Raw genomic sequence first — 125,184 nt, forward strand, 5'->3', positions numbered from 1 at the left:
AAATAAAAAGCAGCTGGTGGTATCTGAAAACTATACTATCATTTTTTAACTCAATAAGTGTGATAGCATATGCCCCTCATATTTTTTAGACCTCATCTCGTCTTACAAATCTTTTTTTAAGCATAAATAATGCTGAATAACCCCCCCCCCCCCCCCCCCCCCCCCCTCCAATAACTGATAGTAGGACTTGGCAAAAAATCTGAATCTGAATCTAAATAACCGAACCAAATCCGATCTGAAAAATTAGTATCAAATCTGAATCGGAATTGGTTTAAATATCCAAATTGGTTCAAATTTTTGGTAATTCGAAAACGCGAAACCGAACCTGACTCGAACCAAAATATTTCGGGTACCTGAATGTATGCAAAATAAAATTATATACTTAAACATATCAGTTATTTTATATTTAATATATAAAAAATATCCAAGGTATATAAGATATTTATAGATTGTCCAAAATACTTAAAAAATTATAAAAATAGTAAAAGAAAATGTCTAAAATAGCTAAACAATACTCAAAACATCAAAAATATTAGAAATAACTATTGATTCTCTACCCAAATACTCAAACCGGACCAATTTATATGTTAAGTTTAGTTAATTTTGCATACATTATTCAAACATATATGTAATATATTATTGGGTAAATCTCCAAAATAACACTTTTCTAAGTTTATATCACAAAAATAGCCCTCAAAAACTAAAATGACCAAAATAGCATTTTATCTTTTGAAAATTTTAAATTTTTTTATTTTTCAAAATTTAAAATCTTATCCCAAAACTTCACTCCCCAACTCTAAACCCTAAATCCTAAACTCTAAACCCTAAATCCTAAACTCTAAATCCTAAATTCTAAACCCCACCATTTAACTCTAAACCCTAAACCCTAAACCCCACCCCTAAACTCTAAACCCTAAACGCTAAACCCTAAATCCTAAACCCCACCCTTTAACTCTTATCTCTAATGTCTAAATTAATTTATTTTTGGGGTTTAAGTGTATATTTATCTCTTTTGATAAAACATTAAGTGATATTTTGGTCATTTTTATTCTTAGAGACTATATTCGTGACAAAAACTTTTTTAGTGCTATCCTAGTCATTTTCTCTATATTATTTCATTTTAATATTTTGAGAAACTTAAAGTATATATGAATTTTAATTTAAATGGATTATCCGAACCCGAACCAAACCCGCAAAGATCCGAACCAAACCCGAAACAGAATTTATAAATACTCGGATGCAGCTGAAATATTTAAAACCAAAAATCTGAATTGAAGCGAAACGAACCCGAGTGGATACCCAACGTCAACCTCTAAACTAAAGTGAGAACTAAAACCCTTGATTCATGTAAGTGATTCATAGACAGCATCTCATTTTCTATCAGAGGTTCTATCTATATCTCCACAAATAAATGAAATACAATTTTGTGATATAAATATTTAATTTTTGAAAATTTAGAATTTTTTTTTTCTATTAAAACCTGATCAATAAACAAATAAAACTATTCAAATTAAATAAATTCCTTTGATTTTACAATGTTAGTAAAGAAGAAAACGAATCGGTTGGTTAAAAAAGAGTTTGAATTACATAAAGCTTGATAAGCTCTTTAATACTTATTTTAAAATATTGTCAAACCCAAATGAATTAATTATACTTTATTGTAATTCAAACTATACTTACTTTAAAATATGGAAATTGCCACAAATACCACATTCATAGTACAATTTTTCATGTTTACACAAATCATTTTTATTTTCACTTTTAATGAAGGGTAAAAGAAATTTATATGTTAGGGTTAATTAATCTAAACTTAGAGTTTAGAGTTGAGGGGTGAGGTAAGGTTTTTGAAATGTGAAATTGAAGATTCTAAAAAATACATAAATAAATAGTTAATTTTCTTTAAAAAAATTAAAAAATAGTTTCAAACATAATTTATGTTTTTGAATTATATTTTTTTCGAATTCAAACTTTTTTCTTTTTTTCTTTTTTTCGATTTTTTTATAAATTATATTTATTAAATATTTTTTTTTATTTTTTTTTTCGATTTTTCAAATAAATTTTTTTTATAAATTATATTTATTTATTTTATTTTGATTTTTTTTATTTAAACGATTATTTATTATATATATAGAGAATAATGATATAAACATCTTTTGCTTGAAAATATCAATTTAGTGGTGGTAAAGATGAATAAAGGTACTAAGTGATAAACATGAAATTCTCGTTTTAAAATAAGTATAGTTGGAATTACATAAAATAAGTATAGTTTGAATTTAGTTATTTTTAGAATTACATAAAGCTCGAATCGGTTGGTTAAAAACGAATTTGATTTCAAATGAATTATATCGTTAAGCTCTTTAATACCGAAATTTTTTTTCTCCCCAGTTTAATATCCAAACTAATTATTACTCATTTAAATACACTTACTTTATAAATGTGTTCATTTTAATACCCAAATGTATGCTCATTTTAATAATAAGGTTCAAACAAAACTTATAAAATCTCTAATATTTTTTTAAAAAATCTTAAAATTTTCAAATTTCATTTTATCTTTTAATAATAAAAGGAACTAAATTTTGGATAATCTGATTTTTATGGTATTAGTTTTATTAATAATTTAAAATTTAGTTTATTTCTGAAGTTTTAAAGTAATTTATTTATTTTCTTCATAATGAAGTTTTCTAAACTTTAAAATATTATACATAATTTACTTACTTCTATATTATTAAAAGAAAAGTACCCATTTGAAAATGTTCTTACTTCATTAATTAAACTCCCTTTTTTTTTTGCTTGTCTTTTTCAGTTGCATTTATGAAATATCTTAAAACGAATAAAACTGCTTAATTTATTACATGTCTTTTCAGTTACATTAATGAAATAAGCTTAAATGAATTTAAACTTCATATTTTATTGTTTGTCTTTTTCAGTTATCTTAATAAAATATCATTAAATAAATTTGGACATAATGTCATTTAATCAACCAAAAAAACTCATGAGTTATTCTTACCTGCATAATTTTAATAATGGAGATTTTTGAAAACGTGCATCATTAAAATGTTACCTAAAATATGCAGCACTAATATATAACATGCATCAATAAAACTAGAATTTGACACACAAAATTGTACGGATATTATTTTCAGTTGATTAAATTTAAAAATAATTATTTATTCAAAAATTATTTAAGAATGACTATGTTTTTAAAAAATATATGGTATTATTTGCTCATAGCTCATTTGTCATTTGATAAATTGTTAGAAAAAAAATTTTAGCACAATATAACCCAGTTGTCATTTGCTAAATTTATGGTTTTTATTTATATTTTTTAATATTTAATTATAATATTTTTATTTTATATTTGAAAGATAAATGAATTTTCTTTCAAACAATATTTTTGTAAATGTATTTTTTAAAAAAATAATCAATTAAAATTGTTATTATCATTGAATATCATTACTTTTGACATAATTTGAGTTTTCGTTTACATTAAAACTTACTATATTTTAGGATAATTTTAATTTAAAATGTAATTTTCATATTATTCAAACAAATTCTAAAAATATTTTTTAAATATTTTGTTATAATTGTTAAAAAATATTGAGTTGCATTTCAAATAAAAAGGTAAAGATATTAAAAATATTCTAAATAAAATATGTAAAATTTAATATAGTTTTAAGGAAATGGTCAAAATAAAAAAAAATTACACATAAAATAATCATGATTTTTGTTAACTGTGCGGATCATTATTTATATGATATCGCACACGAAAGAAATTTTTTTTTAAAAAAAATTATCTAATTAACTCTATACTCTTTTTTTTATATATGATATTACACATTCGTAAAAAAATAGATAGTTTAAGATGCAAAAAAAAATATTTACTTAATAAATATAATATGAACGAATATTACAAATACATCATTTAATAAAATAAATAATTAAAAACTGAAAATTCATATCCGCGCTGGCGCGCGGATCACGGTCTAGTTTACTCTTAAGACGTAAAATAAAATTTGAAATTTTAAAGATATGTTTTTGAAGTTTAATTTTTTAACACAATTTATTAATATTGGGAAATTGTCAAAAATACCATTTTTAAAATAACACTTTTCATGTTTACACTAACCACTTTTACCCTCATCTTTAATGAATGGTAAAAGACATTTATAACCTTTTGATTAACTTTGACAAAAAAAAAACATATGGTTAACTAATCTAAACTTAAAACATCAACTATAAACCCTAAATCATCAACTCTAAACCCTAAACCATGAAACATCAACTGTAAACCCTAAACCTTCAAATCTAAACCCTAAAACGTCAACTCTAAACCCTAAACGTAAACTTTAAACCCCAAATATATCTAAACTTAGAACATCAACTTTAAATAGTAAATCATCAACTCTAAACACTAAACCATGAAACATCAACTCTAAACCCTAAACCTCGAAATATCAACTCAACACCCTAAACTATAAACTTTCAAATGTAAACCCTAAAACATCAAGTCTAAACCCTAAACGCAAACCCTAAACCCTAAAACCTATATTTTTTCTGAAAATCGAACCCTAAACCCTAAAACCCTAAACCCTAAAACCCTAAACCTTCAAATCTAAACCCTAAAACATCAACTCTAAACCCTAAAAGTAAACCATAAACCCTAAACCCCTAAACCTTTAAATTTAAACCCTAAAACATCAACTCTAGGGTTTTAGGGTTTATGGTTTAGGGTTTAGGATTTAGGGTTTACGATTTAGTGTTTAGAGTTTAGGGTTTAGAGTTGAAGGTTTAGGGTTTAGGGTTTAGAGTTTATGTTTTAGGGTTTAGGCTTAATTTTTAAGTGTTTAGGGTTTAGAATTTACTTTTTAGGGTTTAGGGTTTAGTGTTGATAGTTTAGGGTTTAGTGTTGATGGTTTAGGATTTAGATTTGAAGGTTTAGGGTTTAGGATTTAGAGTTGGTGTTTTAGGGTTTAGAGTTGAAGGTTTAGGGTTTAGAGTTGATGTTTCGGGGTTTAGGGTTTGTATTTCAAAAAAAATAGGGTTTGTGATTGATAGTTTAGGGTTTAGTGTTGATGGTTTAGGGTTTGGAGTTGAAGTTTAGGGTTTGGAGTTGAAGTTTAGGGTTTAGGGTTTAGAGTTGATGTTTTAGGGTTTAGATTTGAAGGTTTAGGGTTTTAGGGTTTTAAGGTTTAGGGTTTACGTTTAGGGTTTAGAGTTGATGTTTCAGGGTTTAGATTTGAAGGTTTAGGGTTTTAGGGTTTAGGGATCGAATTTCAGAAAAATATAGGGTTTAAGGTTTACGTTTAGTGTTTAGAGTTGATGTTTTTGGGTTTAGATTTGAATTTTTGGGGTTTAGGGTTTAGAGTTGATGTTTCGGGATTTAGGGTTTATAGTTGATGTTTCATGGTTTAGGGTTTAGAGTTGATGATTTAGGGTTTAAAATTGATGTTTTAAGTTTAGATTTAGAGGATGCATTCAGTCAACTCAAGGCATATCTAACAACCACCAATATTGGTAAAAACCGACGAGTGAGACACTTTGTATCATTTTATCGCGGCCCCTTCCCTTGCAGCTAGAAAAGTCCTCATCAAGGAATGTAGAGGAGAATAAAAACAAATCTTCTACACGAGCAAACACATAATGGATGACGAGACACGTTATTCAGCACTTAAAAATTGATTTATCTGCTGTCACTTCGCCGAGGAAGCTAAGACAATATTTTCAGTCTCTATCTATCGTAATACTAACCAACCATCTTCCCCCTACTGTGATGAAGAATGCTAATCAATCTTGAAGGTTATCAAAATAGGCAACCAAACTCTGCGAACACAACATCATCTACAAAAGCCTATCTGCTGCAAAGTCACAACTACTTCATGACTTCATAGTCGAGCTTACTTCCGAATTCAAACAAGATCTGATCCTTCCTAGCGGAAACTGGACCCTACATGTGGATGTAGCTTCATCCATTAAGAGATCTGGAGTCAGAGTTCATCTCCAATCTCCTACACGAAAGATCATCAGACAACCATTTCGTTTGGAGGTCGCAACACCCTTAGCGGTTCTGAAATTCCCGCATTTCTAGGGACGATGATTCAACTTCTCGAAGAAAACCAAAGTTCGGTTTCCTGATTTGAAATTGGTAACATTGATGATAACCGGAGTTATTAATCACTGGTTTATAGTAAACCAACAAAGACCTTAAGGAGAACCGAAATGGAAGTTCTTTCACATTTAAGAGATAAGATGTCGAGTTCTTTACTTTTTATGACCCACTCTTGATAATTAATTGAGATCGACTTTATCTCTCAAGATGAACTAGTGAACTTATTGTTAGAAATGGATTGCATCTCTCAAACAAGGCTCATAAGAAAATATGAACTCAGCTTAGTTGATTAAGAGGCAGTCAAAGGAATACCTCGACTTAGAAAAAAAAATGAAAGAAGCTGCCTATAAAAGAAGTAGACCTATTTCGGAACAAAGACATTGACAATCAGAGAGAAGTCGGCACAACATTAGAATTCTGATAGTTTACCTTATAGTTTACCTTATTTTAGCCAAGTTCTAAGCTTTCGATGAGTTCATCGTCTTTTCTCTTGTAAACTTATATTTGATCTCTTAATAAATGTCTTTCAAATAACTTACCATTGAATCGATAATCATTTAAAAAGTTGTAACCTTAAGTTTGTACTAATTAAAAAGAGACTTTGCTTAGGTGTCACTTAATAAGGATGTCAATTTAGTTTACGTGGCAGCTTAAAAATCAATTGAAAAAAATGTTGGTCTAAATTCAATTACTAGGAAACATTATATTAACGCAAAATATAATAAGCGTGTATTCTTTCCTTAAATAAAAGTTACAGAATTACCTAATATGATTAACATATATATCGCAATTAATGACTATAATAATAAAGATTTGATAATATTTTTTTCATCCTTCTTCATTTTTGTTTAATTTTATATTATTAAAAAAATTAAACAATCACATTAATCATATAACAAAAAATTAGATTTTTTCTTATATATTATATTTTGAATTTTTTAAGATGACTTTAAATTACAAAAATGAGGAAATCTTATATGTTATATTTTACATTTTGTAAAACGACTTTAAATTAAAAAATGAAGAAACTTTATATGTTATATTTTCTTATATGATATATATTTTCTTATATGTTATATTTCTTAAATTTTGAAAACGACTTTAAATTATAAAAATGTAAGTTTTCCTTAAGCATACGACTAAAACCATTAAAATGACATGTATCAATTTGATAGTTGATCTGAAACTTTTCAAAACCATATGGAATATAAAGGTCAAAATAATTCAATTGTGGAAACAATACTGTACAATTTTTTTAAAGAATGTGTTGGTGGAAAAAATAAAGTTTTTGTGTCATAATTTGTTTAACGTCCAATCCGATCAACCATGATATATTAATTGTTGTTTAGTTCCATAATTTATAATAAAAATTGATCCGGTCCTTCGAAAGAAATATATAATAACAACAAAAAATATTGTATATGTATAAATAAAATGATCAAATATATAAAAAAAATTATCGATAATATATACAAATAAACTCGCAGACAACTCTCGTAGTTCATAGTGTTGACATGAAGAGAATAAAGAGCAAGAGTAAAAGACATGAGTGCTGACATGAAGCAGTAAAAAACAAGAGTAAAGACATGAAGAACCTGATTGATCATGGACAGGAGATCATGGACAGAAAATCATGGACAGAAAATCATGGACATGAAAACTGAAGCAAAGAAAGGTGTGAGACTGATTTAAATATCTTGCCTGAAGTCTTGGACGAATTTAAACAAGTGGAGGCAACTGAATGGAGCTGTTGGAGTGTGGAAACAAGCCAAAGTCACATGATATGCTAAGGAAGGAAGAGAGAAAGAAGTTGTCACTATCCGAAAGTGATTTCCCCAGATCTGGTCTTCATTAGTTTATTCATCTCCATTTGTTTATTCATTCTCATTGTCTTATTCTCCTTGCTAGATCTATTTATGTAACTATTGTATACACTAAATCAATCTAAGGAAAAATATTCCTCAAATATTCTTGTCTCTCTCTCTTGGATTCCCTCACATATCTCTCTTAGTTCTTCACCAAAATCTCTCAAATAATTCTCTTAAACTCTTATTAATTCTCATAAATTTACATGGTATTAGAGCTACAAGCTCTTGAAACCTAAATCTCTTCCGCAAATTACTCTGGTTGTATTTCTCTTTTTCTTTTTAAAGTCTCTTATCATTCACACCAGTCTCTCTCCTCTGTTCTTGAACTGCTCTTCAATTTTTCCAGTTCTGTTCTTGTGATTCTTGATGGATTCAGGAGAAAACTCAAGAATGGTGGTGATTCCAGTTACTCTTAAAGGAGCTAACTATCTACATTGGGCAAGGCTTGCTACGACAGCTCTTGGAGGCAGAGGGCTTTGGGAGATTGTTGAAGAAGGCAGGCCACACAAGAAGACTATCCTAGGAGAGGATGGCAAAGAGGTTGTTGTTGCTGATGCTGGCGCCAAGAAGAAATGTCAAGAGGACCAGTTGGTGTTGTCCATTCTTCAGCACAGTCTTGACCCCTCACTTCAGGAAGGTTACTCCTATTGTGAAACTTCCAAGGAGCTGTGGGATACACTTCAGAAGGTGTATGAAAACAATTCCAACATCAGTAGAGTCTTTGAAGTCAAGAGGGCTATCAATACTCTTAGTCAAGAGGACAATGATTTTGATAAACATTTTGGGAAGTTCAGATCCTTGTGGGCTGAACTTGAGATGCTCAGGCCAGCAGCTATTGATCCTGATGTGCTTAATCAAAGGAAAGAGCAAGACAAGGTCTTTGCTTTGCTGCTTACCCTCCATCCAAGCTATGGTGACCTCATCAAGCACATCCTAAGGAATAAGGACCTACCTTCTCTAGATGAAGTATGCTCTGAGATTTACAAGGAGCAATGCTCAGTTGGTCTCTTTGGAGGAAGAAAGAAAGATCTGGTGCTTGCAAACCAAGCTGATGGAGCAGCAAACAAAAGCTCTTAGAAAGCTGAAGACAAGAAGGTGTGGATTTGTGATCATTGCAAGAAGAAAGGCCATGGAAAGGACAAGTGCTGGATACTCCATCCCCATCTCAAGCCACAGAAGTTCAGGACATGCTACAATGATGCCAAAGCAAACTTCTCTGGTGATATTGGTGAGCCATCTATACAAGGCAGCATGCGCCAGACCAATGAAGCTTGTGAGAACAAAGGGGGAGCTTCCAGCAGTGGCTCAGCCTTAAGGAACATTCAAGATGAGACCATCAGGAGATCTGATATTGAGGCTCTCATCAAGCTCCTTAAGGATAACTCTGGTAACTTACTTGGTATCTCTTTAAATGCTACTGCTTGTGGAACTTCTTTGAATGCTATAACTAAATTTAATTTGGCAAAACCTTTAGCTATAGATTCAGGAGCTGGTCACCTCATGATCAATGATTTAAAATTGATTAAAAACATTGTCCCTCCCTTAGGAAATGTTACAATAGCTAATGGTGAAAGAGTACCAATTAAAGGAGTAGGTGATCTTATGTTGTTTAACAAAGATTCTAAAGCTTTCTATATGCCTAGCTTCACCTCAAACTTGTTATCAGTTAAAAGAGCTACTAATGACTTGAATTGCAGTGTTACTTTCACTCCTAATGATATCTACTTTCAGGATATTGAAACTAGTAGGTTGCTTGGTAAAGGTGTCACCAAGGAAAACTTGTACTTGCTTGAAAATACTAAGCTTGCTGCCTATTTATCTCATGCTTTAAATTCCATTTCTGATTTCCCTAAAGATGTATTGTGGCATGCTAGATTAGGACATCCCCATTCTAGAGCTTTAAACATCATATTGCCTAGTATTTCCTTTAAGAGTGATTGTGAGGCTTGTAGCTTAGGCAAACATTGCAAATCTGTTTTCTCTAGATCAAGTACTATTTATGAAAATTGGTTTGACCTGATTTACTCTGATGTATGGACTGCCCCATGTTTATCTAGAGAGCATCATAAGTATTTTGTGACTTTTATAGATGAAAAATCAAAATATACTTGGATCACACTGATGCAATCTAAAGATAGGGTCTTAGAAGCTTTCATAAATTTTCAAAATTATGTATCTAACCATTTCAATGCCAAGATAAAAATTTTGAGATCAGATAATGGAGGAGAATACACAAGCAATGCTTTTAAACAACACTTGGCCAAATATGAGATGATCCATCAAACTAGCTGTCCATACACCCCACAACAAAATGGAGTAGCTGAGAGGAAAAATAGACATCTCATGGAGGTTGCAAGGAGCATGATGTTCCATACAAGCATGCCCAAAATCTATTGGGGAGATGCTGTCCTTACTGCCTGTTACTTGATCAATAGGATACCTACCAGGATCCTTCAAGATCAATCTCCATATCAGGTACTGAACAAGACTAAACCATCCATAGAGCATATGCGTGTGTTTGGGTGCTTGTGTTTTGTCTTGATTCCAGGAGAACAAAGAGATAAGCTGGCGCATTGAAGCACCAGGGCAGTTTTTATTGGCTATTCTTCTCACCAAAAGGGCTACAAATGCTTTGTTCCAGAGACTAGGAGAGTCTTGATATCAAGGGATGTGAAGTTTGTAGAATCCAGAGGCTATTATGATGGAAAGAGTTGGGTTGAGCTCAAAGATCTTTCTCAATCAGCCTCAGATATAGCAAACAACCTTAGGAGAGTAATGGAGAGCCTGGGAATCAGTATGCCTTCTCTACCAAGGGTGGAACCTGTCCCTGAAAATGTACCATCTACTACAGCTGATAGTGTTGAGAGCACTCATCCTGATCATGAGGGGGGCAGTAGAAATGTTGAGCAGTCTACACAAGCTCAACCTGAAGAGAATTCAGTAGCTCATGATCAAGATGAGATGCCATCTGAATCAGATGCTGAAACTCAAGTAGAGGCGCCAAGTGAAGGAAATGAAGCAGAACCTGAGCAGATACAACCTTTGATAAGGAGTACAAGGATTAGGAAACCTTCACACTGGATCAACACAAGAGTTTACTTCAATGCTGAAGATGTAGCTCATCCAATAAGTGCAGTATGCTCTCTTGCTCAATATCCAGAAGAGCATCAAGTCTTCAACAGTGAATTGGATCAGGAATACATTCCAAGAACATATGAAGAAGCTATGCAATACAAGGAGTGGATAGAATCTGTTGGAGATGAGATGGGAGCCATGATCAAGAATGATACATGGTTTGAGACTAAACTTCCAGAAGGAAAGAAAGCTGTGACAAGCCGGCTTCTCTACACTATCAAGTATGGCGCCAATGGAAAACCAGAAAGAAAGAAGACAAGATTGGTTGCAAAGGGATATACTCAAGTATATGGTGAAGATTATCTAGACACTATTGCACCAGTGGCCAAGCTTCACACTATAAGGATTCTCTTGTCTCTTGCTGTCAACCTTGAGTGGGATTTATAACAGATGGATGTGAAGAATGCCTTTCTTCAAGGAGAATTGGAGGATGAAGTCTACATGAGACCACCTCCTGGTCTTGAGAACATAGTGAAGTTAGGAAATGTTCTCAGATTAAAGAAGGCAATTTATGGCTTGAAGCAATCTCCAATGGCTTGGTACCATAAGTTGAGCACCATCCTCAATGGAAGAGGCTTTGTAAAGTCAGAAGTTGATCACACCCTCTTCACATTAACTAGTAAGCAAGGTATTGTGGTCATTTTAGTCTATGTGGATGACATTATCATCACTGGTAGCAACAAGGAATGTATTCTCTCAACTAAAACCTTTCTTTAAAATGCCTTTGATGTCAAAGATTTGGGAGAGTTGAAGTACTTCCTTGGGATTGAGATATGCCGCTCTAAAGAGGGGTTATTCTTATCTCAAAGGAAGTACACACTTGATATTTTAAATGAGGCAGGAAACCTTGGGAGTAAAAAGGCCAAGACTCCATTAGAAGAATGATACAGGATGCTGAGAGAAGGGGAGTATGAGTCTACACCATTTGGAGATATCAAGAAGTATAGGAGAATGGTGGGCAAGCTCATCTATCTAACCATCACAAGACCAGATGTGTGCTTTGCTGTGAATCAAGTGAGTAAACACATGAGAGCTCCTAAGGTGCATCATTGGAATATGGTGGAGAGGATCTTAAGGTACCTAAGAGAGGCGCCTGGCCAAGGAGTATGGATGGCATGTAACAAGAGTACTGAAGTTGTTAGATATTGTGATTCTGATTGGGCTGGAGACAGAGTTGATAGGAGATCAACTACAGGATACTGCACCTTCATCGGAGGAAACCTGGTCACATGAAAAAGTAAAAAGCAGAAGGTGGTGTCTTGCTCAAGTGTTGAGGCAGAGTACATATCAATGAGGAAGCTCACAAGTGAGCTTATATGGATCAAGGGACTGCTAAGGGACTTGGGTATTGAGATCAACACACCAATGACTATGCATTGTGACAACCAGGCATCAATAGACATTGTATCCAACTCAGTCTTTCATGAGAGGACAAAACATATAGAAGTAGACTGCCACAAGGTGAGACAGGCAGTGGAACAACAAGTGATTATTCCATGCTACACAAGAAGTGAAGATCAACTAGCTGACATATTCACCAAGGCAGCTAGAAGCAAGGTTTGTGAGTTCATTCATCCTAAGCTTGGACTCATAGATCTCTCTTGTCACTGATCCTCTTGCCTTGAAGTGTTCTACTCTTTTTCCTTTGCTTGGTTTTTATACCAAGTGGTTTTTCCAAGTAAAGTTTTTAATGAGGGAATGCTTCATGGTTTCCAAGCTTGACCAAGTCCCTATGGTCAAGCTTGAGGGGAAGTGTTGACATGAAGAGAATAAAGAGCAAGAGTAAAAGATATGAGTGCTGACATGAAGCAATAAAAAGCAAGAGTAAAGACATGAAGAACCTGATTGATCATGGACAGGAGATCATGGACAAGAGATCATGGACAGGAAATCATGGACAGGAAAACTGAAGCAAAGAAAGGTGTGAGACTGATTTAAATATCTTGCCTGAAGTCTTGGATGAATTTAAACAAGTAGAGGCAACTGGATGGAGCTATTGGAGTGTTAAAACAAACCAATGTCACATGATATGCTAAGGAAGGAAGAGAGAAAGGAGTTGTCAATATCCGAAAGTGACTTCTCCAGATCTGGTCTTCATTAGTTTATTTATCTCCATTTGTTTATTCATTCTCATTGTCTTATTCTGCTTGCTAGATCTATTTATGTAACTATTGTATACACTAAATCAATCTAAAAAAAATATTTCTCAAATATTTTTGTCTCTCTGTTGAATTCTCTCACATATCTCTCTTAGTTCTTCACCGAAATCTCTTGAATAATTTTCATAAACTCTCGTAAATTTACGCATAGGACCACTGACCGAGTCATGTTCCCAATATTTTTATTGTCCTAGTGTTATTGCGTGACATATTTGACAAGACCATTGACATTGTCATTTGTTCGATATATTCTCCTATAGTGTCATTATAACGTATCTAGTGATTGGTGTATATCTCGTCACAAGTGTATATATGCTTATTATATGCAACTGTTTATACAAGTCTTCTCTTCGATACATGACGTTTCTATTTTTATATGGTTGTATTATGTCAATATCAACATGTTGATTAATCAGTTCATACATCTACGGTAAATAGATTTATATATGAACCAAAACCCAACCATGAGTCAGACCAAAATATTTCGGACATCCGAATATATGCGAAATAGATTTATATATTTAAATATATTAATTATTTTAAATTTAATATTTAAAAATCCAAGGTATTTAAGATATTTTTAGATTGTCTAAAATATTTAGAAATATATAAAATAGTAAAAAATTTCTAAAATAGCTAAACAATATTCAAAACATCAAAATATTAGAAATATCTATTGATTCTCTATCCAAATAGTCAAGCCAGACTTAAATTTAGTTAATTTTGCATATATTATTCAAACTTATGTAATATATTATTTCATTTTTAGATTATGAGAAACTTATATATGAATTTTAATTTAACTGATTATCCGAATTCGATCCAACCCCGCAAAAATCCAACCGAATCCGAAATGAAATTTATAAATACTCGTATGCAGCTGAAATATTTAAAACCAAAAATCAGAATAGACACGAATCAAACCCAAATGGATACCCAACGTCAACCTCTAAACTAAATTGAGAACTAAAACCCTTGTATATGTAAGTGATTCATAGACATCATCTCATTTTTATTAGAGGTTCTATCAGTGTCTCCACAAATTAATGAAAAGCAATTTTCATGTTTAGCATATTGTTGGTATCATTATTCATGTTTATCACTTCTAAAGAAATATTTTCAAAAATACTAAAGAGGCAAAAGACTCTTGCTCTATATATATATAATAAATAAATAAATAAAAATTTATTTTTTCGTATTATACTTTTTCAAATTCTAACTTTTTATTTATTTTTTATTTTTTATTTTTTGAATTTTATTATTATTTTTTAAATTTTCTTTTGAAATTCAAAAATTATTTTTGAAACTATTTAAAAAATCAGAATTTTTAAAGTATTTATTTATATATTTATTAGAAGGGCAATTCTCGTAAATAGACCTTTTAAAGTTTTCATCTCCAAAATAACACCTTAAGCTAAAAGTCACAAATATAACATTCATCAATAGGCTAAAAGGCTTTAATACCCCTACATACAATATCAAGTATAATTAAATTAAAAAAAAACTTTTGCTTCTCTCTACATTTCCGTCGCCGGTTTCGACGACGAACACATGCGACGAACACATGCGACGACACCGACGACGACACCAGCGACGACATCGACGACGACGACGACATCGGTGTTAAAATCATGACGAATCTATATTGACAACACTCTTAACAGTGAAATTGAAACTTACACATGTAAGTTTGAGGTTTTCAATTGTTATTTGTAATTAGGGATTTTGACTCAAAATTTGTGGGTTTCACTTCAGTGATGTTGCATGAGCATTTCAGCTTAAACAAATGGAACCTTCTTCATATTCTCAGTGAAGCTTACCATGGCTATGGAGATGATTGTTTTTTTGTCAAGCTCTCTTCTTCACTATTGTGGTTTCAAATTTATGGGCTTGGAGCTTCTATTGTCAACACTTCACTTTCCCACACGGATTTTGATTTACGGAACAAGTTCTTGAATCCAAAAACTCCTGCTATAGGCACACACCATCAAGAACGCAAATGCTCATCAGAGCAGGGCGGTTTGTAATCTGAAGGCTTTTAGGGGACCGGCTGTAACAGGAACTCCTATTCAGAGTGGTTCGTTTGATTTGTACTCCCTGATGGCGTTTCTCAGGTTCGAGCCATTTTCCATAAAGATTTATTGGCAAAGCTTGATACAACACCCGCTTGGTCAAGGGAACAAGAATAGGCTCTCACGTTTACAGGTAAAGACAACATTCACTTCTATATATATGTTATATGTTTCAGTTTATTGGTGGAAGCTATTCACTTAGATGTTTTCTCAGGTTTTGATGGCGACAACCTCGTTGCGGAGAACAAAGGAAAAGAGTTTGATTGGGTTGCCACCTAAGAACGTCAGATATATGATCACATGGAAGGAGAAGCCAAATGTCTTGTCCAGAATCTTATAAACAGTGGAAGCTTGATGCGTAACTACTCAACTGTTTTGAGCATAATATTACGGCTTACACAGCTTTATGACGATGTTTCTCTTTGCCCTCCAAAGTTAAGGTCTTTGAACACTTTAACATCTATCGAAGGTACAAAAACAAAACAGTTATTTGTTATTATTTTTGGTTGCAAAGCTTTACGCCTGTGTGTGTTTGTGTACAGATGTGACTGATAAGTCAGAGCTGCTGCAGAAGCTGGTTGCCATATTGCAAGACGGCGAAGATTTAAGATTTTGACTGTCCAATTTGCATATCTCCACCAAGAGACATCATCATCACTCAATCTGCTGATTTTTAATATATATACTTCTAATTTTTTCATAGTAACTGCCTAGTATTATTAGAAATCTTTGTTTTTAACTAGTTTAATTGTTTAATTTACATTGAGCTTGTTTTGTTAGAGTCCTTGGCTTATTAAGAATATTAAATCTCTTTGCCTTCTCACTACTCATTAAAAAGAATACCCAAAATTGATGTGACTAAAAACATGCTTGTGCTTGTGAAACTGGTAGTGTTTTTAAAAATTTCAGGAAGGATTTGTGTAGTTTCAGGAAAGCCTTCCAGAAAATCCAATGGTAACAAATTTTTAAAAAAATTTGTTTCGTGTCTTGTTCTGCTTACGCATGTTGATATCTTTGTTAGGTTCGTGAATTTGCTTATGACATTGTTAGTCTCTTGTTGCTTGTGCTTGTGAAACTGTGTAGTGTTTTTTAAAATTTCAGGAAGGAATTGTGTAGTTTCTGGAAAGCCTTCTAAAAAATCTGATGGTAACAAATTTGAAAAACTTTTTGCTTGGTGGCTTGTTCTGCTTACGCATGTTGATATTGCAGATATCTTTGGTAGGCTCGTGAATTTGCTTATGAAATTGTTAGTCTCTTGTTGCTTGTTCTTGTGAAACTGTGTAGTGTTTTTAAAATTTTCAGGAAGGATTTGTTTAGTTTCAGGAAAGCCTTCCAAAAAATCTGATGGTAAAAAATTTGAAATTTTTTTTGCTTGGTGTCTTGCTCTGCTTATTGATATATTTGGTTGGCTCGTGAATTTGCATATGACATTGTTATTTTCTTGGTGCTGCTTGTGCTTGTGAGACTGTGTAGAGTTTTTAAAATTTCAGGAAAGATTTGTGTAGTTTCCGGAAAGTCTTCCAGAAAATCCGATTGATTGGTGTCTTGTTCTGCTTACGCATGTTGATATCTTTGGTAGGCTCGTGAATTTACTTATGACATTGTTAGTCTCTTGTTGCTTGTTCTTGTGAAACTGTGTAGTGTTTTTTACATTTTCATGAAAGATTTGTGTATTTTCAGGAAGGATTTGTGTAGTTTCAGGAAAGCCTTCCAGAAAATCCGATGGTAACAAATTTGAAATTTTTTTTGCTTGGTGTCTTGTTCGGCTTATGCATGTTGATATCTTTGGTAGGCTCGTGAATTTGCATGAGACTGTAGAGTTTTTAAAATTTCATGAAGGATTTGTATACTTTCGGTAAAGTCTTCAAGGAAATCGGATGGTAACGAATTTTGAAAAAATAATTCCTTGTTTACACATGATAGAAACAAGATGAGAGATTCAGTACCTCTCAAACTAGCACTGCCTGAGCTAAAATACCCTATTGGTTCAAAGCCAAAAGATATATTGTCAATAAACCAACATTCAAGCTCAGCGTATATCAAAGAGTGTTGCTATCTATGAAAGTTTAAACTAAAAAAATTGAAATGAGATAAAAAACTAAGGGTGTGATATCATCTCACGCTCGTTTTTTTTTGTTTGGTTTATGTGTATTTGGCTCCTCACTTTATTACTTAGGATACATATAGTCCATGTTTATCTTTACAATTGGAAAATTTTAAATTGTGATATCTGCATATTTTGAAATTTCAAATTGTGATTTGGAATTTTGGAGATAAAAAATAAGAAAAAATTTGCATCTACCACAATTCGAACCCAAGATATCTGGAAAAAGAAGAAGAGCGTGGAAACATTAGGCCAAGTGTGTTTCAATTGTTTGTTTATGTAAGTAAATGGATATAATGCATTGATTTTTATTCAACTAAAAAAATAAAAAGTGATCTGATTCCAGGGGGAATCAAACACGGGTTGAGGCAACTGTTTGTCAAGTTTCGCTAGAGGAGAAGTTTAGCCGCTACGCTGAGGAGAATCATCTGTTATTAGCTAAAACATTAATGTATTTAACACTAAATTTTATATTATAAATGTTGGAAAGAGTTATGGAATTTCTGGATGTGTTTCCAGAATAGTTGAATATTAGTGTTGCTATCTATGAAAGTTTAAACTAAAAAATTTGAAATGAGATCAAAAACTAAGGATGTGATATCTACATATTTAGAATATTTCAAATTTTGCAATGAAGAACTGAAGCTGAATTACAGACTGAGTAACTCCGAGAGAAGACCAAGGTGGTATACTCCGGTTGATGAAGAGGAAGATGAACGGAGATGTAACTAAAGTCTTCTTTTGTTACTCTAGTTTTTTGGGAGTGGTTCATAGTGGGATGAAAAAGTTACAATTACTCATTTTATCTAAATATAATAATACAATTGATAAAACAAAGGTTATCTTTCGCTCAAAATCAAAAAAGTTACAACAGTTCATTTGACAATGGCTTTAGTTGCCAAATAAGCCTGGACCAGCACGCGAAAGCAGTTCTTGATCAGCGTATTTTCCCATCTTCACCATGTCCTCAAACACATATGGACCTTTTCTTGAGGTGTCGAGAACTATCACAAAGATGGAACAGGTAAGAACATGTATCACATTGGTATACTTAGGAATGCTTACATATCTTGAGTACCGTCAGGAGATGCAACCAGTCCTCTCAAATAGCAGTTTCCTTCTTCGTCCTTGGCGGCGTATCCAGCAATAGGAGTACTACGGCATGAGCCATCCAGCATTTCAAGAAACGTTCTCTCGCATGCAACCGCTAGCCTTGTCTCCTCGTGGTTCAGCGAGGCTAAGTAACTTGCCTACATATGTAAAACACAAGCATATCAGACCAAACCGATATGAGTGACTTGTCTATGTCTCTTTCTTTTACTGCTTGGAAACGATCGTTGATCCTTTTTCTCTTTCTGAGTGATAATGATCAGTAAGCAAATCTTAACAGCAAATATAGATTAATACTTTGTAAAACTTTTTAAATTCATTCTGGTTCGGATGTTGATGTTCTGAGCAGCACCACTATCTAAAGTTCAAACAAACCACAACACAAAACAGACCAAAACGATTTGAGGTGGTACAGCTGCAACATCCACGAACCAACCTGCCACATCCACGAACATGTCACGTTTGAATCCTTTATGTCTATCCTTGCAGAACAAGAACACTAAGATTCCAAAGAGGACGACAGTAACTCCGACAACAACTCCTGCAATAATGCCAGTTTTTGGCTTGCTTGAATCACCTATTCACCACAGACAAGACGCCATCAGCAGAAATAAATTAAAAAACTTTTATACTTTTGAATCTGTTGGAAGTAAAGAAGATATGGTTCAAACAATGGCGCACAGTAATGTAGCTACCTGAACGGGCAACCTCAGATACACAAGGGTGAGGTTGACCAACACCACAATTCAAGTTGTTTCCTGTGAAACTAAAGTTGATAAAACCATATCAGATCACTGCTAAAGAAAAACATATTTAACATAAACTAGAGGAACGTATTTGTATTTTGGGATCTGAAATAGAGTTTGAGGAATCTGGCCATTGAGATTATTGGAATCAAGAAGACTATAAAAACATAGTTTTAAATTGATTAAGAAAGAGGAGCTTCCAAAAAAAGAAGGGGATCACAGACAGAGAGAGCAGTAACTTACAGATTTATCAGGTTTGGAAGACCAGTGAGTGATACAAGGATAGTCCCGTTAAGTTTGTTCCTACTCAAAGTCCTGCTTGGCCAAATACAACAGTGAATAAAGACGCATGCTAAAATCTGAGAGAGCCATAACTCTGAGAGAGCCAGTAGAAATACATGCTGATATGCAAACTTTCTATTGGAAAACTGAAATTAGCATCACACAAAAGTTTGCACTGCAATGCATAATATATTAGAAACCTTTCTGATGTACCTTGGAAGAGGATAAGTTTCCAGCATTATAAGAAAATGGTGTTCCTTCCTTAAGAAGTTGCGTCCCTGCTGATGATGGTGACCAAAACTCTGAATTGTTCACAGACGGAGATCCCCATGGCAGACGAGCTCGCATATATGACCTAGCCACGTCCACAGGCATGGACAATGGCTTAGAAACAAAGAGAGATATGCATTACAGTTTGTTGAGCATCTTTGAGACCTTCAGCAGTGAAAGAGACTTGATCGAGATTGAATGTATGATTATAAAGCATGTCGCGTTGTCCTTCATACCTGATAAGAAAGTAATGTAATTGATCAACAATTGTTAATGAGCAGAGCTAGCTGTAAACCTAATGAATCCCTTACATTTTCTTCTGCTTGAGAAGCCTCATAGCACGAGCTTTGAGAGCTTGTTGAACAGGACCAGATCGTGTCTTTTGAATATGCTCTCTGTATTTGCAAAGCTCAACACCAAGCTTTTTAATCTTATCTTCCACTGATTCCCCTCTTTTATTTATCTGTCAAACATTTTAAAAAACCACAATCATCTGATCGGTGATCAAACACACGATTTATACCTAGAGAATAAATATCTCAGTGATTCGGATTCATAATTCTCTACACAGGACATTGCAGAACGATTTGGAGATAAGAGGGAAACGAGAAAGAGGACGAACCCGATCGGAGGCACGACTTCTAGATACACCACCACAAAGCTAATATCTGCCATCTAAAGTCTGTGTCATGTAACTTAACACCAGCATCCATAGCTCGAGGACAACAACGACGAACCTGATGACAGCCACAACGAGTCTGATGACGACGGATGTGCTGACCTGAAGACGGTAGATCTGATGACGACGGAAAGAAACACGGCGGAGCAATGGTAATCCGTCGTAGGTGAAGGACGAGGAAGATGAACACGACGGGATTATTTCCGACGATTAGATTTTCAAAAAAATTTTTTTAATTAATCAAAGGAGAGAGCATAAGGGTAAATGATCCCCTTTAATGAAACCTATTTTTGTGATTTTGGACTTTGAGTGCTAGTTTGGGAACAAAAACTTGATTTTGTGCTATCTAAAACATTTTCTCTTATTAGAATCCTAAACACCATATTCCAAAACTCTACCTCACCCCTCAATTCTAAACCTTAAATCTAGATTATTTAAACTAGAGTTATAAATGTCTATTTCCCTCTTTAAAAATGAGGGTAAAAATGGTTAAAGTAAATATGAAAATAGTATTTTTGGCAATTTTTCTTAAATGAAATACAATTTTGTGATATAAATATTTAATTTTTGAAAATTTGAATTTTTTTTCTATTAAAATCTGATCAATAAACCAATAAAACTATTCAAGCTAAATAAATTTCCTTTGATTTTACAATGTTAGTAAAGAAGAAAACATATCGGTTGGTTAAAAAAGAGTTTGAATTACATAAAGCTCGATAAAAAAAAAGAGAGAAAGTTTCATATAAATATTTCGTTAAGCTTTTAAATACACAAATTTTTTTTCTCCCTATTTTAATATCTGAACTAATTATTTTACTTATTTAAATACACTTACTTTTAAAAATATGCTCATTTTAATACCTAATGTATGCTCATTTTAATAAGGGCAAATTTATGTTTACTTTTTTCATAGTACCACTTTTCATCTTTACCATCATTAAAAGAATATTTTCAAAAATACATTTTTCATTAAGTGGCAAAATACTCTTATATCCTTGTTATCTATATATATAATAAATCATTATTAAAAAATAAAAAATGAATTTTTTTTTTTTAATGTTTTCGAATTGTACTTTTTAAATTCGAACTTTTTTATAATTTTTTTCGAATTTTTTTTTTGAGTTTTTTTTTGAATTTTTTTCAAAATTTCTTTTTAAAAATCAAAAATTATGTTTAAAACTATTTTTTAAATTGTTTTTATATTTTTAAATATTTTATATGCCGAATTCAGATTAAACAACTCTCTTAGTACATAGGACCACTGACCGAGTCATGTACTCAATATTTTTATTGTCGTAGTGTTATTGCGTGACATATTTGACAAGACAATTGACATTGTTATTTGTTCGATATATTCTATTCCTATAGTGTCATTATGACGTATCTATTGATTGGTGTATATGATATATCTCATCACAAGTATATATATGCTTAGAACATGATTATCCGGGATACTTAGTGGGTTTCTTAGTGCGTGGGTTTCCACAAAATTTTTAAGGATCGGTTACAAAAACTACTAATTAAAAACCGATTTTAGTGAGTTTCTTACACTGTTCGCGGACTCCACTGACTCATGGCGGTCCGCGATTAGTTTGCTTTTAATTTTTTTTTTTTTTTTTTTTTTTTAAAAAAAACTAAGAAATCCATTGAGTTTCTTAGGGATAATCATGGTCTTACTATATTTAACTGTTTATACAAGTCTTCTCTTCCATATATGACGTTTTATATGTTGGTATTATGTCAATATCAACATGTTGATTAATCAGTTCATACATCTACAGTAAAATAGATTTATATAGTTGCTTTATTCTTAAGATTTTTATGTTTTGGCTCTCTGCTTCTTCGTTTCTTCCGTGTTTGTCAACGGTGTTTCCTTTTCACAATGGATGACCGACTTCTTTATAGTTAGGATTATTTATAAAAAGCTGAGTTTTGTTTCAACTTATTTTTCTGCTCCCTGCCTCACATAGATCCTCAAAAAACATGGCCAGTGACACAAATTCATTGAGATACAAGGTCTACTTCAGCTTCCACAAAGGTGAAGACACAATTCGTTACTCCTTCGTCAGCCACCTTTCCGCATCTCTTCGCCGGAAAGGCCTGATTCCTTCGGCTTCATTGTTTGTGGATAACTGCTCCAATGGGACTCGGACAGAGAAACATAATTTCAAGGCCTTTGTGGTGGTCCTCTCTGAGAAGTACGTGTTATCTTCTGAATGCCTCGATGAGCTTGCGGAAATTGTTGATCGCCAGCGGGATAACCAAAACGTTGTAGTCCCGGTGTTTTATAGCATAACTCAATCGGAAGTTATGCATAAATCGCGATTGGACATATTGAGAGATACATTTCCGCTAGAGAGTAACTCAGCCGAGCGGGTAACTAGATGGATAGGCGCTCTGAAGAAAACGGTCGAGTCGTATAAGCCAAGGTAACTAAATTTAGAGTAAAGACAATCTTACTATTAATGTCATATCTTATTAAAGAAACCCAGATTTTACAAATTTATGTAGTTTCATATTAGGATATTGTTGGTAATGATATATGATGTAGTAATTAATATGTAGAGCATTGACAAATTCAATCATATGAAATTTTGTTTGAGTTAAAAGTTCATGAAACTTAACATATAACATATGACTAGATAAGATCCGCCCCTTGAATAAACATTATATATAAAAATTATTTTATGTATTATATGTTCTTACATATTATGAAATAATAAATATATATTGAATAATTAAAAATCAGTAACTATTACATGTATAATTAAATTGGTGCGAACATATAAATCAATTTTATTAATCCGGATAATTTTTTTAAAGATTTGATAGGATATGTAATTAAATTTAAATGATATTAACATACATAGTATATTTTTAATATTAATGTCTATTAAATGATTCTTTCTACTCATATGTTTTTTTTTATCATGTGCATCTTTAATAGCAAAAACTTTAAATTACTGATAACAAAATTTTTATTGTGGGATTAATAATTTTAGTAATTTATAATTTAAAAACAATTATCAATGTTAGTTCAAAACTTTTATCAAAAAAAATTATTCAAAGTAAATTTTAAAATTAAAATATTTATTTATTCAATATGGTTTATAGTTTAATTTAGAATGATATATATACATATATATTTTAAATCTTAATTATTAATTAAATTAGACATTTATTTACATGATTTTGTAATCATTTGTATTTTGTCATAACAAAAATTTTAAACAATGGATCGCAAAATTTGAATGTGAGACTTTTAACAGTTTTAGTAATTTAAAGTCGTTTTATAAAATTCAAAATATAACATATACATAAAAATCCAAATTTTTATAATATGGTTATTGTGATTTTTTTAAATTATTTTAATAGTTTAAAATTAAACAAATTTGATAGAAGATACATTATTTTTTTATCAGATCTTTATTATTCAAAATTATCAATTGTCATATATACTTTAGCCACATTGGGCAATTCCGTAATCTTTATTTAAGGAAATAATAAATGACATTAATAATGAATTTATGGTTAGTTTAATAAAAAACTTATTATATAATTAGATGGACCAACATATTTTTCTTATTATTCTAAGAATCATTCTAGTGATGACATGTGACTATAAAAAAAGTTGTAATGTTTCACAAATAATATATAGGGGACGTACAATGTGATGATGTTAAAAAATACATACGATTAGTTATATAGCATAAAAAGTCTAAATACCCATTCAGCCCTCACCCTTTACACCAAAGGCTGTATATATACGATATCTAACATTTTTATCTAAAATATATATGTCAAATCAACAAAAAAAGATTAGGGAGAAAGTTACTGAATTACATGTTTAGACTCCATTGTGAATAATATTAATAATAATTAACAAACTCTTAAATTTATGTTAATAGTAATTAACAAATTTTAAACTTTATATGTATAGCCTCTAAATCACATAAAATGAGATTATACCATTTCAAGATAATTTCTAATTTACTTCTACATTTCTCCTTTAAACCAAAAGAATTTTATTGTAAAAGTAAAAATACAAAAATATTTATTTTAGAAAATATAAAAAAATTATTTTTAATGATAAATATAAGGCATATATAGCTCAATTGATGACAGCTTATCACGTGGAAGAGTTGTTAAAGGGTAAGGTCTTGGATTCGAGTAACGCTAAATGCGCCAATAACCTACATGGAGAAATCAGTGAGGGTTCACATGTGGGTTAGGGTCGGTGCCCTGCAGGGCAAGCATGGGACCCACGGAGCGGGTAGTTTCCACGGGGCGGGTTGTTACATAAAAGTTGACTTTTATTGTAAAGCCCTGCCCGTCCACAGCTAATGGGCCACCCACGCCCGTGAGCTCTATCCTGTTCCAACGGTCGGTGCGTTAATTTTTCCAAGACCCGAAAGTCATGTTTACTGACCCTACAATCACCACATGACATTTCATCGTGCTTTGACCTCACTCACACGGTATCGCGAATCACTTCCCGATAGATCACCCATCATTCCACTACTCCAACTCAAGCACGCTTAACTCTTGAGTTCTAAACGGATGTGTGATGGAAAAGGTAAGTCAACTTTGGTGACATAAGTAACCAAATCAATTATCTTAAGCTTTTTCATATATCACAACTCGGGATGTTACAATTTATTTACTGCAAGCTTGATGTTCATCACCAAAAGTGTAGAAATCGGTTCTGCATGTAAAATGTCAATAATTTCTTCAATCTTTTGAATATATTTATGAAGAAATTACACTCTGACAAAACTTATTTTCCTGCAAACCAGAAATCATTTTTGTGTCCATGGATTCTTCTATATCAATTTTTATCTCTAGTAGCTCTTTTAGCTTTTCAACATCCTAAATGTTTCTGCCAAAACATATCAACAAAAATATGGGAGAATGGTTATCAAGGTACCTGACATAGACACAATAACCCTACTTGCAACTCTTGTAGCCAATCTTCAAAATGTACAAGTTAAAATGCTTGTATCACTTCCAAAGAGCTTGCTTCAACCCTTACACATAAGCTTTTCCTCATAAGGTTTTACAAACCCTTTTGGTTAATTCTTATTGATATCTTCGTACAAATCCACATGAAAAATGATAGTATTAACATTTGTAGGAGGTAGACTTGACACCTTATCAATGCACGTCCTGGTTCCAGAAAATGGCCATTTAACTCAGAGGCCCTAAGCTGGGGAAATCCCAATATGCTAAACGGTGAAATCTGACAACTAAAGCAACGTGGCGAGCTCACACCCATACTTGAAGGGAAGCATGCTTGATAAGTCAACAAATGCAGATGATACAATCTGACCAGCATTTTATGTCTTAAGCAATTCGACTGGTATCCACGTCACATGGAATATGTGATCTCATCTTACGTGATCGAATATATGACCTTAGCCTCAAGAAGTTGACGAACTTCTTTTGTTGCATTCAAGGTATTCTTCAACTATAAAAAGAAGGCTCACTCGACAAAAGGAAAGACCAGATTTTCTGCCTAGAGCTTGTAGGAAGAGATTTTAGAGAGACAAACTAGTTACCTCCTCGATTAGATAATCGAACTCACTTCACATTTGTAACCTCTTTCTCAATCCCGATTTACTTCTAATATAAATGAGATTTCCAACATGATATGTCCTTAATCTATTAACTAAACACTTATTCAAACCTCACTCTTAACATTTGGCGCCATCTGTGCGGACAAATCGGAAAATCTCTGTACGCAAGATAGCTCGAAGAACCTAAAAGCAATTAAACCAGCATGCATGAGCGAGGAAGAAAAACAACGAATAAAACAAACAAAGAACCGACAATAGAAGACCCAGAAATATGTCGTTAAAAGGAACTGTCATGCAATTAGAACCAACAGAGCCAAGCATGAGGCTGAGGTAGAGACCCTAATCAAATCAGGGATAGGAGCCATCGACGAACCAACAAACCATGACCTCACAAAAGCCCCGAACAACCTCATAATACATAGATAATGTAAGTCCCTTCTCCAGTTATACAACAAGCGGATGTCCCATCGATCCTCAAAATCCTATTAGCAGGAAAATACACCCTCCTCTAAACAGGCTCCTTTTGACAGTTATAGAACTAATGCTTCCACATGATTCTTCCACCTCTCTTTCGACCACATCCAAATCTCTCTCGGAAAAATCAACACCTCTAACGGATACTGCACAAGATCCCTCCACTTGGAGAAGCCTTCCCTCTACACCCTTCAAATTACAAATGGTGGCGTCCCTCTTAGCCATAACCAATTTGACCTTTGCCTACGCCTATGCGATGGCGCAATACCATCTAGCTCAATCTCTGCCATACCGTTAGCCATCTCCTCATGCAGCTCTCTACCTTGTTGTCATAGCCGTAAATGAGCAAAGTCTGCCGACCCTTAAGCTAATAAAAAGCAAACATTGAAGAAACAAATTTAGACGAAGCAAGGATCCATTCATGGACATGCGAACATAGACAAGTAAAAATACATACCCAACACGACATGTTAGCAAGGTGTCATACTCTCCCTCGGAAATAAACGATGCATCTTCCGATAATCAAGAGGTGGTTGTGGAGGCTTTGGTGGGGCAATGGCGAGAACAACTGGCCCAGTCAGCAGCAAGACTCTCATTCCCATCATAGTGTAAAATTAGCCCCTCAGAAAGGTCAGCGGTGTGACCAACCGAGCATAATTATCCACGTCGTCCTCATCAATAGAATGAGGGCTATGTATGCCAACAGTCAGAGCTTCATTGCCATCTGGTAACATACCAGCCAACGAATCCCCATGGCCAACCGGAGGAACAAACAGGTCGTGAACTGAGAAAGCCTCACCCCACACCTTCTCCTAGATTAGAAGGGCTGAGAGAAACATCACTTAATACTTTCAAAATCAACAAGGTAAGGATGACCGACTCCAACGTTGCCAGAACTTGAGGCCACCTGAGTAGAGCGAGCAGCAGACTGAAGGGACAAAGCACAAGGAATGACGCCCACCACCTCACCGGGAACGTCCACCTCTATTTTTCTCTTGACTACCTCGAATAACAAAACCCTGGGAATACCCGACTCGAGGCGAGCCTTGGGGAATCAGAAGATTAACCAGATCAGCCACCATTGCCTACTGGAGAGATAACGAGACAACATCAACAATCATTGATGACAAATGATGAGTCGGAGTAACGGAAGGAGAGTCAGGTAAACTGAAAGATTCTCTTGCCAAAGAAGAATTGGATGAATGTGAATAAGTATCGAACTCGGCTCTAATTTAGGCCAGAATATTGAATGAGATCAAACAAAGGAGATCGAGAAAGCTGAAACGAGAGGGAATCAGAAGAAAAGAAATAGAAAGAACCAAAAAAAATGTGCCGCGGAGATATTTATAGACTAAGATAAAAACGAAAAATGCATATTTTGATATGAAAAGATGCTTCATCCCCTACAAGCTACTTGATGGCCGGCCAGAAATTCTAAAACCCCACCATGAAACTGTGTCTTTCAATAACTACGACAACCATCCCAACAAAGTGGGAGATTTATTGTTGGGGTGGGCTTCACAACCCTATCGATGCATAACCCATTTCTAGAAAAGATCCATTTTACCCAAAGGTGTTAGACCGGGAAATGCCTGACCTGCTAAACGATGAAACCTGATGAAAAAGCAATGTGAAGAGTTCACATCCACTCGAAGGAAAGTGTGATTGATCTGTCAACAAATACAAATGATACTGTCTGACTGGCATTTAATGGACGAGGCGAGTTGTATCTGCGTCGCAGGAAATATGTGACCTCATCTGACATAATCGAATATATTACCTCAGCCCCAAGGATGACGAGCTTTCTTTTGTCGCATTCAAAGCATTTTTAACTATAAAAAAAGTCTCAGTCCATAGAAAGAAATATCAGCCTTTTTCTCGGAACTTCTATAGAGATAACTTAGCGACCTTGATATTCATAGCATAGCAAGCTCATTTCGATAATCGAACTTACCTTGCATTTTTAACCTCTTTCTCGATCCCAATTTACATTCGATATAAACGAGATTTCTGACTTTCTTTTTCCTTAACCTATTTACTAAACACTTAATTAAACCCCACTCTCAAGTAGATGCATGTATTCAAGATGAAAATTCAATATTATTACCATTTCCAACCCACGATACCTATGGAAGTGTGGTTAACAACATAAGAGAAAATCTTGTCATAACTACTCCTCTGATTGTGGAAGCCCCCTTGGTCCAGTGATTTGACTAAGGGTTCATTAATGCTTCTACACCAGGATGTATGGGGTTCAAACCTCAGAAAACGCAAATTATGCAGATTATGGAGAAAAATGTTACAAGAGGTCTTCAACATGCTGCAAAGGCGTATCATCGAATATGAATCTCATAGGGCGGCTCAGAGTGATGCAGTCAGACGTGCATTCTCATATGATGGTAGAATTGTCGGCTGTAAAATCATCTATGTAATATTTAATAGCATAATTAATCGGACGTTAAAAAAAAAAAAACTCCTCTGATCTACGAGTAATCTTTTCCCATTTATATTAGCTTATGCTTTACTTTTTCCTTCTTAGAAATCCACCATTTCATTTTGGAAATCCACTTGCATCAAATTTTCTTTCTTCCATTATAGTATACGATCTTATGTCCGATTTTTCGCACGACTCGATACATTTTTTGATAAATATTTTATTTTAACATTATCTCAAAACAATATTGTTTGTTTCTAATAAAAGTTCAGTAACTGTAATTAATTAATAAACTTGGAATCTAAAATAATAAAAAAATATATCTTTTAAAAATAAATTTGAGAGCCACATTGGAGTAACACACTTTCTACTCTTTATTAAAAAGGTGTTTTCCTTTTAAAATGAGAGTGCGTATTAAAGATGTTTTAACTCAGTCAGATATTTTAAGTTCATGGATTAAATTAAAAACAACTAGGTGTTTGCACCGTGTGTGCAGTGAAAAAAATTGTAAATTTAAATTATATTTTAAAACAAAATTTTATTATTCTTTTATATTTTATTTTTTCAATATTTTAATATAAATTTTGATTCAATTGAACTAAAATTAAGATAAAATAAACAATTTTGTTTAGTTACAATTATATTTAAAATAGATATGTATATATATTTAAAACTATAGTCTTATATAGATTTGTATCCATATATTTTGGATAAAATATATTAAATTAAATTGTATAAAATAATAAAAAAATTGGTATAAAAATTCTATAATTATCAAAAAGTACAACTAAACATTATTTGTAAAATTTATAGATATGTGAAAGAAGTTAATAATATTACGATTAAAATTTTAGTTTTAAAACATAATTGTACAATAATTGAAAATCTCTTTTAGTCGTAAAAGTGTATAATATAAAATACAGAAATAAACATTATTTCGAAGTTTGTAAAATATTATTATATTTTTATTATTATGTTATTTAATGTCATATTTGAATAGATTTATTTTAATGATTATGTATAATTTACTACAATATTCTAAAAAGTTTATTAAAAATATAAATAAACATTAAATGTAATTGTTCATGTCACATTTAACCATAAATCATATCATCAATTATACTATATTATGTCATATTTATTTAGTGAAAATGATTGTACAGATGACATGTGTCAAAATCAATTTACAAATAATGTCTAGGGAACTAAGGGATCGCGTGACACACGCTCACCTGTGCTTCTTAATATACTCAATTACTCATGTTTTGTAATACATGTATCTATTATATATTCACCGAATGTGTTGGTAGTTGTGTTTATTAGTATACGTTTATTAGTATAGGTTTAATAGTTGTGTTGGTCAAAAGCAGGATGGATTATGGTGATTGTGAACTTGTTGAAGAAATTGCTAGGGATGTGTACGAAAAGATGTTTCCTACCAAACGAATTGGAATCTATTCAAGGTTGCTTGAGTTGGAAAACTTTCTTTGCAAGCAACCATGGGGTGTCCGCAGCATTGGAATTTGGGGCATGCCAGGCATAGGCAAAACTACACTTGCTAAAGCAGCATTTGACCAATTTTCTGGTGATTATGAAGTTTCTTGTTTCATCAAAGATTTCGACAAAGAATTTCATATGAAAGGAATTTATTATTTGCTGCAAGAATACTTAGGGGGAACTGTCAGGGAAGAGCTTGATATAAACAATTATGTTATGGAGCCAGAACCAAAAAGAGTTCTTATTGTCCTAGATAATGTCTGCAAACCTCTGGATGCAGATGCTTTTCTGAATGGGTTTGATTGGTTTGGTCCAGGGAGTTTGATAATCATAACTTCTAGAGACAAACAAGTATTCGTGCAATGTGGCGTCAATCAAATATATGAGGTTCAAGGTTTCAATGTAGACGAGGCAAAGAAACTATTCTCATCTGGAATAGATTGGAGCAAAAGGAGTGGTTTGGATACTCTTGAACCTTATTTGAGGTCAGTGATACAATATTCTAGTGGAAATCCTTTAGCTCTCAGCTTTTATGGAAAAGAGCTGCTACCCAAGAATATAGAAGAAATAGAGACAGAGCTCCTCAGTCTGAAGCAAATTCCTCCGCCTTTGATTATGGAAGCAATCAAAATCAGCTACTATACACTTAATGACAGCGAGAGGACTATGTTTCTAGACATTGCTTGTTTCTTCAGAGGAGAAAATGTGGATTACGTGATGCAACTGTTTGAAGGGTGTGGTTTCTTTCCACATGTTGGAATATCTGTCCTAGTTGATAAATGCCTGGTGACTATTTTAGAAGGCAAGATGCAAATGCATGATCTCATTCAGGTCGTTGCAAAGGAGATTTCCAATGAAGAGACTGTACAGCTAGAAAGACATTGCAGATTATGGGACGCTTCAATTATTCAATCTCTGCTAGAAGATAAAGAACCCAAATCAGTTGGGGAGTCTATGGTACGTTATGGAATGTTAATAAAATTCATGATTTTTTTAATGGCTGAGGATATTAATTAGTAATTTATTAGCCTCTCTTGTGTTTTCAGGGTATTGAAGATATTGAAGCCATATTTCTAGATATATCCAACTTGAAATTTTATGTCAATCCTAATGCTTTCAAGAGTATGCGTAATCTTAGATTTTTAAAGATATACAGCTCCAATCATGGAAAGCATCAAGGACTTGGCATATATAAATCTCTTGAGTCTCTTCCAAATGAGCTAAGGCTACTCCATTGGGAGAATTACCCTCTAAACTACTTGCCCCATGATTTTGATCCTAGCCACCTTGTTGAACTTAACATGCCTTACAGTAAACTTGAAAAGCTTTGGGATGGAATAAAGGTAGCAAAAAAATTGTATTCACATCTTACACATTACTAAATACATAAGAGGCATAAGCCAATGATCTCATTGTCAAATGATTTGAGTTTGAAACTTAACAATCTTGTCATTTATTCTGTAATTTTTTTCTCAGAATCTGGAGATGCTAAAGACGATCAAGCTATGTCATTCCCAAGAACTTGTTGAAATTAACGATATTTCAAATGCTCAAAATGTTGAGGTAATTGATCTCCAAGGCTGTATAAAATTTCCGAGTTTTCCAGCCACGGGTCATCTACAACATCTCCGAGTTATTAATCTTTCTGGTTGCGTGGAGATCAAAAGCTTTACAGAGGTTCCACCAAATATCGAGGCATTGTATCTCAGTGGAACTAGTATAAGAGAGATACTAACATTAACTACGGGGCTCACCTCGCAATGTAGGAACTGCATAGATTGTCTTCATGTCCAAACTTTGGATTTTCTTAGAGTTCTTGATCTCTCCGGCTGCTCAAGGCTAGAAGAGATTCAGTGTTTCCCAAGGAACATGAAAGAATTAAATCTTTCTGATACTGCGATCAGAAAAATTCCATCATCAATCGGTCATCTCACTGCACTTGAGGTACTGAATTTAACTAACTGCAAAAGGCTTCAACACTTGCCCATGGGAATGAGTAACTTGACCTCTCTTGTTAAGCTCATGCTAACTGGCTGCTCAAAGCTTGAGCATATTCAAGATTTGCCAACGGGCCTGAAAGAGCTATATCTTGCTGAGACGGCTATTAGAGAACTGCCATCGTCAATTTGTCATCTCTCTGAACTTGTTGTATTCGATGCCGAGAACTGCCAAAAGCTTCAAGATTTGCCTACAGCAATGGGTAACTTAAACTCTCTATCTATGCTAAAGTTATCTGGCTGCTTAGAGCTTGAGGACATCCACGATCTTCCACGGAACCTAAAGATTTTGAATCTAGCTGAGACTCCTATAAGGAAAATGCCATCATCATTTGAAGATCTCACTGAACTAATTTCAGTAGATTTAAATCATTGCAAAAGGCTGCAACATCTTCAAATGGGATCTTACAAGTCCTTAGTCAGGATTGAGCTTTCTGGCTGCTCAGACCTGGATTCTATTATTGGTTTCTCACTTCAAGACATGGGACAACATCATATAGATGGGATTGAGAAAGTGAGGTTATGTGGGCCTCCTCCATGTAATGTCATCTTTATTTGGGAGAACTGGAGAACATTTCATGTCATACCAGGGGAGAAAATGGGCTCCAAATGTTGTATGAAGCTTACGCCATTTTTAGCCTCGCCATATCGATCGAAGCTGCCTTCTTCATTTTTATCCTCCTTGTACGCATTGGTGTCGTTGTTGCTCAGTAATGCCAACCTACTCGACATACCTCAAGAGATATGTCATTTTCCTTCACTAAAGACATTGGATCTCAGCGGAAACGACTTTAGCAAACTTCCTAAAAGCATGAAGCAGCTTTGTAAGTTGGAAAGTCTTATATTATGTCGCTGCAAAAAACTCAAATCACTCCCAGAGCTTCCCCAATGTCTAGAGACTTTGAATGCACATGGTTGTGTGTCTCTCAAGAATGTTCATAGGAGTTTCGAGCAGTTTCCTAGACATTGCACGTTCAGCAATTGTTTTAATATTTCTTCAGACTCTGTCAAGAATATTTTAGACAATAGTATAGCTCACATGGCCAGACACCCTTGCCAGGTACCTCTCTCTCTCTCTCTCTGCACATTTTCATATATATATATATATATAATTTCTTTTGCCTTTCTGAAACAGAATCTCATCAAAGCACAAGTATCCAGTTTCTCTGTTCCGGCATTCACTGGTCTGAATTCCATCTTTCACTTGCAACGAAGTTCATCAGTGAAGATAAGGATTAATCATATTATAAAGCTTTTGGGGTTTAAAATAACGGTTGTAGTTGCATTTTGGGATGACTCTCGCAATGCTGCTAGTTTCGGTATCAGGTGTGTCTGTAGATGGAAAAACAAGAAAGGTCTCTCACGTCGCTTAGAAAGAGTTTTCTACTGCTGGACTCCAGAGGAAGTTGCTCAAAGTGTTCTGGAAAATCACATGTTTGTCTTCTGTGATGTCTCAATGCATCTGGGTATTGCTGATGGGAATGACCATGATATATTGGATGATCTAATTGTATTTGAGTTCGTTCCTGTTAACGGGAAGAACAGGGTTCTTGATGATTGTTGCACTATTACAGAATGTGGAGTAGATGTAATTACTGAAAAAACAGACAAAGCAAGTCATGACTTGAGGCGGCCAGGTTCTGCCTTAGACTCCATGGAGCTTTCCTCTTATGTGTTACCACAATTCAAGAAGCGGAAACGAAGTTTCTCAGGATCAAAAGACATTGAAATGGTACATCTGACTTTTTCATTGGCGGTTTCATCTTTCTTTTTTTTTTTTTTGAAGTTTATATAATCTCTTGAAATTTAGAAAGGTTTATTTGGTTGCGTGTAGTAATATAATCAGATTGATTTTACTTTAGGAACACGACAGGTTGATCTTATCAGAAACAAATAGAAGGGTAGCTTCTGATATGGCTCCTCTTTCTTCATCTTCTTTGTCTCCTCGTCCGAGATACGACGTTTTCTTGAGCTTCTATGAAGATGTCCGAAGAACATTTGTCAGCTATCTAATCAAGGAATTTAAATGGCTAGGAATCACTGCAGTATACAGCGGATTAGTGGGATGCGAGGTGACAAGTCATCCTGAGGTCACAGAAGCCATTAAGAAATCAAGGATATCAGTTGTCATTCTTTCAAAAAATTATGTTTCTTCAAGTAGGTGCTTGAATGAATTGGTGGAGATCATAACATGGAGTAAAGAAACATGGGGATACCGAGTGATACCAGTTTATTACGAAGTGGATCCATCTTATGTAAGGAAGCAGACCAAAACTATTGGAAAGGGCTTGGTGGGAACATTTTTGGGGAAAGTAGAGAAGCCAGAGGTGAAATGGAGGAGAGCTTTGACATACATTGTCGATGAAGCTGGTGAATCTTCCCAGGACTGGTTTGTATTAAATCTCTTATGTCAATGTTTTTATTATTTTTTGTTCTTAGAATTATTATGCGTGAGTCTTAAGCATTATGAGATATTTGTGGTAGACCAGAAAGTTTTGCTATTTTCATCGTTTAACTGTAGACGTTTTTTTTATTGTCAGGAATGATGACACGAAAATGATTGAGAAGATTGCTACTAATGTTTCAAAACAAGTAGATGTCATGGAATCAAATGGATTTGATACAGTGTTTATTAAGGAGACAGAGGACATTGAAGAGTTTGAGACAAACATCTGGGATAAGTTAGATGGTGTGCACATCATCCCGAGCTGGTATATGTATGCATTCTCTTTGATTTATCTGTGTCTTCTTGCTTCCCAAAGTGATTACATTACGCCTTCTGTATATATATGATATGATCAATTCAAGGAAGGCTCTTGTAACATCAGCCTAGACCTTCTTCTTCACTAATTCATACTGCTTTGTCAAGTTCCCATTGTATCAAGTCTATCTTTAAGATCTTGACGGTATGACTATGAGGCAAGCACAATGATTATTGACTTTTAATTCTCAGAAGAAAACCAAACGGACTATCAAATAGAGAAATGGTTGTTCCTGCTTTCATGTTTCCCCTAACGTGACCAAATATATGTCAATGTGCTTCTGGAGTGTTATATCAAAATCCTAATTACTTCTTCAGCTCACTGTAACGACCCGGTTTATCCAAAACCGGTTTGGTTTGGTTTAACTACAATTATAATTATAACTAAAATCCTCCCCTTTTACTTTTGGTCAACCGTGCGATGTATATATCATCGTACGCATCTCCTTCCTCGTAATAACCTAGCCGTCATCTTTCTTATGCGGCAACTCTCGAGGCTTCTCATCACCAGCCACCTATGTTCATCAAATTGTCTTCCACCACCGGAGAAGCCATCGTTGTTGTGATTCATGCCATTGGGAACGTGACCAAGATGAGATGAGAAAGTGAAACCGGACCCGTCACGTTCCATCACGACCAACCACAGATTTGCACCGCCACGATCCGCTTGTTGCCGTAGTTGTCATAAACCACCTTCAGGATCCAAGCTAGAGAGATCGTGATCTCACACCTGCTTGCACCACTGTCGCTACTCAGCCCCGATCACCAACCGTTACCATCAGATACATGGCTAAGAAGTGATTTTGCGAGAGGTTTGTAGTACGATCCAGGGGATTCTAGGCGGTGTGCCATGTCTCTTGGGATATATCTCTTTTCCAGTAATCTGTAGCAGCAAACGGAATCGAGATCGGAGTTGTGCAGGAAAAGTTATTGCTGTTGCTTTTTGGGCAAGAATAAGCTGAAGCTATTGCGCTGCAGAAACAGTTCCGACCAGTCTCAGCGTAAAGGTGAAATGGTCAACCTAATCAAAATATTTCAGTCTGGAATTTTGTCAGTAAGTATTTAACTCTTTTATCTATCATCTCCAAGAAGCGGATCGTTATTCCGAGTTATATTCTGAGAGTTATGCTTGTTTTCGCGAGGAGATCTGCTGCAGTCTTTGTTTACAACCAGCCTCGAGCTGAAGCCATTATGGCTGATCAAATGATGTCCGATCAGAGTAAACTCGGTGGCTACGGACAGAGGACATATAGGACTACATTCTGACCGGAGGGATTGAAAAGTTATCGGTCAGTTCTTGAGTTATTCATCTGCTTTCTATAGGCTTCAGTTTTGCCAGAATCATCATATTTATTTATTTTCAGAGAGTTTTGGAGTTGCGCTATTTTAGAGCCGTCAAGGTCCATTATGTGTTTTGTCAGATTATCTTCAGAACCCGTGGCAAAGGTGAGGGTCTATTCCGTAAATCCCGTACCAGTGTAGAATTATCTCTATCGTAGTTTAGATTTCGAATCATGATCCGTCTGTTTGAATTGAGTCTTGATTGTTAGTTAGTTAGTTCATTCACTGTAAACTAGAACTAGGGGTCTAGAGGATTCAACCGTTGATTTATTGCGTGATGTTAAGAGATCCGATATATATATATGTATGTACACATAGCTATGAGTAGGGCTTATGTGCGCGGGCGGGGGCTCAGAGATGTCTGGGCTAGCGATGCTACTTTGATTGTGCGGGCAGGGGTTCAGAGACGTCTGGACTTGCGATGCTACTTGTGTGGGCGTGTGGTGCAGAGACGTTTGTACCATGGACGCTACTTGAGAGGGCGGGGGTACAGAGACAGACTGTACTAGCGACGCTACGTATTATATATCCATATGAGGAGATGCGGGGTGTATGGACTAGCTATATACTATCATTGCATTGTTTGTGTTGTGTTTGTGTGATGCTTTAGGCATCTTGTTTGTTCATGTTAGAGCTAAACTTCCATAGTGGGAGTTCTATTACTCAAGTCAGTGTTTTGCGTGTTTAGCATCCCATACCTCACGGAGTAACTCCCTTGTTACTCACCTCTCCTATTCCTTCCCCTTTCAGGTGAGACCGACGAGCAGGAGTGATTGCTATCGGACTGGTGCTTTGGGAGTTTTATTTCTGTCTTTTTCAGACTTGCGGATTTTATGCTTTTATCGATATTTTCGGGATTTATTATGTTATTTGGATTTATGGCTATTTATTGGATTTACGACTTTGGAGTTGACTTTTGAGAAGTAATAAATGGAGATTTCAGACTTTTTATTTATTTAAGTTATTTTGGAAAATACGGGTGTTACAACTTTGTATCAGAGCGGGGTTTCGTCCCGGCTCTGACCCGGGATGGCGATTTGTTGGGACGTGGTTTTGACGTGGTTTTAACTCTATTTTAATTCGGTTTAATCGGTTTTAAAAAATTTTCGAATCAGGGGATTTGGTAGTTTTAAAGAAAGAAAAATACAACACCTTTCAGTTCAGTAACTTCTAACCCAAGTGTCTTTTTATTGACGATGAGTTTATCATCGTCATCCGCTCTCTAGCAAACAGGGTTTCAGCCAGATGTTCGAGAGATGGATGATGTCACAATTTGATAGATTGCTCAGGTGTGTATCAGTTTCGTCTGTCGTGTTCAGAGATTGTCCGCATGTGGTATATGTGATGTTGCGACCACCCAAACTTCAAGCCATCGCTCCACGAGTTTTTATTATTGGATATTATGTGGTATGAGATGTGAGCCTTGAGTTGGCATGTGTTATTCGTGTGTATGAGTATATTTACTGCCTTGGAGGCATAGTTATTTTGTAAACTCGTGGGGATCGCTTTTGGATTGGGGTGCGACAGCTTGCATTGTGTGATATTGGAGTTACGCTTGGTATGTTTTCCAGTTTTTGGCAGTGTTGATCATTTCAGAGATGTGTCAGTTCGGACAGCTGACATACGTTGGGAGCTATTTATATTGATTGCGGTGTACCAGTTATGCTTGGAGGGCCGATTGGTTCAGAGACTCGTCAGAGATGGAGTTGTGTTTTGCGATATCATTCTTGGGACGGACTGGTTATCACGACATCAAGTACTGTTGGATTGCCTGAGGGCAAGATTTCATATTTCTGGAGCAGAGCATATTTTAATTGCATACATTCTACATGCAGAGGAGTTATTGGATATGGGGAGTAAATGGATGTTGGTGATCATTTCGATGCTCAACATGAGTTGCAGGATCTTCTAATTACCTCGGAGTATGGAGATGTATTTGAGGCCTTTGGAAGGGCCGTCACCAGCCAGAGCAGATTTTCTTAAGATCGAGTTGGAGTCAGGGACAGCACCGGTTTCACGAGTTCTGTACCGATTAGCGCCAGCAGAGATGGCTGAAAGAACATATGGAAGATTCATCAGACAAGAGATTTATCAGGCCACGTAATTCGCCGTGGGGAGCACCAGTGTTGTTTGTAAAGAAAAGAAAATGATGGGAGTTTCAGGCTTTGTATCGACTACATAGACTTGAACATGGTAACCATCATCAGATTGCTATAGTTGAGGAGTGTGTACGGAATGTGGGTTTCCGTATACGTTATGGATATTATGAGTTTTGGTGATATAATTTTGGGTCGACGAACGCACCGATAGCATTTGAGAAGCTTATGAATGATGCCTTTTGCGAACACTTGGATTAGTGCGCGACTGTACGCATCGACGACCCCATTGATTTATTCTTGGAGTAGAGGGACCATGATGAGCGTTTTCGGATTGTGTATTGATGCATGAGGATCAGGTCATTCCATATACATTGCATCAGTTGAGACCTCACGAGACCCACTACCCTATTCATGATTCGTAGTGGCTGCAGTGGTATTTGCGTTATAGTTTTGGAGATTGTAATTGTACAGGAAGGAAGTTCAGATTCTCTGGGATCATTGGAGTCTGAAATCTATCTTCATTCATTAAAACTTGTACTTGGACAGTGCAGTTGGATTGAGTTGATAGCAGGCTACAGTTTGGATATTGCATACCATCTGGTAAAGACAACCAGGTGAAAAATGCCTTGGGTGGGCACATGAGCAACGTATCAGGAACCAAAGAGGTTCATGAGTTTACTGGGACATTTTCTAGTCTCAGATTGTGTGGCGTTACTGTCAATGGAGAGACATATGGCCTTGGGACTTTGAAGCAGGCAGTCTTGCTATGGAGGATACGCCAAGCGCATGTTAGCGTTATGGCTTTGTAAGACGATCGAGATTGGGAGTATTGGATATCATAAGTGTTGAGCGGGATAGTTTTGAGCGGGATGTACCTGTACCGAAACCGAAACCGAGTTGTGTGTTGGACGATAAGCTGTTAAGAAAAGGGATATTACAGCAAATACATCACTCGTGTTTCTCTACCCATCGGGAACACCAAGGGGTACAAAGATATGAAGTGTTAACTATAATTGGTCTAGTATGAAGAGAGTTGTAGCTTTATTGCGTCACAGTGACAGACATGTCAGATGGCTATGTCAGAGGATCAATTATCTATCATGTTATTTTTGAGCTTGCTTTTGCCGGAGTGGAAATGAGGCATGGTGATTATGGACGTTGTTATTGGATTTTAAATAACCATATGTGGAAAGGATGCCACATCGGTAATCATGGATAGACTTACCAAGTCAGCCCATTTCCTAAGTAATTAAGAAGACATTCAGAGTTAATCAGTTGGAGCAGACCTACATTATTGAGTCTGGGAGGTTTCATGGATGTCAACATTGTATCAGATTGGGATTTGAAGTTCACGTCTACATTTTTGGAGTCATTCAGAAGGAAGTTGGGACAAAGATCCACAGGAATACAACTTATTATCAGCATACAGATGGTTAGTCAAAGAGAACTATTCAGACTTAGAGGACATGCTTAGGGATTGCGTCTTACAGTGGGATGGAAGATCGGAAAGCATTACATCTAGCAGAGTTTTCCTAAATCGACAACTATCGTTCGAGCAATGAGATGACACCGTATGAGGCTATTTATGGTAGGCCTTGTCGTATACCACTTTGTTGGACCAAAGTGAGGGAGTGACATGAGTTAGAACTATTAATGGTTCAAGAGATGGTATAGCAAATGGACATGCTCAAGGATTGGCTTTGGGAAGCCCATGACGGCAGAGGATTTATGCAGCTAAGCGCCGTAAGGATTTGAAGTTACATATGGGCGATCTAGTGTACCTGAAAATAATGACATTTCAGGGAGGACTTAAGACTCATAAGCTGAAGCAACTTAAACCGAGGTACATTAGACTGTATCCTTCGGTGGAGCGAATTGGAGCAGTTGATCGCAGTTATTTTATCAGCAGTGTATCAGACTTTCATGACGTGGTTCATGTTTCAGCGATGAGAAAGGATTGAAGGAGAGCCAAAATTTATTTTGCAGCAGACGTCAAATGACCGCATATGGATTTTATGCACCATGTCAGCTAGTGGAGATTTTGGATCATCAAGTGAAAGCAATTCAGAGAATATCGACTGTGTTTGTCAGAGTTGTTGGGAGAGAGATGGGATTCAGGAGGAGACCTGAGAGGCCGGGCGAGGATTAATATTTGAGGTTTTGTTACGATGATATTGGACAAGTCAGCTTATGACTTGAATTCGGGGACGAATTCTTTATTATTGGGAGAGAATTGTAACGACCCAATTTATCCAAAACCGGTTTGGTTTTGTTTAATTACAATTATAATTATAACTAAAATCCTCCCCTTTTACTTTTGGTCAACCGTGCAATGCATATATCATCGTACGCATCTCCTTCCTCGTAATAACCTAGCCGTCATCTTTCTTATCAACTCTCGAGGCTTCTCATCACCAGCCCCCTATGTTCATCAAATTGTCTTCCACCACCGGAGAAGCCATCGTTGTTGTGATTCATGCCATTGGGAACGTGACCAAGATGAGATGAGAAAGTGAAACCGGACCCGTCACGTTCCATCACGACCAACCACAGATTTGCACCGCCACGATCCGCTTGTTGCCGTAGTTGTCATAAACCACCGTCAGGATTCAAGCTAGAGAGATCGTGATCTCACACCTGCTTGCACCACTGTCGCTACTCACCCCCGATCACCAACCTTAACCATCAGATACATGGCTAAGAAGTGGTTTTGCGAGAGGTTTCTAGTACGATCCAGGGGATTCTAGGCTACGCGCCATGTCTCTTGGGATATATCTCTTTTCCAGGAATCTGTAGCAGCAAAAGTTATTGTTGTTGTTTCTTGGGCAAGAATAAGCTTAAGATGTTGCGCTGCAGAGACAGTTCCGACCAGTCTCAGCGTAAAGGTGAAATGGTCAACCTAATCAAAATATTTCAGTCTGGAATTTTGTCAGTAAGTATTTAACTCTTTTATCTATCATCTCCAAGAAGCGGATTGTTATTGCGAGTTATATTGTGAGAGTTATGCTTGCTTTCGCGAGGGGATCTGCTGCAGTTTTTGTTTACGACCAGCCTGGAGCTGAAGTCATTATGGCTGATCAAATGATGTCCGATCAGAGTAAACTCGGTGGCTACAGACAGAGGACATATAGGAATACATTCTGACCGGAGGGATTGAAAAGTTATCGGTCAGTTCTTGAGTTATTCATCTGCTTTCTATAGGCTTCAGTTTTGCCAGAATCATCATATTTATTTATTTTCAGAGAGTTCTGGAGTTGCGCTATTTTAGAGCCGTCAAGGTCCATTATGTGTTTTGTCAGATTATCTTCAGAATCCGTGGCAAAGGCGATGGTCTATTCCGTAAATCATGTACCAGTGTATAATTCTCTCTATCGTAGTTTAGTTTTCGAATCATGATCCGTCTGTTTGAATTGAGTCTTGATTGTTAGTTAGTTCATTCACTAAAAACTGGAACTAGGGGTCTAGAAGATTCAACCGTTGATTGATTGCGTGATGTTAAGAGATGTGATATATATATGTATGTACACATAGCTATGAGTAGAGACTATGTGCGCAGGCAGGGGCTCGGAGATGTCTGGGCTAGCGACGCTACTTTGATTGTGCGGGCAAGGGTTCAGAGACGTCTGGACTTGCGATGCTACTTGTGCGGGCATGTGGTGCAGAGACGTTTGTACCATGGACGCTACTTGAGATGGTGGGGGTTCAGAGACAGACTGTACTAGCGACGCTACGTATTTTATCCATATGAGGAGATGTGGGGTGTATAGACTAGCTATATGCTATCATCGCATTGTTTGAGTTGTGTTTGTGTGATGCTTTAGGCGTCTTGTTTGTTCATGTTAGAGCTAAACTTCCATAGTGGGAGTTCTATTACTCAAGTCAGTGGTTTGCGTGTTTAGCATCCCATACCTCACGGAGTAACTCCCCTGTTACTCACCCCTCCTATTCCTTCCCCTTTCAGGTGAGACTGGCGAGCAGAAGTGATTGCTATCGGACTGGTGCTTTGGGAGTTTTATTTCTGTCTTTTTCAGACTTGCGAATTTTATGCTTTTATCAATATTTTCGGAATTTATTATGTTATTTGGATTTATGGTTATTTATTGGATTTACGACTTTGGAGTTGACTTTTGAGAAGTAATAAATGGAGATTTCAGACTTTTTATTTATTTAACTTATTTCGAAAAATACTGGTGTTACACTCACTTTCTTCTGAAAAATAATCGGATCACTTTGAAACACTCTTACATTTTTCTTGTTGGTGCAAATGTTAAAAACCCCTCTTACTTCTCTGCAACAAAGCATCCTTTCGCGATGTTACATCATAACGATATCACGAAGGATCTATCAAAATTACTGGAATCTCACCTACACCTAAACTCTATCCGTACTATTAAAGCAGAATCCCTAATAGGATTTTGCCCCTAACTTTTCAAGTTATTTACATACCATTGCCATTGCCTATTTTTCTTTTAAAAAAAAAATAAAGCCAATATGTTTCGACCAAGTAGAATCGAGAGTTTTTATGGCGAATCACATTACAGCACTATTTAAAACGAATCTAATTAAAAATAGATGTGTCTATGCATTTATTAAAAGGGAAATTGGACTGTATAGCTATAAAATAAACCATAATTAAATATCTAGCAAAAAAAAAAAGCACCTCCTTTATTTATGTAATATATACTATATTGTCCCTCATTTCCGGTTAATGAAAGAGAAAAACATATTTTTATTCTTTTTTTGATTATCAGTTACAACAACTCTTCTTCCATTCCTACCACTTTATCCTCCGTCACATTTACAATACATCATCACCAACTCTACGTTGTGTTTTGTATTTATAGCCACTTAATCACTATCTTTTTTCTATAATCAATACCCTTTTTTCATAATCATTCTCCTTATTCATACTCACATTTATCATTGCCCCACCAAAGCCTCCACAACCACCTCCAAATCCATAATCTTTGCAACATATGTCGTATCCGCTTCTGAAATCTACAGACCACGACGGTGTTACGGTGAAGGCGCCCTTGTTTGTTCAGTAAGTTCCAAGTAGTACTATGCTATTTGAATAATATGTACTATGTCATTTCGTTTGTTACTATTCTATTTTAATAATGCTTCATATTATGTACTATGTCCATATTTTGATATTTGAGTTAGGGATTTCCTTTTAGGGTTTAGTGATTAGTGTTTTTGATTTAGTTTATGAAAGGTTTGGGTTGACTTTGGGGTAAACATTACCTTCTTTCCTGTAATCATAGACATTTCAAAATTTGGAACATTAATATGTGCTATGTTATTTCGTTTGTTACTACTATATTTTGATAATGCTTCATATTATGATATACTATGTGCATATTTGATATTTGGGTTATGGTTTATATTTCTTTTAGGGTTTAGTGATTAGTGTTTAAGGCTTAGTTTATAGAAGGTTTAGGTTGACATTGGGTAAACATTACTTCATTCCCTGTAATCATAAACATTTCAAAATTTGAACAATATGTACTATGTTATTTGTTTGTTACTATTCTATTTGTATATTTAAATTTTTGAGTTTATTTTGATATTTGGATTAGGGTTTATATTTCCTCTTAGGGTTTAGTAATTAGTGTTTTTGGTTTAGTTTATAAAAAGTTTGGGTTGACCTTGGGGTAAGCAACTTCCACTATTATTAAACCATTTTAAAATTTCATTAATATGAACTATACCGTTTAGAATATTCTATTCTATTTACTATGTTTATCTTCTTCCGTAACATTATCTGTTTCTCCAATCATCGCAGTCATAGTAATCTTTATATGAAAGATGACTGGTTCTTTTGGATTGACGACCTCTGTTTCATCCGTAATCACTCCTACTGTAGCCACTATCTTTGTAGTCACCGCCACCGCCGGTGCGTTAACCACTACCTCCTCCGCAATAATCATCAACGTCATTTTCTTATAAATCTAAAAAGAGAAATTGGGATGATTGGAGGAAAAGATAATTACTGGCAACTGGTTCAAAAGAAGGACGAAACCGGAAAAATATTGCACAAATGCTATGAGATCTAATAATGTCAAAATCAATGCTATATTCTTAATTTGTTGTTGAAATATGGCTAGTTGGCAAATAAGCTCTTATTAAAATCGAACACCATATCGAATTAATGTTAAATATCGAAAGATTTCATGCTGTAATGCTATAATCAGTTATAGAAATTTCTTCATCATTTATTCTAATAATTTTTTGATTAAACATTTATGGAGAATTTTGTTCCCATAATGATAAGTTTCCGTGATTTTGTAAAGATCATAACTCATTCTACAATTTATTTTTCTTATAAATAAAGCCATTGAATGGATATCCAATAATTACCATAAAATCCATATAACCCAACTCTTGATACCAAACCATTTTTTTTGTGGATCGTAAGAATTCTAAACAATGAGAACTAGCAAAACAAATATAGAAAATGGATATACCAGTAGGGATCCAAAGTAAACTATCACAAATCTATCTTGTGTGTGGATGACCAAAGATTTTTATTATAAAAGCTTCATATTTGCTTCTGAATAGTTGAATCTCAAGTGAGATAATCTTCATATTTATCCAGAAACACCACTTTTCAAACTGAATTGGGAACGGTTGTCACTCTCTTTTTAATACTCCAGTAGGAGTCACTGAAATGAGACAACTCTTTATATTGCTCTATTGAAAATAATAGAGTCAAAGAGATTATCATTCCATAGAATTTCAAGCTGCCTTTCGAAGTAACCATAGTTTGCAGCAAGAACTACATCACAATCAAATGAAGAACCATCAACGATTGAAGCCGGTAAGACCCGTCGCCACCATCCGCAGTAGATCTGTCATTTACCTTTTCCAAACGGTTTAATTGAACCGAAATTTTGTCTTACCAAATCCATTGGAAGAAACATACAAAAGAACAATAAAAAATGTTGCCAAATTTAAAATAAATTGACAATCAAACAAACCAAGTGATAGAAAGTAAAACAAATCAAAGAAAAAGAAGCAAAACTAAAAAAACAAATCAAATCAAACAAGTCGATGTCGGAGCTATAGAAGCCTCCGGCCATCAGCTTGAAACTAAAAAAAAATCTCTTTTTTTTTCTCTTGACGGCTAGGGTTTTTCCAAGGTCGATTCGAGATTAGGTTTAGAAGATCTAATACCAAATCATTATGTCAAAAACAAATCTTGAAATCATAATGGCACATACCATGAACTTTTCTGCTTTCCAAGTTTTTTCAAAAACATTTTCATTTTTCAATATAAATATAACCATTTTTAGAAAATGCAGTTTAAATATATTTTCAAATTTTTAAAAATAGTTTCAGAATTTTGAATAAAACTTTTAAATAGGTTTAAATGGATCTAAAATGATCAATATAATTACCATGGTCTAAATAGACAATCTTAAAAGATTTTAAAATTTAATAAATTTAACGTTTAAGGTTTAAATATGACGTGTTTGAATATAATATATTTACTTATTTTAGTATCTTTAACAACGCATTTGACCCGTTTTATATTAGATTTTCACAACATAAACTATCCCGCGTTTTAGAAGCGCGGGTCAAAATCTAGTACATCTTTAAATCCTCAAAATCGGGTTGCCATTAGGGATGTCAATTGGGCTGATCCGGCTCGTCCAGCCTAGCCCAAAACCTGCAAAGTCTGTAAATATTTGAGCTTGGAACGTTCAATAAATATTTAGGGCTCGGACGTAAACATTTTGGATTTATATTTTGAAGGCCGGTCTAGTCTTAATAGGACTATCGAATTTTTTTGATTTTTTCGGGTTTTTCGTGCTTTTCGGGATAATTTATTATAAAATTGTATCTGTCATTTTCACCGGTATAAAACATCAAAGTTTTCATAAAATGTTATGTTAAAAAAAATTTCTCATAAAAAGTAAGTTTCAACTTTCCGTCTTCAAGTATAAAGTCAGTTCATCTTTTTACCTTTAACAAGAGTGTTTTCATACAGTTTAAAACCATATTAAAAAACAAATCAAACCTAATAAGATAATAAAATGTTAATTATAAAAAAGTATATAACAGAATAAACTTATATACATGAAGTTAACCGTCTTACAAATTGTATTTTAAAAAAAAATTGTTCTTTATAAAATAAAAGGCACATTCATAACTTCCATTTATGTTTTTTTAAAGTTTGGATTAAGAATATTAAAACAATATATAAATATTAAGACTGGCTCTGACCGAAACAATGATACTATTCAAAGTCAAATGTAAAGTTTCGGGTTTTTGGACGGACTCAAACCCAAACAAACTTAAGTACAAAATATCTAAAACCCAAAAATTCAAATTTTGGAGCTTATATAATTGAATATTTTACTTCTAGAGACACTTTATGAGTTTCCAATTACATTTGGAGACACATTGTACTTGCCACACACATTTTGTGTGTCTAAAGACACTGACACCCCTCAGCTAGACCAAACTTTAGTTTCTCATTCCTCTTCTCTCCTCATTCGTTACGTAACTCATCCTCTTTTTTATTGAATGAATAACAAATTCATCCTCTTTCCTAATTCAATTATATTTTCTTAAATTCTCAAACCTAATAACGATAGTTCGATAAAAATCAAAAGAGGATTGATAGATGTGACGATAAAACTGGAGCTTGTAATGAAATTGATCGTGGACGAGGACGAGCTCAGGATTCGCCGTGGCTGAGCTCGGGATTCACCATTGCTGAGCTCAAGGTAGCTGCGATGGAGTTTGAGAGAGTGGATGAGCTCGGGATTCAGTGACCGTAACCGCCTCGAGAACCCTTAAAGCTCACCGGTCATTTGAAATCCACTGTGAGATAACCTCTTTCCAGATTTCTTTGGAACTAGTCAACTAGATCTGAGCGTTGGTGAGAGGTTCTTTGATTCGTTCAAGAATGAAAAGTTTGATAGGTTTTGATTAACAAAATACAGAGGGCTTGCACTGTCCTCGGAGATCACGGCGGTGAAGGAATGTCGTTATGGAAAAGATACTTGTGGTCAAGAGAATTGTGTTATAGAAGAGAGAATTGTGGAAAAGATAGTTATGGACAAGATACTTCTGGTCAAGAGAATTATGATTATAAAGAAGCTATGTAATTGACTGTTTGTGTTTCAAGTTTTTGTACAATCAAGTGGAAGCTCAAGTATATGAAATGTCTTGGACTTTCTGATCTTACAAACCATGTATGAAAGTATGTGTACTGATTCAAGGATATAAGACTTATGGATGGGTGATGTGTGGACAGTGGTTTATGGATGAATGTATCGTGTAAGGATGGGTTTCTCGTGAATATGTATGTGGGTATGTCATGGATGAATGTATTGTGGATGGTGTCTCGTGAATATGTATTTAGGTATTTCATAGATGAATGTATCGTGGAGTGTATAAACAGAGGCTCCTCTGAGGAGAAACAAGTTACTCACAATAACACATATTAAAAAAAAAATCACACAAACTAACACATCAATCTCAAATTTCAATAAAAGATGCACTAAATACAAATAGTCATATTTATACAACTAAAATTGTAAGAACTTGTCCACTAAAATATATCCACCAGGAAACTGTCAACAATGTTAATATATGTACCAAACTAAAAAAAAAGTATTAAACCCAAGCTACGGAAAGCAACCATATTTATTGCGCCCCATACTAATATCCACGCTTTACAATGATGGACGTTTCTCAGCCATAAGATCTTGTAACTAAAAACTAATCCAACATCCCAAACACAGTCCCAGTAACCCATATACCTACCTTTGTTTTTGAAACTTTCTCATTTATTACAACAAGAAACTATTCTCGTTTCTTTACGGCTGCATCTTTAAAAAAAATATTATCTTCCTATCACAAGTATAAGGTCATTTTGGTTTAGATTAATACAGCTGTCCCAACATTGTGTCCCACTGCCACAATGTGTCTTCTACTGCAAACAAAACTCATAAAGTGTTCTTTAATGTAAGTCTCTCTATATAATTAAAGCCCATGCACTGAAATTTATAGGATGGGTCGGGCTTGGGATGTGGGCTTCGTCCTTGACATGTCTAGTTAGCGTCAATTGTCCCCATGTACTATTGATACTAATACTCAGTATATCCAAACTTCTTAGTTCTTTACTAGGTAAAGATCTGCGCTTAGCGCAGAGTTAAGCGGTTCTTAAATATTAATATTCATTAATAATATGGGCTCTGTGCAGAGAGAGAATTTTGTAAAATATTTGGAAAATAATTTTTTTTAATTTTTTTAAATAATAACAAAAGATATGCTAATTATATTTTAATGATTTGATCAAATTAGAACTGTAAGATTTTAACTTTATCAATTCAAATATGATACTTGTTTCTAAAATTTTAAAATTAAATATATATATATATATACATATATATGGCATATAATTTAACTTAAATGAATTTAAAATAGGTATATATTTTTAATATGAATATATATTAAATGAAATTTCCTCCTCATATAGATTTGTGATCATTTGTGTTTTGTTATAACAAAAGTTTAAACCATTGATTACAAAATTTACTATGTGAATTTTTTTAATAGTTTTAGTAATTTATAGTTGTTTTTAAAATTTTAAAATATTTGAACAAGAAAAATCCAAAATATAAAATTTACAAAAAATTAAAAAAAAATATTATATGATTAGTGTGACTGTTTAATTCATTTTAATTATTTAAAATTAAAAAAAAATGACAAATGATATCAAATATTTATTATCCAAAATTATTAATTGTCACATATATTTTAATTACATTATATTATTATGTAGTTCTTATTTAAGGAAATAAGAAAGAATACTTTTTGTAGATTACTAATTGATTGTATAGTTATATAATGAGAACTATATTATTGTTTAAATTGGCCAACTTATTTCTCGAGAGATTCTAAGAGTAATTCTAATGATGACACTTGTCATATCTCACGAGTTGCAATGTTCATCAAATAATATATAAGAGATTTGTCTCCTTAAACTAATAATTTGATCAACTTTCTACAATTTGTTTTTCAAATGAACCAAATCAAGTTTAGTTAACATAATCGTGTTTTAAAAAACAGATTACGTAATAGTAACTCGAAGAAAATATAAATCTGACCCTTAATCCTAATCTTAATAGGCTTGTGGATTAGAATTAAGGTTCATGCTTCGATTTTAATCGGGTTAGATTGTTAGGAAATTTGTTTAAACAAAATGTGATTATGTTAGTTAAATACGATTTGGTTAATTTGAAAAACAAAATTGTAAAAAATTGATGAAATTATTATTATAAAGGAATATTTAAATGCTAACTAGATTTTGACCTGCACGTCCGTGATGATATTTTTAATCCTTTTTATAAATACATAATTTATATATATATTTTTTTTTGGCATCACATAATTTATATTTTAGTGTTATATATTGTGTATCTCTATAATATTACTGACATCCAAGAATCCTCTATAATATTACTATTTATATTTCATATTCGGCACTATTAATATATAGTGATTTTTTAAAAATATTTTATTTTGTTATTAATTTTTATTACTTACGAATATATTTTTGAGTTAGGTACAATAAAATAACAATCTTTGAAATAATAAATAAAGAACCCCCTTCAAAACATGTTTTTTCTTTAATTTATACATTTTGCATATATACATTAATAAAATTTATTTATTTATATTTTAGAAAATATAAATAATTACATGTTGTGTTTACAAGTATATTTTAACATATATCATTTTAGTATTTACGAAATTTATAAGTAAAAACACTATTTTGTTTAAATAATATAGCAACTATTATTTTAGGAAATTTTATACATAGCAGCATCTATCATATTATTATAGTAAATTTTATTAATATAGGATATTTTTGGATGTTATGGTATTAAGTTTTCTTTTTTTTAATTAAGATTTCAAAATAGAGAAATTTTCATATTTACCACATTGTTGGTACCATTATTCATGTTTACCACCACTAAAAAAATATTTTCAAAACTATTTTCTTCATTAAAAGGCAAAATACTCTTATATTCTTGCTCTCTCTATATATAATAAATAATTACTTAAAAAATATATAATAATAATAATAATATTTTTTTATGTTTTAGAATTATAATTTTTCAAAATAAAACTTTTTAATATTTTTTTGATTTTTTTTTGAATTTCAAAAATATTTTGAAACTATTTAAAAAAAAATTATAATTTTTTAAGTATTTATTTATATATTTATTAGAATCCTAAATTCCACATTCCAAAAATCCTATCCCACCCATCAACTCTAAGCCCTAAATCTAGATTAGTTAACATTAAAGTGATAAATATTTTTTCCCCTCTTTAAAAATGAAGGTAAAAGTGATTAAGGTAAACATAAGAATTGGTATTATGAATGTGGTATTTTTGGCAATTTCCCTTCAAAATAGTAGATTATTTTAATTTTTACAATATATATAGTTTTTTCGTGGTGCATTTAAAAAGTCATTTTTTATCACTACAATAAAATACAACATTAACGACGGCGAAATTCGTAGTAAGTTCGTCGTAAAATAGGCTTTACGAGGAATTAGCGAGGAAACAAATTCCGTCGTTATTCATTTGTCGTAACGCATATTTCGTCGCCAATTCGTCGTAAACTAGCGAGAATCACATTTCGTCGTAAAGACGAAGAACAGTATTCGTCGTAAAAACCACGTAACTTTTCCATGTAAGTAGGACGCTACATTTCCTCGTAAATACCTCGAAAGTATTTCCTCGTAAATTACACGTAAACCCTTCCATGTAAAATACTCGTTAAGCTTTCCTCGTAGTATTGCCGTAAAAGTTTTCCTCGTAACTTCCTCGTAAGATTTCCACGAAATGTAGTCGTAATTTAGCTACGAATTTACTTCGATTTTTTATTTTCCAGAATTAAAAATTATAATAAAATTATTTAATTTGTTAGTAAAAATATAGTTTATAAATAAACATAAATAAATTTTGAATTTATAATACAACCACCGAAAAGAAAAAAAAACTAAGGGTCGTTCATCGCCCTGTAGAATTCCTCACTCCTCCTCTCTACATCCGTCTTGTCATGTGTGCCGGATGACTCGCCTGGAATGGGATTTTGTCGTCGAATGTTCCTCAACAAGGACTCCCATTCCGGGTTTGTGGCCGCTACAACGTCCAAGAAGCCCTCGACACCACCCATACCAGCTGTGAACGAAGATCGCGTCGAGTCCAACTCGTTACGCAGCTGAGTGACTTCATCATCCCGTCTCTGAGCATAAGACGATGTCGCTCTCGGAACATCGTTGACGGAACCAATCCCCAACGTACGTCCCTTTTTCTTTGGGACAACCTTAAAAACAAAAAATAAATATTGTTAGTAAAAAAGTTAAAGTTAAATTAAATGAATAATAAAAAAAATTAAAATTTAAAAAAATTTACCTCCTCGAAAATCCTATCCACTTCAAGTGTGGATAAGGTGACGGGTAATCAGTCGATAGACTCCTGGGTCAGCTGGGTCTGGCGTTCTTCAACCCGATCAACCAAGTCGTTGAAGATCTCCTCGGACCTAGCATCTAGAAATTGGCCCGCCTTGTTCTTGTGGGTCCTCTCGTAAAGTTGCAAAAGGGACGGGAGTTCTCCCGTCTCTTTGGCCTAAAAAACATTTAAGAAAGTTAGAATATATATATATATATATATATATATATATAATTAATTAAATTAAATATTTAATTACCATATCCAGACGGACACCGGCGTGGGGTTTTTGACCCGTAGAGTGAAGCATCGGCCCGAGGCCGTGCTCATCTACCGTCTGATGGGAGGCAGAGCAAGATTCGGCGACTCTAATGGAGTCAGGATCCCGCCAATAACGAATGAGGCCATCCCACACATCGGTGGTGAGCCCAGGGGGTTTGCCACGCTCATACCCCTTCACGATCTAGTCACCCTTCCTATTGGAGATCGTGTCCAACAAGCGAGCTTCCGCCTTCGCGTTAAACGCTTTCTTCACCCTCTCATTGACCCCCATGGACCAATGGTATTTTTGCTGTAACAGAAAAAATTAAATTAATAATTAGTTTTAAAAAATTAAAAAATCTAAATCATAAAAAATTAAAGTATATATAATTAATTAATAGTAGCTTACAGCGAAAATTTTGGACCACGTCTTTCTGACGTAGATCGGCGTCGTTTTCCAGTTCGGATGTGGCTCGGAGAAGTAACCTTTGATCGTCTCGGTTTCGTTGCGAGCAACACATCCGTCAACCCCAAACCTGGAAAAAAATTTAATTTTTAAAATTAACATCAACAGTAATTAACAAATTCTATAATTAACAAATTCTATAAATCTAGCTAAATTCCCTATATTAACCACCTAATCAACACAAATTAACATAAAATTTGTAAACCTATCTAAATTCCCAACACTAACCACCTAATCTACCCTAAACTAATCAAATTAGAGAGGAAATAGAGAGAGTATGTACCATTGCTACGAAAGAGAGAGGAAATGGAGACGAAATGGAAGTGAGAACCTCGCGTGTATATATAAGAAATTAGTAATCCTCGTAATTTCTTTGAAAAGTTACGAGGAACTTGCGAGGCCCGTGTTTTTTTTTACGAGGAAATAGCAAGGCCCATGTTTTTATTTACGAGGAAACACAAAGGCCCGCGTTTTCCTATTACGAGGTCTTTACGACGAATTCTGCTTACGTGGAATTACGTTCTTTATATTTAGGATTCGTCGTAAGTTCCTTGTTAATTTACGAGGAAATAACAAAGCCCATGTTTTTATTTACGAGGAAATACAAAGGCCCGCGTTTTTCTATTACGAGGTCTTTACGACGAATTCTGCTTAAGTGGAATTAACGAGTCCCACGTTCTTTATTTTTAGGATTCGTCGTAAGTTCCTCGTTAGTTTACGAGGAATTAACGAGGATTATGTTTAAATCCCTAAAATCCGAAACCCCAAACCCCATCTTCCTTATCTTCTACTTCATATATTCCAAACCCCAAACCCATATTCCCTTTAATCTCAATCTCTTCTTTCCATTCCAAACCCCAAATTCTAAAACTACAATTCCTTAACTTATAATCTCAATCTCTTCTTTCTAATTCAAACCCCCCCCCCCCCCATTACCTTACACAAAATCAAATTATATAAATAGATTTTCATGATTATACCCATCAAATCACATGGATTAAGTCTGAAAATCAATCATATTAAAAATAAATACATCAATCGGAAACATCGACATTCTCGTCATCACCAGAAACATCATCATTTTCATTAAACTCGTCATCAACAGCTTCGTCCATGGCATCGTTGGTAAGATCTTCGTACTCATGATTATGCGGATCAATGAGAAGGATGTCATCAATTTGTTGTTCAGGTTCCTCGGCTTCATTTATCTGTTCTTCTTGCAATGGTGGTTCTTCTCCACTGATGATTCGTCCACGAAGTGTAACTTTGATCACGGCTAACCAATTTATTCCCGATTCTCTCATCCGAGGGTATGGAAGGAAGCTAACTTGGTCTGCTTGTGAAGCTAAGATGAAAGGCTCGAATTTGTTGTACCTGCAAAAATAAAGACAACGTAGAAATTAATCATACAGATCATGTATGCCAAAAAAAGAATTTGTTGTACCTTCGTCCACCATTGACATCAACTACACCGAATTTGTTAAACTGAACACCTCTGTTGACGACGGGGTCGAACCATTCACATTTGAAGAGGACGCATTTCAGCTTCAATAACCCTGGGAATTCCACTTCAATAATCTCCTGCAAGATCCTGTAGAAATATGTTTCGCCTTTCACACATATTCCATAGTTACTGGTCGCCCGCTGTCTACCATACTCATATGTGTGAAAAGTATAGCCTCGTGTGAAATACATCTGTGATGTGGTGACCTTTGCAAGTGGAGCTTGAATTACTTCGTGAAACCACGTAGGGTAATCTGCGTCGTCGTCATAATCAACCTGCAAAAATAAAGAGAAAGTTGAAATATCGATCTTGTATGAAAAAAGAGTTTGATCGATCAACCTGCAAAAATTAAGAGTTTGAGTTAATACCTGATTCTTCAACCACTTACTAAAGTGTTGATCTTTCCTTCTGTCTACGTCACTTGTGGGTATACCTGGGAATATTTCTTCGACTTGAGAAACAAATAGGATGTAAAATCACATTTTATATTAATTAATCTTTGGAAATTATATAATTTATACTTATATGTGTTTAAAAGTTTCCATAAAATATGTTACCTTTCAAAATAACGAATCAATGGATCCTCGCAATTGAGTAGAATATAGGTGTGTCCACTATGAGCGTCTTCTTCACTCGACCACCAAACCTGTTTCGATTTCCCACTGATTCGCCCAATCTGGCTAAAGATATCTGGAACACCAGCAACTGCATATGTTGGCGCGACACCACCATCATCATATCTTCTTGGAGCTCTTTTCCGGGTACGTACTTTTGACGCAAAGTAGTACGATGTGAAGTGAGAAGTTTCTTCCGTCAAACTTCCAGCAATTATAGAACCTTCAACTTTTGAGAGGTTTTTTGTTTTTCCCTTCAAATATTTCATGGCTCGCTCATACTAATACATCCATCCGTAATATACAGATCCACGAAGCAATGCCTCATATGGGAGGTGGACAGCTAGATGCTCCATGACGTCAAAAACTCCCGGAAGAAATATCTTCTCCAAGTTGCACAATAAGATGGGAATGTTCTCGTGAAGTTGTTCCACGACTTCTTCTTTAAGAGTGTGTGTGCTCAGATCCCTGAAAAATACTCCAATGCCTTCTATATTCCAAAAATAATTAAACACATTAGTAGTCATATATTATTGCAAACTAAACCATTATAAAATTAATGCGTCATAATATACTACCTACAAGTGCTTCATGTACGTTGGTTGGAAGTAGCTCCGCAAATGCAAAGGGAAGTAGTCTTTGCATAAAGACATGACAATCATGACTCTTCATCCCGAAGAACTTTTGGCCATTTTCAACACATCTAGAGAGATTTGAAACATAGCCATCGGGGAACTTCACTTCTGATGCCACCCAGTTGAACAACACCGACTTTTTTTCTGAAGACAATCTGAATATCGGAACGGGAACTTGTCCATTGCTTTTTATATGTAACTCATTTCTTGAGCAAATATCCGGCAAGTCCAACCTCGATTTTATGTTGTCTTTTGTCTTCCCTGGGACATTCAATATTGTATTCATGATGTTCTCAAAAAAATTCTTCTATATATGCATCACATCGAGGTTATGGCGCAGAAGAAGATCCTTCCAATATGGCAACTCCCAAAATATACTCTTCTTGTGCCAGTTGTGATGAACACCGTAAGAATCAGGCATATTACCGGGGACATGCCAATTACCACCACAACGAACTGTTTCGTTAGCTCCATAGTAGTCGATTTGCGCTTCAATTTGTTCTCCAGTTAGATATGGAGGAGGAGTGTCTCTCACAACCCTTTTGTGCCTAAACAATTTCTTGTTTCTTAGGTACGGATGGCCAATGGGAAGAAATCGATGGTGACAATCGAACCAACTTGTCTTCCTACCATTCTTCAGTTGAAACGCATTTGTCGTTCCATTACAATGTGGACAAGCTAATCTCCCATGTGTATTCCATCCAGACAACATCCCATAGGCAGGAAAGTCACTTATGGTTCACAAAAGCATCGCTCGTATCGTAAAATTCGTCTTCGTTGAGCAGTCATACGTCCTCACCCCTGTTGACCACAAATCCTTCAACTCTTTTATCAGTGGTTGTAGGAAAACATCCAGAGACCTTTTTTTATGGTTCGGACCAGGTATTAATATGGTCAAGAATAACAACTACCGTTGCATGTATATCTCCGGTGGCAGGTTGTATGGCATAAGAAAGACTGGCCACAATGATTATTGTCCCCCTAACATTCCGAATGGACTAAATCCATCTGTGCATAATCCGAGATACACAATCCGGCTATTGCTAGCGAATTCCGGATGTACTTTGTTAAAATCTTTCCACGCTCTTGCATCTGATGGATGAGTCATCTCACCATCCGTCTGAGTATGCTCGGCATGCCATCTCATCCCTCCGACAGTCTGCTCAGATTGGTACAATCTTTTCAATATGTCTGTAATTGGTAGGTACCACATCCTTTGGTACGGTACCCTATTACATCCTCGTCCTTGCGGCTTGAATCGTGGCTTCTTGCAGAATCGACATTCTTCTAACTTCTCATCATCTCCCCAGTAGATCATGCAATTGTCGATTTAAACGTCTATCATCCCCGAAGGCAACCCAAGACTATAAACCAGTTTCTGAACCTCATAATAAGAATCAGCAGACACATTGTCTACTGGCAAATACTCTATAAACAAGTCTGCCCATTCATTCATGCAACTTTCAGGTAGATTGTGATCAGTTTTAATATTCACCATTCTAGCAGCCAACGACAATTTAGAGAGACCTTCTCTAAAACCACTGTAAAGTGGCTGATTCGCAGCATCTAACATTTCATAAAACTTTTTTGCATCTATGTTAGGTTCTTCATCTTTATCATGAGCTACGAATGCATCAGCTACCATATCATGAACCCTATCATAATCTACCATCAGCTCCTCCTGATGGTAACTATGTTCATTATGCAAATGATGATCAACCGGTTCTTCCTGAAAATTGCTATTACTACTACTAGCTTCATTCTCATGATAATTATAACCTTCTCCATGTTGAAACTAGATATAATAATTTGGCGTGAAACCTCTATTTATTAAATGCTTCCAAACATTTTCACGATTTGCCAATTTCGAATTGTTGCATTTCCGACAAGGACAGAACATCTTACCGCTTTCTTGGGCGAGCGGTGTGGAATCTGCTTGATGCATAAATGTCTCCAGCCCTTCGAGGTATTCTTTCGTCACACTCCCGTTAGCATCTCTGTGCATATACATCCACCTCCGCAACTCAAAAATATTCCCGGAGCCCGACATTTTTTTTTCTTTCACATTTTTATTTTTCTTTCACGTTTTTATTTTTCTTCTTGTTGGTGTGTTTAAAATGATGTTCAAACGTCCATATTTATAGGAAATTTTTGAATCTGGTTGTTGAAAGTTTACTAGGAATTTACGATGAAATTTAGTTAGGTAGCCAAAACGAAAAACGTGTTACAACTACAAAGTTGGTGGACTCGAAATTTTGTCGTTAGGTAAACGTAAAATATTTTCTCGTAAAGTAGACGCTATTTTTACGCCGAGTTTAGGAGGAAACCATTTTTCCTCGTTAAAACCACGTTATGTTACGTCGTTTTTACGAGAAAATCATTTCGTCGTTATTTTACGATGAACTAATGTTGCTTTTAAATTTCCTCGTAAGATACTCGTAAAGTCGACGTAAATTTATGAGGATTAATTTTCCTCGTTAATTTTCGTCGCTATAGTTCTGTTTTCTTGTAGTGTATCATCTATGATTTTATCTTTTGTAAAATTTGAAATATTATCATTTTTAGTTTGAATATTTATTTCAAAATTGTATATTTTGTCAAGAGAACTTTAAAAAACTATACAGCTATTTTCAAGTTTGGAAGATTACATGAATTTTGAATTTGTTTTTATTACTACATTAATACATTATTTTATAGAGAGAATTGGCTCAATATACATAAATGGTGTCAAAATTAGCAATCTATACATGATTTGACATATGTGTAAATTGCTCTACATTTCTTACCTTGGATTTTCAAAAATATCCTTCTTCACACTCTCTTTCCTCTTACACATTCTTACACTCTTTTTTCTCTTACACGTTCTTACTCTCTTTTTCCTCTTACATATTCTTACACTCTCTTTCTTCTTAAATTCACATTCACTTTCCTCTTATATTTCACATTCACTTTATTAATCTCAATTTAGAAAAATTACGAGCATATAAAAAAAGAATATATTTGGGGGATCTTCCAAACTGTCTAATAACAACGACAACATGTAAATGTTTCAACTAATGTAATTTGTAACCTCTAAGATATATATATATGATCTAACATAACATGTATCAGATAACAAATTATATATCAGCTACCATAAAATGTACCAAGTAATAAACAATCTATCAATTTTTTATACCAAATTATATATCAGGTAACAGAACATATACCAGATAACAAATATTTATCAGATAACAAGAAGTCTATGTAGCAGGTATCTTAACATATACCAGGTAACAAATATTTTATCAGATAACAACAAATCTATGTACCACGTAACAAAATAATTTATCAGATAACAAACAATTTATCAAAAAATGTATCAATTTGCAAATCATGTATCTACCAATTTATTAAGTAACAAACCATGTATGAAAAAATGTATACTAGAATCGAGACTAATAAAAAAACATATTTTGGAATTACTAACATGATTTATTTGCCTAATGTTTACGTTTTTTCAAAAAAAATAGAAGAGTTAAATCAATTGGTTTATTTGCTGGATAAAGACATGATTTTCTGACCCCTAGACTGACACTTACCAGACAGTGCACATGAATCGAGTTATAGGGTAGAGGGATAAAATTGTAAACGAAATTATTTTGGTCACCATAATGGTAGATTGCAAATTATGGTTGTCTCTGGATATAGGAACGCCAATTATCTCTATTTTATAAAACAATTTTAATTTTTGATAATATTTTCTAAATTTTTCTCAACAGTTTTTGTTATAATTAAAATAAAAATAACTTTATAATTAAAATTTTATTTGTCATTAAAATTTTAGATAAATTATTAAAATTGCATAGTTTCTAATAAAATATTTTTTAAATAGTATATGAACTAAAGGTTATAATATACTATTATATTTTTTGTATATAAACATTTTTAAGCAATATATTGTTGAGAGTTTAAAAATAAATAAAAAGATAATATATAGTTGTAGATATAAAACTTCAACTTATGTTAATAAATTTATTTTTGTATAAAAATATTATATATTTTACGAATTTTAACCCATTTTAATGATGAGTTATAATTTATTGGAATGAAACAATTTAAATTTTTTTTGTTAATTTACCTATTTCATATAATTTTGTCTTATTTAATTCATAAATCACTTCTATTTTTACATAATACATAATGTAATTACAAAAACTATAAAAAATAGTGTAAAATTTTTTATTTTCTTGTTTAGCATAAAATTTTAATTAACATTGATTTATAATAATATTATATTATTAATTATGAAATTAATGTGGTATTTTATTAAAATATTTAAATTTTTAGTAAGATTTGTTAGATTTTTTCTCGACAGATTTTGTTATAATTAAAAAATAAAGTTCAAATTTATAATGGAAAATTTCATATTTACCACTTTCATGGTACCACTTTTCATGTTTAACACCACGAAAATAACATTTTTAAAAATATATTCTTCATTAAATGACAAAAAAACGCTTACACTTGTGTTCTCTATATATATAATAAATCATTATTTAGATAAAAAAATTAAAAACATTTAAAATAAATCATAAAAAAATAATAATAATTAATAATTGTTTTTATGTTTTCGAATTATACTTTTTTAAATTTGAACTTTTTTATAATTTTGTTTTGAATTTTTTTTAGAAATTCTTATTTTTCAAAATTTCATTTTGAAAATTGAAAATTATGTTTGAAACTATTTTTTTAATTTTTTTTAAGTATTTATTTATATATTTATTAGAATCCTAAATTTCACATTCCAAAAATTCTACCCCACCCTCAACTCTAAACCATAAGTCTAGTTTAGTTCACCCTAGGGGTATAAGTTTCTTTTATCCTTCATTAAAAGTGAGGGTAAAAGTGGTTACTGTAAACATGAAAAGTGGTATTATGAATGTGGTATTTGTGAGAAGTTCCCAATTTATAATTGGTTTATTAGTGGGAAATTACCAAAAATACCACATTCATAATACCATTTTTCATGTTTACGTTAACTACTTTTACTTTCACTTTTAAAGAAGGAAAATATATTTATAACCCTAGGGTTAACTAATATAGACTTGGAAAATTTTCAATTCTACCACAAGTTTGATATCACTTTTCAAATTTATCAATAATGAATGATTATTTTCATAAATATCCTACATTTTTGTTAAAATAACACTAAGGTAATTTTCTAAATATTAATAAAACGTTTATAAACCTAATCCAAACCCCTTAATACTAAACCCTAAACAATAATCACTAAATCCTAAATTCAAATGTTAGTATATTTTTGATTGAGGATATTTTTGAAAAGTGGTATTTAACTTGTGGTATTTTAGACAATTTCTCTATAAACTTAGGGGTTTAGAGTTGAAGGATGGATATGGTTTTTGGAATGTAGAGTTTAAGATTCTAATAAATATATAAATAAATACTTAAAAATTGAAATTTTTTATTAAAAAGTTTGAATTTGAAAACTATAATTCGAAAACATAAAAAAAATTATTTATTTGATTTTTTATATTTTATTTATTTAAATAATTATTTATTATATATATAGAATAAGAGTATAAGAGTCTTTTGCCTCTTAATGGAAATTGTATTTTTGAAAATGTCTCTTTAGTGATGGTAAACATGAATAATTGTACGAACAAATTGGTAAACATGAAAATTACCATTTATTATTAATGTAAATAATCAAATATGTCATATTAATTAATTCTTTAAGTGTTGCTACTATGATTTGTTAATAGTACATAAAAATATGATCCTAAATTAATAAATTAGATACGTCTGTGTGTATTAAATGTTGGTACCAATAGTTCAGAGGAACAATTGATGTCAACCCCTCGAAATATCCCAAATCAATTCTTAATATTAGAATCTTGACATCAGCGGAAACAATCACATACAAGTACTAATTTACGCCCTGGACAAATCATGTAGCATTCTAAACCTTCAAATGCTCTGTGAAGTCAATTGTATAAAAAGAAACAAAAGCGTTTCAACTATATTTTGCTATATCACATGGCATCGACGATGCGGATACAGCCCATAATTCATCATTTCATCAAACAATCACACTTTAAACATTGCATAAAAATCTATCTTTATTCCACGAAAAGAACAAGTTATCACTCATCTTGTAGATCCTCATACTGTATTTCTTCTATTTTTTTTTTTTGGCTGTTTAATTATTATATTCGCAACAAAAAAAAATTACTATATTTGCTATGATTTTTTCATTATCATTTACTCTGTTTTAATTTATATAAGATAATTAAGAAAACGATAGGATTAAAAATTTGTTATACGTAAGGAAGCTTGTGCAAGATAACATACAAAGAACAAGATTCATTTTAAAGTCTGATGGATTGAAATGCAGCGGTTGCTGGTACAGTTTCGGAAGTTTGCAAATGTGGATGGATGCGATTTCAAGCGTTATTAAACAATTTGGACAATTAGTACATAGGTTAAAAATTGATATTCTTACGGAGTATTTATAACTGGCTGATTATGAGATGCCGAAGCGGTTCAATAATAAATTACCAATATTAACACATTATAAAATTATATTAAAACATAAAGATATAAACGTTATTAATTTAATATAATTAATAACAATATTTATTTTATTTATTTATTTATTTAGTTTAGATGAAAGTTAAAATTCCAAAACGAAATATGATTATACTCTTTTTAAAAAACAAATATTTTTTATATACGTATATATGTTTATATATGTATATAAATATTAATGTTTGAAAAATTATAGTGAATATATATATTTGGTTTAAAGTTTTTCTAATATAAATTATGATTTGTTAGTGAAAATAAATTAAAGCATAAAATGTATTTATATATTTTTATTTATAATATCTTAATTCTAACTTTTTGTTTAAATTGTTAATTTTTTACTTTTATTTATCTACCCGCAATCGCTAAAAACTATAAATGCTAACATGAATCAGCCTTTCATTTTATGAGGTTTGGAACTGTTTAAAACTTGTTGTAGCGCTAACACCGCGGGTAGCAGGGACAAAACTAGTGTGGCCCTTAATCGATATTCATGACATGTGAATGAAGTGCACATGGAGACGTTAATAGGCATTAGGCACTGATTCTTTGCTGAATCATTTACAATGTTTCCACTACAAAGACATGGACATAGTTGTTTAATGCAGAATACGTGTGACTTTAAGAAAACATATTTCATCTTGAAGACAGCTTTCTCGACGATATTTGACAGACAAGATCCTTATTCATCGATCTTTAACATGTGAAAACACACGGCAACTCTAAATTTTCTTCTTTTTAGATTTCTTGAATCACTTAGAAGGCTTTCCATCATGCAGGCGTTAGAGGAGTTATTAATTTAGAGACCGTGTGAACGTTATTTCTTACCATGAAGTAAAAGGTGTGAAACGTGAGAGTTAAAAAGAGTCAAAATATTTAATTGCCTGTTTTCTTGTTTATAGAATGAACTGGCTCTTTGATGATTAACGAGTCAAAGATTAAAGGGAATTAGATGCTTAGAATTGAGACTTGAATATTTGAATATGTTTATTATCTTTTCTTTTCTTTACAAAAATTAGGCCTTAGAGAGTGATTCAAGTCTATCATCAAGATCTTGAATGAATGACTCTAGGATCTGAACGTCCTCCATCTTCAAGGTCTTCTCAGACTGAAATTCGGAGTCAACCATTGTGAATTCGTTTGCTTGAGCTTCACATGTAACTTTCATCTTGTTCATTAGCTTTGAGACGACTGACCAGTTGCCACAAGTCTTTGATCCAGATATGTACCTAAAGAGAGAATCAAACAGAGCAACTGTAACTGCTTCTGCTTCTCCAAAGACAGCTAAAGATTCTTCTTTCTTGTCTTCAACGTGTGCAACCTTTAGAGACTTTTGTACTTTCTGAAAGGTCTTTTTGACAGCTTTTCTTGAGGCTAAGTATTTCTTCACCTCTCCAGAAAGTTCACTGCGCTTTCTTCTTAGAATGGATTGGATCTCCATGAGACTCTCTTTCATCTCTGACAAACCATCCTTGGAAATGTTGCACAAATCCAGGATCCTGAGAGATCCATCAAGAAGCTGCTCGACGGTTTTCTTGTTTTGTTCTTGAGCTAGAGCCTGTTGTGTGACTGGTAGGCAGATAAGCTTGTCAAGAGACTCGTGTAGCTCTTGAATGTTGTCAATTCTTTGACAGATAGAAGAGCTGGAAGATGTTGAGGTTTCCCCTTCCTCAGAAGATCTCAAACGTGCCAACTGCTCACTGACATGAGCAGCTTGTGGGTGAGATCTAGAGGGGAAACTGTTTGAGCGAACGTGGAAAGAGACGGCCATTTTTGTGTCTGTTTTATTGTTTGTTCTTGAGAAAGTTAAGATGTTTGTTCTGACTTTTCATTGCTTCTGGGATCTTGCATTTGTATATATACCGCAAGGGAAGAGAGACGAGAGGAATCTATTGGTGCTTAAAATATTCAACATTAATAAAATGTTTGTGTAATGTGTCTTCTACCTGGTTACAAAAGGCATCTGCTGTAATATAAAAGTAATGGATCAAGATCTCCTTACTATCTGCTGACTCTCTCTAACCATCGTCACAGTTCAGTTCTCTATTACGATCATGTTCCTTATTGCATATATGCACGAGTGACAATAACACATGTCGCTTATGTGTCTGAACCAAAACAGTTGTTAGTGGAGTACAATGAGCTGTAAGGGTTGTTGGAAAACAATTATAACTCTCAAAATTACATGTACACAAGTACAACCTCCGTATTGCAAACCTCGGATCTTGTCTCACTATGGAGGGAAATAATGTAGATCATAGACAAGAGGGTCGCTTACATTCTCGCTGTCTCTGTTCTAGTTTCATGCATAATATATATACATTTAACCTTTGTTAGAGAGTAAGCAAATCAGTATCTATGCAGCCTCCATTGCCAAACATTACATTTTCACACAAAGTAGAAACTAGACTAAAAGACAAGAGTTTGAACAAAAAAAAAGGACTAAAAGACAAGAAACTTAGGGGGGTTATTGGAACATGAATTTCTGTGAAATTTGATGATTTTAATAGTTGAGAGGATTTTACAAGTTAACTAGATTTAACAAATTTTATCAAATACTTTTACATAGATTTTCATTACTTGTGTATAGAATTTTATTGATTGTTATTAACTTTTAAAGTAAGAAATTAATGGTGGTAGAAAAAAAAGGAAAGAAAATTATATCAATTAAGGCAATTCTTAAACAACTTTTAAAAAAGTTTTTGTCACAAAAAAGATCTCAAGAAATAAAATGACCAAAAAAATTAATTTCTACTTCTTACTTTATAGATATATAAATAATAAAAAAAATTTATATAATTTCGAAATATGTGTTTTAAATTTGAATTTTTGTAAAAAAAAAATTGAATTATTATTTTTGAAATGTTTAATTAAAAAATACGAAAGTGCTTTTTAAAACTATTTTTACAATTTTTATTTTAAATTTTTAATATTTTTTCTATTATTTTAAGTTGTGAATTGTATTATGTTAAAATTGTGATTTGTATATTATTTCATTATTCAATTTGAGTTTTTGTATGTGAGTTTATTTTATTACATTGATTTCAAAAATCTTATGGGTATAGATGATATTCTCAAAGTTGAGTACTATGAGTAAAAACAAAGAAAATTTACATCCCAATAACAATAGATTTTAATAGAATTTTAAAATCAGTGAAAACTAAACTTTTTCAATAACAAAGGATTTTGAGTGAAAATTAAAAATCATCACTCCAATAACAATGGATTCTATTTAGATTTTAAAAATTCACAAACCAATAAGAATGAAATCTCAAAATTTAATAACTCCTAGAATTCTTTGACCAATACCCCCCCCCCCCCCCCCCCCCCCCCCCCTAATTTCTCCATTTACCCAAAAGCTATCTTTGTTAGAGAGTAAGCAAAACTACTTTTTAAATTTCTTATATCAGAATTTACACATTAATGCCTCAATTAATAGAAAACGAAAATATAATAAATTTGGAAAATCAAGATTCTTCCTCCTGGTGCTGTCTCGTTGCTTCAAGAAGAGTTGCTTCTTTCAAAGTATCAGCAGAATCAGTGATCATGTTTAATTTGGATAGTGCCACAGACTGCAAATAGAAGGCAGTTGGCCAATCAGGGAATAGTTGTTGTGCAACCATCCCATCTTTAAGTGCTCGATCTGGTTGATTGCAGAATAAATAGCATAGACAACGCCTAGCATAAACACTTGGGTACACCATTCTTCTAAATTCAATTAACTGTGGACAGCAAACAGAAACAGAATTAGAAATACATTTCTTACTAATATACAAAGGAAGAGGCAATATGGTTGATACTATTAGCTACCTGGGAGTAACAGTCAATGGCAGTTTCGAAGTCTTGCTCTAGGAAGGCTTGATCACCGCGTTTTCGAACTTCTTGAATATCTTTTACCTCTTCTAACCATTCTTCGAAAGATAACTTAGCTCATGAACAAAACCAAGAAATAGAATAGTAAGGCTCTTTGATGCCAGCAGAATCATGTTTTAAGTTGGTGAGTTTGGTTACCTCGACGAGTTCCTTGTCATCTTCTGCCATCACCAAGATTTTATGAATAGCTTTGAGGTCCAATTTCAAACAGGCATCTCCTAGGGTCGAAAGTTGATTCAAAGATACATCTTTACGCTTTGCCATTTCAAGCATTACATAAGATGAGGCCTGCAAGCAATAAGATTGTTTTAGATTAGAAAAAAAAATCAAGATTGCAACTACTGTCACAATAATACCTTTACATTTGTTTTAGTGTGCAAGGTTTCAAAAGTTGTAACAAGGTCTTTTGTATTTAGGCTCTCTATATCCTCGTACTGCAAACATTGAGAAGCGAGTTTGAAAATTATGGTAGCTTCTTCGGCAGAGAACTTTCCCTTCAAGTTTGGATCAATCAGCTCAACAACACTCTTGCCATGTATCATTTCAGGAGCCTAGAATCATAAAATAATAACCCGTTAATGTTAAATACTATTTATAGTCTTGTACATGGATCACGTTTAATGAAAGATAGTTCACAAAAATAAGACAAAATGGTATGCTTCCACATATCAGCCTACTTAAGTAGCAAGTACGCGAGAGAGGACTTGAACAGAATCACTTACATGGCTTGGAGGAATCTGCTTTCCACTTAGCAAATTCACAAGGAGAGTACCAAATCTAAATATCAAACTTTCAGAGTTCACACTTCCTACAAGGACAACGTACCATCATATTCTGATAAAAATAACAAACTGAATAGAAAAGTACAAATTGATTACCGGTTGTTCTTTGATCATCTTTGAACTCCTTCATCAACCCAAAACAGGATAGACAAGCATCACCATCCTTCAATATCCATTAAAAAAAAAAATTCTTCTTTAGCCAACAAGAAGGCTTAGTCATGAAAATGTTATTGGGGAAGAACTATTATATATACCTCATTAAACAGAACCGAGTAAGCACTTAAATTATTGTAAGATGTAAAGCCTCCACCACTACAATAATCCAATGCTTGAGCTACGCAAAAAGCTATTCTCAGCCGCATTTCCCACTCCATGGTTTGAATTTTCCCTGTAATTCACAATAGGAAAAGTTCAAACCGGGAAATGTTAACAAGTTCCAATTGTAAAAACATAGAATGATAAATGTTAGTTCTACATGTGTTCTAGTCACAACATTTGTCTGTCTTTAGAACCATCTAAATCAAAATTATGTCTCATAAACCACCAATGTTATACGTGAGAGTAAAAGAAGAAATGAAGATATTGACACATACGATGGAACAAACGCTTAGCAAGAGTATCATTTGGCATGAAAGCTGCGACAAGAAGCCTTTCATTTCCATCACAGCAATATCCAATCAAATTTACTACACTGTTGTGCCTTAACTTCCCAACTCTATGTGCCTCCTCCTGAAAATGACAAAGGAATAACCAGAATCAAGCCCCCTAAAAGCAATCAATAACCGTCTCAACATTAAAAAGCTTTTCACACAAAGAAAGTGTACCACAAATTGGTTAGGATCGGACCAAGCCATATTCGTAAATTTCTTAACAGCAATGAAGCCACCGTTATGGAAACGCCCCTTGTAGACGATATCAGAGGTTTCCCCTCCGTTCTCTGAAACGATATTTTTCAAACAAAAATTTTCGGTGGCCTTGTTTAGATCGGTGAAGGAAAAATTTGTTATTTGTGAATCACTTCCTCCATGGTTTTGATGAACATTCTGTGGAGGAGGAGGATCTTCCATGGAAGGCGATGAGTTGCAACAACCCATGATTTTTCAGCGGGCAAAACAAGAGTTTTAAAAGTGTTCCTTTTTTATTGATGCACTGTAAAAATGGGTTTGACTCTGAGGCTTCGTGTCTCTTTGTTTTTTTTTATCTAATGGTGTTTGTTGAGGCTTATAGTGTCTCTTTGTTACCAATACAACAGTCATTTCAAGGGCTTATTAACATATTTTGTCTTTTTTTTTTTTTGGGATCATTAGAAAGATATTCGTACAGCCAAAATTGTGTTAGCATTTTCGTAAATATATAATGATATTACGGTGAATTTTGTTTTAATAGGTTGATTTTATCCCACATGAATTTGTTTTCAAAACTCGAGAAAACCTCAAAATACTTTTGCCAATTATTTAAAAAAAAATTAAATCTAATATTTTCTTTTGTTAAAAAAGGTTACCCTTTTGCAGTTTGGGTATTTACTCATACTCTTTAATTTCTTATATATCCAATAAAAGTGTTCCTTGTTTATTGATTTATTGTAAGAAAATGGATTTTTATTTTATTTGGTTGTTCTTTGAGTCTGAGGCTTGGTGTCTCTTTGTTGAGGCTTAGGGTCTCTTTATTACCATGACAACGGTTTGATTTTATAGCAAAAATAAACAATGTCATTTTAGTGCCAAAGAAGACGTGCTATCTTATTTTCACCATATGCCTTCTAGTTCTTTTTTACCTTTTAATTTTTTCTTTGTTAAAAATGTATTTTTCGATCATTTTCATAATTTGTAGAGTCAAATTTTGGCAAAATCGTGTGTTATCTTCTTCTTTTTTGTTTTGTAAATCTGCGATGCACTTTGTTGTGAATATTTTTTTAAATAGTTTAGTATTTTATATCAAAATACGTGTTATGTTACAACAAAAAAAAATTAACGAGTGAAATCTTTGAAAAAATATTGCCATTAATTTTGAAAAACTTAGATTTATTTTGTAAAATAAATAAATATAAATTTTGGTATAGCAATTTTTTTATAAAATAAACGATTTTAAACAATAAGAATAAAAACAAAATCTGCAAACAACATGTGATAAGTCTGTCCATCATAATCATTTTTACTTGTTGAATACTTTCACCACTAATTAATTCACCGGATTTAACATCTAGATTCAATACTTTCACTGCACTAATTCAACCATTGGATTTGTATTCAACACCTCCATCATAAATAGTCTTATGAAGTTATGAGTCAACTTTGACCTACTTTGGATCGGAAAGCATTAGATAGTTTCCATATGGAAACTCCGCATGGTGGTGAGAAGTGTACTTACAAAGCTAAAATATACACAGTCCAAATTCTTCTTTTGAACCTCTTTTGCAATTGTCTTTTGGTGGGTTAAAATAATTTAATATTATTATAATCATATTTTGCTCCATTACATTCAACTTCGTATAAAACATGGTAAAAATTACTTTGTTATATTTTTTACACATGAAACCACCATTAAAAAGGAATATCAGGCATATAAATGAGAGAGCATATAAGAACACTAGGAGAATAAAAATAAACTATATACCAACATATGTGAAAATATAAAATATTATAAAGCAACACAATGCATATTAAACTTGCATCACATACTATTTGCAAAATATTTTCTTTAAAATAAACTATTATCTAGTGTGTTTAAAATTATTATCTTGTGTTATAATATGAGTTAGAACTTATCAAGCACGTAAATACATCTTTACAGTTTGAATTAAATACTATTGTCAAGCAATCAAACATCGAATATATTGATCAAAAGTTCATCCCTAACATACAATGTATTGATCAAAAATATTTGGTATCCTAATTTCTAAATCACAATACTAAATCACAATATTTCTCTAAAAATGATAACTTTAAAAAAATTTCATTTTTAAATGTTTATTTAAAAAATGAATGTTTATTTAAAAATGCAACCTATTGATGCAAAATTCTAAAAGAATATTTATCAATCAAGAAAAATTCTTGTTATCCTAATTTCTAAATCACAATCCAAAATCTCCAAATGTTTTCTATAAAATGATAACTTTCCAAAGATAGCATTATTTAAAAACATTATTTTAAAAATACAACCTATTGATAAAAAATTCCAAAAGAATACTCATGGTTCAACAAAAAAATGTTGTTATCCTAATTTCTAATTACAGTCCTCAATCTACACTATATCTCAAAAAAAAAATTAATAACTTTCCAAAAATAGTATTTTTAAAATTTTCATCGAAAAAATACAATTTATTGATCAAATTTTTTTTATCCCAATTTCTAAATCACAATATCAAATCTACAATATTTCTAAATAAAATGATAACTTTTCTAAAAGAAAAGTTTCTGAAAAAAATATTTTAAAAATACAACCTATTGATCAAAAAGTCTAAAAGAATACTCATCTATCAACAAAAATTCTTGTTATCTTTATTTTAAATCACAATTCTAAATCTACAAAATTTCTCTATAAAAATGATAACTTTCATAGAATAGCATTTTTAAAAAAGGTTATCTAAAAAATAGAACCTATTGATCAGAACTTTGATCGAATAAGTTATTAATAATTGTGTTTACAATTTCATCTCATAATTTAAAATATATGACGTTGTACAAAAAAATATTAGACAGAATAATGGAAATCCATAGCTTACATGAAAAACCTAATAGACAATAAAATTGTCATTATAAAATTGAACACTTTTTGTTTTACTAAGCTAACATTAATGGCATTGCTGTGATGACATGAATTTGGTTATAAATAATTAAGTTTTACATAAAATATGAGAAATTGCCACAAATGTCACATTCATAGTACCACTTTTCATGTCTACACTAATTATTTTTATCCGCACTTTTAATAAAGGGTAAAAGACACTTATACCCCTAGGATTAACTAATCTCGACTTAGGTTTAGAGTTGAGGGGTGGGGTAGGATTTTTGGAATGTGAAATTTAGGATTCTAATAAATATATAAATAAATACTTAAAAATGTAAAAAACAATTTTAAAAATAGTTTCAAACATAATTATCAATTTTCAAAAAGAAATTTTGAAAAAAAAAACATGCAAAAAAAATTATAAAAAAGTTCGAATTTAAAAACGTATAATTCGAAAACATAAAAAAAAATTAATTTCTTATTTATTTAAATAATTATTTATTATATATATATAGAACATGCGTATAGGAGTATTTTGTCACTTAATGAAGAATGTGTTTTTGAAAATGTCCATTTAATGGTGGTAAAGATGAAAAGTGGTACCATGAAAGTGGTAAACATGAAATTTCCCCTAAAATATTAAGCAATGGAAGTAACTGAAATCTATTTGTTTCAATTACAAAGTGTTTTTTTTGTAGTTCATGATTACATTTATGGCCATTAATTTGAATTCTTACTGAATATTTTTATAGGTATGAAAATGCAAGGACAACAAATGTGAAGCAAAGAGCATAGATTTTAAGGGAATGTGTTTGAAGTGGAGAAATTTCAAACAATTATGTATAAGCGAAGGTTTTCCTGATGGTCGTTGCAAGGGATTTATGCGCAAATGCGTTTGCAGGAAGTCTTGCTTGTTGAATTGAAATTTATTTAACTGTTTAATAAAAAAACATTATATACTAAAACCTTAATTCTAAGATATGATTATTTGCCTCGATAAATATCACATTTATATTTGCTTTGTCAATTACAAATATATAAATTATTAGTAATAATAAATACAATTAAAACAGAAGACATTTTGTGGCGTCTTCTTGTAATGTTCATAATTACATGTGTCCACTACTATATTTATGGTTTACAACTTAAATTATTTTTAACCAAAAAATATACATTCCTATTTCAGAAATTAATACATTTTATGTTTAATATAATGTTTGATACAACTGACGATTCCATAGAATCAATAACTACTTACTCCATCCGTTTCATTCAATTATCATTTTATATTTATACCACAGATTAAAAATATTTAATTTTGAATATTTTATAAATAAAAATATCATTATCTATAAACCTAACCATATTTCAACCAATTAAAAAATAAATAGAAGGATATTGCTGATAAATTTTGCTTTGAAATTCTAAAACACTTATTTTGTAACAAATTTTTTACTATACGACGATAATTAAACTGAAACGGATGGAGTAATATTTTTGATGAATATTATTATTAATTCATTTATTGGATTACTAAATCGTCAACCAGTACTATTAATCAACACAAATGATCATTTTGTTATCAGCTATAACACACAATTCCATAGCAGTGGAAAACTATATCATCGTTATTAAATTATTTTTTGGTTTTCCAAATAAAAACCCAGTCCATATAGACATACATATATGCATATATATATAAATATAATAATTTTAAGAAAATATCTAAACTTTTCTATTTGGAATATAGTCATCTAATATATAAACGTGTCCTTAATGATTCCATAAGATATGATATTCTTTTCAATCTTCTGTTGAATAGAAAGTATATCAATATTAAATATTGCACCATCAAATAATATTGTAGCCTAAACCATAAAAATTACATAAAAACATAGGGGAGATGATTGCTTGAACTATAGAGGTAGAAGTTTAATTATAGGATTTCGTCTGTAGTTTTTAAACGAAAACGTGCTTATTAAGCTATCAAGAAAAGAGGCTGCTGCTGCAGAAGAAGAGATGATTCTTAAGGAACCATGTGATCAAGAATTGTACAACATCTTAGTTGGGTATGAGATATATAACTGAAAATAAGTATTTTTTTGTAGAAAACTTATTTTGACCAAAAATAAATAAAAAACTTAAAAATAAAGTATTCTAAACTTGAAATAAATTTTAAAAATGTATTGTATGCAAATTGTATAAATTAAAAAAAAATATAAAAAGATGCTCTATTTGTTATTTAAGACTATAAATTTACTGTACCGAATTTAAAAAAAAAATAGTAGTATGTAATAAAAATGAATAAGAAATTAAATTATTTATAAAATCAATATATATTAATAATGTCGAATAATAAACCTAATCAATAATATCATAGAGTTACACAATATCTTGCATATATTGTATATTTTAATTCTTTTTATTTGATATAATACAATATCTTGCATGCATAGACTCAGTGCAAAATTTTAACTGAATAAGTTTTTAATAATTGTGTTTACAGTGTCATCTCATACTTTAAAATATATGATGTTTTAGAAAAAGTATTAGATAGAAATATGAAAACCCATAGCTTACATGAAAAATGTAATATATAACAAAATTGTCATTATAAAATTGAACACTTTTTGTTCTACTTAGCTAATATTAAACTGGAATTGCTATGATGAACACATGAATTTGGTTATAAGATATTTAAGGTTTACATAAAATATTAAGCAATGTAACTGAAATATATTTGTTTCAATTACAAAGTGTTTTTTTGTAGTTACTAATTACATTTATGGCCATTAATTTGAATTCTTATTAAATATTTTTCATAGGTATGAAAATGGTTCAAGGACAACAAATGTGTGAAGCAAAGAGCATAAATTTTACGGGAATGTGTTTGAAGTGTAGGAATTGCAAACAAATATGCATAAGCGAAGGTTTTCCTGATGGTCGTTGCAAAGGATTTATGCGCAAATGCATTTACGGGAAACCTTGCATGTTGAACTGAAATTTATTTAAATGTTTAATAAAAACATAATGTACTAAAACCTTAATTCTAAGCTATTATCATTTGGCTCGACCAATATCACATTTATATTTGCTTTGTCAAACAAATATATAATTTATTAGTAATTACAAGTGTCCACTACTATATAAATTAAAACATAAGACATTTTGTGACATCTTCTTGGAATTTTCATAATTACAAGTGTCTACTACTATATTTATGGTTTACGACTTAAATTATTTTTAACCAGAAAACAATACATTCCTATTTCAGAATTTAATACATTTTATGTTTAATATAATGTTTGATATAACTGACGATTCCATAGAATCAATAACTACTTACTCCACCCGTTTCATTTAGTTATCATTTTAGATTTATACCCACAGATTAAAAATATTTAATTTTGAATATTTTACAAATAAAAACATCATTATCTGTACATTTAACAATATTTCAACCAATAGAAAAATAAACATAAGAATATTGCTGGTAAATTTTGCTTTGAAATTCTAAAACAACACTTATTTTGTAACAAAATTTTTACTATAAAATGATAACTAAACTGAAATGGACGGAGTAATATTTTTGATGAATATTATTATTAATTCACATATTGGACTACTAAATCATAAGACATTTCTATCATCAACAATTACTATTAATCAACCCAAATGATCATTTTGTTTTCAGCTATAACACACAATTCCATAGCAGTGCAATACTATATCTTCATTATTAAATTACTTTTTGGTTTTCCAAATAAAAACCCAGTCCATATAGACATATATATATATATATATATAATAGTTTTAAGGAAATATCTAAACGTTTCTATTTGGAATATGGTCATCTAATGTATAAACGTTTTCTTAATGTTTCAATAAGATATGATATTCTTTTCAGTCTTCTGATGAATAGGAAATATCTCCATATTAAATATTGAGCCGTCAAATAATATATGCTGTAGCCTAAACCATAAAAATTACATAAAAAACACAATTATTAATAACTTATTCAATTAAATTTATAAACAGGTTATCCTAATTTCTAAATCACAATCTCAAATCTACATTAGTCCTCTATAAAAAGGATAACTTTGTAAAAATAGCATTGTTTAAAAAATTATTTTAAAATATAACCTATTAATGAAAAAATCTAAAAGAATACTCATCTATCGACAAAAAATTGTTGTTAACAAAAATTTTAAATCACAATCCTAAATCTACAATTGTTCTCTATAATAATGATAACTTTTAAAAAATTTCATTGTTTAAAAAATTATTTTAAAATTTGCATTTTAAATCACAATCTCAGATCTAAAATATTTCTTTATAAAAATGATAACTTTTAAAAAATAGCATATTTTAAATTTTATTTAAAAAATAGCATTTTTTAAATTTTATTTAAAAAATGCAACATATTGATCCATTTTTTAAAAAAACTACTCATCTATCAATGAAAATTCTTGTTATCCTAATTTCTAAATCACAATCTCAAATCTACAATAGTTCTCTACAAATTGATAACTTTCCAAAAATGGCATTGTTTAAAATGTTTATTTAAAAAATACAAACTATTGATCAAAAATTCCAAAAGAATACCAATGTATCAACAAAAATTCTTGCTATCCGAATTTCTAATCACAGTCCTCAATTTACAATATTTCTCTATAAAAATAATAACCTTCCAAAAATAGAAATTTTAAAAAAGTTCATCGAAAAATACAATCTGTTGATCAAATTTTTTTCTTATCCTAATTTCTAAATTACAATCTCAAACCTACATTTGTTCTGTATAAAAATGATAACTTTCCAAAATAGTATTGTTTAACAAAATATTTTAAAAAAGTAACCTATTAATAAAACAATCTAAGAAATACTCAACTAGCAACCAAAATTCTTGTTATCCAAATCACAATATCAATATCTCAAATATTCAATACTTCTCTATAAAAATGATAAAATTAAAAATATAGCATTTAAAAGTTTATTTTAAAAATACAAGCTTTGATCAAAAATTCTAAAAGAATACTCAAGTATCAACAAAAATTCTTGCTATCCTAATTTCTAATCACAATCCTCAATCTACAATATTTCTCTATAAAATAATAACTTTCCAAAAATAGCATCAAAAAATACAATCTATTGATCAAAAATATTTTTAATCCTAATTTCTATATCACAATCCCAAATCTACAATTTTTTCTATAAACTAATAAATTTTCTAAAATAGCATTGTTTAAAAAGATTATATAACAAAATATAACTTTTTGATCAAAAATTCTAAAAGAAATCATCAATCAACAAAAATTCTTGTTATCCTTATTTGTAAATCACAATCGCAAATCTGCAGATTTTTCTATAAAAATGATAACTTTCCAAAATGCATTTTCTAAAAGTTTATTAAAACTACAACTAATTGATAAAAAATTCTAAAAATACTCATCTATCAACAAAAATTCTTGCTATCCTAATTTGTAAATCACAATCCCAAATTACATTAGTTCTCTATAAAATTAATAAATTTCTAAAAATAGCATTGTTTAAAAAAATATTTAAAAAATATAACCTTTGTATCAAAAATTCAAAAAAAATACTCATCAATCAACAAAATTCTTTTTATCTAATTTCTAAATCAAAATCCCAAATCATCAAAAGTTCTTTATAAAAATGATAACTTTCCAAAAATAGCATTTATTAAAAATTTATTTTTAAAAAATACCATATATTTAGAACAAAATTTGAAAAGAATACTTATCTATCAACAAAAAAAATTGTTATCATAATTTCTAAATCACAATCTCAAATCTACATTAGTTCTGTATAAAAATGATAACTTTTCAAAATAGTAGTGTTTAAAAAATATAACCTATTAATAAAAGGGTTTTTTTCAAATATGACCTAAAATTTCAAGTCAAACACAAAAATGTTATAAATCAATTGATGGATGTCCATAACCGGCCCGGTCCATAACCGGCCCGGTCCATAACCGGTCCATACACTTAGAGAGAGAGAGACGGCCCAACCCTAAAGAGAGAGAGAGAGAGAGAGAGAGAGAGAGAGAGAGAGAGAGAGAGAGAGAGAGAGAGAGAGAGAGAGAGAGAGAGAGAGAGAGACGGTCATGACCTTAGGAGAGAGAGAGAGGCGGCATATGCTTTGGAGAAAAGAAAACTCTATTTCTTTTTCCTTGTAATTGTTATCTTTTCATTATTATGTATTAGTAATTTTCCTAATCCTTGTTAGTTTAGGTTTTTGGATACTTTCTTTTTTCAATGACTTGTAATCCTTATATAAAGGAACCCATGTTATGATTAATAAAACACAGAAACATTCAGTCTCTAAACCGTTTGTTTTACAACACGTTATCAGCACGACGCTCTAAACTCCCTGAGCAAATCGAAAACCCCTTAAACCCTAACCTAGCCGGCAACTTTAAACCTAAACCCGACGAACCCTAATCTGCTCCAGCTCGCGTTCCAGCTTGCATCCATCTGATCAGCTCCAGCCCTAAGGTGTTCCTGATCCTAGACGTCCTCAGCTTCCCGTTCGCATCAGAACAGCTCGCATCCGACGTCCAGCCAGCTTGCGTTCCCCGATCAGCCAGCTCGCGACCCGATAGGAAGCAACCTGCTCGTGTTCCCGATCAGACGCATCCTGTTCCAGCTCACGCCTCAGCACGCGTCCGTCCCAGCTCGTTCTAGCTCGCGTTCCAGCTTGTTCCAGCTTGCGTCCGCTCGAGTTTCTCTTGGTGGTCCGGTTTCTACAATCTGCGAACAAAAGGTAACCCTGATTCTAAGACATGAGAATTGAATTCAGATTGTTTGTAAAGATTGAAACCCTAAAATATAATCTCTAAAACTAAAGCCATAGGATAATAGATCAATCCCCTATGAGTAAATCGAAGCTCTATAAGTTTGATCTAAAACCCTAAAAGGAGATTGATCCATTGATCAATTAAAATCAGAACCTTAAAAGTTTTGAATCTCAAATCAAATCTCTTTGATCAAAGATCAAAGTTTCGAAATCCCTAAAACCCTAATTCGAAAACTATTAAAACTTATTGATTGATTGAGATTGAAATTGATCACCTTGAAACCGACATTGTTTGATTAATAAAATCGAAAACACTAAAACCCTAAAGCTCGAAATCGATTTTAAATTGTTCTTGCTTGATTGAATGATTAATGATCTGAGTTTTAACATTAATACATTGATTGAATCTCGAAACTAAAATCTTAAGGCCTTGAAACCCTTAACCTCATGTTGATAAAATCGGCCATTTAAATGTTTAAAACCCTAAATCTCGTTTTAAATTCCTAAAGGCCTTGAAACCTTAAATCTCATATTGCTTTTAGGTTAGTTTGCAATTGATTTTTAACCTAGACGACTTACATGATCGTCCATCTTACATGGAAATCGTCCATTTAGGTTAGTTTTGCAATTAGTTTTTAACCTAGACGACTTACATGGAAGTTGTCCATTTTGTTTGTTAAAAAAAAATCGAGACGACTTCCATGTAAGTCGTCTAGGAAAAATAGGTTAGTTTTCCATTTGACCGGATTGTGTCAGAAATTTGACTTTTCCTGGACGACTTACATGGAAGTCGTCCAGTAGAAAATTAAAAAATCAATATTTTATTATACCTAGACGACTTCCATGTAAGTCGTCTCAGGTTAGTTTTGCAATTGAAAAATAAAACAAAAAAGATTATTTTTTTCTAGACGACTTACACGGTAGTCGTCCGTCCGACGACTTACAAGGAAATCGTCCAAGATAAGCAAGGTTTGACCAGAATCTCGGAATAAAATCATGAACGACTTTCGTGGAAGTCGTTTGATGGACGACTACCGTGTAAGTCGTCTAGACAAAAATAATTTTTGTTGTTTTATTTTTCAATTGCAAAACTAACCTGAGACGACTTATATGGAAATCATCTAGGTATAACAAAATATTGATTTTTTAATTTTCTACTGGACGACTTCCATGTAAGTCGTCCAGGAAAACTCAAATTTCTGACACATTCCGGTCAAATGCAAAACTAACCCGTTTACCTTAGACGACTTACATAGAAGTCGTCTTGATTTTTTTTTTTAACAAACAAATATGGACGACTTCCATGTAAGTCGTCTAGAAAAAGACATTTAAAAGTCAATTGAAAAATTAACCTCTTCATTGACCAGAATACTTGCATGTAAGTGGTCTGCACCCGGAAGTCGTCTGGACGAACAGATCTGGAAAAAAAAACTAATTTCATAGTTTCAACCAGTGAGATAACTTGTTCAGCACACAAAAGTCATCTCCAAGCACTTAGAATCTCAAACAAAAGTTATCCACCAAGAATCGTAAGCTTCAACGGCTCTATGAACCATAAAAATTTTAGAATCAAAATCTTGGGTTTTTTTGGATGAATATGGAGAGAAAGTAAAGGGATGTTGTTTTTGGTTCATAAAAATTGAGAAAGAAAGAGTGTAAATCGATTTTTAGATGCATTAAGAGCTTCAAATTGGTCGTTCATGGTGGTTGGTGTATTGATGGCAACGGCAATATTGTGGATACTTGGGGAAGATGAGGGTGATAGAGTAAAATATGCATTTTCAAAAAAAAAAAAAAAAAGTGATGGCATTTTCGTGAATAATCTGAACTTTAGGGGTGAAAGAGGCAAGTCAAAGTTCCAAAAAAACATGGGTTAATTTTGTGTTTGACTTCAAGTTTTGAATAATATTTGCGAAAAGCCCTAAGTATATAGTACGATTATAAGAGTTTCAGTTTTTTTCAATTTTGACTTTTTCACTTCCCTTCCTTCACCGCATATACCAAGTCTCAACTCAACTCCGAACTCTTCTCTCGTCTAAGCTAACACAACAAAAAACGAATTATTAACATAATCTTTTCATCCAAATAATAGATAAAAACCAACCAGCTATAAATTCCCCAATATGAATCTACAAAAAGAAACACTTTCCCAATTCCAAAACATCCAAAACAATGTTTTCATCATCTGTCTCAGAACGTACCATTTTGGTCCCGATCTTGGCCGTAGTAGCCACACAACTCTTCTTTATACACAGTGTTGCGTCTGTAAACGATACCAATGCGTATTTACACCACAAATGCTTAGAGAAGGATGGAAAATATAAGTCAAAGAGTCTATACGAGAAAAACCTCAACAGTCTCATCTCAAACACTTCTGTAAAAGATTACCTCTATGGCGTTTATGGTTATCGTCCTGATACTGTCTACATGGTTATCCAATGCCGTGGTGACTCTTACGGCTCCAAGTGTGATACATGCCTCTCCACTGCTTACTCCGAGGTAAACATACTTTTATTAATTTGTTTGTTTGGGTTTGTGATTATGTTAGTGTAAACAAGTAAATGCTAAACAGAAAACGTTTAGAAAATTTTAAAATTTTGCTTTAGCCATACACTACGAGTGAGATAATTTAATTGAGATCATATGAAGAGAACTTAGAGCATCTTCAGAGGTAAGATACTCTTGTGGAGTATCTAACCAAAAACAAAACTAATATGTTTTTCAAAATTCATGTCTAACTTAAATTTAAATAAAATGTGAATGTGTTTCTCACAGATTATATTTGGGTATATCAGATGAGATACTTTCTTCCTAATTTACATTCTCTTTTTCCAAATTTTTAATTTTTATTTTCAGTACAAATTTATGAAGATAGGCGTGCACCAAAGAATTAAATAAAATCTCTATAATTGAAATATTATTGGTACGATAATCCATTATATATTAATTGAGAAACATTACAACATTATTTTGTAGCCACGTGTCACCATGAGAATGCAATTCAAAATTCTTAGAGAAATAGGTTGATCCATCTTAACTTATATTATATTTTTTTATTAAACTAACTATTAAATTGATAAATAGCGTACAAAAGAATATTCTCATACTTTGCTTAAATAAAAACTACGGAATTAAATAATATGATTAACGTATATATGACAATTAATGATTATGAATAATAAATATTTGATAATAATTTTTGTATCTTAGCTTTTTTTGTTTAATTTTATATTATTAAAAGATATTAAATAACCACATTAACCATATAATAAGAAATTATTTTTTTTCTTATATGTTATATTTTAAATTTTTAAAACGACTATAAATTACTAAAAACGTTAAATGTCTCATACTAAAATTTTGTGATCAATGGTTTAACTTTTTTTTGCTAATAGCAAGATACAAATGCTCATAAATCTTATGAATATGAAGTCTCATTTATTAGACATTCATATTATATATTAATATAGTTTAAAATTAAACTATATAAAATAGAAAAATACTTACATATGATCATTTCTAAATTTGCATTGAAAACGTATTGAAACTTTAATATTTTGATTTTGAAATTTGCATTCGAAAAATCGCACATTAGAAATTTTGTGTTTATCATATGAGTATGAATTCTCAATAATAAATATTTATATTAAAATATACTATATATCTATGTCCATGTCATTGAAATTTAGTTATATACCATATAAAATAAATAAAATGATTGTTTTGATTTATTTACCAAAAAATATTGTAAATAAATAAGATGTTTGGATTTATGTCTTTACTCTAATTTAGTTATATACATAATACGCAAATAAATACAAATAAATAATAATATATAAAAATTATTTTTATATATAGCATTCATCCCGCGCAATTGTGCGGGTCTTAAGCTAGTATCTTATTAATTGAGAAAATATTAGTTGATAAAGGGACTTATTGTACAAAAAGATTCATAACAAAATATGTTAGGTTTATAGAAGTGTAAATTAATTAAATATTAATTTAATAGTTGATTTTTCCATGCTCATTAACTATTTTCAAAATAGATAATTTACAAAACTATACATATTATAGAGATGAAGGTTCTACTGTATATAACTAGTCCTTTGGTGCTATACTATTCTTTTTATTTTGGTTTGGTTATGTATATGTATATGTATATGTATGTATATATGGCAGCTACGTAAAAGATGTCCGATGAACAAGGGGGCAATCGTATGGTTTGACCGATGTCTTCTCCGGATTTCTCCGACCACTTTCATAAACGAGATGGATCTCAAGAACAAGTTCTATATGTACAACATGAAGAAAGTGAGAGATCCGGCGTCGTTTAAGGCTAAGACAAAGGCTCTTCTCACCAAGCTGGCAAAGGAAGCCACTCGTAAAGGTTCAGAGAGGTCTCCTGCACAGGAGTATTACGAGCCAGGGGATATGAAGCTCGACGGGAAGATGACGCTGTACGGAATGGTGCAGTGCACGCGACTTATATGGAACACAGATTGTAAGAAATGTTTGGATACGATTATTGGGGAGCTTCCTAATTGTTGTGATGGCAAAGAAGGAGGAAGAGTAGTGAGTGGGAGTTGTACCTTTAGGTATGAGATTTACCCTTTTCTTGACACTCAAAGATGAGAGCTCCATGTTTTTTGTGTTCTCCTTCATTGGGGATGCTATAACATGTTTTTATCAAGAAATAATATTTAGTTATTTATTTACATGTTCTTGCTGTACAATTAATGTATTTAGATTGTGGTATAAGGTAACTAATTGGCTCGACTGTATGCACAACATTAATATCCTTTATTGGTTGTGTTACCATTTATTAGCTTTCAAATATGAAAGACTATCAAGTCACACTTATATATTAATTGAGAAGCATTACAACATTTTTTTGTACTCACGTGTAATCACTATGATGATTCTTAGAATCATTAGAGAAATATGTTGGTACACCTAAATATATCATAAGTTGTTTATTAAATTAACTATAAATTTATTATTAATGTTTTTCATTATTTTATTAAATACAACTTACGGAATTGTCTAATGTGGCTAAAGTATATATGACAATTAATGATTTTGAATAATAAAGATTTGATAAAACCAGTATATCTTCTATCATATTTGTTTAATTTTAAAATATTAAAATAAATTGAACAACCATATTAACTATATAATAAAAATTTAGTTATTTCTGTATATGTTATATTTTGAATTTTAAAAACGACTATAAATTACAAAAACTGTTAAAAATCTCACATTCAAATTTTGTGATCCATGGTTTAAAACTTTTGTTATGACAAGATAAAAATGATTACAAAATCATATAAGTAGAAAATCTCATTTAATAAGTATTAAGATATATATATATCGTTTTAAATTAAAATATATACCATGTAAAAATACATAAATATTTTAATTTAGAAATTTACTTTGAACATTTTTTTTGATAAAAGCTTTGAGCAAATATTGACAACTTATTTTTTTAAATTATAAATTACTAAAACTATTAATCACACAATGAAAATTGTATTATTAGTAATTTAAAGTTTTTGATATAAAATATAGAAATGATATAAAAAAAATTCATATGAGTAGAAAGCATCATTTAATAGATATTAATATAAAAATATATTTATATATATGTTACTGTTATTTATATTTAATTATATACCATATCAAATAGAAAAAAATTATTGTTTAGAGTAATAAAATTTATTTATATGTTCACACCAATTTAATTTTATACATAATAATTGCTGAATTTTTAATTATTCAATATGTATTTATTATTTCATAATATATAAAAATATATAATGCATAGAATAATATATATATAGAGTGCGCGGGTATTTTTTATATCTCTCAGCTTTGCTTAAACCTCCAAATCAGTGGACTGATATTTGAGAAAAAGGCTGCTAATTTTAATTCTCATGCAATCTTAACAATCTTCTCTGCAGTTGATACATATAAGTTCAAACTCATCAAAAAATGCGAATCTGCCACGGCAGCATGGAACACCTTGGTCGAGTATTAAAAGGACTTACTTGGATTATTTGGTATCATGTTTTGAAACCTTATGGATGGTAGAAGATGAGTTATTTATGAGTTTTATTGCAAAGCTGAACACCATTACCAATGATGCTTATGCGCTTGTTTGTTAAAACATACAAAGAGAAGAAGCTGGTCAAAATGCTCTTCTCAGCCTATAAGGCAGTCATGAAAGTGACAATAAGATCTTGCTCGAGTTGACAAGCGGGTTTCGTGAATCAATATTAGTATTTTGCGATCTTTTGTACAGATTTTAAAGAACCCTCAATACATTTTCAAAGTATTTTATGTTACTATATGTGCAACTAATCATATCAAGAAACCGTTAGGAAATATGAACACAGAAGAAGAAGTCTATACATCCCTCCTTCACATCTGTAACTAGAATCATCTGTGGCAAGTTATCAAGCATGGCATATAGCCAACCATCCAGTTCTTAACTAGCACAAGCACTCGAGCATCGACCCATCTCTTATCCCATGTCTTAGTAACCGGTTCTGGCCGGAGTCTGGGAAAGACGATATGTTAACTTCCCGGTGAATTAAATTACAACCATAGATAGTTCAGGTCTGGCGCTCCGGTCTACAGACCTCCACGGAGCCAAGTCAAGGTGGATCATGCAACCATGGCATACAATCATCTTTTTGGTTAGTCTTCCTCTGATTCTTGAGAGCTGCTTTCTTTTTCAGCAGCACGCTCCAAGAGATCATCATAAGCCCTCACAGATTCCGCTGAAAACCTCTCCATAGCTTCAAAAATACGCCGAAGACTACCCTGTAAACTTTCGTTACTAGTGTCGCTTCGGTCTTCGCCTGAACCAACCAGAACCATTTTGCTTTCCAGTTCTTGAATCTCTTTTTGTATTCTCTGTTCCTCACCACCATGCCCTATCATCCTCTCCAGCGTTTCTAACCTATCTTGCTCCCAAAGACGAAGCACGCTGGTTGTGAATCTGCGCATGGCCTCAACAACTTCCTTCTCAGATATTCTATCTAAAGCTTGTTCCCACTGGTTACATATGACGAAAATCACTGGAGCACCTAGACGACCCGGAGAAAAAGGAACGATCCCATCAGGAGTTTCCTCAGGTTCGTAGATTAAACACTTCATAAGCCAACTATTCAATCCTCTTACAAAACACTTTTGCGCATTAACCCAGCTTGAGAATCTCAGAATCCAATTTATAAGTTCATGCCCAAGCACCCTTGTAGCTTCGAGATGATCATCAGGGAGTTTTTTGCTCGCTCTAATGGAGCCTAAACCTCTGGCTTCCTTAATAGCTTCACACTGACTTTGATGGCAATCAAGCATGGATTTCCACATTCTGCTAAGCCTGGAAGAGAGAAATGAATGAAATAAAGAAAGTGAAACACAGATTGCATCTTAAACTTGTTCCAGCTTTACCCTTGGATCAACTGATTCAGTTGCAGCCATAGCTCTTCGTCTCTTATCTTGTTGATTGTAACGGATATTTTGTCAACGACTTGAATGGCAATCCTTATCTTCGTGGACAAACTTCTCACGAATCTACGCGTTAAATCAACTTTTGGAGCATCGGTACCTCTTTCATCCATACGCTTCAGCTTCCTTAACTTTCTCTCGTGTAATAAACGCAGTTTTTCCTCAGCCTGCACACAAAAACTGAAGATCAAACCACAAAAAGAAGAAGAGATCAAATCTCAGTGAGGAACGAACATACCTTGACTTCTTCGTAGAGCTTCTTCTCCCATAGGTGTAGCTTGTGCAATGTGGAAGACAGATTACGAGACCTTAATGCAAGCTCCGCCTCAATATCTGCGTAAGTAGGTGCAGCCGCTGCCGAAGAAGAGGCTTTAGCTTTCTTGGAGGTTGATGGTTGAGACGACGGGACCACAGAAGGCGGTGGAGTAACTTCTTGTATCATCTTTGACGAAGCTGCTCCTGTACATGCACAGACAAGTTTTGTAATAAACTAATAAGAATGGTTCCAACACAGCAAAGCTAAAAAAAAAATTTCACAACACATTAAAGCTAGAACAGATTCATATGTTGACATAAAACCATAAATATATATTTCACTAGATGTGTTAAAAAAAAAAAAAAAAAAATTCACTAGATTCCTACGAAGATTCAAACTTTATGCAACACAATCATATGTTGACACAAAACCATAAATAAATTCACAAGATTTCGACAAAGAATCAACCTTTCTGCAACTGAATCATCAAAATCCAAATAAAGAACAAAGATGATGATGAAAGCTAACCATGTTTGCGAGCATTAGGATGTTGTTTCCCGACTTCAAGCATCACTGCAATCTCAGTTCCTGACTCAGCAGCTCTCAAGAACTGAGCTTCTATCTCTTTCGCAATCTCAGGCACCCCACGCCGTACACCACTGCCACGTGGCGCTGCATCACTCCTCCGCGCTTCCTCTCCACCACTACTCTCAACAACTTTCTTAACATGAACCTCGTACTCCTTCTCTTCTTTCTCAACCGCCACGCTCGGCCTAGTCTGAAACAGAGAAGCCTGACCACCACCACCACCATCCCCCGGCGGCTCTTCCTTGTCGTCCACGGCGGAGGCGGAGACAGCCGGAACCGGAACTACGAGTTTCTGCTTCCCATGAACTTCCTTGACAACCTCGCCATGGAAATCGTCTTCCAAATCGGGAATACCCTCTTCCTCCCTCACCTCTCTCGAATCATCATCCTGAGTAAGAGTGTACGGAGCGTAATCGAAAAGGTTCAACAAGTCCCAACCCTCCGTCCTCGAAGGTCCGTAACTCGGGTATGGATTATTATAGTTAGAGGCTGACGATTCGCCGAAGTAAACTCTCTGAGGACTCGAAGGTCTCTGCTCGTAGACGACGGAAGGAGGCATCGAACTCTTCTTCATGTAGTTCATGTGCAGATACGAAGACGGAGGATCCGGATTCGGGTAACGGGTAAAATCCGGATCCTCATGGAGAGGAGATGAGTGATGCAAGGAGTCAATCTCGTCGGAGTCCGAATCGAATTCGATATGACCCGACCCGGAAAGCTGGGGTGAATCGTCGTCATCTTCTTCCGGCGGGTCGTGAGAGTCTCCTCCGGCGAAGCGGTGGTGGTGATCGATGAAGGTGTGAAGAGACTGGGCGACTCCTTGGAGGGACTGTGTGTGGGCGAGGTGGGAGTCGGCGAGAGCGTAACGCTGCTGAATCGCGGTTCGGAGGAAACCGCAACGGTCGAGACAAAGCGCAACCGCAGGTAGGTCGTCGAGCTTGGAGGTCGTACAACCCATCGTATATTCTCCAGTGATTCGAGAATCAGATAGTTACAAGAGTTCTCTAGTTACAATAATGAAGAGTTTTAAGGTTTTTTTATTTATTAGAAAATGAAAGAGAGAGAGAGAGAGAGAGAGAGAGAGAGGGACTTTTAAAAGTTAGGTGAGATAAGTAAAGTCTATATGAGGTAAAGATGGGGATAGTAAGAAAGTAGAAAAAAAGTATTATTTTCTCGAGAAAGTTATCAATTTTCTAAGAATTTTTTACATCAATACACACTTTATCATTTTTCAAATACATCTAGAGCCACGATGCACTTGTAAAACATTTTTTTATAGAAGTTACAGAGAGAATATACAGATTTACCCTTAACAAAAAAAAATTAGATCTTTTTTAGACTAGAACAAAGAGAAAATGTGTTTCTTTATTATTATTTAACGTACTTCTTAATATTTTATTTTTACTTATTTTTAAATTAAAAATACATATAACAAATTTTGTTGATATAATAAATTATGTTTTTTTATTCTCTATAATTTGATATCCACTTTGATATATTTTTTTAATATATTTTAAAATAAAGCAAATCTCCAAAATAGCACATTTTTAAGTTTATGTCACAAAAATAGCCCTCAAAAACTAAAATGACCAAAATAACATCATTTTATCTTTTGAAAAATTTAATTTTATTTTATTTTTCAAAATTTAAAATCTTATCCCAAAACCCCACTCCCCAACTCTAAACCCTAAAACCTAAACCCTAAATCCTAAACTCTAAATCCTAAACCCTAAACCCTAAATCCTAAACCTCACCCCTTAACTGTAAACCCTAAACCCTAAACCCCACCCCTAAACTCTAAACTCTAAACCCTAAACCCTAAACCCTAAATCCTAAACCCCACCCCTTAACTCTAAACCCTAATGTCTAAATTAATTTACCATTGGAGTATAAGTGTATATTTATCTCTTTTGATAAAACATTAAGTGCTATTTTGGTCATTTTTATTCTTATAGGCTATATTTGTGACAAAACTTTTTTAGTGCTATCCTAGTCATTTTCTCGTTAACATATCTACTTGTACACGTATTCAATGATTGTGTTATGGATGAGTGATATGTGGATGTTTGAAGACCGTGGATAACTACATGTAGAATATAAGCATGGAAAGACACATGTGGATGAGTATGTGAAGATAGTGTGGACGGGTAAGCATGGATGAGTAAATATGGACGGCTATTTGTGGATGAGTAAAATTATAATTAAAAATCATAATTTAGCATACTACATATTTCATGGTAGAGGATTGTGACGAGCTCGAACCAATGCAGCTTCACCGAGCTCATCCACGACGATGTTGAGCTCGGAATCATTGGTGTGGTTTACCGGGAAGAGGAGCTGACTCGTTTTGACCGATGGTTTTGGAGGAGGAGCTGACTCGTTTTAACTTTTTGGTTTGTTTAATTTTGTTTTCATCACCCAAACTTGTTTTTTTTTTCCTATGTGGTCGTAATTGGTTTGAAGTTATTAATTTGTTCATCTTTGATATTGTGGACACATTGACATCCATATCATAGCCTTTCAATATGTTACATTTTTTTAATCAATGTTTAGTGTTTGAATTACTACTCTATCCACCACATCAAGATTCAATTTTCTATTCACAAATTTAAGAGATCTCTCTTGTTCTTTATTCATGGTTATGTTAGTGTCTATATCCACAACATAATCAAAATCTTCTTTCCTGTCCACAGAAAAACATTGTTGTTGGGGTTGTGTCATTAAGCTCAGCTATTGTGGAGTTTGCTCGGATGAAACGTCTGGAATTTTTACACTCATCTCCGTACACGCATCTACGTCCACGCATCACCCGTCCACACATCATCCGTCCACGCATCAAATGTCTATTAAGGGCAAAGTTGTCTACAGTTTATTGCTGGCGCACAACAAAGTGTGTCACATGTAAAAAGTGGTTCTGAATGTAAAGATAAGTCAAAAAATGGCTTATAGAGTAATCAAATCACTTTTTAAAATGTTTTCAGGAGGTTACAAATATTTGATGAGAAAATAAAGAAGAAAAGGGAAAGTTAGAGAGGAGGAAACCGAAAGAACGTCTTTTACGTATTCGAGTGTTTTGATTTCCCTTCCTTTTTTTAAAAAACGTTGCCGAGGACCAATTCTACTTTGGCTGAAGTTTGAATCAGACCAAAATCATTGAATTTTATTGTTATTTATTATAGTACTATTAGATTTTGATTTTGATTTTGGTCGTCTTTCTTCTTCTTGTTAATTTTCTAATTGCTCCATATTTTGATATAGTCGTTAAACGCTGTAACATCTTTAATTATTAAATACGAGATGGTAACATAGACAATGGTTGTAACTATAAGTTATGCATGAATCACACCACACTTCATAAAATACAACAAGTTTCTTGTTGCGTAAGGGTGAAATGATGATGTAACCAATGGCCTTCAACACAACATACTGCAAAATATATTGAACATGCTTACGTCTGATTTGTTGTAACGCTTGATATTTTGTAATTACAATCAGAGTTTATTTTCCAGTTCCAGTTTACAAGATCCTTTTTCAGCATCTAAAACAGGAGCTAAGAAATCTACATAGGACGATCATATAATCAAAGTATCACCACCTTGAGAGATGAACTTACTTTCAAGAATGTTTTTATTTCCAAGTTTACACAAACCGAAAGAATGAGAGTTGGTTTCCAGGGTTAACATCTCCAGCATGTTCCATCTTTGTGGACAGATCTCTAACCCCTGCGACCTCTATAGGTGCTGTAGATAATGGCTCAGCTTTAAAGACTAGACATGTTTTGGTCTTCATAATTAATCATGTACGAAGCTGTCGTGTGACTAGTGGTTTTGAAGCGGAATATAGTGGCTCCAGAGGTGCTGAACTGCTAAACCCACCAAGGGTCTCTGTTGGTAGCTTTTTACATTTGCCTTTCTTCTGCTTCACAGCCATTTGCCATTTTTCAACGCTTTTGCCATTTCCTCTTTTTGTTCATTTGTGAACCATCTGCCAACATCAACAACATTAACTTGGTGCTTGGTGTATCCCCTATCAAGCCTCTCCAGCCTAGTTACTATATATATAGCTTCTTAAACAAACGTAACTGGGCACTAAGTAAAAGCTGAGATCAAAGGGTATGGCAATTCATATTACTGGAGGAAACTTTGCACAGAGTTCAACTATTATTAGTGGGTGATTCCGCGGTTTTTTATGGGCACAACCATCTCAGGTAATTCAATTTTATGGTTCTTTGTTATCTGCATATGATCTTTTTTCTAGGTGCTAATATTATAGAAACCGAAAAGAACTTTATCTATTCTGTTAGTTTCATCATATCCACACTTTTATTAAGAGCAACATGTTTCAGTTGATTATATTTACCACAATTTCTTGGTGAGTCTAGTATCCATAATACATATGTTTTTAAAGATTGTTTTACAATTGTAAAATGTAGTGTGTCTCCCATATCCTTGCGCGCATGTGTAGATATCGATTGATTACGTAGATATATTGTTAGGAAATATGTGGTCAAATTTTGCGGTAAACCAAAATTTATGGGAGTGGGAAAGAAGAGCTCACACAAAATTGTTAACGGAGTTCGACCAATGTTGCCTACGTCTCCGGACCTGCTACAGATCTTTTATTATCAACCAGGGAAATTTTACAAGCTCACAACTCACACCCCGATCCCAAATACACTCAGAAATTACTCGTAATTTCTTAAAGAAGATTTTTTGTGAAAGAAAAAAAACTTTTTTTTTCTTCTTCTTCTCTTCTCTTCTCTTCTCTTCTCTCGTTCTCTCTCTGTTTTCTTGTTTTGGGATGCCTTTCCTCTTCTCCTTACGTTTATTATTTATAGGAGAAGATTAGATATGTGAAAGCCACAAAGCCACAATTATTGACAAAATGAAGTTCCTCTTTCACCGTCCATCACCGGCCAACAGAATAAACGTGTTTCTTTGACTAACAATCTCCCACTTGAAGACTGATTTCAATCTGTCTTCACACCTTGATCAAATGTAGCAGGTCTCCCCAGCTTGTTACTCCAACAAGCCAACTGAGGTCTTGTCATACGGCACGACCTTCGTCAACATGTCTGCCGGATTCTTGCTTCCTGGGATCTTCTCAAGCACCAACATTTCATCTTCCAACGCTGATCTGATGAAATGATACCGACGATGTATGTGCTTCGTCCGAGCATGATAAACCGGATTCTTTGCCAAATCGATGGCACTTTTACTGTCACAGTACAACACACCTTTCCCTTGGTCATGGCCTAGCTCTTCTAGAAAAGACTGTAGCCATATCATCTCTTTTGTTGCCTCCGTTACAGCAACATACTCAGCTTCACAGCTTGATAGAGATACAATTTTCTGTAATTTTGAAACCCAACAAATTGCAGTACCGCTAAAGGTGTAGACATATCCGGTTGTGCTCTTCGTGCTGTCAATGTCACCTCCATTGTCAGCATCAACATATCCCTGCAATCCCGTCTTAGACTTCGTGAAACATAGCGATAAACTTGGATTTCCTTTTAGATATCTGAAAATCCACTTAACGGCTTCCCAATGTTCCTTTCCTGGATTGCTCATAAATCTTCTGACGACTCCCACTGCATGTGCAATGTCTGGCCTTGTACATATCATCGCGTACATCAGGCTCCTATAGCAGAAGCATATGGAACTTTATCCATACATGCCATCTCGTCTTCCGTCTTTGGAGACTGTTCTCTGGATAACCGAAAGTGACTTGCCAGGGGAGTACTAACTGGCTTCGCGTCATCCATGTTAAACCTCTTGAGGACTTTCTTCACATACTCCTCTTGTGATAGCTTAAGACCTTCCTTGCTCCTACTGATTCTCATCCCTAGAATCTGTCTTGCTTCTCCAAGGTCTTTCATCGCAAACTCTTCTGAGAGTTTCGTCTTCAAGCTATTGATCTCGTGCAAGTCTGCTCCTACTATCAGCATGTCATCGACATATAGGAGCAATATCAAGTAGGACTCTTCAAGCGTCTTGAAGTAACAACAGTGGTCAGCTTCACACCTCAAGAAACCAACGCCTTTAATAAAGTTGTCGAACCGTTTATACCACTGTCTTGGAGCTTGTTTTAAGCCGTACAAACTCCTTTTCAGCTTGCAAACAAGGCTTTCCTTCCCTTTGATCTCAAAGCCTTCGGGTTGCTTCATATAAATTTCCTCATCCAAATCACCGTGAAGAAATGCCGTCTTCACATCCATCTGTTGAAGATGCAGATCTTCTTGTGCTACCAGCCCAAGAACCGTTCTAATGGTCACCATCTTGACTACAGGAGAGAAGATTTCGGTGTAGTCAACGCCTTCTTTTTGTTGGAATCCCTTCACAACAAGCCTCGCTTTATAGCGCTTACTCCCATCAGGTTCTTCTTTTATTCGGTAGACCCACTTGTTATGCAATGCCTTTTTCTCCTTAGGCAAATCTGCTAACTCCCACGTGTGATTGGATAACAACGAGTCCATCTCGTCGTTCATTGCAAGCTCCCACTTGATCGACTCATCAACTTGCATAGCTTCCTCATAACATTCAGGCTCGCCTCTGTCTGTGAGCAGAATGTAGTTGAGCGATGGAGAGAATCTTACTGGCTTTCTGATGATTCTGCTTGACCGTCGTAACTCCGTGACTGGTGTATATGGGACCACTTCAGAATCATCACTTTCTTCAGCCTCACCACTCTCGTCTTGAGAGATTTCTTCTTCTGCTGTTGCGGTATCCTGTGGCAACTCCGGTGTCAGGATATCTTCTAAGTCAACAGCTCCAGGCTCTTTCTTCTCCGAGCCTTCTCTTAGCTTATCCTTGTACAACGCTTCTTCGTTGAACACAACATTTTTGCTGCGGATGATCTTCCGATTTTCATCATCCCAAAACCGGTAACCAAAATCCGTGTCACCATAACCGATGAAGTAACACTTTTTAGACTTCGAGTCAAGTTTACTTCTTGCAGCATCATCAATGTGAACATAAGCTAAGCAACCAAACACCTTTAGATAAGAAAGGTTTACTTTCTTTCCGCTCCAAACTTCTTCAGGGATCTTAAATCCCAATGGTACAGACGGTCCTCTGTTTATTAAGAAGGCTGCGGTATTGATTGCATCTGCCCAAAACGTCTTTGGTAATCCACAGTGCAATCTCATGCTCCTTGCACGCTCATTCAAGGTTCGGTTCATCCTTTCCGCTATTCCATTCTGTTGAGGCGTTCCAGGAATAGTCTTCTCCATCTTGATCCCATTATCAGCGCAATATCTCTTGAACTCGCCGCTGATGTACTCACCACCATTATCAGACCTTAGACACTTCAACTTGAGATTCGTCTCAATCTCAACCATGGCTTTCCAATTTTGAAAACCGAAAACACTTCATGTTTGTTCTTCATGAAGTAAACCCACACTTTTCTTGTGGAGTCATCGATAAAGGTCACATAGTAGTACGAACCTCCCAGCGATGCAACAGGAGCGGGTCCCCACACGTCAGTGTGCACCAACTCTAACTTCTCAGATTTTGGCTCGCTTCCTCCTTTATAGAAACTAACTCGTTTATGTTTCCCAAGGATGCAACTTTCACACATCTGATGATCCACCGTCTTCAGATCCGGAAGAGCGCCATTTTCCACCATGAGTTTCATCCATTTCTCACTCATGTGTCCCAACCTACAATGCCACAACTTGGTATGTTTGGCATTCTCGACAACAGCAACAGTGTCTTGATAACTCGTCGTCATATAAAGAGTGCCTCTTTTATGACCTCTAGCCACCACCATGGAACCTTTCTTGACTCTCCAGGCTCCACCACCAAAATTAACATCGTGCCCCATATCATCAAGTTGACCTACTGAAATCAGATTTCGCATCAACTTTGGCACATGTCTGACCTTCGTAATCTTCCACACACGTCCGTCTGACATTTTCAGGTTGATATCTCCAATACCAACTATGCCCAAAGGTAATCCATCAGCAAGATATACCTTTCCGTAATTTCCCGCAACATAATTTTCCATAATGTTATGGTGCGGTGTGGTGTGGAATGACGCTCCTGAGTCAAGAACCCATGAATCGACTGGGCTATCAACATAGGATATTGACGCTTTGGTGGTACTTGTAGCTGCATCATGAGCTTCAATTTTCCTCGGGAAATCAACAGACACTACCAATGCATCAGCGATTTCACGTGTCACTACATTGGCTCCGCCTCTAGTGTTGTCTTCCTTCTTCGGTGGTGCTCGACAATTCTTCTTAATGTGACCTGTCTTTCCACAATTCCAGCACTCTGGGGCTGTCTGAATTTGGACTGACCCCGTCCATTCCTTGACTTCGATCTGCCATTACTCCGGTTATTTCTATCTGGGTTTCTCCCTCTGTTTTCCACGTTGAAAGCAGAGCTCGTTGATGCCTCCCCAGAGTTTATCCTTCGAACTTCCTCAGCAAGGATATGATCTCTAACATCATTGAATTTGAGCTTTTGAGTGCCCACAGAATTACTAACCGCTGCCCTCATTGGCTCCCAACTATTTGGCAGATATGCCAACAAAATCAGTGCTCGCACTTCATCTTCAAACTCGATTTCAACTGATGACAGTTGGTTGACAATCGTGTTGAACTCGTTCACATGTGCGGCAACCAGGCCACCTTCTTCCATCTTCAGATGAAAGAGTTTCTTCATGAGAAACACCTTATTGTTTGCCGAAGGTTTCTCATACATATCAGAGAGAACTTTCATGAGCCCTTCTGTGGTCTTCTCCTTCGCAACGTTGTGAGCAACGTTTTTCGACAGTGTTAACCTTATAACACCCAGAACTTGTCTGTCAAGGAGCTTCCACTCATCCTGATCCATCTTCTCAGGCTTCTTGCTCAGCGGTTGATGAAGCTTCTTTCCGTACAGATAATCTTCAATTTGCATTCTCCAAAATGCATAATTTGCACCGTCAAATTTCCCGATACTGTGCGCCGAACCGTCTTCGCCTCCCATCGTTTCTGGAACCACCGTGTATTAAAACACCTACGTCGACAAACCGATGTTACCGACAAAAATTCACTATTCACGAATTACTGTTCACGTGAATAGTAACTCCGCAAAAAATTTGACCGATCACCGTAACTCAAGCTCTGATACCAGTTGTTAGGAAATATGGGGTCAAATTTTGCGGTAAACCAGAATTTATGGGAGCGGAAAAGAAGCGCACACACAAAATTGTTAACGGAGTTCGGCCAATGTTGCCTACGTCTCCGGACCTGCTACAGATCTTTTATTATCAACCAGGGAAATTTTACAAGCTCATAACTCACACCCCGATCCCAAATACACTCAGAAATTACTCGTAATTTCTTAAAGAAGATTTTTTGTGAGGAAAAAAAACTTTTTTTTTTCTTCTTCTTCTCTTCTCTTCTCTTCTCTCGTTCTCTCTCTGTTTTCTTGTTTTGGGATGTCTTTCCTCTTCTCCTTACGTTTATTATTTATAGGAGAAGATTGGATATGTGAAAGCCACAAAGCCACAATTATTGACAAAATGAAGTTCCTCTTTCAGTGTCCATCACCGGCCAACACAATAAAGTGTTTCTTTGACTAACATATATGATCAATGCAAGGAAGATTTTGATACAGAAATAGAACTGGCTGTGATTTGTAGTTGCTTAAAAAAAATTTCTTTTGTAAATTGAGGGGGAAGTAGAATGTAATAATATAAAAAGAAGAGAATTCAAGTTTTGATGTGGTGTGATTGTACAGGGTAGTAACGGGTGAGTTCCTGAAAGCTGAGAGCTAAGAGAGTGTCACACAAGTTTGCTGAGAAATCAAAAAGAAGAAGGGATACACTAGTAGTAGTAGTAGTAGTAGTAGAAGAAGAAGAAGAAGAAGGTTGTTGGTGGGGTAGATGGCATTGTACGGCTTGAGATACGTTTGTTGAAATATAAATTCTTTTATATGGGATTGAGAGCATTTTGTTGATGAAACATGGTTGGAGTTCGTGTTTCACATATCTTACAGGAAGTATAATAAAGTGTGATTGTAGTGTTTGGTAATTGGAAAGACAAGTAAAGGGGACAATGAGCATGTTCGATAATGAGGAGAGGGAGCAAAGGGTGGCGAAGGAGGAGGAAAAAGGGTTTCCAAGAAAGAAAAAAGTCAGAAGAAGAAGTGGCCTCCTTCCTTTAATTGTAAAAAAGGTCAAGTCTTAACCACTCTTTATAAAATTCAATCCACTCTTCTTGAAGATTATTATTCTTGTAAACTTGCTTAACGCAACGCGTGATTGTTTAACGATAAAGAAATTTATAGTCAGCGGAGAGAGAGAAGAAGGTTCCTTGCTCATTGGTTAATCTCCACCTCTTGTCCATTAACAAAAGGCGAACAAATTAAAAAGAAAGAAATCCAAAAAAAATCCAAAAAGTCATTCCCTCCTCTCCTTCATTCCTCTCTCGGGGCCTTTGCCATTTCCACAAGTCGGAAAGAAAATGGATTCTTATCATCTCTCTCCTCTCTCACTCCTCCACCGGATCAAAGATTCCTTCCATTCAGCAGTTTCCGCCATCCTCGCCAACCTCTTCTCCGCCCTCTTCACCTTCTTCTTCGCTCTAGGTTCCGTCTCCTTCCCATTCTTCTAATATATATATATATATTTTTTTTATTCATTTTCCAAAGAGAAATTTATTAAACAATGTTAGGATGAGGAGGAAGAACACATTATACATTCATCGTTATTATTATTTTTTTGGTTGATATTGCAGTGGGGAGTTTGCTAGGAGCGTTGACAGGGGCTTTGATCGGCCAAGAAACAGAGACCGGTTTCATGAGAGGAGCCGTCGTTGGTGCTATTTCTGGTGCTGTCTTCTCCATCGATGTCCTTGAGTCTTCCCTCCTCCTCTGGCAATCCGATGAGTCTGGTATTGCTTGCCTTCTCTACTTGGTAAAAACCTCTTCTTCCTGATCTCCTTCTTTTCATCAATATTCTGATTTTCTCCTCTTCTCAACCTATTTTCATTGTCCTCCACCGTTAGATTGATGTCATTGCTAGCCTTTTGAGTGGGAGGCTTGTTCGCGAGCGTATTGGTCCTGCAATGCTTAGTGCTGTCCAGAGTCAGGTATATATACCTTTGTTTGAATGGATCATTCATCATTCACTCTCTATTTCTCATCATCCTATTTTTTTTAAAAAATAATAATAATAATAACAGATGGGAGCTATGGAGTCACAATTCCAAGACCAAACTGATATCTTCGGAACTGCCGTTTCAAAGGGTCTCACAGGGGATTCTCTCGACATGATCCCAAAGGTCCTAATTACAGACAACAACTCAGGGGAGGAGATGGTCTCTTGCTCTGTATGCCTTCAGGTTTCTCCTTACTTTCCCAACTAAATAGGAAATGATCATTTTTAACGTACAAGAATTGGCATACATATGCTAATAAGTGGTTGGAAAGATTTAAATTAATTATTTGACTTGTGGTGACGATACAGGACTTTCAGGTGGGAGAGACTGTTAGAAGTTTGCCGCATTGCCATCATATGTTCCACCTACCGTGCATCGACAAGTGGCTTCGGGAGCACGCTTCTTGTCCCTTGTGCAGAAGAAATCTTTGAATTCGAACACTCTCATCTTCTTTGTAAATTAGGTATATAAACTAGTTGGTGTTCTTTGATTATTTAGGTTATTACACATCAATCATTGTCACTTGACTCATGATGCTGATTTTTTATGTAATACTCATTCTTGGCTTTGGCTTTGGCTTTGGCTTGATATTCCATTTATAGAAGAAAGTTTTGGGAATAGGTTTCCATAGGCTAGTTCCAAAGGAAGCAGCCGCTTCCTTACTTGCAGTCCCAAGCAATGCTCTACTCTTGGAAACTTAAATAAGAGAGATTAGACATTTTACATTGACAAGTCCGAGCATAAAGAAAAAGAATAATGGGATCCAACAGATTAGTAGCTTATGTTTTACTATAGGAGTGAACCAAAAAGATATATAAAACAGAGGATGCAAAACATATTTTTGGTTGGTATATTATAAGTTATAACTACAAGTTGGAAGGAACCTGGTTTTAGAGTTTCTAGGGTAAAGAAGCAAGCAATGCCACCACCACGGATAGAAACACATGGGTTTTTGAGAGAAGATGCTCTGCTGAGAAGATTGGTGTTCAGGAAGAGAAAGACCACAGTGATGTCGTCGTGGAAATGCTTTCTGACGCCTCTCTCAACATGCCATGTGGTGCAATCCATGGGCCTTGTCACTGGCTCCCGCAGTCAGTACTTTGTGTTCAATAGTTTCCTGTTGAACTCTGATACACATCTACTATGGATCGGTGCATAGGCAAAGAAACCGACCGCTTTGGGTATCCCGATTTTATACAACAATAAGCAGAGCAATATTAAAAATTTACATGAAGAATGTGGGCATAAATTTGTATTCGAGTGTAGGGCATTGCAATTTTTTTTTAAAGTTAGACGGGCCCAAAAATTCACGATATGTTACCCTCCGCTGGTTTCTTTTATTATGTCTGGTACTTTGGCGATGATTCCACCATGTTAGTCATTGTGTACAAAAGTCAAAACCTGCTCGGCGGTAAGGAGGGTTACCCAAATAAGCTGATAAAATGCTTGGTTTGCTTGCCCCTCACACACCTTTCTCAAATCAACTAGAAAGCTCTACAATGACGTACCCATTCTCTCACGCGTCCACGTGTAAAGTGGCCACACTGTCTCGCTGCTTATGCATATGTTCGTCGTTCCTCTAGATTTAGCTTGATCAGTCGACGGTCTGAAAAGAGAAGGAAAAATAAAATAAAATAAGGTAAACTAATCGGCGTTGATGGGCTTCGTGGACCTCTGTTACCGGGAACGCCGCCACAGAAAGCTCAAGCAGTTCCAGGCACTCTTCTCACTCTATAACATACTTTGTGCTTCTTTCTTTTTCTCTTGCAATTTGTTTTAATTACGATATGTAGTAAATTAAGAGTATGTGTTGTGTGTATGTTACCATGTCGAACAAAGAGGGTGGAGATAAAAGTGAAGATGGACTGCGAAGGGTGCGAGAGACGGGTGAGGAAGTCGGTGCAAGGCATGAAAGGAGTTACCAAAGTCACGGTCGATCCTAAACAGAGCAAACTAACGGTCGAGGGATTCGTCCAACCCAACAAAGTGGTGCGACGGGTGATGCATCGGACGGGGAAGAAGGCGGAGTTGTGGCCGTACGTGCCTTACGAGGTGGTGCCACACCCTTACGCACCTGGTGCCTACGACAAGAAGGCCCCTCCTGGCTATGTTCGCAATGCACTCGCCGACCCTCTTGTGGCCCCGCTTGCTCGTGCCAGCTCCTTCGAGGTCAAATACACCTCTGCCTTCAGTGATGACAATCCCAACGCTTGCACCATCATGTGATCATTTACACGACCATCATGTCTTTCTTTTTTTTTTTGTGCGTGTAATTTACATTGTTTTTAAGTATCACAAGTCGGTTTAACGGGTATATATGTGTGTCAATAAACCAATTCCACTGAAATTAATAGGCAGAAACAAAAGAAGAAAGAGGTGTATTAACAGGAGAAAGAAGAAAGAAAGGTGAGACGCTATGAATAGACTGATCGAGCCAAGCCGTTTACCTAAACAGAGTATAGCAGAGCTAATGTAATTTTCTCTTCTTAAACCGGTTTACTCCGGTTAACCGATTGAATCTCATCATGATGAGAGATGAAACTATATAAAAACATTACACAATTTCCACTCTTAAGAGAGATTCTCCAAATGAAATCTGACATTGTGGAAAATATTGAAAACCAAGTCTATGAATCAAAAGAAACAAATTTTTTTGTAGATTAGGATAATTTGTTTGTGAACATTTTCTATTTTAATTAAAAGAAACAATTTATTTTTTTTCTCACTGATCTTACAACTTTTATATGTTTTTATGTCTTTAGCAAATTAGAAAAGGAAAGAAACCATAACCAAATCTATAGTTAGTTCAATTAGATAAGTCTTAAGAGTGCATGTAAATAATCCAATGAAAGAAGATAAAATCCTACTCCGATATGTATATACGACCGTCTTTTTAATACCAAAGTAAACTAGGAAACGAGTAATTAGGCTATATATAAACAACTTAGATAGATCGACTCTCACAAATCATAACATTAATCTACAACAAGCTTAATTTTTCGAACATCAACAAACAAGAAAACCCTAAAGCCCGGATCAAGTTTCTCTTCGACAATGGCGAATACTTGTAGAATCAGCTTTATCTGCATCATGGTCGTCTTGCTCTTCACTAATCACTTAGCTCTTTCTTCTTCTGCACGGCTCCGATTTATAGAAGGTCAAGATCTTGTTCACGGGAAGCAAAACAATCTCTTGAAGCTTGATGAGATTGAGAAAACTGATAGGGCACGTCTCGATTACTTGTTTGGCGTGATTGATAAAGCCGAGACCAATCGCGTTGAGGAGGTTGATTGTCGCTCGCCTCTGTGTTGCTCCAAGCCTCTATATGTTCAAAGGTATTATAAAGCACGTGCTCATAATCTATGATGAGTTTGCTTGTACGAGGAATATGAAAGAGAACAATACATCTTCATTGGTGGAGATGAAGTAACTGAGTCAATAATAGCATAGGAATTTGGAAGTTTACTGTCTCTGTTTAGTTTTTTTTTTGTTTTCGTTTCTTGTTCAATAAGTCAAGGTTTAGGGTTTCACACACTGGATAGAGTTTCATTGAAATTTGATGAATAATATGAGAATTACTTGCCATCTGTGTTACGTGTTATGCACTTAAACAATTATATTTGTTACTTTTATGAAAAGATTGTATCTCGATTGAGGACAGCGAACTTTATCCTAGAATATCCAATGAAACATATTAAGGATATAATAACATATTTCATGGTATACATGATGCAATTTATTCCATAATCCTTCTGATTTGTTTGAGACCTTTTAAAACAAGAGACATGTTGAAAGTTTGATATCAAACATCTCCATTAATCATAGGACTTAGAACCAGAGAGGCAGTCTACTGACCTTCAAGGTAGACGAGTTAGGTGCATGCTGAAGCATTTTAACTGCAAGTGCCAAGTGGCATTCCATGTTTTATACTCCTTCCGTTTTTTAATTTAACTCGTTTTAGAATTGTGCACATAGATTAAGAAATCATTAATTTTTTATATTTTCTAAACAAAACATCATTAATTATTTACTTAACCACAAATCAACCAATAATAAAATAGAAGGTATATTATCATTGGTCATATAACATTAAGTGTTAATAAATTTTACATAGAAAACCGAAAACGTCGTATAATTTGGAACATAAATTTTTTTCTAAAACGATTTATATTAAAAAACGGAGGGAGTACTTGAAATGTAAATGCAGCTGCAGCACCTCCATAATCTCTCGTAACAATCCCCGAGGCCAAGATTGACTTTGTACCTTATTCCCAATCTTGATGATAATCTAGAAGATGACGACATTGGCCTACATGGCCTGTAGGGGTGGGCACTTCGGTTATTTTCTCGGTTCGGTTCGAGTTTGGTTCGGTTTGGTTAGTTCGGTTCTAGTATTTTTTCAACTGAAGTAAACCATAGTTAGTTTGGTTCGGTTTGTGTTCGGTTCGGTTTGTATTCGGTCTGGTTTGTATTCTGTTCGGTTTGTATTCTGTTCGTTTGTTTTTTTTTATCGGTTTAATTAGATTCTTCTTAGTTTAATTTTTCTAAGAGAAATTATGTTTTACAACATAAATTATGTAAACATAAACTATGTGAACTAAATTCAATATAAAACTGAAAGAAAAACTTTTAAGAAGTCACAAAAGTATATATAAAAATTAAAACAAATGAAAGTTAACGAAAGTAAAAAAAACAACATCATTAGTAATGTCTCTTATATCATTAAATTAAAAAGCCTGCAATAAATGAAAGGGCAAATCTCCAAAATAGCACATTTCTAAGTTTATATCACAAAAATAGCACTCAAAAACTAAAATGACCAAAATAACACCTTTCTAAGTTTATCGTTTGAAAATTTTAATTTTTTTATTTTTCAAAATTTGAAATCTTATCCCCAAAACCTTATTTCTCAACTCTAAACCCTAAACCCTAAACTCTAAACTCTAAACCCTAAACCATAAACCCTAAACCCTAAACTCTAAACCCTAAACCCTAAACTCTAAACCCTAAACCCTAAACCCTAAAATCTAAACCCTAAACTCTAAACCCTAAACCCTAAACCCTAAATCCTAAACCCCACCCTTTAACTCTAAACCCTAAGTTTGTGACTTTTGATAAAACATTAAATGCTATTTTTGTGACTTTTGACCTTGAGTGCTAATTTGGGAACATAAACTTGATTTAGTGCTATTTTTATCTTTTTCTCTAAATGAAATATTTTAAATCAAATATTTTGATGATTACATATTAGGTTAGAAGAATATATGTTAAAGAATAAAAAAGGAAAATATGTGGTTTAGTATTAGAATTTAAGTATATTGGTATTACTAATATTTTTAATGTAAATAATTACAAAACACATCGGTTTCTCGGTTCGGTTCGGTTTAAAACCAAACCGAACCGAACCATTCAGATTGGGAAAATCTTCAACCGAATGGTTTGAAATAGACTTTGGTTCGGTTTGAATCGGTTTCGGTTTGGTTGGTTCGGTTTGACTCAGTTCGGTTCGGGTTTTTTTCCCACCATCGGTTCGGTTTGGGTTTTTTACCATCGCTTCCGAGCTGTTCGGAGGGTTGGTTCGTTTCCAGAGGATCAGCGAGATGAACAAGATCCCCAACGCGAACGAAATCGCTATCGGTCAAAGGGTGTGGATCCCTTTGCCTTGTAGCTGCGATAGAGTGGACGGTCGAGATGTTGTCCACTATGCACACGTGGTTAAGTCCGGAAACTCCCTCGGCGCGATCGCAGCTCAGTTTGGAACTGACAACAGGACGCTGGCTACGCTCAATGGGATCTCCGGCGATGCTGATCTCCTCGCTGATATCCCTCTCGACGTCCCTCTCAGAGGTACAAGACCAGTTTCAGTACAAGAACAGTTCGGATTTTTTGCTCAAAGAGTAACGTTTACGTTTACATATTGTTTCTCTTTAGGTGTTTTCTGTATTAACTTGACCATTCGTCAATCAAATTGGAGAGTCTTCAGTCACCTTCACCGTGTAATAACTCCACCTTTTAGTTTTATGGAAATGGCCCTAAATGAATTCGTAATATTCCGTCTTTAATCTAGCTGTTTTGGAGTCCACCTTCCTCCTCATGGCCAATTACTGTATTAGTTATCATAATTTATTCCAATTGAGTATAAACCATGATTACCTTAATCACTAATCATTTTTCTAAACTCTTATATTCGAATCTTTCGTTGAATTGTTTAGTAGACTTTTAGTATATTAATAGTCTTATCATGACATTATTAGCCGAAACAAAAAAATATCATTACAATAATCACCATATTATTATGAAACTATCGACAAGTCACGCCGTGTTAATGTAAACTACTAAACGGAAGAGTCCGTTGAAACTCTTGTGTTCTCATTTGTCTTCTCCCAAAAGTCAACAGTCAAACTCCAAAAGTCTCCTCCGGCCAAACTCTCCGCTTCGTCCTTTTAAACCACAAATCCAGATGAGACGACACACACTGACAACTCTCCGGCAACTAACAAACAAAAATGGAAACTTCCCGTTTTGCCCTTCCCCTTCTTCTCATCGCCACCTCCTTCCTCCTCTCCCTCTCCGCCGAAATGACCGGAAACTTCAAATGCGGCTCTCCCGGCGACTCAAACACCACGTGTCGCTCTCTCGTCGGCTACTCAACCAAGAACGCCACAACGTACGCCAGCATCCGAACCCTCTTCGCCGTAGATAGGCTCCGTTCGATCCTCGAAGCCAACAATCTCCCACTCTCCACCACAGGCGCTCAGCGCGTGAACCCGAACCAGGTCGTGCGCGTCCCGATCCCTTGCACTTGCTCAAACGGAACCGGCGTCTCGACAGATGTTCCGGTTTACACCGTCAAGCAAGGGGACACGCTCTCCGCCATCGCTTCCGAGCTGTTCGGAGGGTTGGTTCGTTTCCAGATGATCAGCGAGATGAACAAGATCCCCAACGCGAACGAAATCGCTATCGGTCAAAGGGTGTGGATCCCTTTGCCTTGTAGCTGCGATAGAGTGGACGGTCGAGATGTTGTCCACTATGCACACGTGGTTAAGTCCGGAAGCTCCCTCGGCGCGATCGCAGCTCAGTTTGGAACTGACAACAGGACGCTGGCTACGCTCAATGGGATCTCCGGCGATGCTCAGCTCCTCGCTGATATCCCTCTCGACGTCCCTCTCAGAGGTACAAGACCAGTTTCATTTGACTATCTAGATGGATAAATCTAATTGGGTTTGAATTTGAAAAGTCGGTTACTTTAGCTGTTTTATCGAACGAAACTAGTTGGGTTCGATGTTTTAGTACTAATTGATTATTGGGTTTCTGAGTTTGGTAAGAAAGTTAAAATTTTTTTTAACTTTTTAAGTCAACGTCCCTCTCAGAGTTGCAACAAAGTTGAAAACTCTGTGACTGGCAGTTTCATTTGACTATCCAAATAGACAAATCTATTGTGGTTTAAATTTGAAAAGTCTGTGACTTTACCTGTTTCATTGGACAAATCTAGTTGGGTTTGACGTTTCAGTACTAATTGGTTATTGGGTTTTCTGAGTTTTGTAAGAAAGTTGTGGACTTTTTAACTTTTATTGCAGCCTGTAGCTCTTATGTAAGGAACAACTCGTTGGATGCTTCTTCTATGCTTTTGCCTAACGGATCATACTCCATCACTGCAAACGATTGCATCAGCTGCTCTTGTGATGCGTCAAAAAACTGGACGTGAGTGATTCCTAATCTTGGATTTTTGTTTGTTTTTAATATTACAAGATTGGTTTTTGATGGATTCTAATGGTTTTGGGGTTTTGTGTGTTTGTAATCAGTCTAAGCTGTGAAGCCTCTCAGCTTAGGCCTGCGACCTGGCCAACTTGCCCGCCTACACGATGCCCAGGAGGAGAGAGTTTGTTTCTAGGTAACACGACTAGTACCTCTTGCGGACCTCGTTCTTGCGCCTATGCTGGTTACTCAAACCAGACAATCCTCACAACCCTTTCTCCAGATCCATGTTCAGGTTTGTTTGATTAAAGTTCTTACACATTTTTTATTGTGAAGTGGTGATTATTGAGTTGATAATCTGGTTACATTCTGATGACCAGGTTCTGATGGTTCTACACCTTCCGGTAACTATGCTTCGACGTTCAGCCCAAGCTTCAGTTTCGTGGTGGTGTTGATTCAGTGTGCTCTCTTCTGTGTATGCCTTCTCTAGTTATGTAATGGTTTTGTGTTTGTGAGTGCGAATCTAAAGTACAGTTCGTGATTGAAATAAGAACATTGTTCCACAAGAAGCATGGCTTTTGTGTTTGTATCTATGTATTATATTTAAAATAATTCAACTTTTGACAAAGATTTGGTGCCAAACCTAGAAAAACAGTAAACACTTGTAGAAGCTATAAAGAGACACAAAGTTTAACATCCCTCACAAAGTTTTGAATACCAATAAAGGTGAAGTAGACTGCTCTGATGTCCTTTATACTTGAATGGTAGTGTGAACTTTTTTGGTAAAGGTTGAAGCGAGAGAAAAAAAAAAAAGAAGATGGAGAGAACTGTGGATTCAGATGACAGGTACAGGTCAGAAGAAACTGAAATTGGAAAGAACCTAGCAAAACCGAAAACTAAGAGCGATTAAACAAGAAAGAAAACTGTTGTTGTGAGTTCAGTTCTCCACTTCTCCTAGTGGCAGCCTTCTGATATATAAATACTTCTACAATAATTAATTTAACATAGAGTAGGAATGGACTAGCAGCAGTAACTTTATCCACTGTACTCTTGCTCTATGCAGTACTGTTTGTAAGTTTACAATCAGATACTTAGTACAGTGCTCATTGAGTGGCATACTTTCTTGATCATTGTCTCTGTTGATATGCCTTGAATCTAGATGTTACATCTAGGCGATTGATGTTACATCATGTACATCATACCGACTCGGTTGCATCAAGAGCGTTGCATCAAGTTATTATGGATGTTACATCTGATCGTGGGCTTAAGCCCATGAGTCCGTTTAGTCTAGAGTTTTAGATGCGAGATGTTACTATATATATCTTGTATTCGAAGTAACCCTAAACTTGCACTCTGTAAACTCAATATCGCCTCCAATAATAAGATCTCTCTTTGCCCGTGGACGTAGCCAAGTTGGTGAACCACGTTAAATCTCTGTGTCGTTGTTACATCGTTTTTATTCATCTGTTTCCGCATCTGTTTCTTCTCACAATTGTTACAACAAACTGGTATCAGAGCTTCGGGTTGTGATCTAGTGAGAAGATGTCTGGAATAAGAGCGAAGGTCGACAAGTTTGATGGGAGAAATAGCTTCAGTCTTTGGCAGATTAAGATGCAGGCGTTGTTGAAGCAACAAGGCATCTGGGGACCATTGTCAGAGAACAAATCTGAAGCAGCTGATTTGGAGGCTCTGGAAGAGAAAGCGTTCTCAACAATTTTGATGTGTCTAGCAGACGAGATTATCATCGAAGTATCGGATGAGAAAATGGCTGCTAGTTTGTGGCAGAAGTTAGAGAGTTTGTACATGACAAAATCTCTGACGAATAAGCTACTTCTGAAGCAACGCCTCTTCGCCTTGCGTATGCAAGAAGGTATTGAGCTTCGCGACCATCTTGACAAGCTGAATTCGATATTACTGGAGCTGTGTAACATCGATGTTAAGGTGGAGGATGAAGACGCGACACTAATCATGTTGGTATCTCTGCCGAACTCCTTCGAGAACTTCGTGCAATCGTTCATTGTTGGCAAAGTTACAGTGAAACTGGAAGAAGTTAGGTCGGCGCTTCATAGTCGGGAATTGCGCCGTAAGGCATCCAGCTCAGGGACAGAAAATCAAGCATCGGGGTTGTTTGTCAGTGGTGTGAAGGGACATCAGAACAGAACGACTTCGAAAGATAGGAAGTCGTTTCCAAGAGGTCCTAAAGCATCTGATAATTGCAATTATTGCAAAGAGAAGGGACATTGGAAGTCAGACTGTCCCAAGATGAAGAAGCAGCAGTTTGGGTCTGTTGCAGTAGACGAGGATGAAATCAAGTCTGACGATGACATCGCTCTTGTTGTGCACGGATACACACACTCTTCTGATGTGTGGGTTCTTGATACGGGAGCATCCTACCATATGACACCGAGGAAAGAGTGGTTTTCGAAGTACATAGAGGTACTTGACGGCAAGATTAAGATGGCAAATGATTTTGTCTGCAAGATTGCTGGGATCGGCTCAATCAAGCTCATGACACATGATGGTAGATTATGCACATTGAACGAGGTTAGGCATGTTCCATCAATGATGAAGAATTTGATATCCATGAGTTTTTTGGACAGTAGAGGGTTCAAATATTCGGGTTATTCGGGTGGTGATGGAGTTCTGAATGTCTGCAAGGGTTCTGATGTGATTCTGAAGGGTTTCATGAACGGTACTCTGTATTTGCTGAAGGGTACAACGGTTACCGGTTCAGCAAATGTTGCATCGCCAGAGATCCCAGAGGAAGATATGACTAAGCTATGGCATATGAGGCTTGGACATATGGGTGATCGTGAGATGCAACATCTGTCGAAGCAAGATCTGCTTCATTCTGATATTGGTTTGGAACTCTGCTCGGAAGAGTTTAAACAGTTTTGTAAGGATGCAACATCTGCCAAGCATCTTACAGACAGAGGAACACCACAGCGGGATGGTGTTGCAAAATGGATAAACCAGATAATGCTAGAGAGAGCGATGTGCATGCTCTCGAGTGCTGGTTCGGAGAAGCGGTTTTGGGCTGAAGCAGTTAACACGGCTTGCTACTTGATAAATCTTGTTCCCCACATAGGCATCTAGTGCATGATACCTTATGAGGTGTGGTCAGGTAGATCTGCTGAATATTCACTTTTAAGAGTGTTTATGGGCTACGGTGATGGAATTAAAGGATACATGGTCTGGTCTCCATCAGAAAACCGAATGGTTCTAAGCAGGAATGGTGTCTTCGATGAAGCATCTATGGTTAGAAGCTCAAGGTCCAGTTCAGAAGCAGAAAAGTGTAGCACTGATAAACAGGTGGAGCTGCAAGATGATCATGAAGTGATCGATGTGCAGGCACACACAGAAAATCAAGAGGAGCGTGTAGAAGATGTTCAGTTGGAGTCTACGAAGATTCAACCGCTTGATGCTACAGAGCGTAGCATCTTGAAAGATCAACCAAGAAGGATTGATGTCAGGCCACCAGAGAGATATCATTTCGAGGATATGGTGGGTTATGCACTTCAGGTTGCAGAGGAAGTGGATGCGTCATCTACTTACATGGAAGCTGTTTCTAGCCCCGAGTCTGTGAAATGGCATGTTGCAACGAGAGACATGGAGTCTCATCAGAAGAATCATACATTGGACCTGGCCACATTACCATCAGAGAGAAGGGATGTTACATGCAAGTGGGTCTTCATGATTAAGGATGGAGCATCACTGGCAGAAGGAGCTAAGTATAAAGCTCAGATTGATGCAAGAAGTTTCAGTCAGAGAGTTGGAGTAGACTACAATGAGATATTCTCATTGATGGTCAGACATACGTCCATCAGAGTGTTGCTAACGCTGGTAGCACATCAGGACTTGGAGCTTGAGCAATTTGATGTGAAGACAGTGTATCTTCATGGAGAGCTAGAGGAGATATACAAGACTCAGCCAGATGGTTGTCGAGTTCCTGAAAAGGATGACTATGTATGTGCGCTTCAGAAGTCACTTTGTGGATTTAAGCAGTCTCTCAGAGGATGGTACAAGAGATTCGACAGCTACATAATCTAGTTGGGCTACATCAGAAGTCCTTATGATTGGTGTGTCTGCATGAGTAAGTTGAAGGATGCGACGTTCATCTGTTTGGTACTCTACGTGGATGACATGTTGTTAGCTAAAGAGAAGTGTGACATCGAGAAGCTGGAGCTTTTGAGTTTTGAAGTTGAGATGAATGATTTGGGTGCAGCAATGAAGATTTTAGGGATGGAGATCTTCAGAGATAGGGAGAAGGAGTTGTTCTTGTCACAGAAGGCCTACATTAATGAGGTGTTGACAAGGTTCATGATGTCTTCAGATGAATCTATCAGTATTCTGTGCACTGCAAATGTTCATCTCACCATGTATATGGTTTAGCCCGTTGGGGCATCTGACCCTTTGGGGCATCTGGCCCGTTAGGGCATCATGCCCGTCGGGGCATCTGGTCCGCAAGGACATCTGGCCCGTTGGGGCATCATGCCCGTCGGGGCATCTGGTCCGCAAGGACATCTGGCCCGTTGGGGCGAATGGCCCGTTGGGGCATCTGGTCCGCAAGGACATCTGGCCCGTTGGGGCATCTGGTCCGTTGGGACATCTGGCCCATTGAGGCGTCTGGTCCATTGGGACATCCGGCCCGTTGGGGCGTCTGGCCCGTTGGGACATCTGGCCCGTTGGGGCATCTGGTCCACATGGACATTTGGCCCGTTGGGGCATCTGGTCCGCAAGGACATCTGGTCCACAAGGATATCTGGTCCGTTGGGACGTCTGGTCCGTTGGTACATCCAGTCCGTTGGGGCATCTGGTCCGTTGGGACGTCTGGTCCGTTGGGACATCTGGCCCGTTGGGGCCTCTAGTCCGTTGGGACATCTGGTCCGTTGGGACATCTAGTCTGTTGGGACATCTGGCTGATAACCAACGTCTGGCTCTAGTTGAGCATCTGGCCGTTAAATGGCGTCTGGTTCGTCTAAGCAGCACATCTGGTGCGAAGGGACATCTGAGGCAAAGAGAGCGATGGTATATCTAGCGCAGAGAAGCGCATCTGGTACATTTGGCACTTGAAGGTGCATATGGTACATCTGTTATTGAGAGGATTCAAGTCAAGGTGGAGAATTGCTGATATGCCTTGAATCTGGATGTTACATCTAGGCGATGGATGTTACATCATGTACATCATACCGACTCGGTTGCATCAAGAGCGTTGCATCAAGTTATTATGGATGTTACATCTGATCGTGGGCTTAAGCCCATGAGTCCGTTTAGTCTAGGGTTTTAGATGTGAGATGTTACTATATATATCTTGTATTCGAAGTAACCCTAAACTTGCACTCTGTAAACTCAATATCGCCTTCAATAATAAGATCTCTCTTTGCCGGTGGACGTAGCCAAGTTGGTGAACCACGTTAAATCTTTGTGTCGTTGTTACATCGTTTTTATTCATCTGTTTCCGCATCTGTTTCTTCTCACAATTGTTACAACAAATTGGTATCAGAGCCAAGGTTCTGTGGTCCTTGGTTTGAGGGGAGGATTGTCAGAATAAATAAAAAGGCAATCCAAGTCCCACATCAGATATTAGACAGAATAAAGTCTAATATATATAGCTGGTCCAATTCCACTTAGTATGAGGCCTTTTGGGAGTAACGACCCAAAAACAAATCCGTGAGGGCTTAGGCCCAAAGCGGACAATATCATACTAAGCGAGGGGTTGGACATCTGGTAACAGACATCTGGCTCTAGTTGAGCGTCTGGCCTCCAGCACGGGCATCCGGTCTGGCTCTAGTAGAGCATCTGGCCCAGGAGTGCATCTGGTCCGTCACAACAGTCTCCATGCTCTAAGTAGTAGTATATGAGGTTGGCCTTACTATAGTTGCTATAAAGTAACTAAAATCTCTTATGAAGGTTATCCCTGTAACAAAAGTATCTGACACTGCTAATGTTCAGGAATTCCAATCTATTTACAAAAACCTTCATGTTTGGTGGAACTGTATTTCAGAGTTGGACCTTCATATTTTGTCTTTACAGCTGAGCCATTAGAAGCAGACAAGAAGATATGTTTGGAGACAGATACGCTGTGAGAGAGACGTTTGCAAGGGTAGTAAAAGACATTCGGTGTGTGCACTGAAGTAATATAATTAATGGCATGTTCGTTTCCGGAACGCGATGTGTTAACTACGGCGATAAAAAAATGTAAGGGAATCTTAATGACAGCTCATGTAATCATTAGACGCTAGCGACACATGTTTGAGACGCAGCGTCGGCGTCAGCCGCTAATATTTACAGCGTCGATGAAAACACGGACACGATCACTAGCGATAGTCGCCGGTGGCAACTTATTACCGATGCTGCGATTAAATTTCTCCATTAGACCTGTTCGTTTCCGGAACGCGTTGTGTTAACAACGGCGATCAAAAAATGTAAAGGAATCTTAATGACAGCTCATGCAATCATTAGACGCTAGCGACACATGTTTGAGACGCAGCATCGTCATTAAACGAATATTTACAGCGTTAATGAAAACAAATATTTACAGCGTCAATGAAAACACGTACACAATCACTAGCGATAGTCGCCGGCGGCAACTTACTACCGATGCTGCGATTAAATATTTCTCCATCTTGTTTGTTAATTATAACCGCTTGACGCTGCGTCTGCGTCAACGTAAAGAACATGGCTATCTTGTTTGTTAATTATAGCCGCTCGACGCTGCATCCGCGTCAACGTAAAGAACATTGGCTATTGACATCAGTTGGTGAACACAATTGGCTAGACCAAGCTGGTGGAGAAAAGAGCCGCACCTTTCATTACCGAATTTGAAGTCAACACAACCTACATAATTGGAAAAATATGTAAGCTAGTTTTGTCCGCACAGTTTCTAACAATAGGAGTTTGAATGGGTACAAAGCGACAATGTTTGTTGAAACATAGACATACATATTGTTCTTCAAGTTTAACAAAGATCAGTTAAAGTGTATAGATCATATTCAATATAGTGAAATGGATATTCTACATTCCTGGCACATTCCCTGAAATCAGACATTTTCCAAAACTATACAAGTGAACACACACATATATATAATACTGCAATTCAGTTTATGTAGTTGCAAAGCTTAAAAACAAAGATACCAAAAATACTTGCCTATATACAAAAAAATCTGTCCGGACCATGCAGAAGACCAGTTACTATTGCCACTTGCAAAAATGGTCTTCAAGGTATGTTTTACCCACAATTAGAGGCTAAAATAGTAAGTGCCATCTTTAATTCAGCAGAATATTTCTGGCGCTTTGAGTGGGTTTATCAGGATGCACCAGTGCTACCAAAAGAACCTCCCAGTTTGACTTGAAAAGCGTCGTGCAGACTTATCTTAATTGTTTGGCTCTGTGATGATCTATGTATGTCGATACATTCTTCTAGATCCCCTTCACATTTCAGAAGAACCAACTCCTTATCATCGTCCAAGTACTTGAGATCAAACCAGGAAACGTTATCTATGCTGAAACGCCTAGCAATCTCTTGCTCCAGCTCTCTGTAGCCCCAGCTCGGAGGCAAAGTAAACCGTATTATGGCCTCACCAAACGTTGCTTTCACTTTAATGCCCCCTCCGGCTCTTAAACTCTTGTTGCTACTACTGCCTGCTAAATTTTCAAGAAGAGGAGGCTCCTTGATTATTTTATGCGGTTCGGGCTCGCTGTGAGCTTTCTTTAATACAGCATCAGCATCCTCAGCAACCTGCAGAGTGTTTGCAGTGTTGGTGCTTGAACCAGAACAAGAAGATGATGGTGACCTTGGTGCTGGTTTATCCTCTGCCAAATGTTGTAACTGTTCCTTACTTTTCAAGAAAGGGCCATTACTGGACATAGTTGGGGAGTTCAACGCTGGGAAGCTTGAATAGAATGAATCGAGTGGGAGAGATCCCTGTGCACCTTGAACTGAGTCCATAACGACTTGCAGTTTCTTCAACGAATGCCCAACCTTCTTGATTTTCCGGGAGGGCCATCTCGTTATTCCGTGGTGCCTGCATATCCTTTTCAAGGTAGTTGGACAAACTGCAACATATGAACAAAACTCTATCACATCACTGTCCAAGTGACAGCTGAGACGAAACTAATATTACATGATGTGGTTTCGGGGCTGAGGGAGGGAACCTCCTGGTATTCGGAAAAAAAAAAAAAGAAGCAATAACTATGTTTGTAGAAGTGTGCAGCAATTTCTTACCACCAATGCTCTTGGCTGCATCCTTGAGGCTTCCTGCAAAGTATTGTTGAAGAACCTCCAAGCCAATGATCTTCTCATTTTTGGATCTTCTCTTGTCCCCTGGTCTTCTACTCCCTAACATACTCCCACCACCAGTCGAAGCTGGTTCGGTACTTGGACCTGCGTCGACTCTGAGTCCTCCTGGCTCAGCTCCTGAAGGAACATTATTGGGGACTGAATCAAGCTGACTGTTATCCAATCCAGATGAGAGCTTGGATTCATCTTTTTTATCTTTACCCTTCTCGTTAGCCTTTGTCATTGTGGAGTCTTGCATATGAACTTCTCTCAAAGACTCTTCGGTTTCTGCTCCATTTGCTGGGCTCTCTGAGAGTACCATGTCCTCTACATCAGGCAATACGACTTCCAACTCTAAATCTTTGTCAATGACAAGATTTGAACTCCTGAAATCCTGCTGCAGAGTCACAGACAATGACTTAAGCATCTCCTGTTTCGCTTCAGTGTCAATGCAGGCCTTTGGAAAGAAGAACTCCAACACAAACTCGACCAAACCATTGCTTTTGCTCTTTAACGGGACTGCTAAAGCAGCGTGTAGTCCAGACACTTTAGCATGGTGCGCAAGCGCGTAGTTGGTCTTACTAAATATGGTCACTTCAGGCACAAAAAACAGTTTGGTCTCCTTGAATGCTTTCCCAACCATGCCTTCCCCTTGGAGAAGATGGTATTCAGAACATGCCTCCAGAAAACATTTGCTTTGTTCATCCAGGACAAAGCAAGCAGAATCGATTGTCGAAACGCACTGAGAGAAGTTCTCATCAGAGTGCCGGGATCCACCTTTCCCTTGCCGATCACACGGGGCCCATGACAAAGCTAGAGGCAGATCATATGATCTGCAGACTGTGGCCAAGAAATCTGATATCTCAGGCAACGCAACATAGTAGAAATCATTATAGACCTGCAGAAACTGAAACATGGGTGTATGACCTTAGCAATGCATATCATTGTTTCCAGGACATGTGAATGAAGTAAGAGTAAAGTTAATGCACCTCAGTGCTTGGAGTTTTCAAATTACTTGAACTCCTTAGATCAACAGCCTGAAAAAAAATAGAAATTGTGATACACTAACGAAACTTCTTACTCTTGTCACATATAAACTAACATGGATACAAAAAGATAGAGGAAAGCAATCTCAGTCCAAACATATGCAGAAGAGAAAAGAAGTGTAAAACCCGACTTTTCTTATTTAAACTCAATCTCTGAAATCTTATTAATACTCAAAAGTCTCTCCAAACCTGAAATACTTTAAAAGTCATTTAAAACCGAGTCCCTTTAACCGCTATCCCGGGCCAGGGACCGGGACCCTTCCGCTCTGATACCAAAATGTAACACCCATATTTTCTTATTTAATCTCAATAACTCAATCTCTGGAATCTCCATTTATTAATACTCAAAAGTCGTATTTAAAACCATAAATGCTTTGAAACTCATTTAAAACCGAGTCCCCTTAACCGCCATCCCAAAGATTTTACTATTGGACTATAAAGAGCACAAACAGGAGGCCCTCCACTGATATAGACATTCAAGCTAAGGTCTTAATGGTGGTATTTGTCTAAACATGTGTAGTAAGACTTGCGGATCTACAGAGTATTTTTGTTTCCAGATGTAGAGGTAAAACCAAGAGAGAAAGAGAAAAACCTCAAGAGCTTTACAGATATTCTCAAGTTCTGGCCGGTAATTCATCTTCTGAGTTGTTGTGATGATCTCAACAACGCCCAAACAAGTCCCACTACCTCTTTCAAACACAGGGACAGCAAGCGACCCGCGGACATCACACTTTTGCGCTTCTTTGATGCGCGGATACTCTTCACTCCTAAAGAAACGTACATCAGGAGTCCACTCAGGCAATTTCTGCAGGAAAACTCGGCCGGGGAGACCTACTTCTGTCGAGCCCTCATCAGCAGGGAAGTTATAAGTCTCTGAAACATGTCTGTATTTCGCAAGGCTGGAGTATTTTTGGTTGAATAAATGTGGCTGAGCCAAAGTGGTTAAGAAGTTCTTCCCTTCCTGCTGAAATGGCACCCATATCTGCACAAGGAAGTCCTTATCCGGCACCGCCTCGTCGAGACCGCTTATAGCTCGTAAGAGTCTCTCCTTCACAGAGGAAGAAGGGCCTTCACTTCCTCTTGGAGCAATCCACCAACGCCTTGCCACCTCAGCTTCCTCTAGTAGAAACTTTTCCGCTTGCTCGGAACTTGTTGCAGCCTGGTTAAGAGGTTCTTGATTCGCCGTTCTCTCTGTTTCTTCGTTGGAAACGTTTTCTTGAAATGGGTTCTCAGCAAAGTAGAGGAAAGGGGTGTTGTCATTCATGGCGTTTGAAGCTGAAGCGGTTTCTTCTGACTGTTTTAAATCTGTTGTCTCTAGCCAACATCCATCAAAAAAGAGCTCATCCAAATCCAAATCCATGGGCATCTCAGGGAATGCCCCAAAGCTAGAATTAGGTGAAAACCCACCATTTCCTTCTCCTCCATCACTGCCACCATCATCTTCCATTTCTGAAGATTTCATTTTTTTTAACTCTTTCTAATATAGCATCCAACAGACCCTATTCCTATAAAATCCTCAAGCTCTCAAAAACTGCTTAGATACAAGGTGCAAAGTCCAGGGAACTAACGCTCCTTTACTTGGAATCCTATCTGAAAAAAAAGATGCATAAACATCATCAAAAAAATCCATCCAAGAACAAGAGAAGAGAAGAATCAAAATGGTGCTTTGTCAACTTTCGAAGAAGTTACAAAGATTATGTATAAGCAGCTTCACTTTCAATGGAGAGTTGACTTAAATGATGGTATCAATCAAAATAAACTTCAAGCACAAGATTATATCCCCTATGCACATGGAAACTCTCCAAGAGGACAATCACTGAAGCTCTTTATCAGTAAATCAAAGAAAAAGAAAAAAATCTGCTGAGGAAAGCAGTAGACCCAATTCTAATTGAAAACCCATAAAAGAAGATTAATCAAAGAGATCTGGTAAAAGTTTCACCAAAAGTTACCAACTTTATCACCAAAGCTTCTGCTCTTTTGTTGAATGTTTTTTTTTTCTAATGCTCTTCTTCTTCTTCTGGACAAAATTGATTGATATGGGCTTGAAGATTCTTTACCGAGAAGTGGACCCGTGACAAGAGCATCCACTACTCTAATCACACGTATACAGCTTTGTCTATATCTGAACTAAAAGAAAGACGCAGCTTATTGGTTTATCAGAGACAAATCAAACTTGATCTGCTCTTTTGTTGAATGCTGTTTTCTTCCTTAGAAAGACAGAGAAACGAAAAAAAAAAAGATTTTGTTTGGAGCTGAGTTGATAAATGATCTCGTTGTTGTCCTGCGCCTCCTGCCCTCTTTTGTTCAAATTATTTTCCCCTCTAGAATTATTTTTAGAATATATTGATAAGTATAATAATTATATTTAGACTAATTAGTTATATAAAAGATTTTTAATTCATTTGTGTTGATTATGTATGCGTATTCTTTTTTAGTCGGTACTTCTAATATTTGGCTCTATCAAAGGATCCGTAGGAGAAAGATTCTTATGGAAGACATGTCTTCTCATGTCTTCTTACATTCGGCAGGTGTCGCGAATACTCTCGACTTTCAAGAGTTATTTTTCAGTATATGATATATTAATTCTTCCAGACTTACACGGTTTGAAAGCTTGAAACTCTTTATAAAATGGAGGCTGCATGTGATCGGTATATAATTTCACAATGGCAGAATAATTCGTGATTATGCATTTCGTTTCCCATTCTCATAAATCTTTAAAATCAAAAGTTCATTTAACATCCTGGATTTGCCATTTATGGTTCGGTACACTGGATTAAGTAAACTTAGAGCATGTTTATTAGGAGTTTCTAAGCGTGAGGTTCTTAGCGGAATATAAGAAACCGTCTCTTAACTTTTAACTAGAAAAACTAAGAACCGGCGCTAAGAACCCCACGCTAAGAAACTTCCATCATGCTCTTAGGAAATAAATATCAACGTCAAATGTTCCTGAAATTGTACTTTAAGGTTTGTACATCTGAAAAGTGCATCTTGTAAATGATTAATGTGATTGATGAATGATGTAAATGTTAATAGCTCAGTTGGTAAGAATCTCTTCTATTGACCCCTCAAAGTCAAGTTTAAGCCCTACTATCTTACAATAAATGGAAATTTAAGAAAATTATTTCAAATAGTTTACCTAATCAAACTATTATATTATGAATCAACATAAACCATTAATGTATGACGATTTTGTGCCAGGCCGTTTGGTAAAGTATTTTTTTGCACACGAAAATATAAAAAATGATTTAGAACGGTTCCTCCTTTAGGTTGTTTAAGTAGGGTTAACTAACAAAACCGTCAATTAATACTGAATCAATGTGAATCATTGATGTTAAAAGACTCGTGCAGGGTTGTCCGTCTTAGTATTTTCCACAGAAAAAAAAAGTTATTTAGAACTGATTAGTTAACCAAACCATGAGTAGTGAATCAACATGAACCATTAATATTAAAAATGTCATGCCAAGTATTCTTTGCATGTACGGAACAAATTTGATAGCAGTTCAAATCTTCCTTTTAAAGTACAACAAAAAAACTTGGAAAACACTTCAGAAGTTGTTTCAATGATAAAAAAGAAACATTTTATCACTTCTATAATTATACACGAGGACAATATTAATACAATCCATTAGGTTTTATGTTCTGCTCTACTTTTCTATTTGATATCTTTAATAATAGGGCTTTTTGCAAAAGTAACTCAAAACTTGAAGTCAAACAGAAAACTAACCTTTTCTTTTGACTCTTTTTTTTTTGAGATTTTAACCCCACACCTGCATTTTATCTACGAAAATGCCATTAACATTTTGTTTGTTTTTTTTTCGAAAATGGTTTATTTACTGTCTCAACCTCATCTTCTTCAAGTATTTACAATATTGCCACTGCAATGAATAGTGGCAACAACCTTGTACGAACTGTTTGGAGCTTTTAATGCCCTTTAATGCACGTAAATCTCTTTACACTCTCTCTGTTTCAATTGTTATGAACTAAAAACAACATTTCTTTCACTTTCTCTCTATATTCATCCAAAAAACTCAAGCTTTTGATTCAAAATATGGGCTATGGTTGACAGAGCCATATTTCTTTCGTTTTTACTTACGGTTGCTTTCGTTTGAGGTTCTGGGTGGTTGGAGAAGACCCTGTGTGCAAACGAAGTCATCTCACCTAGTTTAAGGTACGAATTTGAATTTTTTTTCAAGATCTGTTCGCGTAGAAGACTTACTAGTAAGTCATCTGTATGTAGAAGACTTACTGATGAGTCTCTGGTCAAACGGACGACTTAAATTAAGTCGTCCAGCTTTGTTTGTTAAAAAAAACACTCCAGACGACTTATATATACGTCGTCTACGAGAAACGGGCTAGTTTTGCATTTGACCGAATCGTGTCAGATCTTTGACTATTTCTGGACGACTTATAATTCAGTCGTCTCTGGGAAAGTTAAAATTTTAATATTTTATGAAAACTTGACGACTTACGTGTAAGTCGTCCTAGGTTAGTTTTGTAATTGAAAAATAAAACTTCATAATTTAACTTTAACCAGACGACTTAATATAAAGTCGTCCCTCCAGAAGACTTAATTTAAAGTCGTCCGGGGAAAGCAAAGTCGTCCAGAATTTTTCCCAATTTTCTGGTCAAACCTTGCTTATCCCGGACGACCTTAAATTAAGTCGTTTAGCTGGACGACTTTCATCTAAGTCGTCTGGAGAAAGTTAAATTTCAAGTTTTATTTTTCAATTACAAAACTAACCTAGGACGACTTACACGTAAGTCGTCAAGTTTTCATAAAATATTGAAATTTTAACTTTCCCAGAGACGACTGAATTATAAGTCGTCCAGAAATAGTCAAAGATCTGACACGATTCGGTCAAATGCAAAACTAGCCCGTTTCTCGTAGACGACTTATATATAAGTCGTCTGAAGTTTTTTTTTTAACAAACAAAGCCGGACGACTTAGAATTAAGTCGTCCCTTTTAATTTTCAATTGCAAAAGTGACCTCTTTAGACGACTTACCTTTAAGTCTTCTGGACGACTTAATGCTAAGTCGTCTGCGGCAATGTTTATTGAACTTCTTCATTTTCTCTATGTTTACTAATGTGTTTTATTTTGAATATTTGCAGATGATTTTTCAGTTACATGCAGTGTATGGAGAATGGTTGTTGAGAGATTTCCGTTGGGATTTTGTGGTTGATGATCTCAAAGGAGCAAGATTGTTTTTATTGAATGAAGATTCAACACATGCTGAACTTGTTGCAATGGCTCAAGAAGATTATAACCTGGACATGAGAACAGTGAGTGTGGAGATTAGCTACTCATTACCAGCAGAAATGATGATGGCTCCAGGCAGTCTTCCCATTCATGTTACAAGTGATAGACAAGTTCGAAACTTGCTGGAGATACTCAAAACCCATAGAGTATGTCTTTGTGTATCAAGCCGCAGCAAGGTCGAAACGGTTTCAGAGAAAAGGGATATTGATGAAGCTGGTGAATGGGAAAAAGATGTTGGTGATAATGATGAAGCTGGTGAATGGGAAGAAGATGTTGGTGGTGATGATGAAGATGTTGGTGATAATGAGTTTGTTGAAGATGAAAATCAAGATGGGGAGGAGGAAAATGGGGAGGAGGATGCTGATAATTCTATTGTTGGTGAAACGGATCAGAATGGTGGGGATTACAGTCTTTATGGAAAGGTTCCAGATGAGGACGAGGAAGATGATGATAATATTTGTTTTGAAGAAATCCAAAAGGCATATGCTAAGACAAATGCTATTGAAGGAGGAAAATCGAATGGTACCATCTATGTCAACCAGAGTTTTGTTAGCAAGGGTGCACTGCTTTCAGAGCTGCGGTTGGCAGCAGTGAGGGGTAAGTTTTCTTTCAGATTATACAAATCAACGAAAACTCTCGTTGTGGCAACATGTCCGGTTAGCTATTGTGGATGGAAGGTCAGAGCGAGTGTCAAACATGGGACAAACACGTTTTGGGTAACAAAGTATGTGGAAAAACATTTATGCTCAGCGGGAGACCGAATCGCTCAGCGGAGACACTGTACTCCGAAGTATGTAGGTAGTCTTTTCATTGATCGTGTTGGAATCATTGATGGGATAACTCCGCAGCATATCACTGATGCAATGAGGAACATGTTTGGCATGGCGCTTGATTACACCACTTCATACAGAGCACTGTTATATGCACAAAGATTGGTGAGAGGATCAGCAGAAGAAGGGTATTCGCGTCTGGCATCATATCTCGAGCAAATCTCCATTGCAAATCCTGATTCTATCACGGCGATAGAACTTGATTCTATGAAAAGATTTAAGTATCTATTTCTCTCTTTTGGAGCTTCTATCAAAGGTTTTAAGTATCAGAGAAGGGTCATTGTGGTGGATGGAACTCACCTAAGTGGAAAGTATGGAGGAACTATGTTAGTTGCAGCCGCACAAGATGGCAATTTTCAGATATTCCCATTGGCTTTTGGGATCGTGGATGAGGAAGATATACCTTCTTGGGAATGGTTTTTCACAAAATTGGCTAGTTGTATATCTCATGACAAGCCTCTGGTGATAGTCTCCGACCGGCACAAGGCCATTAAAAGTGCGTGTGATAAGGTGTTTCCTTGGGCAACCCGAGGAATATGTTATTATCACCTTCAAGATAACATTGTCAAAAAGTTTAAAGGGAAACATCTCATGTACTTGGTGAAAGGGGCTGCTTATGCTCACACGGTTTACGATTTTGACCGGTACATGGCTGAGATACGGAGTGCAAACCCGGAACTTGCAACGTATTTGGAGAAAGCCGACGTCAGGCTATGGTCAAGGGTTTATTGTAAGGGGAACAGGTTCAACATAAAAACAAGCAACATTGCTGAATCTATTAATTCCGCACTGAAGCGAGCAAGAGGATTTCCGATTACGTTCCTGCTGGAGTTCATAAGGCAGAAGTTAGGAAAATGGTATTGGAAAAGGAGACAAGATGCTTTGAGTCTCACAACTGAACATAGCCGGGCTGTTGAATACTTGCTTGCTGTTCGAGAAGAGATAGCGGGTATGATGACGGTCGAACCAATTGATGGATGGCATTTCTTTGTCAAAGGTGGCAAAATGGACTGTGTGGTTGATTTGGAACATGCAAAGTGTGATTGTGGTGTCTATGGAGTGGAGAAAATACCTTGCTCTCATGCTATAGCTGCTGGAATACATGCTGGTTTGCATATCTCCACACTTGTATGTCCACTGTACTCAAAGAATTATCTGTATGCAGGATACTCAGAGAATATATATCCTATCGTGTCACAACATATTGAGGAACGAGAATGCTTTCCTCCAGAACTAAAGCGTGGTCGGGGGAGACCGAAGAAATCAAGATGGCAATCTTGGTTGGAGCTATCTAGGATGAGAGGACACAAACCCAGGAAGAAACACAGGGCACGGAGATGCTCAAACTGCAAGGAAACTGGCCATACGAAACCACAATGTACACAACCAGTTGACTAGTTGTCCAGACGACCTAAATTTAAGTCGTCCCGTCTTGATTACCCGTCCAGACGACTAAATATTTAGTCGTCCAGTGTATTTTATTTTTAGACGACCTTCTACTAAGTCGTCCAGTGTATTTTATTTTTAGACGACCTTCTACTATCCCTTCAAGTGTATTTTATTTTTAGACGACCTTCTACTAAGTCGTCCAGTGTATTTTATTTTTAGACGACCTTCTACTATCCCTTCAAGTGTATTTTATTTTTAGACTACCTTCTACTATCCCTTCAAGTCGTCCAAACCTTCTAGACGACTTATTTGTAAGTCGTCCAGTTGGAAAACCTTCCAGACGACTTATAATAAGTCGTCCAAACCTTCTAGACGACTTATTTGTAAGTCGTCCAGTTGGAAAACCTTCCAGACGACTTATTTGTAAGTCGTCCAGTTGGAAAACCTTCCAGACGACTTATTTCTTCCAGACAACTTATATCATGTTCAAATACAAAAATCATGTTAAAAATCATGTTCAAATACAAAAATCATGTTCAAAAATCATGTTCAAATACAAAAATCATGTTAAAAAATCATGTTCAAATACAAAAATCATGTTAAAAAATCATGTTCAAATACAAATCTAATCATACATGCCCACGAACTTATCACCATCCACATTTTCTTTCAGATGCTGATCAACAAGCTCCTTCCATATATCCACCGCCATATTATCCCTCATTTTCTTCGCGTTGCACCTAGCAAAGTCTTTAGGGTCAAAGGAGCCCCCGAGCGCATGACATTCAATGTACTTTACAGTGTACACGCCACAATCACCATTGTTGGCCGTGGGTACACCTTTCAGCGGTCTCTCATATGTGTATGGCTCCAACCCGTATTTGACCCGCATTTCGTCGGTGGCTGCGCACTCAACAAGCAGATAAGGGACCATCTGGAGAAAAGGCTCCATTATCGCATCCCATGCGTCTGGTACACTAGATGAAGGTATGCTGTCCCAGACGACTATGTGCCTCTTAGGGATCGATATCCAAATAGCAACCCAATGCTTGTCGTCCAAGTTCACTGGCGCATAGATATCATCAATGTCCTCCCCCCACTTCTTGTTTGATTGGCAAAATGAAGGTATTGATCCGTCATAAAAATACGACGCCCCACCAGGTAGAACTCTTCCTAAACCTTTGTGATCAGGTTCCGATGTTTTGAAGAGCTGATACTGCTCTCTCCAAGACTGAGAAAAGTTGTGATCCAGGAAGCACATTCGCTCGCTCCTGAAAGCTTGTGGGTTCTCCTGATACCTCTGCCTTAGCACATTAATCCAAGCATCTATATGCTGCATATTAAATATAACAAGTTAGAAGTTACCAGACGAAGACGACTTAATTATAAGTCGTCTACGTGGTCGTCCAAGTAGACGACTTTCCAGACGATTTATCTTTAAGTCGTCTGGAAAGTAGTCTACTTGGACGACTTTGTAGACGACTTAAATCGTGTGCAGAAGACTTACGCAGTCTTCCAGCCATCCTCTGGCTGTCCGGAGGAAGTGGTACCACCTTGTTGGTGATGTACGTGGTTTGTCCTCGATCTTAGTTAAATAATGACTGCAAACAAAAAAGCAATCAGTTTTGGACGACTAAATCAAGCTATTATGGGTAAAGCAATCACTTACGGATCAGTTTTCAACCAATCAGCGAGTTCCTTCAACTTTTCTTTGTTTACTGGCGGAAATGGATTATAGGCTGCCACTTTATCTTTTTTTTTCTCTGCCATATAAGGAGATCTCACAGTAGGAGCAGGTTTCTTCGCTCGTTTACTCTTTGCACGCTTGTCCAATACAACCAGGCTCGGTTGTGAAACTGGATCGCTTGGCTCGGTGGAAGCGAGGCTCGGTTGTTGATCTGTGGAAGCGAGGCTCGGTTGGTGATCGGTGGAAGTGACAGCAACAATCTCTTTGGAGGTGACACCATCTGCTTTATTTACCGAGTTCGCCTCGGTTGCTGTATCCTCCGGCAACCATCTCTGCAATAAAAGTTGCACACAAGTTAACCCTGGACGACTTAAATAAAAGTTGTCTGGACGACTAGTTGACCCTGGACGACTTAAATAAAAGTTGTCTGGACGACTAGTTGACCCTGGACGACTTAAAATTAAGTCTTCCGTGGTCAACTAGTCGTCCAGACAACTTACGTTTAAGTCGTCCAGGGTCAACTAGTCGTCCAGACAACTTTTACAGTCGTCTGGACAACTAGTTAACCCTGGATTTGATACTAACATATTTGATTTGAGGAGGCTGTTTCTTTTGAGGAGGAGGCTGTTTCTTTTGAAGAGGAGGAGGCTGCTGCTGTTTTTTTTGAGGAGGAGGAGGCTGCTGTTTGGTTTGATGAGGAGGAGGCTGGTTACTAACCACGGTTTCATTGGCATGAGGGGTAGCCTGTTTGTTTCTACCCCCGGTTTCTTTGGCAAGAGGGGTAGGCTGTTTATCTTGAGGGGTAGCCTGATTGGTTAGAGGTGGAGGGGTAGCCTGATTGGTGACACCAACCTTCTTCTCCACAGCTTCCAATCTATCAGACAACTTCCTAAACTCCCTCATGCACTTATTAAACCCTTTTTTCATAGCCTCAGCTACGCCCTTGAACATAATTTCCAACTCCTCTCTGGTCACCCCTCTAGCCTCTTCTCTAGCCTCTTCTCTAGCCTCTTCAGGAGCCTCTTTACGAGCTTTCTTCCGAGGTCTTGGATTGTCTTCCTCCTCCTCCTCCTCCTCCAACACAACCATCTCTTTGGCCTTCTTCGATGGAGTCACAACCTTAGGTTTTGTATTGACCTTAGTACCAGTGACTTCCCAGCAATCCATGGTCCACTTCCACGGTCTCCGCTCATACATGACTTTAATGATGTTCTCCGCGGGCAGGTCCTCAACCTCAGAGTCCCATTTTGGCCACATTTCACTAATGTCCTTCTCAACAAAGTTGATCACGCGGGTCTGCAGTAAATAGAAGAATCGAGTTAGATATTTGAAAAAAAATACTAAATAGACGACTTAATTATAAGTCGTCTACTAAGTCGTCCAGCTGGAAGACCTTCCAGACGACTTATAATAAGTCGTCTAATAAGTCGTCCAGATGGAAGACTTTCCAGACGACTTAATTAAGTCGTCCGATAAGTCGTCCAGCTGGGAAGACTTTCCAGACGCCTTATTATAAGTCGTCTAATAAGTCGTCCAGATGGAAGACCTTCCAGACGACTTATAATAAGTCGTCTAATAAGTCGTCCAGATGGAAGACTTTCCAGACGACTTATAATAAGTCGTCTAATAAGTCGTCCAGCTGGGAAGACTTTCCAGACGACTTATTATAAGTCGTCCGATAAGTCGTCAAGCTGGACGACCTTCCAGACGACTTATAATAAGTCGTCTGCGCAGTCTTTTGGATTGAAGTAAATACCTGACTCAAGATAGCAGCTTTCATTGATCTGCGGCCTCTGCTGCCCTCGTAAGCCAGTATCGGTGGAGACGGACTGTCTGCTCTGGGACCACCAATACTAGCACCCAATTCCGGCATAGCTGTGTACGTCCAGACTTGAAGAACTTGTATAAACCCATCCACGGTGTAACAGCCAGCAATTTCTTTGTTCCACAAAGAGTCCATCAGCACCTTAAACGCGACTCTCCCCCATGGATAATTCTCAAACCGTTCTAAATCCATCACTAGCCTTGCCA

The 125,184-nt window shown here is 35.2% G+C and overlaps 11 protein-coding genes and 1 long non-coding RNA gene across 15 annotated transcripts; 6 read left to right on the forward strand and 6 right to left on the reverse strand.

Moving 5' to 3' along the window:
- The first annotated feature begins 8,364 nt into the window (after nt 1-8,364).
- Nucleotides 8,365-10,633, forward strand: LOC125583044. The gene is made up of 3 exons (XM_048749585.1): nt 8,365-9,006; nt 9,094-9,831; nt 10,523-10,633. The coding sequence occupies exons 1-3, from the start codon at nt 8,365-8,367 to the stop codon at nt 10,631-10,633; spliced, it is 1,491 nt and encodes a 496-aa protein (XP_048605542.1).
- A 5,430-nt stretch (nt 10,634-16,063) lies between these two features.
- On the reverse strand, nt 16,064-19,323 carry LOC125583736. Its single transcript, XR_007320816.1, has 2 exons — nt 19,250-19,323; nt 16,064-19,131 (listed from the first exon to the last, which is right to left on the reverse strand). It is a non-coding gene; the product is annotated as an uncharacterized LOC125583736 (long non-coding RNA).
- Nucleotides 19,324-19,844: 521 nt separating this feature from the next.
- LOC125583045 (vacuolar protein sorting-associated protein 60.1-like) lies at nt 19,845-20,527 on the reverse strand. Its single transcript, XM_048749586.1, has 4 exons — nt 20,420-20,527; nt 20,164-20,315; nt 19,995-20,088; nt 19,845-19,937 (listed from the first exon to the last, which is right to left on the reverse strand). Exons 1-4 carry the CDS (start codon nt 20,525-20,527, stop codon nt 19,845-19,847), a joined length of 447 nt encoding a protein of 148 aa, XP_048605543.1.
- Nucleotides 20,528-22,190: 1,663 nt separating this feature from the next.
- LOC106381491 (probable disease resistance protein At4g19520) lies at nt 22,191-36,865 on the forward strand. Its single transcript, XM_048751191.1, has 7 exons — nt 22,191-22,960; nt 30,386-31,469; nt 31,559-31,855; nt 31,989-33,569; nt 33,645-34,241; nt 34,372-34,898; nt 35,050-36,865. Exons 1-7 carry the CDS (start codon nt 22,515-22,517, stop codon nt 35,300-35,302), a joined length of 4,785 nt encoding a protein of 1,594 aa, XP_048607148.1. The 5' UTR covers nt 22,191-22,514; the 3' UTR covers nt 35,303-36,865.
- Nucleotides 36,866-63,062: 26,197 nt separating this feature from the next.
- BNAC03G47410D lies at nt 63,063-64,352 on the reverse strand. The gene has a single exon (XM_013819630.3). The coding sequence runs from the start codon at nt 64,032-64,034 to the stop codon at nt 63,279-63,281; it is 756 nt and encodes a 251-aa protein (XP_013675084.2). The 5' UTR covers nt 64,035-64,352; the 3' UTR covers nt 63,063-63,278.
- A 1,378-nt stretch (nt 64,353-65,730) lies between these two features.
- Nucleotides 65,731-68,012, reverse strand: LOC106379753 (probable inactive receptor-like kinase BSK12). The gene is made up of 9 exons (XM_048749587.1): nt 67,743-68,012; nt 67,512-67,647; nt 67,173-67,306; nt 67,015-67,081; nt 66,859-66,944; nt 66,493-66,687; nt 66,275-66,424; nt 66,074-66,187; nt 65,731-65,985 (listed from the first exon to the last, which is right to left on the reverse strand). Exons 1-9 carry the CDS (start codon nt 68,010-68,012, stop codon nt 65,731-65,733), a joined length of 1,407 nt encoding a protein of 468 aa, XP_048605544.1.
- Nucleotides 68,013-79,229: 11,217 nt separating this feature from the next.
- On the forward strand, nt 79,230-82,261 carry LOC106380264 (putative cysteine-rich repeat secretory protein 61). The gene is made up of 2 exons (XM_013820055.3): nt 79,230-79,959; nt 81,640-82,261. The coding sequence occupies exons 1-2, from the start codon at nt 79,633-79,635 to the stop codon at nt 82,090-82,092; spliced, it is 780 nt and encodes a 259-aa protein (XP_013675509.2). The 5' UTR covers nt 79,230-79,632; the 3' UTR covers nt 82,093-82,261.
- A 1,459-nt stretch (nt 82,262-83,720) lies between these two features.
- LOC106381493 (protein ROLLING AND ERECT LEAF 2) lies at nt 83,721-86,889 on the reverse strand. Its single transcript, XM_048751192.1, has 4 exons — nt 85,757-86,889; nt 85,211-85,431; nt 84,916-85,139; nt 83,721-84,844 (listed from the first exon to the last, which is right to left on the reverse strand). Exons 1-4 carry the CDS (start codon nt 86,772-86,774, stop codon nt 84,160-84,162), a joined length of 2,148 nt encoding a protein of 715 aa, XP_048607149.1. The 5' UTR covers nt 86,775-86,889; the 3' UTR covers nt 83,721-84,159.
- A 9,286-nt stretch (nt 86,890-96,175) lies between these two features.
- Nucleotides 96,176-97,586, forward strand: LOC106377626 (NEP1-interacting protein-like 1). Its single transcript, XM_013817894.3, has 5 exons — nt 96,176-96,396; nt 96,546-96,724; nt 96,816-96,899; nt 96,993-97,151; nt 97,277-97,586. Exons 1-5 carry the CDS (start codon nt 96,273-96,275, stop codon nt 97,397-97,399), a joined length of 669 nt encoding a protein of 222 aa, XP_013673348.2. The 5' UTR covers nt 96,176-96,272; the 3' UTR covers nt 97,400-97,586.
- A 664-nt stretch (nt 97,587-98,250) lies between these two features.
- On the forward strand, nt 98,251-99,311 carry LOC106379794 (heavy metal-associated isoprenylated plant protein 27). The gene is made up of 2 exons (XM_013819665.3): nt 98,251-98,685; nt 98,808-99,311. The coding sequence occupies exons 1-2, from the start codon at nt 98,626-98,628 to the stop codon at nt 99,192-99,194; spliced, it is 447 nt and encodes a 148-aa protein (XP_013675119.1). The 5' UTR covers nt 98,251-98,625; the 3' UTR covers nt 99,195-99,311.
- A 4,025-nt stretch (nt 99,312-103,336) lies between these two features.
- On the forward strand, nt 103,337-105,291 carry LOC106382053 (lysM domain-containing GPI-anchored protein 2). The gene is made up of 4 exons (XM_013822011.3): nt 103,337-104,141; nt 104,546-104,669; nt 104,771-104,958; nt 105,044-105,291. The coding sequence occupies exons 1-4, from the start codon at nt 103,475-103,477 to the stop codon at nt 105,151-105,153; spliced, it is 1,089 nt and encodes a 362-aa protein (XP_013677465.1). The 5' UTR covers nt 103,337-103,474; the 3' UTR covers nt 105,154-105,291.
- Nucleotides 105,292-111,629: 6,338 nt separating this feature from the next.
- On the reverse strand, nt 111,630-116,256 carry LOC106382054 (protein NLP1). 4 transcript variants are annotated; one of them, XM_013822013.3, is made up of 5 exons: nt 115,941-116,256; nt 114,580-115,577; nt 113,931-113,978; nt 112,888-113,848; nt 111,630-112,718 (listed from the first exon to the last, which is right to left on the reverse strand). In XM_013822013.3, exons 2-5 carry the CDS (start codon nt 115,447-115,449, stop codon nt 111,970-111,972), a joined length of 2,628 nt encoding a protein of 875 aa, XP_013677467.1. In that variant the 5' UTR covers nt 115,450-115,577; nt 115,941-116,256; the 3' UTR covers nt 111,630-111,969. The 4 variants fall into 4 exon arrangements, with proteins under 4 accessions (XP_013677467.1, XP_013677468.1, XP_013677466.1 ...); XM_013822014.3 differs by having other exon boundaries at nt 115,937-116,256; XM_013822012.3 differs by having other exon boundaries at nt 115,927-116,256.
- Nucleotides 116,257-125,184: the final 8,928 nt, after the last annotated feature.

This window comes from Brassica napus, chromosome C3 (genome assembly GCF_020379485.1).
Source record: "Brassica napus cultivar Da-Ae chromosome C3, Da-Ae, whole genome shotgun sequence".
NCBI classification, from domain to species: domain Eukaryota; kingdom Viridiplantae; phylum Streptophyta; class Magnoliopsida; order Brassicales; family Brassicaceae; genus Brassica; species Brassica napus.

Excerpts from the sequence above, each read along its gene's own strand:
- LOC125583044 (XM_048749585.1), top strand. The coding sequence starts at position 8,365 with ATGGTGGTGATTCCAGTTACTCTTAAAGGAGCTAACTATCTACATTGG. Across the intron at positions 9,007-9,093 it reads GAGGAAGAAAGAAAGATCTG|AAGAAAGGCCATGGAAAGGA; the intron begins GTGCTTGCAAAC and ends GATCATTGCAAG. Across the intron at positions 9,832-10,522 it reads TTTCTGATTTCCCTAAAGAT|GAGAACAAAGAGATAAGCTG; the intron begins GTATTGTGGCAT and ends TCTTGATTCCAG.
- LOC125583045 (XM_048749586.1), bottom strand. The coding sequence starts at position 20,527 with ATGGCAGATATTAGCTTTGTGGTGGTGTATCTAGAAGTCGTGCCTCCG. Across the intron at positions 20,089-20,163 it reads CTTCTCAAGCAGAAGAAAAT|GTATGAAGGACAACGCGACA; the intron begins GTAAGGGATTCA and ends CTTTCTTATCAG. Across the intron at positions 19,938-19,994 it reads TCAAAGATGCTCAACAAACT|GTCATATATGCGAGCTCGTC; the intron begins GTAATGCATATC and ends GGACGTGGCTAG.
- LOC106381491 (XM_048751191.1), top strand. The coding sequence starts at position 22,515 with ATGGCCAGTGACACAAATTCATTGAGATACAAGGTCTACTTCAGCTTC. Across the intron at positions 22,961-30,385 it reads GTCGAGTCGTATAAGCCAAG|GATGGATTATGGTGATTGTG; the intron begins GTAACTAAATTT and ends GGTCAAAAGCAG. Across the intron at positions 31,856-31,988 it reads AGCTTTGGGATGGAATAAAG|AATCTGGAGATGCTAAAGAC; the intron begins GTAGCAAAAAAA and ends TTTTTTTCTCAG.
- BNAC03G47410D (XM_013819630.3), bottom strand. The coding sequence starts at position 64,034 with ATGGCCGTCTCTTTCCACGTTCGCTCAAACAGTTTCCCCTCTAGATCT.
- LOC106379753 (XM_048749587.1), bottom strand. The coding sequence starts at position 68,012 with ATGGGTTGTTGCAACTCATCGCCTTCCATGGAAGATCCTCCTCCTCCA. Across the intron at positions 67,648-67,742 it reads CCGATCCTAACCAATTTGTG|GAGGAGGCACATAGAGTTGG; the intron begins GTACACTTTCTT and ends TGTCATTTTCAG. Across the intron at positions 67,307-67,511 it reads TGCTAAGCGTTTGTTCCATC|GGAAAATTCAAACCATGGAG; the intron begins GTATGTGTCAAT and ends TGTGAATTACAG.
- LOC106380264 (XM_013820055.3), top strand. The coding sequence starts at position 79,633 with ATGTTTTCATCATCTGTCTCAGAACGTACCATTTTGGTCCCGATCTTG. Across the intron at positions 79,960-81,639 it reads TCTCCACTGCTTACTCCGAG|CTACGTAAAAGATGTCCGAT; the intron begins GTAAACATACTT and ends TATATATGGCAG.
- LOC106381493 (XM_048751192.1), bottom strand. The coding sequence starts at position 86,774 with ATGGGTTGTACGACCTCCAAGCTCGACGACCTACCTGCGGTTGCGCTT. Across the intron at positions 85,432-85,756 it reads TCCTAATGCTCGCAAACATG|GAGCAGCTTCGTCAAAGATG; the intron begins GTTAGCTTTCAT and ends GTGCATGTACAG. Across the intron at positions 84,845-84,915 it reads CTGAATCAGTTGATCCAAGG|GCTTAGCAGAATGTGGAAAT; the intron begins GTAAAGCTGGAA and ends TCTCTCTTCCAG.
- LOC106377626 (XM_013817894.3), top strand. The coding sequence starts at position 96,273 with ATGGATTCTTATCATCTCTCTCCTCTCTCACTCCTCCACCGGATCAAA. Across the intron at positions 96,397-96,545 it reads CACCTTCTTCTTCGCTCTAG|TGGGGAGTTTGCTAGGAGCG; the intron begins GTTCCGTCTCCT and ends TTGATATTGCAG. Across the intron at positions 96,900-96,992 it reads TTAGTGCTGTCCAGAGTCAG|ATGGGAGCTATGGAGTCACA; the intron begins GTATATATACCT and ends TAATAATAACAG.
- LOC106379794 (XM_013819665.3), top strand. The coding sequence starts at position 98,626 with ATGGGCTTCGTGGACCTCTGTTACCGGGAACGCCGCCACAGAAAGCTC. Across the intron at positions 98,686-98,807 it reads GAAAGCTCAAGCAGTTCCAG|AGGGTGGAGATAAAAGTGAA; the intron begins GCACTCTTCTCA and ends TGTCGAACAAAG.
- LOC106382053 (XM_013822011.3), top strand. The coding sequence starts at position 103,475 with ATGGAAACTTCCCGTTTTGCCCTTCCCCTTCTTCTCATCGCCACCTCC. Across the intron at positions 104,142-104,545 it reads TCTCGACGTCCCTCTCAGAG|CCTGTAGCTCTTATGTAAGG; the intron begins GTACAAGACCAG and ends CTTTTATTGCAG. Across the intron at positions 104,670-104,770 it reads GATGCGTCAAAAAACTGGAC|TCTAAGCTGTGAAGCCTCTC; the intron begins GTGAGTGATTCC and ends GTTTGTAATCAG.
- LOC106382054 (XM_013822013.3), bottom strand. The coding sequence starts at position 115,449 with ATGAAATCTTCAGAAATGGAAGATGATGGTGGCAGTGATGGAGGAGAA. Across the intron at positions 113,979-114,579 it reads ATATCTGTAAAGCTCTTGAG|GCTGTTGATCTAAGGAGTTC; the intron begins GTTTTTCTCTTT and ends ATTTTTTTTCAG. Across the intron at positions 112,719-112,887 it reads TGCAGCCAAGAGCATTGGTG|TTTGTCCAACTACCTTGAAA; the intron begins GTAAGAAATTGC and ends CATATGTTGCAG.